Source organism: Hibiscus syriacus, unplaced genomic scaffold (genome assembly GCF_006381635.1).
Source record: "Hibiscus syriacus cultivar Baekdansim isolate YM2019G1 unplaced genomic scaffold, ASM638163v2 tig00111769_pilon, whole genome shotgun sequence".
NCBI classification, from domain to species: domain Eukaryota; kingdom Viridiplantae; phylum Streptophyta; class Magnoliopsida; order Malvales; family Malvaceae; genus Hibiscus; species Hibiscus syriacus.
In genome coordinates this window covers 2,950,473-3,094,651 of record NW_024063172.1, presented here as the reverse complement: position 1 = coordinate 3,094,651, position 144,179 = coordinate 2,950,473, and the positions used below count along the sequence as shown (strand labels likewise).

The window sequence follows — 144,179 nt, the reverse complement described above, 5'->3', positions numbered from 1 at the left end:
AGCGCTACCGGATATGTTGATAGTGTCGATACTTTATTATAAGTATCGACACTTTTAGAATTTAAAAGAGAATAAGTTATAGCGCTAAAAATGTCGATACTTTATAAAAATGTATCGATCCATAACAATATAACATGTAAAAATGACAAAACCGGTCTCGAAATGACAAAACCGGTAAAGAGCTACCGGATATGTTGACAGTGTAGATATTTATTATAAGTATCGACACTTTTGGATTTTAAAAGAAAAGAAGTTATAGCGTCAAAAAATGTCGATATTTTATAAAAATGTATCGATCTATAACAATATAATGTAAAAATATAACAAAATCAGCCTCGAAATGAAAAATCGATAGTAAAAAAGTGTGCTTGTGTGATCATTTTTATTTCATAATTTTTATTTTTTAATATAAAAAGTTGGATATTTTAAACAAAACCAGTAATAAAAGGATAAAAACTTTGCAGTAACAAAAGAATAACATTGAAAAAACCCACCATGTTATCAGTTTTCTCAAAGAACAAAAACCAAGAAACAGGTAAATTACAATGTAACCGGTAAAATTATTGGTTAATTAGTAAATAGGTTTACATTATGTATCGACACTCTTTAAGTATGTGTCCATACTTTTTTCCCAATGAAAGCACAACGAGGTACACGCATAAAGTGTTGATACATTTAAAATTGTATCAATCCCAAAAAATCAAAACCGATAATTATAATGTAATAGGTAATTTTGCAATGTTAACGGTTTAAATATACCTGTAAATATACCTGTTTGTATTAGAAAATATGTCAATATAAGCGCTATCTATTATATTATATAAGCGCTACCTATATATTATTATACTTGATAATATTTCCGGTTAAATGATATAACATAATCGATTTAAATTTTAACCGATCACTTATTTAACAGATCACACCATTTTTACCATTTTTTAGACGTGCACAGCATAAGTTTCCGATAAATATGTAATTTTATGTTACAAATTACAAATTCATATAATTTTAAAGATAAAATTTTATTTTTATAAATAATATTTAAATTATGAAAAAGTTAATTTTTTTTAAAGAAACGATCATCCTTTTAACCTCTCTATCTATTCCTAACTACGAAGAAATAGTGAAAGTAACACCGTACATATCTTTAAAGGCTCTCCCTTTCATCCAACCAATTAACTCGAGTTAAGTCAACTTGAAATAGTTTTACTTTTTAAAGTTAATTGTAATAATAACATCTTGTGGCGGGCCATGTATTAGAAAAGCAATTTATTTTACATGAATACTTATAGGTTAAACGATACGATTAACACCCTAATTATTAATTTTGTCCCACTTCATCATTTGACTATTATTTTTTTAAAACCATATTTAATATTACATTTGGATTTGTTCATCTCGTTAAAAAATTAATAAAATTATTGATGTGATATTTTTAAAAATTAATTATTACATGATATTATCTTGTAGTGATTACTAGATATTCATTTTATCCGGATCTACAAAAATATTTTATCATATAATTATTATTTATTTATTTATTTTTATATTATTGTTAATAATATTTTTTATTTTTTTATTTTGTAGGCCACATTATCCACCTTCCCATTATCCATTTACTAGGTAATTAGTTACCACTACTCACCCTAGTCAACTACCTCATTTCCACGTTTCTCACAAACACTACCAACAACCCACTACCCCACTAACTAAAAAAACAAAATCCATTTTTTTTAAGGGGCCACGTGAAGGGGGTTTCATGAAAAACAGAGAGGGAGTCTGGCTTTTGTTTGAGGGGGCTGCACGAACTAGAAACACAAAAAGGGGGAGAACCTCGATTCAATCTTTTTCATTCTCACCTGCGACCGCCCTATGAAAACTCATGGTCAACGCTCACCACCGCAAACCACCTTTTGTCTTTTCCTTGGCTTCCACCATTACCAAACTCTTCATCACTTTCTATTTCACATTCTCTTTCTCTTCAACTTTAGCTGTAAACTTTTCTTCAACAACAAACCTAGACTCCAGTCTCTCTTCCATACGGACCTTCTGTCGTTCAACACCATATCCAGACGCTTGTTTCGATTCACTGAAGCTTTCCATTTCAATAAACATCAGTCCCAACATACTAAACTACCTTCTTCAAACACTCACACCGCGTTATCCGAAGCCGGAAAGCTCACGAACGCTTTCTCCGATGGCGGAAAAGCGTACGACATCGTCGAGAAACAGAGAGGGACAATGCAGGATTGCAGGGAGCTCCACGAGATCACACTGACTTCCTTAAAAAAATCAGTGTGGAGAATCAATCAGGATTACAAAAACACATGTTTGGAAGGGTTGGATTCAGCGTCCGGGTCTTTCAAATCCGTGTTGGTGAACTCTCTGGGGAATATTACAAACACATCGGCGACGATGAATACGATCCGAGCGAGGTGATCACCATGGCAGCGAGACAGAGATCATCTGATGTTCTTACAAGCTAGCACTACGGCATCGACGTCGGGAGGAAGAAAAAAGACTGCCTTTAAGAAGGAAGCTACTGAGGAACAAGAAAGCACTGTCGAGGAAACCAAGAAGAGTAAACATGCGATGAGAAGCAATCGCAAACTTGAACCTCGCGTTGAAGACCAATTTGGTGGTGGTAGGTTGTTGGCATGCATCTTTTAGGTCTGGTAGTTTTCAATTGAAAAATGAGACTTTTTTTACCAATGGCATTGTCTTTTTTTTTTCTTTTCATAGTAGAGTACAATATTATTGGATTATTTATACGATTAGTTTGGTAGTTTGACTTTATAAAATTTATAGCTATTGATTTCTGTCATAATCGGGTTAGTTAGTCATATTTTAGGATGATATCTTTTTTATATATTCACGATTATTTGTCGTTGCTTTAAATCAATTATTACCATGTTTGTATTTCGGTGGCCTTTTAGCGTCGTTAACTTGTTTTAGTTTAGGCATGCAGGAGATATATCTATATTAGGATAGCTTATTTTATTTTATTTTAAATTATTATTTGTTTTATGTTTTGTTACTTCTTATTAATTTTATTTTATTACTTTTAATATTTAGCAATTTTTTTTAATTTTTTTACTTAATATTTATTTTTCAATCTAATTTTTTTTTGACCTTTCAAAGGTAATCTCAATTGATCAAAAGTACTTGTTAGAATTGAATTTTTAAATTTTAATTTTTGCAATTAAAGACAACCGATAAATTAATTAGTACTGAAAGGGCGGTTCAAGGGTATAAATCCTTCATTGACCGTAACCGACTCTCGAACCCGACATATTTCTGGTAAAAAGCAGATCAGGTAAGAAATAGGGTATCCGATCAACCTATTTGTTTTAAAATAAGTGATCGGTGACGACTCCAATTCGTTTAATCCAAGTTGAAACCGATTTCAGGCCCTAACCGAAAGACGGTCCAACAGAAACATCGCCATCGTTGTTAATTTTTTAATGATGGGTGACTAGATTGAATTCAAAATGTAACATTAAGTATGATTTTGAGAAAAAATAGTTAAATGATCAAAATTGAGCAAAATTAATAGCAAAATTGATAACTGTGATACTAAAAATATAGTCTACCCATACCTCTATCATACGAGAGAGAGAGAGAGAAAACTCGTTTTTGTCGAATAAAAAAAAGATAATATTTAAGGTACATTTGATTTGCTCGAATCAAATGATCATTATACGAGAGTGAAATAGAGTTGTATGGAATAGAATTAGTCTAACAATAGTATGGTTGGATTTAGGGGGAAATCGGTAATTTTATTAAGGAGACAAGAAGAGAATTGTAAAACTTTAAAGGGTTTAAATAATTAAATTATAATTTCAAAAGGGATTAGACTAAAATTTTATCATTTTAGAAGACCAAAATACAATTTTTCCATAATCTTGTCTTAAAATTTAAAGCTTAAAAGGACTACACTTACAGTTTTACCACTTAGGGTTTGCCCATGGTAACATGAGGAAAAACGTTGAAATGATTAATATACCCTTCAATAATTGTTCTCTTTAATGTAAAAATGTTAAAATTTCAAACATGTTTATATGCTTGAATGATTAACATAGTCTTTTAATAAATTTGCAGAAACCAAAAGAAGACAAAATAAAACATCAACATATCCATTATTATCATATTTGAGTTGATTAAAATTAACGATTTAATTTTTATGTTCGAGTCAAGTTTAAATTTATCAATTTAAGTAACGAATTTGTTTATTTTGTCTTTGATTTCTTTATTTCTTCAATTTGTAATTCATTTTAAGTTTATATTTAATCAAATTTGAACTATATGCTACTAAATCACATAAAATTTAATGTAGTCCTTCAACTTTGTCTATTTATTTCTTCAGTTTCTCATTCTTTTGAAGTTTATTTTAATCAAATTTGAACCACATGTTTCATTACTACTACAAACTTCAATTCATATTTTTAATAATAATTTTTTAAATTTAATACCTTAAACAACTCAACTAATTTTATAAACTTAATTTAATTTTTATAAAAGTTAAATTAAAAAATAAAATCCGTACACTTAATTAATTAATTTTTTAATTAAATAAAATATTCACTCTTAAATAAAGACAAAAGATAAAAGGATAAGAGATAAAAAGATTAGGACATTCAATTATTATCCTCTTACACCATGCATCGAATATCCCATTTCCCCATTCCTTTATGATCTGTAAAGTGTAGTCTCTTTAAAAAAAATAACGAGTTATAAATTTATCAAAATTAATTCTAACAGTGGACAAGGATTTAATAATTACACAAACTACTTTATATTTCCTCAATTTTCCAAATCCCAATATTACCCTAAATTTGCCACGTATATTACAATCCAAGTTTTAGGTCACAATTATGTTGCAGTCCGCACTATCAACGATCAAAACAAACAAGGCCATGATGGGGGTTGGTAGTAAAAATATTATTGGCGTTATTATTTTAAAAACTTTCATAAATTAAATTTTTTGAATAATATCCCACATCAGATATGTTAAAAAAATACATCTAAACTACACACTTAAAATTAACTCGCGTCCTAAGAAATGCAAGTAAATGTCTCGCTTTGTACAAGCCGTGAGGTATGTCCAACGTGGACACACTTTTCAGAGAATGTAATTTAATATTAGTATTAATGACCTCGCGTTACACAGAATGCAAGGTTTCCGAGATATTGAAACCTCCCGAGAAATTGAGACATTTCGAGAAATTTATCGCGGGTAGTATTTGACAGACATCACGTTTTCCAATACGCAATGTATTTATTCCTTTTGAATTAAATTAATTATTTTATTTTTATTACATAATGTATAATAAAATAACATAAAAACTAAGTTGCTATAAATAGACAATACTAATTAAAATTCAATATCTAGGTAAAATGTTACAAAGCAAAATTGCTTCATGGTTCCAAAAACAAGAATCATAATAAGTATATAGATTGCTATAGTTCCTTTGAAACTTGGTGGTATGAATTACGACAACAATTAGTAGGACAATTGCAAGCTTCGATTTGTTTTGGGAAGGCAATGTGGTGATGATGTCACAACATTGCCCCTAAAAATGACATCATCTTCGTACGAATAACGTCTAAATTTATTTTCTTAGAATTCACGAGATCGAAAGCTCTCACGATTCGAAGCCCTTCATCCCTTATTTCACCCACAAAACAAATTAGAAAAAGTCGTAGACATATACAACATTGATACCTTGATCAATTGTTTTATTCAAACAATGTAGACAAACTTCGAATTTTTTCACTAAAATAATTATACATGTCTTCTCTATATAACGCTTCATGATTATTAGCAGTAAGACATCTTTCGTGAAATTTTTCTCGACTTGATTCAACGACATAATTTGAAAACTTTTTATTAAAACATTATGAAAAATATAATTTTGATTTGCAGCATTATGAAAACTCTTGCAACTCAATGCACGTTAATGAAATCGACGATAGAATTAGAAGTCATATGCACAAGAATTTTTAATATCATTTCTTTCGAGAATAATTCGACAATATTAAAAATAATTTTTTTGCCATTTTCTTTGAAATATGTTTAGGAATACTTCTAAAATGGGCTGTTATTTATAATCGTCCTCGCACCGCCCTGAAACGAAGAATCGATGGAACTCATGTTTCCCAAGACGCGGGGTACATTGAAAAGGTGTGACGTTTTAAATCGAATAATATCCAACGTATCATAAAGGAACTAATGTTACACATGTCGAGAGGTACATTGAATTTGAATCGAATAAAATCCAACGTGACATAATTGACCTCGTTGAGTGCAAAACGCGAGGTCATAATTCGTAAAATAATGACATTATTATTTTTTAAAAAACCCATAAATTAATTTGTAAAATGGCGTTATTGTTTTAAAAAACCCAAAGCTAAAATATCTTGATAGACTTGTTCATTGAGTATTTTCAAGAAGTTAAATAAAATATTTGTGAAATGATTAAGCTTAGAGGCGTTGTATTGTAGCTTATCTTTCAATTGAAACTGATATGGACACGTATGAGAAATTATAGCAGTACAATTTGCTTTTAAAATGCTTTGACCGTTAATGATAATTGTTGACCATTGACTATTGATTGTTGATCGTTGACTTTGACCATTGTTTTTTTCAAATACCTTTATCTTTATGTTTTCGACGTCTTGAGTCTGTTTTGCCAAATTTTGACATGAAAAACCTGTTTTGTGTCATTTATCATTTGAAGTCATAATTATGTTAAGTAAATTATGGGATTTTGGACTCACCTTTGAGTGTTATTTTTCTAAAGGTACTCCATTGTCTCCAGACCGCTCTCATGTAGACCTTGATCACTCTCGTTCAGCTCAGTTTGATTTTATTTGCTCATCTCGAGATACATGTAAGTTATGTTTAATGATTTAATAGTTTATTTATGATTTAGGTGTTGACATCTGTTTTTATTTAGGGGTTTTATTTGTAGGTCCCCACTCCGCATGATCTAGTACGATTAACCTTGAGAAGCGTAAGGCTTAGTCGATGTTATTTGCTATATGCGTCTTCTTTATCTGTTCGATTTTTTTATATGTTATGCTATTATGTTAAATATTACTGCCTAAAATATGTTCGAGATTTGATTACAACTATTTGTGACATTTATGATTCTGAATAATGCTACATCATTCGTGATCTTTCATTGACGCGTTCCTCATTCTGACACTACATGGGATTAATTTCTCATTCTGACACTGTATGGGATTAATTCCCCGTTCTAACATTGCATGTGATTAATTATCCCTATGTTTCTGTATGGGATTACATTTTGTTCTACTTGGATTCCTCATTTAAGGGCTAAATCCTCATTTTGGTTTCTGTTTTTGGCTGGGATCATCTTCGGAGAGAACGTCTCCATTCTGTTTATCTGTAGCGAAAGGTAAAGTAGTGTATGCATGATGTTGATTAAATTCTGATTTATTGTTACAGTTTATTTGTATTATTTTAGAAATATTCGATACATGTTTTACTGTAGAGAACACACTGAGATTTACACCTCACTTTCTAGTTCTTTCCTTTTAGATTAGTCAGAAACTTAGGACTACGATCGGTACTTGGAGGATCGTTAGTAGCCGTTTTCTTTCAGACATCGTATAAATGTTTTTTTTCATACTTTATGTTATTTATTTTCTGTTGATTTGATATAGATATTTTTATGAGATTTTAGGACTTTAAGTTTTATATTTTCGATTTTATAATTCATTTTTTGATTTTGTTACAAACCAATGCTTTTGAACTTGGATTTATACTGGATTCTGACGATACATATCTTGAATTTAAAAGTTTTATTGTTTTTGTAAATCTGAATATGAAAGTGATATCCAAGATTCAATAGTAACGTCCAGGATTAGTCAAGAGGGTTACAACAACCAACGTGGTGATGATGAGCTCTATATTGAAATGACGTTTAGAACAAAATATCTCATTGTGGCTTTCATTAAGAATTATAATCTACGTTGTTCGGTTACGTCGATTTAAAAAAACAGACGCGATCAAGTACATGACTAAATGTGTCAACAAATACGAGAGATGCAATTACATGCACCATCAACATGCTCACTCAGGATCATCCAAACTTAGATGTTCACGTGCTTTATGATACCTTCATACCACTAGTCAAAACAAATCCATGTATAACGGTTTCTAGTTGTATTGTTGCAATTACATCTCAATACGACTACACAATTAACTACCATAAAGCATAATATGCTAGGTATCATGCTCAACAAAAAGTGTATGACAAATAGGAAGAATCGTACAAAGAGTTACAACCATGGCTGAAATTGATTAAGAAACACATATCGGGAACGGTTGTGAAACTGGAAATTGTGCTGGCGCACGAAAACGATTATGTCATACTAGGAACGTATCAATTTCACATGTTATTTTAGACATTTCCACATTGTGGTAATGCATTATGCCGCTGCAAGCCAATGGTTCAGATTGACAACACTGGTTGTACGACGATACAACCAAATACTGTTTTTGGTAGTTGTACAAGACGACAATAGAAAAACTATTCCCATCACTTTCGCAACAATCGAAAAGAAAGATATAGACTATTGAGAATTCTTCCTTAAGTACTTGCAAAAATATGTTCTATCACATGTTTTTCATGAGCATTATGGTGGGATATGTCTTATTTCTAACAGAGACATAGCGTTTAGATACACAATCGAACATATGAGATGGTCTTGGCAACCTACTCATATTTATCAGTATTGTTTACGCTATATTGCTACAAATTGTTTGCAAAAGTTTAAGAACGAATATAAACACGTAATGATGCTTCGAACGGGTACGTCTTACACTCTTTTGGGGATTTAAATATCTTTTTATTTATTATTTATAATTAATTATTGCATTTTTAATGGGTAGGCCACTCGTATTTTATACGCGAAAGTTCAAGAGTTGTTTCAAGAATTGAGACACATGAATCAAGAATGCTACAACTACCTTGTTAAAATCCCGATGGAGAAATGGCTTTGATCATTTGATGGGAGTAGAATATATAATCACATGACAACGAACTTAGCTAAGACAATCAATTCATCACTAAAGGGAGTTCGATATTTGCCTATCACTTTCATTGTTAAAGTGACATATTATTGGTTGACAATCCTGTTTACAACCTTGGGAATGCACACAATTAACCGGATTGTAAGTGGCCACATAATCCACCCATGCCTTCGCACAAAATTGCAAACTTTTTTACAGCACTTAAACGCAATGAATGTGACATGCATCTCTCGTAAACAAAATAAATTTATTGTTTCGAAATATTTGAGGCCACTTAAAGGCATACATAACAACACATACGTCGTTAATTTATGTGACAGAACCCGTGACTGTGAAGTATTCAAAACATTCGAATACCCGTGTCTGCACAACATTGTTGTTTTTTTTCTTATATATGATTGACTTCATGCAATTCATTGATTCCATATAGTTACTTGAAATCGTATTCAATGTGTATCAGTACGAGTTTTTTCCCATTTAAAACGAAAGGGTCCATATGAAATTGATGATGAACCTACAATACGAGCAGGTTTTACACTACGACGCGAAAAAGGGTCATCCACGATCAACAAGAATTTACCCTGACAGAGATTTACTATGACTTGGATTTGATCAAACATCGAGAAAGAACCAGACAACTGAAGTATATAATATTTGTATGAATCACCGACACTCGATGAACAAATATTCTAATCATCATGTCCTCGTATTGATTAATTTGTTTTAACGAAGACATTTTTATGTTTTAAATATATCATTGAATCAAATATAATGTTAAAATTTGTTTCAATTATTAATTTATCTTTAATTTTTAATTTGTTGAAGTTATCCTTCAACAATATGATTTTTACTCTGCCCCGAACATGCCTATCAAGCCATGTTAACATCTTATTCATGTAAAAAACCAAGCTTTGGAACCATTTTGAACTTGATTTTACATCGCTTACAATGTCTCATATGGATCGGTATTACTCTCGATTGAATGATTTACAATACTTTGCCTCTAATCTTCTAAGTTAGGATATTTTCATATTAACTACCTGAAAAACCCCTTGTATATATCCATTAAATCAATTTAGCATTTTCTTCATGCATAAAACAAGCTTTGAAACCATTTTAAATGTGATTTTTAACCCGGTTACATTCTCGCATGTCTCGATATTGACTGCAACGGAAAGATAAATTCTAATACTACACCTCTAATCTTATAATTTACGAAAATTTTGAGATTAAATACTCGAGCATACCCTTCGAACATGCCTATAATCACTTGCAATTTAGGCTGGAAAATTAAATACATCACATGTTGGAAAACGCAAGGTATGTTAAATACTACTTCCGATAAATTTCTCATGACATTTCAATATTTCGAGAACCTCAAGTTTTACGTAACACAATGTCATTAATATCAATATTAAATTGTATAATCTGAAAAAATGTGTCCACGTTAGACATAACTTGCGCCTTGTACAAAGCGAAACCTCTACTCACGTTTCTTATGATGCAAGTTAGTCTTACATGTATAGTTTGAGGATATTTTTCTAACAAATATGTTGCGAGGGTATTGATAAAAAAATAATTTATGAGAGTTTTTAAAATAATAATACCGAATTATCGTTATTTCTTTAAGAAATTAGTATCGAACATTAGAAATATAAAAAATATAGAATTATCTATAAATAAATATTATCTTTTACTTAAATTAATAATAAAAATAAAAATAATGTTTCTAAAAAATAAAAAACAAAGCTAATTATAGTAATATGATGGTTCTTTTTCGTTTCTTCGTACATTCAACAACTGCTCCAATTTTCAGGCATAAAGAGGATGATTCAAACTAAACATTGTCTCCCAATTCCTCTCATGGCCACCACCATTTCCATTTTCTTTTTCCTTTCTCTCCTCTTCATCCCTTTCTCCTCCTCCTCCTCCTCCTCGGACCGTCCACAGAACTTCATCATCCACGTGTCGAAATCACACAAGCCATCTCTTTTCTCCTCCCACCATCACTGGTATTCCTCCATCCTCTATTCTCTTCCTCCTTCCCCTCACCCCACCAAACTCATCTACAGCTATCAACTCGCCATCAATGGCTTCTCAGCCCGACTCACTGCCTCCCAAGCAAAGAAGCTCCAGCAACTTCCTGGAATCATTTCTGTGATTCCGGATCAAATCCGATACCTCCACACTACTCGGACACCTCACTTTTTAGGCCTTTCCGATGGTTTAGGTATCTGGGAAAACTCCGATTACGGGGATGGTATCATAATCGGAGTTTGGATACCGGAATATGGCCGGAAAATCCCAGTTTTATTGACTCAAATGCCTCCTGTTCCGGATAGCTGGAAGGGTATATGTGAGACCGGATCTGACTTTCCTGCTTCGGCTTGTAATCGGAAAATAATCGGTGCTAGAGCCTTTTACAAAGGCTACGAGGTTCATGATGGACCGATTGATGAAACTAAAGAATCGAAGTCTCCACGGGATACTGCAGGACATGGCACGCATACGGCTTCCACTGCTGCCGGATCTGTTGTTTCAAACGCCAGCCTTTTCGGGTTTGCAAGAGGAGACGCTCGGGGGATGGCGGCGAATGCCAGGATTGCTGCTTACAAGGTTTGCTGGAAATCTGGTTGTTTTGATTCCGATATACTTGCATCTTTGACCAGGCTATCGCCGATGGAGTCGATGTGATATCCTTGTCTGTGGGAGTTACAGGTTATGCTCCACGATACGATATTGATTCCATTGCTATTGGTTCACTTGCCGCTGTTAACCATGGTGTCGTTGTGTCATGCTCTGCTGGGAATTCTGGTCCTGGTTCATTCACCGCCACTAACATTGCGCCATGGATTTTAACAGTCGGTGCTTCCACGATTGACAGGGAGTTTCTGGCTGATGCGATTCTCGGTGACGGTAGGATTTTCGGTGGTGTTTCATTGTATTCCGGTGAATCCTTAGTTGATGATTCCAAGCTTCCTTTGGTTTATGCTGCTGATTGTGGGGACAGGTTTTGCCATATGGGAAGTCTAAATTCATCGGAAGTTGAAGGAAAATTTGTTGTTTGTGAAAGGGGAGGGAATGCTAGAGTTGAAAAAGGAGCTGCAGTGAAGCTAGCCGGTGGTTCAGGGATGATACTGGCAAACACTGCTGAGAACGGCGAAGAACTCCTTTCGGATGCTCATCTTATCCCGGCAACAATGGTGGGTGAAGCAGCTGGTAGTAAGATCCTGGAATACATTAAAACAAGTCAGTCTCCGACAGCTACGATTTCATTCCGCGGAACAGTGATTAGCCCTTCCCCACCATCTCCGAAGGTTGCCGCCTTTTCGAGCCGCGGTCCTCACCATTTGACACCAGAAATTCTCAAACCGGATGTCGTCGCCCCTGGTGTTAACATCTTAGCAGGATGGACTGGTGCCTCTGCGCCGACCGATTTGGATATCGATCCGAGAAGAGTTGATTACAATATTATTTCAGGCACTTCAATGGCTTGCCCTCATGTTAGTGGATTGGCTGCTCTGCTTAAGAAAGCATACCCCAATTGGTCACCTGCTGCCATAAAATCTGCCCTGATGACAACAGCTTACACTTTAGATAACTCGGGAAACACCATTAGCGATCTTGCTACAGGGGAAGAAGCATCACCCTTTGTTTATGGAGCCGGTCATGTGGATCCCAATAGAGCTCTTAATCCAGGATTGGTGTACGATATTGAGAACAGCGACTACATTTCGTTCCTTTGCTCGATCGGGTATGATTCGAGTAGTATTGCAGTTTTTCTAAGGGAGCCTACTAGTTCAGATGTATGTGAGAGCAAATTTGGTACACCAGGGGATCTTAATTATCCATCATTCTCGGTGGTTTTCCATTCTAGTGATCATGTTGTCAAGTACCAGAGGAGGGTAAAGAATGTTGGGACCTCACCTGATGCAGTTTATGTAGCTAAAGTGAATGCTCCACCCGGTGTCGAAATCAGTGTTTCGCCAAGTAAGCTCGAATTCAGTGCTGTAAACCAGACGCTGAGCTACGAGATTGTGTTTGCAAGTAACGGTTTGTACTTGTCTGGCATTGCATCACAAGCATTCGGATCGATCGAGTGGAGCAACGAAGTTCATCTGGTGAGGAGCCCCATTGCTGTTAGGTGGCTTAAGGGACTGCAAGCTAGCATTTGATTTCCAGAAATAAATTTGGGAAGGATCCTTTGTTGGCAAATGCGTTTTTTATGAATCTGATGAACAAATTGGAGCATATTATCATTGTACTTGATTCTCCTTTAGCATCAATGAAGAATAATAGACTGTATTAAGGAATGGTAATAGAAATGGTGGCGTTCAACTACAGTGAATCTAATGGAGTCGACTATGCTGCAAAATGTTGTTTCTTTTTTCAATAATGTCATTTTTTTACTCCAAGTTCATAAATTAATAATTATATTTTTTATTCCAGTTCCTCCCAATGTCTACGCTTTGGCCGAGTGGTTAAGGCGTGTGTCTGCTAAGTTCATGGGGATTCCCCGTGAGAGTTCGATTTGTTGTAATAATTTTTTTTAACTTTTTATTAAAAAACAATTGGTAGATTACTTAAATAGATTAATAATCAAATTTGACTAATAATTTGTAGAAGAAGTTATGTGGCAAGCCAGATTAATATTTATTAGATTTAATGGTATTTTTTAATTCAAACTTTTTTAAATTCTTTTAATTGTTTTTTCATATTTTGATTTTTTGAATGTTTTTGTTAAATTAAATTAGTTATTTTGTCCTCTTACAAATAAAATTGAACGCATTAAGTTTTTTTAACGTTAAGTTTTTTAAAAAATTGAAAGTTTAGGTATTAAAATTGATCAAAATTGATAGTAGGTACTAAACGAGTTAAGTTCTTAACAACATGGTACTAAATGAAACAAAAACTAAACGTTATGTATGATTTTGAAAAATTAAAAGCTTAGGTACTAAAATAGGTCAAAACTAATAGTTTAGGTACTAATTACATAGATTACCCAAAACATAATATCTAATTTGATCTTAAATTATTACTAAAACATCATCTAGGTCCTTTGACAAATGCTTCGTATCTGATTTACCCCTTAAAGTTCCTTTGTCTTTCTTCTCTTCTTGGTCAAGAGTTAAGACCTCTTCTAACCTTTTGAGCATAGCTTCCTTCCCCCCATCGTTCCACCAACAAAGCCTTCTCGGACAAAGTCTAGAAAAGAAAACGGATTTGACTAAAGAATTTCTTCAAACACTTTGCCCGCATTCTCAGTTTGACCCATTTATTTTGGGGTAAACCGTAAGGTACACAAAGTACCCCAATTATAAAGACTTGTTTTGTTAGATGTTCAAACTATTAAAAAGTTATAATGATCTTTATAGTTTAACTACAAGAAATTGTTTTATCGAGTTATTCAATTACTAAAAATTATGAAATGATCATGCACTTATTCATATATTTTAAACTCATCATTTTTTGTTAAAAAAAGTAGCAACTATTTGAGTTAGACGTTAACTTGTTGACTAGAATATGCTAAAACATAATCTCAGAATCGTTTGAATTGTGTTTTGTGGATCGATTATCTGTTTATATTATATCTTTGAGCCAATATTTGAAATATTATACTGTCGAGTAAGTGTTTGAAAGCAACGACGGTGTCAATAGATGTAATTAAAATATGATTATTATATTCTGATCAGCATGTTTACGTCTAACTTAAGAGATCGTCAATTTTTTAATTTTCTATAGTTGAGGGGCCATTTTAATACTCAGGGACGAACACATGATTTTATCTTATGAGACGGACTTTGAAAATTTTAGAAGCAAACAAACTCATAAAATTTTAAGAGACGAAAACATAAATTTAATAAAAAAATATATATAATAATTATAAATTTTCAAATGGACTTTCCCCTTTATTTTGTTGCTCATCTCTAAAATATAATTTAAATTTTTTAATAATAAAAAATATCCAAATAATAGTTAGTGTAACTTCCCCTTTAATATTTGTCACGTGGTGTATTATAATGTGCACTAAACTAGTCAATGTAAATGTATTGTAGCTAACATATTGCTATTATATGTTTACGTTTATTTGGAATAAAAGATTGAGGCTCCTGGGGCCCACGTGTCTCTCTCCAACAGTCGACACTTGGCATCCACCTAACTAACACCTTCTAAATTGGCGCCTAAGTCAGTCTATTTCTACGGACCCCCTTGCCTTGAATTACTAAACCAATCTTATTATAATGTATTCTCATAAAATAAATATTTATTAAATTAGAGTTTTTATTTTTTTTCTATAGAAATTTGTTTTTTGGTTTTAATATTTTTGTTTGTGTATTTTTCATCTGATGTGATAAAAAATTAACCAAATTTAAATATTATATGTATTTCATACACATATAATTAAATACAAGATTTTTCTTGGAATTTAATTTTTATATCTAATAAATACGTACATTTTAATTATATCCAGAATTAAGTTGGATAATAACCATTAAATTTGAATCAAAACTCCACTAATACTGATTTTATCTATTTGCAAATCTTAAACTAAAAATTTTACTTAATAAACGTCAAATTATTTATCACTTAAACAAGAAATAAAGAATAGCTATAATTTTATTGATAAAAAATAAAGCATTATTAGTTTTACTTGAAATAATGAATTATTATTATGAAGTTCAACTATTGAATTACTTGCGTGAAATTTTTAATGAAAAATATAATACTTTATTATATTTTCATTTTAATTAGGTTGAATGTTTTCTTTGTAAAAAACTATTTCTAAATTAATAACATATTAAAATTAAAATAATTGCATTTTATGAATTGTTGTATTCATATCATTTTACCTTATTATAACTGTTGGATTGAGAAAAATTAAAGATTAAAATTAATTCATTATTTTTTTGATAAATATTTTCTCATTTTTTATTGATATATATATATATATATATATATATATATATATATGATTTGTTAAAGGTCAACCATGGAAAAAAGAGAGGTAGGCAATTGAAAGGAAATCCCTATGTGCATCCAACTTGACTTTTTCTTGTTGTTATTCTACTATTATTCAATGGAAATAAAAACGTGTTTTAAATAAAAATATAAATTAATAATAAATTAAATGAAAAAGAAATCAGGACAACGCGCGGCTAATCAGGTTCAAAGAACATGGTGGGAGAGACATTTGTGGAAACTTTGCTTCTCCTCCTTATATTTCTTCCTGTCTAGCTCTTTAAAGGCGAAAATATATGTAACTCCCTCAAACTTTGATGTTTCAGTAGAGTTTTTGACACACAAATCATTTCCCCATTCCAGTTCTTGTAAGAAACTCGAGGGTATTTTCAGACAACAAACAGGAGAAGAAAACAAGGGAGCACAGAATGTCTAATTTAGGGCAAAAATCTCCCGACAGAGCAAGCTTTGTCAATCTTCTAAGCCAGTACTTGAAAGAAAAGAGGAATATTGGGGAGTTTAGCGTTGGAATATCTTCAAAATCTGATGCTAAAGGTACCCTTTGTTCTGTTTGCTTTTCTATTGATAAAATTGTTGGCTTTTTGGTTGATTTGTCATAGGATTGTTTTCTTTTTGTTAAGTGGGTGTTTTTAGAGAGAAAATTTCTCAGATTTGGGAAGAAGGATGGTTTATAATATGTTCATGGTTTGATTATTTTTGCAGGGAAACAAGCAAAAACAATGAATCTTTTGTCCTCTATGGCTGATTCTTCAGGGACTTCCAGACCAAATCTTGTGGCATCAAACGTGAAATCTGCATATTTCTTTCCAGGCAGCTTTGGTGCCTCCGGTTCCATGGAAGACAACATTAACAGGACAGTTATCAGGTGTGTTTGTGTTTTGTTCGGTGATGTCTCGGATGCGAAGTTAAGAAGTTAAATTAGAAATTTAAGGGGCGAAATAAGATCATAGTTAATGAAAATACCTAAACTATGTTGAAATTTAATTCAGAGAGTTTAAACACCTGTAGTTCAGATTTAAATCTCACCATTAAATAGGAATGTTTGTTTTTGTCGGTGTAGGAAACCGGCAGCAGCGGAAACAAAGAATGCTCAGCTGACCATATTTTTCAATGGCCAAGTGGTTGTATACCACGATTTCCCGCCGGAGAAGGTGAAGGAAATCATGGCCTTAGCTAACCAAGGAACCTCAACTACATGTACCGGTGTTAATGCTTCTGACTCTATCATGGAAAAATCGAGCTCTAACGTCGAAAAGATCAATATCGATATCCCCGACTTGAACATCGCCTCCGCAACTGCAAATACTCCGGCTCAAGACCCTATGGTCGAGCGACGTAATTACGGTGGTTCGGATTTGCGGATCGCGAGAAGGAACTCACTTCACAAGTTCTTCGAAAAGAGAAAAGACAGGTAGAAATTTTAAGTTGTTCATATTGGACCTTGTTGCTCTTTACTTCATTGTTGAATGGTATCTCACTGGATTGATGCTTCATTGTTTTCAGGGCAGCCGCAAGAACACCGTACCTGTTGAACAACAACCGAGTCTTGCCGCCGCCGCCGTCTAAACCCGATGACAACAAGCCGTCGTGCGAGGAAGGTCGCTTATCGAGAGACACACCAAGATGCATTGATCTCAATTTATAGTCTATATAGATGAGTTCATTGTGTTGTAACATTAGTTAAACCTTTTAGCGATTACAGGAACAAGGATGTTCGATTATTAACTATTTTCGTTCAGCATTTTTATACCTTTTACCAATATGTTTCTAAAAAAAATGGTTTTTCCTTGTTCCCATATGTAATGGGGGTAAGGTCCCATATGTAATGGGGTAAAGGGAGGTAAGATAGTAGGTTGCTCCTAATACCAGGTTAAGAGCAGTTTCTGTAGAAAACCTCCGAATTATGAAATGCACTCCGTGGGACTCGATCCCACGACCTCAAGATTAAAAGCCTTGTGTTTTACCGATATGTTTCTGTTTTAACTAATCTGTTACAACCGACTTGAGATCTGATTTTTCCCCATTTTTCATGTAAGTTAAACCATTGGTGGTTTAAATTCTATAAACTTGTTTCTTTCTTCTTCATCCTCTTGATGAAACCTTGATAGCTATGGAAAACTACTCTTTATTACAAGTGTTCATGATTTGAGTTAGATTAAATTTGAATTTTTAATATTAAAGTTCAAATACTTTTCGGGACCAAAATTTTGTCTTAACGGTTACCTATGTGACAAAGCTATCATATTAGAAAATATCATCAAACACTAACCCTCAATTATTTACATGCATTTAAGTTGGGTTTGAAATGAGTATTAAATTGAGTCCAATTTTAAATTATTTATATGCATTCGAGTTCGGTTTGAAATGAGTATCACATTAAGTTCGAATTTATATCTAATTTAGTTATGATTAATTTTTTTAATATATTAGTTGTCACAATCATTTTTTAATAAATAAATTAATTTAAAAATAATTTTGACTTTAATTTAGAAAATTTAGATTTTAGTTTAATTTTTTTAAAAAAAAAACAGTGTCGATTAGTAAGTGAACTCACCCAAAACAACACCTTTCGAATATCCATACTAAATAAGGGTCTCTAATCGTCTACTAACAACCCTCTAGCCCTAGATTTAAAGGTTTGGAAGGCTAACCTTCGATATTCCGGACAATGCTCCTCCGCTGAATTTAGTTTCGACCAAAAAGGTCGATTTTCTCTCTCTTTTTTGTTTTTCTTTGTTCCGAATCTCTTCTCCTCTCTCTTGTTTTCTTCCGTTTTGAATCCGTCCTCCCCTATTTTCCCCCTTTTTATGGTGTTGCATGTTGTTTGATGGTTTTATTCTCGTGCTTGCCGAGAAAATACGGTATGACTGAGAGAGGTTTTGATGTGAGGCGATTAAAATACCGTTAAAAAATGGTATGGCTGGTTAAATATGTAATTGGTTAAAAGCGTTACCGGAAATGTTATATGTTTTCACCGAAAATGTTATTTGTGTTAGTAATAATAATGATGATAACCGAAAATATTATCGTCGTATATAAAATGCAAAAAAAAAATATTAACTTTAACATAACCGGTTATTTACTGAAAATATTATCAAACATAATAATATAACAGGTAGCGTTTATTTAATGTAATATGTAACGTCTGTTTAAAGCTGATGAACCTTAGAAATCTGACAATAACAAAATAAGTGAATTATTTAATTTGTTATTAATATTATCAACATATTAAGTAGCGTCTAAAATATGATCAAAGTTTAAGCTGATGGGGTCTTAAAAATCCGACGATAACAAAATATATTGATTACTTATTTTTTTATTATCATTATCAACATATTAAGTAGCACTTACCAAAGTTTAAGTTAATAAGGCATTCGAAATCTCACGACAATAAAATATGTTAATTTTTTATTTTGTAATAAATAAATATTAACATACAATATTACATTCAATAATATTATTTTGAATAAAAAAAGTATGTTGTAATATAAAATATTAAAGTTGTATTGAATGATATCGGTGGAATTTAATATATTACACAACTTTAGATGACATTTATTTTTAAAATAAATGTCGATACTACTATGATCTGATGGTCGATACTTTAACAAATATCAATATCATATGTGATGTTCGATATTTTATCATTTTATAAAAAATTTTAATTTGAAAAAATTGAAATGTTAAGATTAAAAGTGACTTATTTACAAAATTTCATTAAAATATCTTTGTAAAATATTGATACTTAGTGTAAATGTATGAAAATTATTATATACTTAGTGTATATGTATCAATACGTATTCAAAAAATTTATTAATACCTAATATCGATATTTTAGAATTTTAGATTTTTTATGACTGTTATCAATACTTTAACATTTTAAAAAATTGATGAATGTTAAAATATCGATAATTGATTTATGATGTATCGATATTTTTGAAAAAGGTTATGAATTTCACCCCTCACAACAACCTATGAGTATCAATACTTTCGAATTTTTTTTAATTAAGTTGTATATATTTTATCGTTTATATTATTATTAACTTTTAAACAAACCGATAGCTAGTTTAACGTAATAGATAATACTTATTTAAAGTAATAGGTATCGCTTATTTAATATAATAAGTAACGTTTATTTTATTTTACCGTTTACATTATTATTAACCTTTAAACAAACTGGCATATAGTGTTTATTTAATGTAATGGGTAGTGCCTGTTTTATATTACTGTTTACATTATTATTAACCTTTAAACAAATCGATAGCTAGTTTAACGTAATATGTAGCGTCTATTTTATTTTACCGTTTACAATATTAGTAACCTTTAAACAAACGGTAGGTAATTTAACGTAATAGATAGTGTTTATTTTACCGTTTATATTATTAGTAACCTTTAAACAAATCAGTAGATATTTAAACGTAATAGTTAGCGTCTATTTTATTTTATCTTTTACATTATTAGTAATCTTAAAACAAATTGATATGCAGTTTAACATAATAGGTATGAATACTTTTCAGGAGAATAGTTGAACATAATTTACTGTCGAAACAATATACGTACTTTTAGAGTAAGTATTGATACATAAACTATGCAATTTATGTTTCAAAACTTTTTAATATATTCTTCATGTTTTCTACCTACAACATTAATTTAATAATTTCATTTACACAAAAAAAAATTATTTGATTATTTAGATTTTAAATTTAACAATTTTAACTAAAGATAATAATAAATATGTAATCTCTATGTTTATTATTTTTAATTTAATAATAATATACACCATAACATAAAAATAAGTCATTAAACACTTATAATTACTAAATTAATATCTTAAAACCCACTCAAAATGTAATTTTAAATTAATGTTTTATATAGTGAAGTAAGTATGGATATTTATATATATATATCGATGTCTACTGATAACCAAAGTTTATCGATTACTAAATTTTTTAATTGTTTTTCATGTTTTTCACTTATAACATTATAAGTCTGTCAACATTTTCAATAACGCTTTATCAAATTTGTTAATAATCTTATTAAATTTTCGATCAAACTGTTTCTTATCTTTATATTAATCTGCCTTTCGTTAGACATTTCCGTGTGACTGATTACTCCTTAGATTTGATATTTTGTTTGTATATGAGTAAAAAAATTATGAATTTTTCTTACTAAATTTTTGGCTCTTTTTTGACTGACGACGTGATAGTTGGTGGTGTCAGGCGGCAGCGGGCGAGTGGGCAAACCCTAATCGACTTCGACCGTTGGATCAAAGGTAGATCTAATGGCTCAGGAACATGACGGCGGGTGTGATGATAGGAAACCCTAAGGTTAGTAAACTAGGCTGTAATTTGGGCCCGATGACTTTTTATGTTTGGGCTTCCAGATGGATCTTGGCCCACTTGTAGTTAAGCCTTATAACATTGGGCTTCATCATTGTAGCTTGTAAAATGAAATGAAATAAAAATATTATTAATTATTTATTATAATATATAATATAATACTAAATAAAATAATAATAAAAATAATAAAAAAGTTGACCCGAATAAAATCGGGTGTCTACATTATTTTTTTTAAATATAGTTCTTTTATATACATTTATTTTTATTATGTGATAATATTCTTTAGTATTTACATTATAATATCGCATATTTAATTTTATATGATATATATATATATATATATAATAACACATAATTGAAAAATAGGTCTAGCCAATCTTAGGCCTCAATGTTGGAGTCCAATTTCAGCCATTTTTCTCTCTAATTGGGCTATTTCTATTTCATGTCCACTCTTTTTATCTAATATTTTTATTTAAATTATCTTAAATATCGAGTGGTGTTTCGTGTTTAATCAGATAATTTGATCATTTGATAAATATATTTTTACGTTTTGATTAATATATTAAATAATAATTCTTTTAATTTTCAAATTTCACATATAAAAAAAGTAAAATATTAAATAAAAATTTGAATAAAGAATTAAATATATATACACACATTAAACAAATTGACATATATATATATTAATTATAATAATAGTACATTCAATTATTATTTAGATATTATTTAATATATCAATTATAATAATATATTAAATTTAAAATTTAAGTTGGTGGAATCTATTTTAAAAAATAAAAACAATTTAATTTAATATGCTTTGAAAAATTATTTATTTTAATAACTAAATATAAAAAATCATACATTTCAATTTAAAAAATATAAATTAATATAACATATTTATATTAATATTAAGTTCTGAAAATTTTATTTAGGGGTAAGTAAAACTCGACTCGAATTCGAAAAATCGAATTTTTTCGGCTTGACTCGAAAAAAATGCAAGTTCAAATCGAATTATAAAGTATAACTCGAATAATTCGAAATTTTTAGTAATTCGTATATTGATTTTCAAGTTAGAGTTGAGTTCATCGAATTTGTATGATCTATGTAAATCAAATATGAAAAAACATAAAAAAATATATATGTATTGTATATGATCAATGATGGACCTAGGCGGGGCGGCCGCCCCTAAAAATATAAAATTACCATATATTTTAGATTTTTCTATGTATTTTCTATTACAAATATGTTTTCACCCCAAAATTTTTACTCTCCCCCTTAAATTTTATAAGTTGAAGTTCGCTCCCTAATATAAATTATGCGTCTGTCCCTGTATATGATTATAAAATACCATTTAAATTGGAATAAAATAATGTTATAATATTATAAATATTAGCAGTTAAATTTAAATATAAACTCAAAAATTTTACTATACTCGACTTGTATAAATTTGACTCGACTCGAAAAAATTTCAAGTCAATTTCGAATTATAAAATAAGATTGGTCAAATTAATTTTTTTTAATTTTACTTTACTCAATTGAACGATGACCCTAGCTTTATTCCTGTAAATAATTATATATGCGATAATCAAACCTCGCTTCAAGTTATTTTACCAAACTTAGATAATATTAAGGGTAAAGTATAATAACGGTCACTGAACTTTTCTAAAGCTTTCATTTAGGTCCTCAACTTTTAAAACTTAAAATACAATCCTCCAACATTTAGTCTGTTTACAATATGGTCCCCGACGTAACCGGCCGTTTGATGTCACATTACCGTTAGTACATTTGTAATATGGTCACTGAACTTTTTAGGCGCTTGCATTTAGGTCCCCCAACTTTTAAAACTTGCAACACAGTCTTCAATTTCATTCTAAACCCCAAATTCCTTTTTAATCTCGAATTTCCTTTTTCGCTTCTCTCTTCTCATTTCTAGCGTAACTTTTTAATCGAGAATGTATGGGAAATTCTAATCTAACTTTGAATTATATGGAGGTGTTGATTTGAATAAAGGTCCATTGAGAGAACACCCAACCAAGAGACTATCGGGACCATCAACGATTCAAGGTGTAATGTTAGATACATATCATCTCAGGTGAAGCATAGATGTTGATGAAATGTTTGTGAGAAAAAATGGGGCTTGAAATATAGAGTTGACAAATACTACTAAGATGAACTAAGAATCATTGTTGAAAGTCACTAACAAAGCTAGAATTATTTTGTATAAATGACATATAATAATTTATTCGTTTAATCCTTGTGGTTAAAGATTTTCCAACATATGATCAAATATAATGAAATCCCAAACAACACATTCACCTCTCAATCTCTTTCGTTCACATGCACTCTCGTTTGGTTTTTATTCTTTAATTTTCCGCCATATAAAATTGTAAACTCAAACAGTGCTCTGTCTTTCAGTTTTTTATTTACAAAATGGAGGAAGAATTGTTGGAACGCAACACCGATTGCATTTATTTCTTAGCCTCTCCCCACATTTACAAGAAGGTATTTTATTTTCTCTTTTGGGCTATTCGGAAGTAAGCTTTTCCTCTTTTGCACTTCCCATTTTCAGCTCGCATTGTGTGTTTTTGTTGAAATTTTTATATTTTTGTAACTGCATGTCAATGATCTGGATATTCAGTGTTAGTTTTGAACCAAAACCATCTAATTTTCTTTTTTTATTCTTAATAAAAACTTTTAGTACTCCTTATGAAAGATATTCAGTCCATCAGAATAGAAGTGAAAGAGGGTCCTAGGCTATTTTTTTGATCTTCTTGTTTGGTTTTTCTTTAAATCAGGGAATTGGTTGTGAGTATCGATATAGTGAAATCACCAGGCTCAATCCGAGAGACTGTTAGTACTAGTTTACTATGAATTGTATTGATTCGACCTGTGGTTTTCGGCGTCCTGTGAACTCGTATTCTTTTTAATAAGTTCATGTTGATTATGAGACTGATATGTCGTGAACGAATTGGATTTTTTACATGTTTTGGAAATTGAGGACTGTGTTGCAAGTTTTAAAAGTTGGGGGACCTAAATGTAAGCACCTGAAAAGTTCAGTGACCATATTGTAAACGTACTAACGACAATGTAACGATGTCAAACGGCCGGTTACGTCGGGATCATATTGCAAACGGACTAAATGTTAGAGGACTGTATTACAAGTTTTAAAAGTTTGGGGACCTAAATGAAATATTTAGAAAAGTTCAATGACCATTACTATACTTTATCCTAATATTAATTGAAAAGGAAAAATAAAAGACATGTGCAAAAGTGGCACTGTTGTATTTGCTGTTGGCAAAACACAGAAATATAAAGCGTTAAGTTTATCTTACCCCTTTCAATCAATATGATCCGCGATAAATACATTTTTGGAGCCAATCGTTTCCTCTCCTCTTTCTTCAGGGGCCTCTTCTATTTTCCAGTTTTTCTTTCAATTTTTTCTTCTCTCACTTTCTCGAGGCCTCCTATGAACCCTAGCTGGAGAAACAAAGGAGGTTAATTTTCTTGCAAACCAAACACCTCGATTAAATCATCTCCCAGTCAATCGCCGAGAAAAAATGCAGCACCAGATGATGAAGCAACAACAACAAGCCTTGATGCAACAAGCTCTTCTTCAACAACAGTCTCTTTATCACACTGGCATCTTAGTTCCTGATCAGGTTTCTCCACTATTTTTCTCTCTCTCTCTCTTACGCTTTTGAATTTTTTGTCAATTTCTATTTTTGTCGGTTATTGACGTATATTTTTCTTCCGTTTTTAGGAAATTTTTGTATTTTTATATCGTATTTTGATCTTCGAGCTCGTGTTTGCTCACTTCTTTGTGATTGATTCGTATAGCTTGATTAGCTTGATAACTTTATGTGGTGATGGCTTTTTTCATAGTTCGCTTGAATTTGGTGGATTTTGTTTTTATTTTGCTGATTTGAGAGCTTTGAATGTGATTTTTTTTCTTCATTTTATCAGTTTTCTTTTCTGCTTTGTTTATCGGAAAGTTGAATTATTTTGCATTTAGGTTGACTATGTCTGTGTCTTTAACATGCTCTTGATGCAAACTGAAGCTCATTATTTTGATTAAATTTGACGAGAAATTGTTTTGTTTCTTTGTATTTTACTTTATCATCGCGTGAAATTCCAGTGTTGTTATTTCTCATTTTCTCTTATGAAGTTTCTGCCCTCATGCTGAAAGATTTGCTTTGGTGTTTTTTTTCTCGTTAAGTTGTGTTTCTCACCTCATTGATTTTTTTTGTTCACTGTTAATTGAAATCTACACGTTGTTTTGCAAATGTTGAGAATCGATTGAATATTTTTAACGTAAACTTAGTTGCCATCTTTCTTGCTCAGGCCTAAAATCAATTACTGACTCAGTCTATTTCTATATGTGTGTATGTATCTATCTATATGTATCTCCTGTTTTCTAATATTTGGAAAGAACGCCTAAAATCTCCCTCTCCCTCTCTCTCTCTCTCTCTCTCTCTCTCCCCAAGTTGTGGAGCACAAAACGTGGTTCTTGAAGTTCATTGAGGTTCTTTAAGTTTGTAACTTATAGTCCTCCAATACAACATCATGAGCAAATTTAAAAAGTATATGGCAACTTTCAGTGTGTTGTCCTTTTGTCAAAGTTACATTTCTGGCGGACCTCTTTCAATGTGTGGTCTATCTTGTCTTTAAGTTGAAAGTATCAATGAGGTTGGAGAAGTAATGTTCTCATTCTGATGGTTGTCTTTTAGGTTGACTGTTGATTACCTCATAGAACTCATATTCATTTCTGAATTTGAATGCTTTAGAATTGGGTTGAGTGGGAAGGGACTTTTCTGCATCATAGCTTCTTTTCCTGTTTTTTATTCTCTCTCTTCTTTTTTCTTTTTTTTTAATTTACAGATAGAGCTAATTCCAAGTGGAAATCTGCCTCCTGGTTTTGATCCAAGTACTTGCCGCAGTGTGTGAGTGTTTGCCTTAATTTTCTTTTTTGTTGTTTTTATATTTTTCTTTTTGTTTGTTATATATTTTGTGTATGCTATTTCCCTTCTTGCTAAAACAACTGTACAAGTTGCTTTTATGCTTGTGATTATATTCATTAGAGACACCTTTCCTTCATGAATCTGGTGATAAAAATTGTTTCCACTATCCTTAGTGCAAAATTTTAAGCTAATGGCTTCTTTTATTGATAGCTAAACGGTTTTGAGAATTTGATAGATACTTGTATGTTGTTGCATCTTCCAAACAACTCAGAAAGTTACTTGTAGCCTTTTCTTTATTTGTTTAATTTTCGAGAAACTACAGGTACGTGGGAAACATACATACACAGGTGACTGAACCACTACTTCAAGAGGTTTTTGCAAGTACTGGTCCTGTTGAAGGTTGCAAGCTAGTCAGAAAGGACAAGGTATTATTTTCAATATTGCACCTTTTTTATTTATCTGAAACTGTGAGGATGTTCTAATGATTATCTTTTATTGCTTAGTTTTTTCTTTGTTTCCTTTAGCCTTTTGGTTGCCGTATTATTGATCTTTCTTTTGTTCTGTATTCTACTTGAGCAGTCATCATATGGATTTGTCCACTACTTCGATCGTAGATCAGCTGCTCTTGCTATATTGTCTCTAAATGGAAGGCACTTGTAAGTATTAACTTTTTTCATCTCCCTCGTTATTTTTAGTGTGAATTTCTTTCATATCATGCAACCTGCAGGTTTGGACAGCCTATCAAGGTCAATTGGGCATATGCTAGTGGTCAGAGAGAAGATACATCAGGTTTGCTGAAGCTTGTTATGGTTATGGTGTGCTGGCGATTTTTGTTTCTTCATAATTATACTGTTTGATAGTATCATAATCTGTGCAGGTCACTTCAACATTTTTGTTGGGGATCTCAGTCCCGAAGTTACTGATGCAACACTGTTTGCATGTTTTTCTGTCTATCCCAGTTGTTCGTAAGTGTTCTCCTTTTAATCTTGATTTCAGTAGATGCTTGACAGTGTTGTGACTTTTTAAAACTATATCCTAAACTATTATAATTGCAAATATATTAGTTAGTAAACCTTGATTAGTGTTCTCGTGTTGAAATGATACAACATTGATTTATTGATGTCAAAGTGTAACAAATCTGTACGTCTTTACTGATTTAAGGGATGCAAGGGTTATGTGGGATCAGAAAACTGGGCGTTCAAGAGGATTTGGGTTTGTTTCATTCCGCAACCAGCAGGTGCTGCTCCTTGGTTAAGTTTGCAGTGGCTCTTGTGTTTCTTCTATTATAATGTTGTTTCATCTAATGATGTTTATTCCCCCCCCCCTCTCTGTTCAGGAAGCACAAAGTGCAATTAATGACTTAAGTGGTAAGATTGATGTCTTCATTAGTCAGTAGGTTTTAGCTCATCAAATAAAGCTGTGATTTATATCTGTAATAAAATTTTCTTTCATATTCTTCACATGTTGGAGTGATATTAATAGGTTGCTGAAATGGTAAACTAAAAATAAAAAATGCCTTTTCTATTTATTAAGACATTCCTTAAATTCTGTAAAATCACCATGTGTAGAGTATTTATTTTTATTCATTAAATTGTCGTGGTTGAGCTGTAAGAATTGTATTTAGCTCTGATTTTTTAAATGAACCACCACTTGCATGAATTCTTATTATTGACATTGCAAACAATTTCAATCTTGCTTTTAATTTATACTTTTAGGAAAGTGGCTTGGCAGTCGACAAATTCGTTGTAACTGGGCAACAAAGGGTGCTACTGGCAATGATGACAAGCAGAGATCTGATGCCAAAAGTGTGGTGGAACTAACCCGTGGCTCATCCGGTGTGTCTTTTTTTTTTGCTGCAAATCATTATCTTTTATTCAAAAGAATCAAACATTTATGATAATCATTACATTGTAAAAGGAAAACCCCATAACTATTAGTACTTCATTTTATTTAGCCTTAACCTTTTATTGATTTTTATTTTTGTGCCAAATTCGAAATGAATGTATGTCTATTACCTTGGTATGCAGAGGATGGTAAAGAGTCAACCAATAGTGAGGCTCCTGAGAATAATCCTCAATATACTACAGTTTACGTGGGCAATCTTGCTCCAGAGGCAAGGGACTCTTTCCAACGGCTCTTCTATTTATTACACATTCAAGCTATTCTCAAATGGGTGTTACTAAGCATTATGAGTTTAACTTCATAGGACAAGTGAAATGGGTTTGAACAATATAGAGTAAAAGAATAATTTATCTTTTACCTATCAATTGAAGCTTTTTCAACTTTTTGTGGTTTGAGTTTGAACCATGTAGGGTGAATTTTTTTGGTATTTTGACCCGAGAGCTCTAATCTTCTGATGAAGTTTTTAGTCCTTGTGAGATATGGGCTTGTGTTCTGAAAGCTCCAATGTCTGTACTGTAAAGTAGAATCTTATGTTCTCCAATAAAACCAATTATTTTTCATTCCTGCAGGTCACCCAGCATGAACTCCATCTTCACTTTCATGCTCTTGGTGCTGGGGTGATTGAGGAGGTTCGGGTTCAGCGTGATAAAGGCTTTGGCTTTGTGAGATACAGTACTCATGGTGAGGCAGCTTTGGCCATTCAGATCGGGAACACTCAGTCATTCCTATTTGGCAAGCAAATAAAGGTTTGTCATGTAGCATAATGTGTTTTTAATACCTTAGGATGAGATGTTCTGGAAATTCTTTCCACGGGGCATTATGTTCATTGAATCATTGACCCATAAGTATTCTGAAATGAGCCATAGTGCGAGTTTTTTGATGATTCATTGAATCAATCTTGTAGTTTTCAATTCCTTGGAATGGACATCTTTTAATTTGTTTGTGCAGTGTTCTTGGGGAAGCAAGCCAACACCACCGGGGACAAGCTCAAATCCGCTACCCCCACCTGCAGCACCTTTACCTGGCCTTTCAGCCACTGACCTCTTAGATTACGAGCGGCAACTTGCCATGAACAAATGGGTGTTCATTCCCTAACGCACCCTCCCAAGCCGGGAACTATGGGAGTGGGTGCGGCTGGAGGAAGGCAGGCGATATATGATGGTGGCCCAGCAACTAATGTACTATCAGTAAACATATAAAGAAATAAAGTGGTGGTGTGGTAACATCCTTATTTCCTGCATTTGTGGGTTTTAATTGAGTTTGAAGTAGGAGGCATTTTAGTGTATTTTAGCGGTGAGGCTGTACCCTGCTTTTATTTTGTACCAGATTATATTCGAGTTCTAAAGCGTATTTTCTTTTTAATGTATTTTCTCCTTAATGTATGGATGTTCGAGCATATTTGGTTCTCTACTTCTACATATCCAGATGGTAACCTCCGTGTTAATGGTAATATGATATTTAAGCCTTGGCATTGGCACTTGAATCCCCTCTTCTCAAAAGCGAAATTTTGTTTCTAATTCTTCCCTAATTAAATTTCATTTATTTTATATTACATTGATCGCAGGATTGAGAAAATTTTATCTCATGATATTGAAATGAAAGTTTATCTGGTAACAGTGTTCCTATAAAATATCTGTGACAATGTTATATAACATTGTTTAAAGCATTGAGGCAAGGCTGACATGGCTCCTAGTAATTTCCTTCACACTAGAACAACCAGAGAGGGTCATAGTGAGTTCAAGCTCATCTTTAAGCATTTCAAGCACTCGTTTCACTCCATATTCCCCTTTTGCTGCGAGACCGAACACGACTGGCCTTCCCACCTGAAAAATGCCATTAGCACACAATTCTTTTATAGCTTGGTAATGGTGACCGCAAACTCATAATTATTAGCTTGGTAATGAGACATGGGATTTATTTCCTAGTTGAAGTTATAGATGGGAGTTTGAGAGCTTACTAGGACAGCTTGAGCACCAAGAGCCATTGCCTTGAAAATGTCTGTTCCCCTCCGTATTCCTCCATCAACAAAAACTGGAACTTTTCCTCCAACGGCAAGAACTACCTGTGACCTCAATGTGGACAAAATTGGCAGATGATCTATTTTCTCAACTAACTTGGAACGTATAAAATTCTAGAGCTGCACTATGCAACAGCTATCAATAACTATAGTAAGTAGAGCACCTCTTCCAGAACTGAAATGGTAGCAGGAGAATAATCCAACTGCCGACCTCCATGATTGGAGACGATAATCCCAGAAACACCTACTTCCAGGGACTTTATTGCTGTGATAGTACAAGCTATTCGATTAACAGACAAGCCAAGAGGAAACGTACAGACAAATAAGTAAGAAAAAGAGAGGAAGAATTCTATCAAGCCATGCCTCGACCTCACCATCTTCATGAGTGAGCACCCCTTTGATCAAAATCGGCAAGCTTGTAATAGATTTCAACCATGTGATGTCCTGCAAAAGTATCAGAATGTAATAGTTAAACAAATAAGACTACCAGAACAATGGTTCTCGTGTTGATCCCAGTCTTCCCTGTCAACATCAAGAGAGGAAAAATGTCCATCTACATATATACGAGGCCCTATACTAAGTGTTTAAGTCAACAAGTAAAAGTTACCTAACAAACAAGAGTTAATTCAGGCATGTGGGGTGGTTTAAAAATAGCATTCTTGAGCCGAGAACCATAGGAAAAGTCACTTTTTCACTTAAACCTCAAGAAAGAGCAGAATTTTTATATAATAGAAATATATGATGAGATAACTTGGATTATTCACATATTGTTACCTCCCAGCAGAATGAAGCATCAAGAGTCCCACTGGCCTGAGCTTCCAAACCTGAACCTCCTTCCTGTAAAATTAATTACAGGTAATGAATATTAAGAACATCAAACAGGCATGATTGATGTAATCCATATCTTTCCCTTTATCAATTTCCTTCAACTATACAAAAATGGGACAGGTTTGATATGCCAGACATTCTGGTTGAGTTTAGATTTGACATTGTATTTGGGAAAAATAAGGTCGAACACAAAATAGAAAAGCAAAAGAAAATATAAGGATTCAGTACTTAGTTCATGTAGAATGTAGCCGAGTATTAGATAAGTTCTGCCATGTAATTTAGATGTATTTTATGTTTATCTACATAGGAGATAAGTTGGATATCCATTAATTAGTTTAGATAAGTTGAACTCCTATGTAAACACTAACCTAATAGGACTCTACAGTTGTAAAATTCAGCCTTTTTAATCAGGCTATTTTCTGTATAAAAAAAAATTATGAATGATAATTCAGAAAGAGTAAAATACTTCTTCGAAACACACTTCTTTTTCTTTAAATCTTTCAGTTCACTGTATTCGAGTGAGATGCCTAAGACCGAGTTTTTCGTGTAGTGTGAGTCATTAGTAAGAATTTATCTTGGTAAAACCAAAACAATATTTTATCTCGGTTATATCTAGCAGAATAATATAAAAAGGTAAAGCAGATGAATCTAAGTTAATGAATTGGATGGGGACTACTCTATTTACAGAAATGAATTTATTTGGCAATAGTCCCTCCAGGTTCTTCAGTGGAGGTACATCGAGTCTGCAGACGTTTGTCAGAGATGAACTTTCATGTATGATATAAAACCACAACAATGTTTCATCTCAATGATATAAAGCAGATCAATCTAAACAGTAAAAAGTAACTTATAGTTGATATTTCACTTGTTCTTAATGTCTGCCTCCCTTCGACCAAGTCTTGGAGAATCAACTGTTACTACAATAGCCCTATATCCATTATTTTCAGCTCTCTGCACCAGCTTAGCCGATATATCCCGTCTCTTGTACACCTATTCCGAGCAAACCGAATCAGTGTTCATTTCGTATTGATGGTATTTCTAAGGACAGAAGAGAAACTATTGCTGGTATTGAGAAAGCTGAGGTAAAGCTGAACATACATATAGTTGGAAGAAGCGAATAGCATTGCAGCAGGAAGCTACTTCCTCCAATGAGCATGAAGATGAGGTGGATAAAACCTGGAAATAGACACAAGAATTTCAACACCAAAGTTCAGGAAGCCTTTTCAGGCCATGACAATTGAGCGAAGTTCATATATATATATAATTACTACCATTATCGTGCCACATGCAGATGCCGCCCTTGCTGTTGCAATCTCACCTGGAATGAAAATAAAATCGAAGTCTATAAAAGTTCCGAAATAAGCTAAGATCAGAAATCCTTGAAGAGGACTTAGTTAGACAGACCTTCAGGGTTTGCTAGCTTCTGCATAGAAGTTGGGGCAATCATCACTGGCATTGAGATGTTATAACCCAACACCGTAGTCGATAAATCGATGCCGCTTGCATCTCGAAGAGTTCTAGGCTGAATACTGCAAATTCACATGTCATAACAATAAGTAAAATGATTGGAAACAAGTTTGCTATATAGATCGTTAATAGATTGAAACACATCACATGATTCTGTGAAAAGCTTCCTCATTCTCTTTTAAGGTGTACTGATCCTCTGCTCCTCCAGAGTAGAAATCGTAGTACATTTTTGGAAGGGATTGCCTCGCTAATTCTCTGAATTCATTGACATTAACTGGTTCTTCTTCCATTATCCTGGATTCATAGAACAACAACATCGTGTTCGATCTTTATGGTTTATCTATCTCTAATTACCACGAACCGTTTCACTAATACTAACAAGCGAGAGAATTACTGAAAGAACGGTTGAAGCTCAAAAGATAAAATAAAAAAGAAGGGATAACCGATTGGAGCTGAAAGCTTCTCCAGGATTTTATTTTTCTTGAGATATTATCTGAAGGTAGAAACTGCAACTATTGAAAGATTGTCAGTGTTGTACCTTTCTAGTTCTTTGAATTTGGCAAAACTCTACAATAAAGTTTGTTTGTATTCTTATCTATCAACTACAGCGAAAGCCACACCATTATTAGTCGAGCTCTTCCACTCACTCTCACTTTTAATACTGACTAATAATTATCTTATCATTTAATCATTTAATTAATTATTTATTACAAACACATCACCGATCATTAAATATTAGGTAATCTAATTAATCAAAAAAAATGATCTAATATAAAAATATTTTCATATTCTAAATTTTATATATTTATTAATTTAATCCTTCATATTTGAAAATATATCAATTTCATCTTGTTCTTCTCCTTTGCTTTCATGGTACTTTGTAATATAATAACAATAACTTATTGTTTCTTTATGACAAAAAAATGTATTTGTTTCAACTCTTGTTTTGATTTGAGAGGCTTATTTGGTTTGACAATATCATTAAAAATAATTAACGAAAATTTTAACGGTAAGTGTCCCAAAAAAAATCAAAACACAATACTAAGTATGATTTTGAAAAAAATAATGGCCAAATGATCCAATTCCGTAATTTACCCTTTGATTTTTGTAGCGTAGAAAATTCGTCTAATTCATAAAGAAGATATGAAATCAAATGAGATACATCGATTTAAGTTTGATAAACTTAGATGAATCTAATAAACAAAATGACGCCGTTTCCATTTAATTATATAGTTATAAGATTTAGTATCCTTTTCAATTATTAAGAAAATCTTTTATTTCATTTTATATTTAGGAATGGAATATACTCTGCATTGAACATGGATATTTCATGCAGTAAAAACTAATTTGATATCTTAATCATCGACATATTGCCATCGATTTTAAGAGTAAAACGCCACTCGGAAGTCCATCAAAGGAAAATGGCAATAATGTGCTGCTACTAAAATTAATTACCAAAAGAGGCTTCTACTCTGGCTTTGACATATAGAAAGAATATTTGCGTCTTTGAACATATTGCTCATAAGGTAGGGTCTCTCCTTCACACTTCCACATTGCAAATTTGTCCCTAAACTTCGCCGAACTGTGTGATGAAACAAAAAAAACCCAGAATTTTCATTCTAATGTCTGGTCTCTGGGTGTGGACAACAAGCTGCACACACCAATGCAGAGAAACCCGAACAACTCGATGATAAGTCGCTATAACTATGAAGCACGGTTGAAATTACCACAGCTTGGTTTTCACCCAAAAGAGGAGAAAGACAACTCCTACAACGATAGCAACCGGAGCCCACTTCCGGATTAAAGCCTACAGGCAAATTGATGAAACAAACAAATAACTTTCAAACTTCAGCATAGCTAACAGTCATAATCTTTAAATGATTCAAGAACAATTGCAAAAATAGTCGAGCCACGGATGCATGGAAAATGACTTGAGCTCTTGCCAAAGAAACTTTCATTTAAAAGAGAAGAAAATCAAGTTGAGTAGAAGGAAATTAGGTGACAAAGTTAATTGAAGTATCTTTTTCCCATGGGATTTATGGCAACTTCAATAAAACTATCCGACATAAATCATGACATTCATATGCTAAATCCATTCTTAATTTTTTCCCTCCTTTGTGCGTGTCGAGGGAGGGAGCAATCAAAATTCAGAATAATTTTAGCAGAGACATACTTACGTAACTACCCATGCCTGTCTTCGTGCCTAAACAAAGCCTAGAACTTAAACTAATTGATGCATTAGTTAGTTGCCAAATGCAGACATTGATGTTCCTTTTTTTCTTATCATGAGAGGCTATAATCCATGTTCAAGGAGCTATTCTGACACTGAACATGATTATATTATATCACCTGTATTTTCTACCACGAAAATGACTTAGGAGCACACATTCAGTATCTTCAACAAAATTGTCTAAAACCAACAGGTAAATGCCTCAACCTAAAAGAAGGGGAGAGATAGTGTGAGAGAGAAATGACCCAAATAATGATTATTCATCCTTCACTAATCAAAGGGAACTAACCTGTCGATTTAAGTCTCTTGCCTTATCAGCATATATGCGAGATTCCGATGTCAAACGACTGGACATTTGACTGACCTCTGTGTTGCAGAAAGAAAGAGAAATGTGCACTTGGTTAGTCAAAAGCAATATAATTTAGCAGTCAATCAAAAGGAGAAAGATTAAAGCAACAGTAAAGAAGAAAACACAATTAGGTGAATTCAATTTGAGGGCAATACTTAAAAGTAAACTAAGCAGTAACAAGATGCAGCCATAAATGACTTTGCCTTGAACTGCATGCCCAACTACTAGTGGAGCAAAAAAAATCTAGAAGTCATGTTCTTTTAAATTTTAATTGGCACTATGTGAACTGATACAAAACTCCTCAGACACTCGAATGAGAAAAAGACCAATATAGCTGAAGCAAGCTTTTGTATGATTAATGCAAATCGAAGTTTTGGAACAGCTAAATCTGACTATTAAAGGAACAAAAGTTACATAACCTACATCCAAGAAACATAGCGTTTACTTGTAAATAAAAACATATAATTATCAGGTACTAAAATCATCAAGTTATCGACCAAGTTTCAGCCTGGGTTACAGGCTAGAGGGCAATTTATAAAAGTTAAAGTGTAGATTGAGGAAGAATCGAATAAAGCAACAGACTTGTCTCACCTAAAAGATTTTTTTCACACCTTTAACAGTACATCTGTACATGCAATACAAACTGAGGCATTAAATTCGTAAAAGAAAAGTTTTCCTAACTTATAATTGTTAATTTTAGCATCCCTCATGGTGCATTGATTCAAGCAGGCTCAATAAGTCTTCAATTCATACGTCATAAAAATGTCTTAAAAGTGATTCTGAAAGGAAAAGGGTATATCTTACGGTCCAACTTTTCACCAACACCAAGAACTTCTTGTACATTTCGAGTCATGATTTGTTGAACTTCATATAGTTCATCGTTCAACTTTGTAATATTCCGTTGAGTACGGGTGTCCTGGTACATTTTTTTTGTCTTCTGTATGAAAGTATCTTGAAGACAGAAAAATACAATCAAGCCTGGAAACAGGGAGCACAAAAAAGGTGGAAAAAATAATAATTGCATACGAAAAGAAGAAAGGGCCAAAAAATAAAGAAAATAAACCTACCAAATTTAATAAATGCATAAGGCCTGGCAGCTGTTTCAATGTGAGCTCCATTAACACGTTCAAATTCATTCTTGAGTTCTTCCAGATAATGAAAGGCAAGTTTCTTAGGGTAAGAACGGTCACACATTGTCAAGTAACAAACACGTCCTTCAACGATATAGCTATGAACTTAGGTCAAGGTAACATTATAACTAAGATGCAACTGCCAATAATACTGGAAAAAAATACAACAAAACTTATTTCTTTCCCTCAAGAGAAACTATGAAGTATAAACCTATTTTTGATAAGGAAAGTATAAACTTATTTCATAATTCAAGAAATAAGGCATCCAAGAAATAGACACAAGGGCAAGGATACTGGAAAACATAAGGTCCGGTCTCAACAGACATCCTTGAAGCCTCAATATGGCCTTTGGAGAGATTCTTAAACAACGCCTTGACTTGCTGTTTGTACATTTCAGAATCTACCAGATCCCGACCATCATCTAATCCCTCTGCCAGAGGAAGACCATCAGTAACACGAGCAATCATTGTCATTTTCACCATCTTTACTCCCCTTTTTTTCTCAGATTTCAGAAAATCCCTTCAAACTAATATAAAAGCAAAATTAACAACCTGATTAGTTACAGAAAAGGAAAAACTCATTTTAAGTAAAAATTAACAAACCAAATTCCATACTACAATAAATTAACAACCCGAATTCCAATTTACTAAATGTCGATAATTTCACTCCCGATCTTTATGGTACAACTAGCCACCACAATGATGAAAATACAACATTTCCAGTTCCACAATAATCATTTCGAACCATTAAAACTAACTTGGAAAAAAATCATAACATGATTCATATGTTACTTGATTCTATAAGTTCTATTCTCATTAACCCTCATGACTGACCCAAAGTAAGATCGACTCAGCTCTTGTTTTCAAATCAAAAGGTCATTTTCGTAACCAAAGACAATCCATCCAGTCAATGTCATCAGGTTATAACAAAACAATATATATTTTTCAGGGATTCCAACAAAACCCATAAATTAGTTGATAAAAAAAATCTCATGGAGGAATTTCAACAGAATTGAAATAAAAAGGAACGATTTTTTTGAGGGGGTTAATTATAAGCACGTTTAGAAATTGATAAACGAAAGCTGTAGGAATACCTGGTTTGAGCATGTGGGTCGTCCGATTTCTGCTCGATTTCAACGATCTGAGGAAGGGGAATGACCGGTGGTCCGACAAGTCTTGAAAGAGATGAAATTAAATGGAAAGAGAGAGCGTTATAATAGGTTTTTTTATTTATTTTTTTAAAGAAAAAAAAGAGAAAAAAGGAAATTAAAATATTATCAATAAATTGATATTAAAATATGTTAAAATGAATTTAATCATGACACATTAATTTGAGAAAATAACCTCAATGCTCAAAAACGCCTTATAATATACGATTTTAACCAATTTTTTTTTGGATTTTCTAAAATGACTAACTAAATCGCAATGCGATCGATAATTTGCAACGCGATCTCCGGTATCGCAAATCAGTTTCCAGATTCGCAACGAGATTCTGACTATCGCAATACTGAATTTCAAATTCGCAACTCGATTTCTGAATTCGCAACAGGTTTTAGTTTCGCAACACAAATGTTTTGGGTATATAACTACGCAGCAGCAGCAACTCATAACCTAAATCCCTAAATCGTAACTCATTCCATCTCCATCTATCACTCTCTCCGACGACATCCGTTCCTATATCCAACGACATCCTTCCCCATCCGGCAACAGGTTTTAGTTTCGCAGCTCGTTTGTTTAGTAAATTAATTTACAATAATGAAATCATCTAATGTTGATCATGTTTGGATAGATTTGTGTTTTGGAGGGTCATGGGAGAATGTTCATGGTGTTTTACAATATATGCCTTTACCCATGAATCTTCAACTAAAACTGTCATTAAAAAAGTTAACTTATGAAACTCTAATGTTACGTGTTGCAAATAAATTGAATTTAGAGCCCCTAAGTGGATTTAAGATATCTTATTAGAGAAATGGTAAAGTTTATTTGTTAACCGACAATGAAGATGTTGAACGATTCATTGCTTACATTAGTGTTTCAAGTGATGATGTTACATTGTATGTTGTTGAACCTAGAAGTAGTGAAGTTGGGTCAGTAGCGGGTATTAATCAACTAAGTTTTTCAACCCCAGTTTATGGTGCTCAAAATTTAATGGTTCCACCACAATTTCATCACCAAACAAATATTATTTCACCACATTTCCAATACCAAACACAATCTCAAAACCCACAACCTTTCCCTAATCCAAATCCCAATCAACTTTCAGCACCAAATTTCGGTTTTCGTATTGACCAGTTAGACGATGATGAGCCAATAGAAAATATTGTGAGTACTAGTCAGTATTCGAAATTTGATCTTGGTCAATACCCAGACTTTGATCTTGGTCAATACTCGGATTTTGATGATTTTTCAGAAGAAGAAACAGACCATGCATGTAATGATTTTGATATTGGTCAATACCCGAATTTTGATGATGAAACAGCCGTTGCCGAGGAAGATGTTGTTGATGATAATGAGGAGGAAGTTACGACTGTAAATGAACATGTTGAACATCCATTCTATAATTCATATAACACTGAAGAAGAAAAAGAAGAAGAAAAAATCCCCAAAGAAAAGTCCCTGAAGAAAATGTCACGGGAGTATAACTGGAATATGCTAGAATTACTTCAGATACCGGAAGAAGAGTTGGTAAAGATAGCAGTTGATTGTTACACAAAAATTATTCGTATCAAGAAAGATGATTGTTTTGATACAAAGGAAGACTTGAAGATAACTTTGTATACGAAATGTGTGGAAGATGGCTATCAACTAAAAGTTAACAAATCAAGCAAAGATCATTTCGAAACAAGGTGTATGATTGACAAAAACTGTACGTGGCGTATGATTGCAAAGAGGATAAAAGATTGCGAAATGTTTCAAGTTAGGACTTTTATTGATAAACATACATGTAACATTCCAAACTACGTGTTAATGACCAAATTGTAAAATTTCAGAATTTGATGATAAAAGTAGAATACTTGAATAGTTCAATGATTTATTTGAGGATATTTCCTGAAAGTTTTTAGTAATTATCCAATGAATTAAAGGGCAAAATGGTCAATTGACATTAAAGATATTTTTATCCCCTTTAATAGGAGATAAAAACGTGTGAGATGAATGCATTTTATCTTCTTCTTCATTTCTTCTTCTTCTCCAACCATGGAAGACTAGGCAAAGGTGAGTTTTCGATTTTGTTGATTATTTGTTGAATTAAAGGTTAGGTTTTGATCATTAAATGATAATTAAGCTTAAGGAAAGCTTAAGTTATCTTAAATTCAAAAGATAAAGGAGTTATGACAGATTAAAGAAAATGGGTTTTGAAGTGAAATTTTGAATAGAAATGTTTAAATGATTTTGGAGGTTGAATTTGACTTGCCATCTATGAGAATAAGAAGTTAGAAGTGTTACAATTAAGTTTGGATAACATGGAAAATTTGATATGATTATTGAATTCTATATGGAGAATAGAATTCTAAGGTTTAAGATGAAATAAATAGATATAAATTAGTTTAAGTATGTATACTTGAGGTAGGAATATGAAAGGGGATGAAAAATGAAAAATTGAAGCAAAAATAGAGAATTTTCGTGTAATGAACAGTAATTTTCTGGGTTGGAACGAAAATTTCCAGATTATGCAAAGGGAACCGATACCCCTTGGGGGGGGGAATCGATTCCCCCTAAATGAAAAATGGAAATTTAGTTTATTAAACCGGCTTAAGTTATTAACATCAAATTTAAGGTTTAGGTTTCTGATAGTCATTTTGAAATGTTATATTTATGTAGATATTGAGCCTAAACAAGTTCTGGAATAATCAAAGGATTAGGATTGAATCAAAGCAAGCAAGGCTAAGGTGAGTGCAATTTAATTGTACTTATGCTATCGGAAAACATTGGCTCGCGGTGAGCCAGTGACGGAGTTACTATGGTAAGAAGTGACTCCTAAAATGTTATATGATTGGTATGATTCTTATGAGTGCATTTTAGTTTATAGGATTATAAGGAATTGGACTTGTGATAAGTCTATTTTCAATAGTTGTTGTGTATGGATTATTGATTATAATGATGTGAATGACATAAAAGGTATGTATACTTGATTATATGAAATGATATGTGCTTATGTGTGCTATGTGATTTATGTGATATGCCATATGGGAAAATAGAGTGTGAACTTTAGGAAAGGATTATATGATGTATATATGAACATATGTGAACAAAATAAGACATGCATGTTTACATGAATACATGAGAAATAATATAGGTAATATGATATGAATCTATGTGACTACGTGAGAAATAATATATGTCTATGAGAAGACATAAGAACAAAGTATAAGCTATGTGATATATGAATATGAATTCATATGAAAAGTGACATGTATTACATGAAAGTAAACTACGTGATTATATGCACATGTGAATGTGAATCACATGGAAATGTTCTACGTGTAAGTGAATTATGTGTTTATGTGAATATATGAAATAATATAAAGAATAATGCCCATGATATGTGTCATGAGATCTAGAGGTATAGTTGGCATGCCAAGAGTAGAGGGTCTACGCGGTCCTTCGGGACAAATTCTACGTGGTCCTTCGGGATGTATATGTATTCTTTGGAGCATGTATGAGGTCTTTTGAGACACATGTTTGATCCTTAGCATATATATATGATTCTTAAGGAGTTTATATGAGGTCCTTAGGGACATATTATATGGCACTACGGTGCAATTCTACGTGGCACTTCGGTGCATTTCTACGCGGTCCTTCGGGACAAAATTCTACGTGGCACTACGGTGCAAATTTATATGAGCTGTGGTGACAGCATAGTGCACAACCTCACAGTACTCGCATACCTTAAGTTCTCAGTAATGTACATGGGCCTATAAAAGACATTGAAAGTATTTACAAGATTCATATGTGATATTGTGTGCATTCCTAAGTGAAATGTATTTGTTATATGAGATTGGTAATTATTTATGCAATAGTGATGATCAAATGAGAAATGATAAGTACAAAATCATATGATAAATAGAGATTATGATGATGTTGGTATATGAATATGTATTCATTTTATTATATGAAATGTTATATGGTTTTCTTATATATTTTATATGCCTCACTAAGTCAACGACTTAGCGTGTGATTGTTTCACGCGTAGGTTACGAGAAGATGACGGTTGATAAAAGTTACTCAAAACAGGTCAGTTTCTCCTTTCCATAGATCAGATCAGAAAAGAAATGTATAATGTGTATTTTGTAATAACGATAGTGGTTGGCATGTAAATAAATGATCAAATCTGATAAGTTTTAATCGGTTTTGAAAAGTCATACGAATGAGTTTTGTAATGTTTTAATGAGTATATGTAATTAATAATATTCAATTTATTTTGTTAAATAAATTTGGAAACATAGATGGGAATTTTTATAGTGATGAAAGGTTAATTTTTATAAGTTAATATGTAAATTTCGGAAAATACTGTAGCAGTTACTGTAGCATGAACAGTAACCGCGAGTTTGAACAAAATTTTCCAGTATCTTAAAGGGGAATCGATTCCCTGCTACAGGGAATCGATACCCCCACCGTTCATCGCACTATTCACTGTTCACTATTCATACCGTATTTTTACTATTCACGAATACGTATTTTTGAACTCAAAATTTTATAACAAGCACAAGTGAACCATATATGGTCGTATTTTCTTAATACAAATTAAAATGCTTGATTATTTTGAAAGGAAATCGTTTTTAAAAGTTAATGTGACATCTCGGACTCGTATTCGGGTCGGGTACGGGTTGGGGTGTTACAATACATGTTCAAGAACCCCAAGTTTTTCCTCACCATAGACAGGCAAACAAAAAGGTGTTGGGTGGTTTTCTGGCTGAGTTAATGTTTTTGAATGGCAGGGTATATCGGTGACATGTAATTATGACTGACATGAATGCTCAGTTCAAGATTAGTATCTCATATTCTCAAGCTTGGAGAGCCAAATGTTATGCCTTGGAATTGTTGAGGGGGTCGCCAGAAGCATCGTTTGCCCAACTGCCGGCTTATTGTCACAATTTAAAGTTGAAAAATCCTGGGTAGGTAACTCATATCAAAACAGATAGAGATGGACGCTTTGAGTTGTTGTTTATCGCCATTGGTGCTGCGGTTAGTAAATCAATATAATTTTGTTGACTCATTTTTGTTAGTTACATGTATTTCACATTTAAATGATTATATTTCTTGTGTATATGATTTTGTAGATTCGTTCATTTATTACTTGCATGCGCCCAGTTATTATAGTTGACGGAGCACATTTGAAAGGTCGATACCTTAGAGTAAACTTATTAGCAGTAGCCATGGATGCTAACAATGGGATACTGCCAATAGCTTACGGGGTTGGCAAATCTGAAACCTCTGATTCATGGACATGGTTTATGGGGCATCTTAGGGATTGCATAGGTCCTATTAGCAATCTGACAATCATATCCGATAGGGCAAACTCAATTGACAACGTTGTTAGAAGGTGTTTCCCAGATGCTTTTCATGAACTTTGTGGTGTTCATTTGTATAGAAATCTAAAATCAAGGTCTGATGGTATAAAAAATCACAAATGAACATACTGAAAGGCTGTAAAAGCTAATCGGGAAGTGGATTTTAATAAGCATATAAATTGTTTAAGACGTGTTTTGCCTCAGTGTGCTCAAACACTAGAAGATGTCGGGTTTGCAAGATGGTCAAGAGTACATCAACTTGGAGCAAGATATGGTTTCATGACGTCTAATAGTGCAGAATCAATCAACGCTCTAAGTCGTCATTCCCGGAAATTACCCATTACTATGTTAATGGAGTTTTTTCGAGCCTCTATTCAACAGTGGTACTACAAGAAAAGAAACCATACAGGTATTATTTCTTTAAATTCGTAACTTATCATATATTTTACTAAGTATTATTTATTTAAATTTACAGGAACATTGGAACATCGTGTTACACCATGGACTGAAAAAAAGATAATGAAACGTGTTGTGAATTCAACGTCATAGAGAGTTGAACCATGTTCAAACACGTTGTTTGAAGTACTGGTTAATAACTTAAATGGGCTTGTCGATCTAAATGCAAAGACGTGTAGTTGTATGAAATGGCAAACATCTGGTTATCCGTGTGGCCATGTTATAAAAGTTGCTCTTCATCTAAACCAAGATGATTCAAGCGCATACGCTATGGATTGCTACACTACAAAAGTATATCGATAGACTTATGTCGAGATTGTCTACCCTATTCCACATCCTTCTGAGTGGGACATACCAGATGACTTACAAACAGTTTTGCCACCAGCCATGGACAGAAAGCTACCTAGCCGACCAAAAAGTCACGATCGTATACCGTCTAAGGGTGAAGAGAAGAAGAGATCGACATGTAGTCGTTACAAGGAAAGTGGTCATACAAGGTTGACATGTGGATCACCAGTGCCATCACAATCATCTTTTCCTCTACCAAAATATGAATCCTCATCAAAATCCCAATCACAATCGGCTTCACCTTTTGGGACTGTTAACTTAGGTGATTTTTAAATGCAAACGTTGTATTATGTGTATATTATGTGTGAACTTTTAACATTTTCAGTTAGGCATGTATTAGTAACTTGAGTTTGAACATTGCTATGATATGTTCAGTTGTTATCACTTATTAGACATTCATTTGACTATCGCAACGCGAATATGACTATCGCAACACAGGAATGACTATCGCAATGCGGAAATGACTATCGCAACGAGAGAATCGCAATGCGAAATAAAAATCGCAACGAAAGAATCGCAATGCGAAAATGAAAATCGCAACGCGAATTTAGTTTCGCGTTGCGATTTTCATTTTCGCATTGCGATTCTCTCGTTGCGATAGTCATTTCCGCGTTGCGATAGTCTATTTTGCATTCAACATAATGCAGATTGAAATGAACAAATCAACTATTACATTTCAATCAATTAAACAAGCACAAATAATAATTATGTACACATCAATTAAACAAATCAACATTTACAAATCAATTAAACAATCAAAAAATAATAATAAGAATTATTTCCTCATCAATTATTGAATCAAATTTTGAACCCATACATCCATTTCATGCAGCTCACTTCAGGATTAACCTGCAGAAACCAAACATTGAATCAACAATACTTTCTACACATCTAAAACCTACAAACATCAAATTATTGAATTCTAGCTACTTAACCAAACATTTTCAAACCAAAAAGAGTATATATGTTTAACAACACTTGCATTTGACTTACAAATTGTTTATGGACACTTTCATAACGCGGATGCAGGTAGGCAGCGTCTCGCATATATCGTTCTAGCTATAAAATGCAGAAACCACAAGCCTACTGCACCTCTATCTCTATCGGTGGGAGGTAGAAATTGTGTACTTCCTGTCATCAAACACTCCAAGCACATGCATACGAGAGGACCACGATCCCCTCTGGCTTTCTTCGTTTGTTGTGGCGTGATCTCGTCTCTGATAACTGTAACATTGAACTTCTTTGGCTTCTTGTTTCCAGAATTAGTCCAATAATTAATTGCATCCAAGAATTTAGCCAAATGAGAGCTCCATCCCTTAATAATATCTCTCAAATCAGACAATGATATGTAATTTATCATGCTGTCATATACTATTATCTTTAGGGATGGGAGCTGAAGCTCGACGAGAAGCCAATGAGTACGTTCCAAAACAGGGATAAACACCTGCATCGAAATGTAATAATTCAAATTGCGCACTTATTTATGAACACCTTTAAAATATTTAAACAAATAAATACTAACCTTATCGACCTCCCACCATGCAGGATAAAGTTTAGCTTGTCCATTAGCCAACACATATGATTCATGTCGTTGATTCTTCAAGTGAACTACGTGAAAAGACGTCGGCATAATTGTATATCGCGTTTTTTTTATATTTTTCTTCAATTTCCTTACAATTAGAAGATGTGTCACCCATGCATCAATATGTTATTTTACAAAAAAAGACATATATTAGTGAATTACATAATTTTTTTAAAAAAATTAATCAAACTGAAATATAAGAAGAAATATAAGACTTACCCCCCCATCGAAATAGCCGTTGTCTTCAACCCCTAATAATACACCCCACCAAGACCGTTCAATCAACAAATGTATATCATCGTTGAGTTTGTATATGTCAGCGTAACACCCTTGGCTCCGCTCATGTAGATAAAAATCAACTGCGGTCTTAGCCCAAAGGTTATTATCCAGAATTGTTTCCGGTAGTTGTTTCCTCTCCACTTCATCTGTCGGAATGGTACTGGCCGGTAACTTATACGAAAGCCAACAGTCATCCATCATGTCCGGCACGTGAGGGGGCTTCTCAATAATTTGATATATTACGCCGTGTGAATCGGGCTCTAGAATGTTGGGAGGGACCTCTTCAACGATGACAGTGGCCTCTTGAACGGTGGGAAGGGACTCTTGAGGGATGATAGGGGCCTCTTGAATGATAGGGGAGGCCTCTTGAACGATGACAGGTGAGTCGGGCTTTTTCTTACTGATTTTTCGCACTATTGGGGTGAACGGAGTCGTAATGGCACGTGCACGCCGTCTGATGCGTGAACTCCGTCTTGCAAGAAAAACCTAACGTAGAGCATCCACCTTAGCAGGCCGCTAAAAATAAATTAATACATAAATCAGTAAATAAACAGACATGATATTAAACAGTGAAAACAAAGGCAAATATATTTCAAACTTGCACGGTATTCACCCAAGTCATTATTATATCATTGTTCACAAAATGCATCAGATAAAATTCAAGAAGTAAGAACTTATATAAACATTTAAAAGGACAACATATAGGTTTAGTGCAGGTTCAATGACAACATAAAGAGTAGTAGTTTATTCTTGAAACTTAAATTTTCAACACTGTGAAGTTAGTATTTGTCTTTTGGTTGAAGTAATGCAATTCATTCAAGTTTCAATTTGCAGAAGAAGAATAGAATCTGAAACTTAAAATCGCAACGCGAAAATGACTATCGCAATGCGAAAATGACTATCGCAATGCGAATTTGACTATCGCAATGCAAATTTGACTATCGCAACGAGAGAATCGCAATGCGATTTTCATTTCGCATTGCGATTCTTTCGTTGCGATAGTCAAATTCGCATTGCGATAGTCATTTTCGCATTGCGATAGTCATTTTCACGTTGCGATTTTTATTTCGCATTGCGATTCTCTCGTTGCTATAGTCATTTTCGTGTTGCGATAGTCATTTTCGCATTGCGATAGTAAACTATTCTTCTTCTGCAAATTGAAACTTGAATGGATTGCATTACTTCAATCAAAAGACAACCAAAAACAAATACTAACTCCACAGGGTTAAAGAATAAACAGTTAAACAGTATTGGCAGCAACCGAATGAATTTACTAAGCAATCTAAGTGAAATTACGAGTAAATTTATCATCAAGTTAAATATGAAAAATATTAAACTTACCTCGTTGCGTAGAGTATGAACCTCGTTCTGTAACGATGCTACAATCTCACGTAGAGCTGCTACCTCACCACGTAAAGTAGACACCTCAACACGCCATGCACCATTGTCATCGCGTAAAGTACCGACCTCCTCATGCAAGGCATTGACCTCATTACGTAACTCCCCTAACTCATCCCTTGGAGGTGGAGAACAGGGAGATAAACGTCGTGGCATCTTTATCGGTCTCCTATCATGAGGTGATGGTGGAGAAGAGGCTCGATGATGTGACAGAATAGGTGATGACTCTCGTTGTGGAGGTGTATATTCGGGTCAATCAGGTGATGGCTCTGGGTGAGGTGATGGCTCTCGAAGTGGTGGTTGCTCATCATCCGTGCCATCAAAAAAATGCTTACTAGCTTGCCACCAATCAGTGGCAAGCTCAGCTTCCGTGGGTGTCAGCCTCTGTAATGGAGTGTTGGCCTCCTAACAATATAAAAGCTCAAACAAAGTTAAACATGTACTAGTAATAACTTGTTTATAAACATATGATAGTATTTGTGTTAACTTACATTATTTATTATAGTATACCGTAGTAAATTTTCCCATTGCTGTAAGGATCGTTTCCTCTTTCAGGAAATAGCCCTAGGAATATCATTAGAAGTTTTTAATGCATATGTCTGCATGGCGGGAAAGGCCTCAAATATCCAAATCTACAAACAATATAATAACAAACATTAGTAATTGTTAAAGAATTAATTATAATTTTGGAAACATTATATAAAAATTATTACCTTAAAGGCCCAAATAAAGCCTGACAAAGTGTATTTGGAACCATCGCCACACAAACTTTTTCGATCATCAAAGGCAGACGACAACTTATTCCATGTAGCTTTCCATAGATACGAACCCCACGGAAACATGTTCCATGCATTTAGGTCCTCTACCAATTTAATTAGATCATTAGGAATAGGTTGTCGGGCCTCCCTGCCTATAAAGCCGACTTGCAAAAGTATTAGAATGCATACTCGGACAACATCGAAGTCATCCATCCGAGTAAAACCATCTTTCTTATTCAATAATCTCGTCAAGTCTTCCACGTGTAAATTCGGCTTCTCCGTTGACAGCTCAGGAAAAACCCGGGAAAACCATGATAGGCGGGTAATATGTCTAGTGTACCGATCTACATCATCGTGTCCGAAGCGTAAACCGGTGATTAAGCAAAACTCCTCCCGCCCAAAACACGTATACGCCGGTGGAAAATCAAACCATATCTCTTCATCACGACGTTGTATAGTCTCTGGTAGATCGTTAGTCATGGTTTGAAGAAACAGATGGGTCAACATAGCATCTCCACTCGGATGTTGTACTTTCAGCTATGACCCAAAGCAAGTATCCTCAAATATTTTTCTTTGTGCAGGTGAAAGCTTCGACGCAATTGTTTTGGCCAGCTTACTTTATTTCTTAAGGTCAATTGAGCCGAATAAAAGTTCTACAAAAACAATAAACATACCAAGTTAGATATACCAAAAACTACACTGTGAAGATCTAACAAGAACAATAAACATAAAGAGTAGTAGTTAATTCTTCAAACTTAAATTTGCAACACTGTGAATTTAGTATTTGTCTTTGTTTTTTGGTTGAAGTAATGCAATTCATTCAAGTTTCAATTTGCAGAAGAAGAATAGTTTCTAAAACTTAAAATCGCAACACGAAAATGAAAATCGCAACACGAAAATGACTATCGCAACGCAAGAATCGCAACGCGAAATGAAAATCGCAACACGAAAATGACAATCGCAACGCGAATTTGACTATCGCAACGCAAGAATTGCAACGCGAATTAAAAATCGCAACGACAAAATCGCATTACGATAGTCATTCTCGGTTTCAAATACTAAAATTGAAAGAAACTTGAATGGATTGCATTACTTCAACCAAAAGACAAAACAAAGACAAATACTAACTTCACAGGGTTAAAGACTAAACAGTTTAGCAGTATTGGCAGCAATCGAATGAATTTAATAAGCAATCTAAGTGAAATGGTTAATCTATTATTGAAAACACCAGTAAACTTATCATCAATTTTAATATGAAAAACCTAATAATAATGCAAAAATTTCAAAATAAAAATAATTAAAAAAAACTAACCCTCGGTGGTTGATTTGGTTGATTTTCCATTTCTGACCGTGAATGATTTCGCCGGAGATGGAGACTGATATCGTCGGAGATGGGGACTGATTTCGTCGGAGATGGGGACTGATTTCGTCGGAGATGGGGACGGATGTCGCCTTAGAGAGTGAGAGATGGAGATGAGATTGAGTTGTGATTTAGGGTTTTAGGTTATGAGTTACGATTACGGGATATACTGTGGACGGTTCAGTGTTTCGATATATTAATATATTCGTGTTTTAGAATTTAAAAAAAAATACGCGTTGCGATACGAATGGCGTTATGTAAATCGCATTGCGATAGTCAGATTCGCGTTGCGATTTACATATTCGCATTGAGATTTACGTATTCGCATTGCGATTTACGTATTCGCATTGCGATTTTACGTATTCGCATTGCGAATTAGGAAAATCGCAATGCGATAGTCAGAATCGCGTTGTGGATCTAGAAACTGATTTGCGATACCGGAGATCGCGTTGCGAATTATCGATCGCATTGCGATTTAAATGGTCATTTTGGCAAATCCAAAAAAAAATTGGTTAAAATCGTATATTATAAGGCCTTTTTGGTCACTGAGGTTATTTTCTCTATTAGTTTTAGATTAAATTCTGGCGATTTACCTAATAAATCATTCTTTCAAATTTTATTATCCTGTCAGGCATACTTTTATCTTTATTTTCTGATCTAATACACTTTGTAGAATGGCGCGACCCATGCATTTTGTCTTTTGTAACGTCTAAAAATTAGGTGTTAGTTTTGTAATTTTTTTATAAAATGATGCTAAATATGTAATAATTTTTTGTTAGGTTGATTTTTGTGTAAAAATGCTAACTTTTATTTATTTATTTTTTGTGTGTGCTAAAAAAATTTTTTGCGTTAAAATCTTTAAATTTTTTTTGTAAATTATTTTATAACTTGATAAATTTATTTTTGTATGAAATTACACAATATGTATAATCTAGTGTAGGAAAACTTTGAGTGTAAGTAATTTAAAATATGAATAATTTTATAAAAGTTTTATAACTAGTATTTCTTTTACAAAATGATGATGATGATGATAAGAAATATTTTATAATTTAAAAAATAATGAATTTCATATTTTTTTTGAAAAAAAATTATAGACTTTTAAAATTAATTGTTTAAAAATATAAAAAATATTAAAATAAACTTTTAATTACAATTGATGGATCAAATGAATTATTATTCATTAATTATTATTTTTTAACAATAGTTAATAATGTTTATTCATTTTTAATAAAATTAGAATTTAATATTTATTTTACATTTTTTAAAATTAATATTAGAAAGAATATTTTACATATATATGTGATATTTTTTAGTTTTATATTTTTTTATTAAATTTTGTTACAAGTTTAGAGAGTAACAGAAAAGAGGGGAAAATCTTTAGATTTTCATGTATGTATTTATACCTTTATTTTAGAAACATTTTACCATAATTTTTCTTAATTAATTTGAATAATAGCTGAATAAATTATTAATTTAAATTATAACTCATATATTTAAAAATCAATAAAAATACAATAAAAAAAATAAAAAGTGAATAAAATTTAATAAAAACAGAATGTAAAGTTAAAGAATCAATTATTTTTATATATTTTATATTTTTAAACAATTAATTTTAAAAGCCAATAAATTTTCCAAAAATATAGGAAATTTATAATTTATAAATTATAAAATATTTATTATCATCATCATCATTTTGTAAAAGAAATACTAGTTATAAAATTATTCATGTTTTAAATTACTTACCCTCAAAGTTCCCTATACTATATTATACATATTGTGTAATTTCATGCAAAAATTAAAATGTCTATTTATAAAATAAATTGTAAAAGAATATTTAAATATTTTAATGTAGAAAGTTTTTTCATACACAAAAAATAAATAAAGTTGATGTTTTTGCATAAAAATCACTCTAATAAAAATTAATTATATATTAGGTACCATTTTAAAAATATTTACAAAATTAGCACTCGGTTGTTACACGTTGCGCCACATCAACGTAAGGCGCGGTGCATAGGCCGAGTCTTTCTGCAAAGGGTGTTAGATCAGGAAATAAAGATGAAAGGGTGATTTATTGGGAAAATCACCTTAAATTCTTTCTATTATTTAAATTTCATTATGTTTGATAAAATTAACATTAAAATATTATCAATAAATTGATACGTTAAAATGAGCGAGATAGTTTATAGAGTTTTTATTTTGTGAAACATACACTTTTATAACAATGTTTGAAGTGTAACTTTTTATATACATTCGAGGAAAAAGGTAATAAGCATAGTCTTGCCTTGCCACATAAACCTCAATACATTATTTGCTGAAAAAGGAGCATGTAAGCTGTATCTCTTTTACAGTCTTTCTTTTCCCCATTCATTAAGATCTATATTTGATGTATTATCAGTTTATAAGTTTATATACTAACAGTAGATTATATCACATGTCAAAAAGAATTATAACATTTTTAATGGATCTTAAAATATACATATTAGTATTAACGGGTCATAAATATATTAATATTTAATGTACAAACTTACACCTACATTATTAGTTAGGATGGATGGAGATAAAACTATGGAACAAGAGATTTTTGACACTCTCCCTCAGCTGGCAAGAAGCTATAAAAATTTCACCAAATTAAATGTCCTTGTTAAACAAAGAAAAGGTCGGATTATTCAATATTCTATTACTTTAACGAAATTTTCGGGAAGCTCGAAAGCATTGGCCCATTGGAGAGAATTTCATTTTTCATTTTCAAAAGGAGTAAACATCCAACTATACAACGTATAGTATACATCATCGAACACAACCAGTTTGCTCTTTTTAACAAGTTTCTAGTAAAGTTCTGTTTCTTGAAGAAAATGATAGGGGGGTTTCACAATGAAGCTTACCAAGCTGGCTATCATACATACTTGTCTGTCACATTTATACCTATAAAGAATATGGATCTATCATCAGTTTCATCTCCTAATAGGCAGCTCCCAAATTAGCTGTGTTGGATATTTACTCATTTGTGCTCCTTTCATCTTCTCCGCATCTCCATCCTTCGATCATAACTGTGTGTCTAGTCTCTTGAATTCTGCATGAGCTCGAACCACTGCCAACAGCAAGAGCGAAACCGAAACTCACTCATGGTTGTCAAATAAATAAATATACACACAAATGATCACCTTGAGCCAACTTACCTGTCTCAATAGATCAGCTAGGGTCTTGGGAAGTGCTTCGATATTCCTCAACACAACGTAGTATGGGAAGGGAAAAGAATCCAGATACTTTGAGACCGAGATTTTAAATTGATTGTTCTTGTCCTGACTAGTCATAACCTCCTGTAGACCAAACAAGGATGTCAGAAATAAATCGAATATTCTAGTCTCCCGGGAAAAAGAAACGGTCCTCCTCAACTTACCTTAAGATCCATGATTGATTCCTGCAGGCTATCAAGAACCAGGAAAGCAACCATTCGCTTACTGCTTAAGACATCCCTAACACGACGCTTCAAGTTCTCCTGCATACATAGTGAACAACAAACAGAGTAAATAAACCAGAATCTTAACCAATGAGGATTGGACAAAACTGTTGGCAGATAATTTCCCTATCGTTTGTCATTTCAGCAAAAATACACATGTACCTTCTCGTGCAACCGGCCATCCCCAATAATTAGAACAAGTTGTTGTAGAGGGTTTTGTCCAGAAGGAAGTCGTGCATTTGTAACTGCAGCATCCAGCTTCTTATTTAAAAACGTCAACAGATCAACAACTGGTTCATCGGTGATAGTATTCTCTTGTTTGAATGTCAAACTAGAAATCATCTGTCCCAGACAATTAATTACAAAAGAAATCAGTTAAGCAGGAGATGAATAAAACTTCACGTGATCTAAATGAGAGAAAAACACTATAAAAATGCATAATCTCAGTGGCATCGGAGCTCAGAGAGAGATTGACTAGACACATATATAGCCTAAGTGCAAGACACAGCGACAAAGCAAATAAAGCCCATTCTCTTGCAAGGAGGATAACTCTGAATACTAACCTTAACACCTGCTTCACCAGTGAAGGGCTGGTCAAAATCTTGCAACAACCTTATGTTTCCTTTCTTTCCGAAGCTGGCAACAGCCAAATTTCCAACCTCCAATTGTGACATGGCACGACAAACAGTCACCAAAGCTTTAAGAGCAACCTCACTGCAACCACTTTCTAACATACTGTGGGAGTCATCAACAGCAATAATAACTTGGTAATCTCGCTTATTTGGCTTGGTCCTCCTTAGCCAGATTTTATCTTTCTGGTAATGGCTAGCAATGTACGGAATGACCTATAATTTTCAAACACATAAATGAGTTGAGAGAAAAATGAGATCTTGCAGAAGTTATAACAAAAGATATAGTAGGCATATACACCCTATGTAACATACACTCTTTACCTTCTTCATGTTAATCCTTTTGCCAGTCTTATAATCCCCTTGGAGTTTGCTGGCAATGGTGGGTTCCATAACAAGACGTAGTTGTTCAGCCAACTCATGGGATAATCTTGTTGTAAGCAGCTCATATCTTTTCCAAAGAGCACTTGCATTACTTTTGACCTCACCGGAAGCTTCTTCAAGGTGCTGGACTTGTCCCATTTCCTCTTCATTTATAGAAAGTCTGTTGAGTTGATATACATCTTCACTCAAGTAAGACTTCTTTAAAGAGACCAAGCACTCTGAAATGTTTCTTTGATCACCATCATCATGTCTATGGTCTCTAGGGTATTGATGATTTGCTTGCTCCTCTAACTCGGAAACCTGAACCTGGTCGTTGATCTTATTTTTAATGATTGAGGAAGAGTGCCTAATAGGATACTCATCAGAATTTTCTCATCTATTTCCATATCAGTGATACCATCTTCCTTTCTCGGAACAGTATTTTCATCAGGCTTATTGACATTGACATCAGCATCAACCTGATCAGCTGTAGCAGGTCCCAGAGCCTGAGCTGTTCCTTTTTCAAACTCAGAGACATAACCATACTCATTAGCATTGTCATCCTCAATTTCTTCCCGTGACTCCTTGTTATCATCCTGAAGATCAACAGAGATGCTGACTCTTTCTTTCCATTCCTGAAGTGCATCCCCAACATTTCTGTAAGGGTTTGATTGTTTTCTATGAAATGGAGCATCATCTGGGTGAGGGAACTCTGATTTTGGATGATGATCACCAACCTTCCCACTATCTGATGAGTTGGCAGCCATCATATTCAACTCAGAATTGTTGGTGGAAGGGAGATTTCTCTGAGCAACGTCATTGTAGATGTCACTGCTATTAGCCCAGTTTGCTTCGGGTGCAATATTGCTCACATCTAATACCTCGCTGTTTGCCTGCGTCGCAGTTCCCCCATCAGGAACACAATCACCATTGACATCAGAAATTTCTGACTCAGAAATATTTTTCTTTGCAGCCATTTGGTTGAAATTGGGATCCTCCTTGTGATCACCACCAAGATCATCCTTCTCATCAGAAGTTGCATCCACCATTTCATCCTTTTCCGTGGTTCCATCATTTCTTTCACTATCCATCTCTTCCATGGTTTCATCAACAGGATTCGAGTTACCTTCATCAGTGCCATCTTTAACAGATTCTTCTTCCTCACCTTCACCGTTCTCATCCACAACATCAGTTTCCTCTTTTTCGTCCATGTTGATATCTTCACTAGAATTTTGAAATGGCTCGTTGAGATCCAGTCCAGTTGGATCAGCAAATGCTTCTTCTTTGTTTAAGTTCAGGTCTTCAATGTTCTCATTCTCATCAAGATCAGCCTGGTTTTCAGTCTCACCAGTTTCCTTCTCAAGTTCATCCATTTTATTTTCGTCAGGTTCATCAGCAGCACCAGAAGAGTCTTCCTTACCTCTGAATTCCCTACTGCTCTTGTCACTGTCCTTAACTGAAGGCCCAGATTCATACTTCTCATTGTTATTTAGATTGTCATCATCATCCTTTCCCTGAAGCTTCTCATCAACCACTTCACTCTTTTCTCCGGTTTCCCCCACAGCAGACTCCAATTGCTGATCCTCATCATCTTCTTCATTATTATCCTCTTCAGAGTCATCCTCACTGACACTAAATGTATCAGCAGCAAAATCCTGCTCCATCTCAATTCCTTTTTCTTTCTTACTTGGAACATCATTCGAGACATCTTGTTCTTCACTTGGCTGGAGTAACAGTGAAATTTCAATATGTTTCTCAGAATTAAATGTTAGTAGTAGACGATGAAAGCCCAATTTAATAAACCACCATACCTTTTCAGATGCCCCAAGCAGCTGATCTCATCTTCTATCTGATCGCTGACATCTTTTACCCCAGCACCTTCCCCCATACCTGTTCCACTGGCATCTTTAGTCATATCATCATGGGTATCATCTTCCTGGTCTTTTGGTGAAACACCAAATCCTTTGGCATACAATGCAGCAAAAATATTTGCAAGTCCATGAGTAAGTACAGAAACCTGCACAGAAGAATAAATATCAAGTATTATAAATATCCAGCTAGGGCACCTATTGCCACTTTTCTAATCTCGAAAAGAATGTACTAAATAACACACTAAATTCGACAAATAAAAATGTCTTCATCAAAAACAATGTGTGAAACTATTTCAATCGGGTACCACCATATACAATACAAATTCCTATACCTCCTTGGAACTCTCTCCAAGTAAATGGCTAGTTTCCATGAGCACAATGTTTCTATAAAACATTTATTAGGGGAGGAATCCAAGAACAGAAAGCATAAAATACAAACTGTGAGCAGGGGGAAAAACAAACAACAGAAAGTATGTTGGAAGAATCCATAATGAACCAACTTACTGTTTTATTCATAACCAAGGAATCTTCGAGGAAACTGTCACTAAAGCTCAATATTAGGTCCAGCAAGGCATGTATGCACTGTAATAGTGTTCCACAATGCAAAGAGAGACAGGAAGTCTTCTTGCCAGAATGATTTACCAGATTCTCCTGCCACCAACGTAACTAAATCAGAAGGGGGTGAAAAAACAAACAACAAAAAATATATATAACACTATCTTTAGGAAACATTTGGAGAAGAATAAATAAAGATTTTACCGCAAACTGAATTGTTTCAAGAAGCTTATCACATAGTTCATCCACTCTCAAATTTACAGATTTAAATAGGGACTCCCATGCTGTAATACTCCCTGATGGCAGTGCTTCCGGTTGAGAAACAGGATTACCCAATGAACCTAACTTTTGCAAAACATCCATAACATGTGTAATTGTTTTATTGAAGGCATCACCAAACTGTGCTTCAAGTTCAGGGAATTTTTCACAAGAATCAGCTAGCTCATGAACATTTTTGTGTTCATCTTCCTTATCAAAAGCAACCCTGAACTCTTCTGCAATCAATTTTCCCTGGCAAAAGAACAAAGATTCACTAAAGTAACCTCTAAATACACCAGCCATACACAGAATGCATTGGACTATATTGAGACTAAAATACATTGACTGATGGAGTCAAATGTACAGAAATACTTTGCCATCATATATGACCAATGTATGTTTACAGAAATAGAAGATACCTTGCTGAATATTTCATCAAAATGACTGAGCACAGATTTTATAATTGAATTTTTCTCAAATCCTCCCTCGACAAAAACGAAAATCTTCTCCTCAAACTTCTGAAGAACTTGGAAGTTATAAAGCACCAACTGTTCCATCTGTTGCGAAATCACAAAAGGATGAGAGACACCACCCAACGTGATTATGGATCCATCACAAGAAGTAAAGTAATTGTCTAATGATTCCTGTGATAGATAGAACATTAATTAGATAAGAGAACCATAGTGAAAAAAGTCAATATTGTTATTTAAAAAGTTTTTTTACCTTGGATTTCTTTAAAATTGGAATAAATTCTTCAACGACACCAAGGATCCTGTTTGCTACAACTTTGACATTTTGGCAAGAGTTCCAACGGGCGCATTCAACAGTTTTGAGCAACAGAGATTCTTCAACCAACATTGCTTGCAGATTATCAAACAGTTGCTGCAATATTACCAACCATGGGATTTAGCAGAAGCATTACAGAAAATAGAACAAGCAAAAACAAACTCTATTTTTGAGAAGTTTCTGCAATATAACCAACTATAGGACTTAGAAGAAGCTTTACAGAAAATAGGAAAAGCAAGACAAACAAAACAATATTTTATATTACCTTCTGTTGCCACATACAGTTAAAGGTGGCATGTTGACTTTTGGAAAAAACACAACCACAATTTGTTTTTTCAAAAATGTCCTCGCAACGTGAAAATGAACTTTCCAGGGCAGTGGTATATTTGCGCAAGGTCTTTAATTGTCTAGCAAAATGATAGGCAGCTTCTCTTTGCATTTGTTGTATAACTATGAGATGGCTAAGATAAGAAACTGACCGGCTAACCTGCATAAATTAAAACAAAGAAAAATTAATAATGCTATTATGGATCCTGCTTTCCATTGTAGCTCAAAACTTAACCTTCAGGTAAAAACAAACTAACTAAGCTATAAACAAGCTTGAAAAAGAACCAGTTTTTACCAAGTTGCATTTACAAATACAAATTCTACCTGCTCAGATGTAAAATCTTGATGATGTTTCAGGCGAATTTGTTGAAGAACCTGCACTGCAGCCAAGCTTTTGAAGTAAAACTCATTAGCAGTTCTCCATTCAGCATCCAGATTTTCCTTGGGCAAACATTTTTCCACATGAGAAACATCAGCAACTCCATTTGGCAGCCTAGTTCGTTCCATTAACAAGTGCTTTGCATCATACGATGGCTGAAGGAATAACCAGCTTGAAGGATTGGATATCTACCAAATGCCAGCACAAACAATTAGGATGCATCACCAAATTTAATGCACAAAAAAAAAAAAGTGTAATCAAGCATCTATTACCTCCATAATTTCAAACTTGTGTCGATGTAACCCGCTGCTTTCTAACAGCTTTAGAAGCTCAGACAGGGCCCTCTTCTTCCTTTGATTTCTGTTAACATCCATCCAAAGGTCACCACAATCCATAGTCACTCTACCTATTTTTTCAAGTGTGTGCCACACATCATTCCACTGATCCTGGTTTGATAAGCACATGAACTGAAAAAAGGGGAATTGCCTGATGACACCTGCTATGTCTGCAAAAAATCTAAATTCTTTAGGGTTTCCTCTGACAAAGTTTCCCTTGTAATAATTATTCTTTTATAAAAAGACTCTAAGCATTGTCTTTTAAAATAAATTTTAAACGAAAGGACTGTCAGTGAAAAGAACTAAACCTTCAGAATTAACAAAATGTAATTCAGTTGTTATCTTTTCAAGGTGCAAGTTTTGAATTGTGTCATTTACTTTCTTGCCCCAGTTGGTATACCACATAGACCTAGATCAAAGAAATCATCTCAATGATAAGAAAATTATCTTGAAGCACAAATAGATGTATACACAGAGACAAAACGGAAAATTGTACAAGCAAGTGAACCTGTTTTCATCATTGAACTGTGCCAGATTTAAAACAGAATTTAAAATTCTAGTGCTCTCAGCAGTATCATTTGGCTTTGGACTTTGCATCGAAACAATTTTCAATCCTTTCTGCCCCACCTCTTCACTGAGAATAAGCATAACAGGCTGCTGCAGCATATCCTGTCCATCAAATTAAAAGCAACAGATAATGTTTGTCTCCAAAAACAGTTATTTAAGCCTAGAACAAGGGCACTGAAAGAAAAACCTCGACAACTGCCAAGGGGATACAACTTACACTGTACTTCTGTATTAGTTTCTGGATCTTCTGCCGAGGCTTTTTCAAGTTGTCAAAGGACGATTGACTCTCAAAACGGTCCCACCGACACAATTTCAGAAGATCTTTCAATTCAGTCTCTATTTTTTTCCTATTAGTTTCTATGAACTCCATTACACTAAGAAAGGTACAAATTTGATGAGCAACGAAACCTTGAACATGGTTCAGATATTATGGATGGAAATAAAAGAACTCACATTGGTAAAAATTGCACATAGAAGCCAAATATGTTGTACAAAATTTTGATATTTTCATCTTGCCAAGGACTGCATTGTTGTGAAACAAAATGCTAGCTATAAGAATATATCGTAGAGCTCAAAATTGAAAAGCTACATATTGCAACTTGGTCCAATAATGATGGAAATGCCACTAAAAGAAGCAAAAGATAATGAAATTATATACCAATGTCATCAATCATCCAAATATGTTATTAATATTAACCAATATGAAACGAATCAAAGCAAATGCAAAATAAAGAAAATAGCTAAGGTATTCAATCACTGTAACTAACCTAGAATAAATTCCAAGACTTCTACCACTAACTATTTGCCCCAAGAATGCAAAAAGAAGTTGAAGACGTTTCCTGAATTCACCAATGCTTGATGTTTGAATGAACTCCTCCAAACTGCAAACCCTACATCTGTTAAACACCAGCTCTTGCAAAAAGAAAACTTAAGTAAATAAAAGTTAAAACATGCCTTGCAATTGTAGACTGATCATGTCCAGCAGTATCAGAAGAATGCTTTGGATGAAGAACTGAGTAAAGTGGAAACCATAACTGCAGTAAAAATTATCACACACATATATTAACTGAAAATAAATAAATGAAAACATGAGAAAGGAAGATTCCACATGATGTTGGGAGCCTGGATACCATATCAAACAGGGTTAACTACCCTTCAACGTTTTGAACATAAATAAGGTATTGTAAATCATCAGACTATATACTAGAAAATTAATTGGCTTCAATTTTCGTCAAATGAATGGTAAAAACATCCAGAACTATTACCGCAACAGGCACTAGGTTATCTTTTTTATGCAGGAGGGAAAAGGGGATTGGTCATGTCTATTAGTGTGTCTCTCAATCGACTTTATTTTTAGTCCACACATACAGAAGAAATCCACTTTATACCTTAGCAGCATTGACATCATACTGGTCGTCCACCTCATCGAACAACACTGGCCACGAGTCGAACTCCATTTTTTGCCATGAGCACACCAGAGAAATAAGAGGTTCAAGTTGTTCTACCCAGTAAAAAACAAAGGAAATGGTAAACACATCACGGGCATAACAAAAAAATTCTAAGACTTGCACATAAAACACATACCAGAGAGAGAGAATTTTGATCCATTCTCCAATAGCATACGAGTCCTGTTAAGCAGGAATTGCAATCCTGAAAGTGCCTTCACAAGCAACAAGATGAATTCAGCCATCAAATGGAGATACTAAAGTTTACAAGCAACGTTTATCAAATTTAGAAAGTCCCACCACTAACCACACATCCAACCTGTCACCTTATTTATAATAAATGCCACAAACATGCAATTGGAAACATTTTAGAAGATTAAAGAAACCAGCAAAGCAATGACTATTTCTCCAACCTTAGCCAGAGGGGTGCACAGAGGAAGAGCCAAAAGCATTTTAATCACATCTAAGACTTTCTGGAGACCAGGGTGATCTTCCCATTCACTTAGAAGAGTCAGAACTCGATGCTTAAGCGTGATGAGCAAATCCACCATTTTGGCCATTATGTTGGTATTTGAATCCTAGGTGAAAAAACAAAAAATAAATAAATACAAATGAAAAAACATTAAGATAAAAGCAAGAAGAATAAAAAACTAATGTCATATTAATGAGATGTAGTAAAAACCTTGTAAAAGTTATATTTGCAAGCTGCTTTATGAGCAAAAGGAAACTTCTGCTCATACTCACACCACAGTCGAAGTAGATGCTCTGGAACAAGTTTGGCATCCAAAGCCGAAGAAAATAGACCTCCAAAACCTGTAAATGAGGAACAACATGAGGTTTGTTTTTCTCTAGAGAAAAGAACTATTGACTGTAAAACAGAATTTTGAACACCTTTGATCATTCCAACTCCCAAAGTGTAAGAACCCATGAAGGAATGCAATCTGTCCACATCAGTAATTTGAAGAGATCCAGGCTGGACAAGAATATAGAGGTACATGGAATAAAGTTCATAAAAAAACTAAAAATAAACTAAAAGGTCAAAAACGCACTGACGTAGTTAACAGGGAAGAAAATCATTATGAACATCCCACTTATACAACTAGAAAATTACAGGCGCATATCCAATTTTAAGAAAGAAATGCAAGGAAATCAATGTAATAGATTACAAACAAAAAAAAAGTAAACCCTTCTACTAAACATAATTTGAAAATTTTTACCATCACTTTTAAAGGATTAATTGCACGTTGGAACATTTAATATGAACTAAACAAGTCATTTCTGACACTACTGTATTTCAGGACACTCTCAGGGACAACTTACAGTGAGTACAAGATCACTGGATCCAAACAATTGATTGTGCATATGAATCATGTTGATAAGAATAGATTCTTCCATTAAGCTCCATTCGTCCTGTAAATTTTCATTTTTCTCTCCCTCTTCCATCTGAATCAAAAGGCCAGTAACATATTTATAAGATAAAAGACAAAATAAAAACCCCACAACTACAGCAAAAAGATGCTGTATAAGAGTGTAAGGGTCTTGCCATTTCAGTGGATTCTGCGTCAGACAGCAACTCTTGCCATTCAATGAAGTTGTCACTCGAAAGCAGCTTGCCTAGAGCTGATATATCCACTTCCATTACATTTTCAATCCTACAGGCACGAGGCCTGAACGTAAAAGATCGACCATCAAGTTCTTCTTGATTTTTCCCTTGAATTTTCATACACATCCAAATGCTTGCGACTCCAGAGAAGATTTTGTCCAAAAGCTGAATGACAGTACGTGATGAAGCATCAGACTAACATAAATTACTGGTGCAAATGATCAACCAAAGAACTTACCCTAAAGGATGCATTATCCATCAATTTTGCAGTAGCCACCGAATGTGCAGTACGGACAAGAACATTGTTATATAGAGCAGCTTTTAATTGCAAAACAGATCCCTATTTCAAATATGAAACCGTATCAGGCATAATTCAAGGTAAAAGATGAAATAATATCACTAAAATGAGGCAATACATTAAGCACAAGTACTTTTTCAGTGTCGACATCACTGGAAATGGTAATCAACTTTTCCAGTAAGCTCAACTCCCTTTCAGAGAAATTCGTAATACAAGGCATGTCAAAGGAAGAAAACATTGGCAGCCTCCTCTTGTCATTGATAGAAACTAATTCAAAAGGGCACCCCCTAGGGAATCTCACAAATGAGAAATCAGATCCTGCAACGAACATCAAGTCAGCCACAAGCTAATAGACAAAATCTACAAACAAGAACTTAGAAAACAAAGAACAAACAAATGGATACATCACCAGAACTCTATCCATATTGCCCTCCTGGATTTTGTCAAGAAATTTTTTCTGCAAAACACTCGACAAAACAAGAGATACTCCCAACTTCATTTCATATACAGCCACTTGAATGGGCTGGGCTACATCGTAGTACTCAGAATATTCATTTGACAAACGATCAATGAAACTGCTGGTTGTCTCCTGGAAAAATCAATCAGAAAAGAATTGAATAAGCATAGCCAAATCTACCTTACTTTCATCATGCATTTGGAACTGTCTAAAAATTCAACCTGCCAGTTGCATGCTTTGTCAAAAATTTCTTGCAACTCCATGCCTTCAGTATTATTGACCAAACACATTGAAGAATTAACAAGTACAAGAAACTCATCACATTCTTTTCTTAGCGCTTTGAATTTTGCAGGATGAGGGCGGTAAACAATCTGAATAAAAACAAAAATTTCACAAATGAACAAATGGGAAAGAACAAATAAATAAAGATTCAAGAGAAGAAAAGAGAGGTTTTCAGACCTTCCTTAGCAGTTTTCTACGTTCAATTTCAAGCTTTTCTAATGCTTGTGATATTCTGCTATCAGTTTCTTCTGATGAAGACCATCCTGCCAAATGATTACATTCTTGCCGCACCTATAAAAAATAAGAGTTAAGCCACAGACAAACAACTTCCAGAAAATATTAATATTCAGCATTTCCAATAAACCTCATTTTATCTGAACCGAAATTGGGGTCTCCCCCCACCCCAATTTTAAAACATTTCGTTAACACTGATGTTTAAAAGTTTAAAATGATAGAAGCTTAGAAGAAAAAGGAGAATCTAAAAAAATCGAGGAATATCAAAAGCTAAGATGGTTCATAATGTGTTCATAAGGCATGTTCAGAGAAGTATATGGTAATCTGGTTAAGGAAATTGCAAAGAGCGTGTTGGATTTTAATGTGTTCATAAGGTATGTTCAGAGAAGTATTAATTGGGAAGCAGATCGTTTAGCTAAGGCGGAAATCGGGTTAGGGTGTTTTTTTTTTTGAAGTGTAGGTTGTGTGTTGAGGGGAGAGGTGTTGTTTTGTGGGGAAGGTTGTAATAAAGGGGGTCTTTTACCCAGGTTGTACTCTATGTACTATAAATAACATGTGGGCACTCTTTTCCTGTTTCCAATGTCCGTCAAGATACCTGTGTAGCTTGACGGTTATGAAGGGGGTTTTTAACGAGGCCTTTTTCTTATAAAAAAAACCTACGGTAAAAGGGTACGAGTAATGATTTCATTTCTTTATGAATGCCTGAATTGATCAATCCTACCTTCATCTCGAGTTTAGTAGAAGCAATCTTTTCTTCTAAATGGGATAATCTCCATGAATATTTTCTGGTAGGATCCAGACTGTCACTTTGAAGCAAGAGATGAAAACGTAATCCTCCAATATGTATCCAAGCAGTAGCAAGATCCAAGTATGATTCTATAAAAAAGGAGCTCAGAGTTAATCCAAATGACTACTTTCAGAACAATTGAACTTAGAAGTAAGCAATGACTGATCACCAGTGGAAGAGCAATTAAAGTATAGTGTTTTGAGCAGTGGTTCAATGTGCAAAGCAATCAACGACTTCAAACTTTGATGACTTGATGAAGCAATGAGTGAGATAACATGCCCTAAAGTTTCTTCCTGCCAATAAAAGAAGATGCAGAACTCAAAAATGAAAAGTGTGATATAATTAATAAGTACGAAATTGAAAATGTCACATCTAGGTATGCATAGTTTAATTGAACTTTTGTTAAGTGTGAAAATAGAAAATGGAGAAGCACTTAACCACAGGTGTAAATGTGTTTCATGAAGAAAAACCATACCGTTACGTTGTTCAAAGGTGAACAGAGAATAGACTTGATGGCAGTATACTTCTCCGTGTCAAAAGATTTTTATGTGAATAAATAATCTGGAAGGTTAAGACAACAAATTTTGAGCATTCAAGTTGATATCAAAGAAAAAATGTGAAATTAGACATAAATAAGCTACCTGTTGGAAAAGAGAGCGGGCAGTAGAGAAAAGAAAACTACGTGTCTCGGTCCTTGGGGAAGGAACTTGCAACAGAACACATGAAGAAACCTTAAGCTTCATACAACGCATGGAGAAATCCTTGATATCATGTGTACTTCGCCTAAGTTTAGAGGCAAAAAAAGTAATAACGGAAGTCAATGGAACAATCTTCAAGATTACTTTTGATTCTAAACTTATGGAAAGTAAGCAGACAGCAATTTGCTTATAAATGAATGCCACTTTCTAGAGTAGATTAAAAAGGACATTTTCACTATGCAAAATACCATAATCAGTCAAAAACATCTATATACAAATATATCCACAAATCATAACAATGGAAATTGCAAAAATGGAGAGAACATAGGCAAAGGGTATAAAGAGAAGAGAAAAGTTTCAACCAAGTGTTTATATTTTAGATCAAAAGATTGAATCATGAAGAAATCTTCCGGGCACCATCCCATACACATATTATAAAAATTTTAAACATGTTGAAAGTGAAACTAAGTATCTTACAATATACCGGCAATGGTAGCTGTTCTCAGAGGCCGAATAAGTGCATTGGTAGTGGAACATGATAACCATCAATTAGTGAGAAACTCTGCAATGGGAAGAAGCAAATCAGAAATTTGCAACATATCTTTGAAATGAAAGCACAGAGCTTTGGTAGACATACCATGACATCAGCAGCACATTGGCTCCACAATAACGAATGCCACCAAAACCACATCTCTAGTACAAAACTAGAAACTTTTGCATGCACTATAAACATAAAGGATAGAGAACATTAAGCTTCCTGATAAGAGGCACATACAAAGACCGAGAGAAAATCATACTGACCTGCATCCACCGATGTCCATGCATCAATTAACCATAGAAGTTTTTGATGCGGTTCAAAATATTGTGGAGGCCTTGTTGAATAAGTCAGTGAATACTTCAAACCAGATTCCAGAGAGCTTGACAGATCAACCAAACCCTTCTGCCATTAAGACTAGAGTTAGGTGTGCCACTTCATGCTCTTTAAAAAAATGGTAAAGCAAAAACTTCTTATTATTCAACAAGGAAAGAATATGGAGCAAAGCAAAAGTTGTCAGCTTACTTGTTTCAGCAACTCACTATCGACCAAAGTGAGCAACGATAGCTCTTGTAGTAGCTCCATATCTAGGAAACAACTAGCAGAGTCAACTACCGGATGTATATCCATCCAACTGCCTAAACCAGACCTTGAGCACATCATCTCAGATCCAAAAACACATGTAGCTGATTTTGTCCCAAGAATAGCATCATCAGGCCTGTATTTGCTCAACAATTTGCATTTCTCATGTTCCAACCTTTTCAAAAGCATCTGGATACAAGTTCATGTACTCAAGTGTCAGCAATGCCAATAAATGTCTAGAATAAATAATATTTTTGGGCCTGAAAATTCAAAATAAGGAAATAAAATATTAAATATGAACAGGAAACCACCTGATACACCTCCTCCATTTGATGAGAAACATGGATTTCATCTTCATCACATTTACCCATAATATGGGATAACATGCAAATACCTAAAAAAAAATAGAGAAGAGAACGGAAAAGTAAAAGGAAACAGAACAGAAAGTGAGATTCATAAAAAAGTAAAATTTAACTGCTGAACAGAAAAATTCTACATATACACCATATAAAGATTACATTTCAAAGTCACGTAAGATGCAACCAGATTGGATATGCAACATAAAAGAGGACACAACTGGGCAAGTATGCCTATGTAGGGCTTGTGGTGAACTACCACAGTACAATTAAAGAATTAAGTAATTCTGGCTGTGGTTTTTGGGTAAACATTATCATTCTGTTTGTGTTATTCCAACAGACTGGAAATAGAATCAACACTTCACCTAATTAACCAAAGCCTTAAAAAATCAAGACTTAACCCACTAGAAATAGATCCATAGAAAGAAAGCCATCAGTAAAACTTAAGAGAAATTTCTGCGAGGTCGGGTGAACGTCCTCTATCAACCAATTCCTTGGAAAAGGAACATTAGACTGTCAACCTCCTGTGGTTAGGATTGATGACAGTGGTATGTCTCCTTCACAAGGTGGGAATTATAGGATGGAGAAGCTTTCTTTAGTGGAGGCAACACCCGTTCTTTCTGCTGCTGAAGTGGATCACCATGGAATCAAGAAGGGGTATTCCAACGAAAAATCTTCTGAAGTAGCGAGACGGAGAAGAAACGGATTTCAAAACAGGCAGAATGAAGGTCATATAAACGGTAGGAATGGGTATAGTAATGGATGTGTCTCATTATTCATTGAGAACCTTCCGGAGAAGATCCATTGGAAGAGACTTGGATATTTATTTGGTACACACGGTCGAGTTATGGATGCCTTCATTCCTAAAAAAAGAAATTTGAATGGGGTTCGCTTTGGTTTTGTTCGCTATACTACAATTGAAGAAGCAAGGAGAGCGATCTCAAATATGAATGGCTCTCGTATCAACGGCAGCAAAATTGGTGTTTCTTTCGTTAAATTCAAACCTCGACATTCCTATTGGAGGAAGTCCTCGACAAGTGTTCTTCGCAAGTCCGGGTGGGAAGATGATTCGAGGAAGAATCTTTATAAAGTTGAAGGTGTTATAGATAAAGAAAAACTTCAGGTGTTGAGCACTTGTCTAGTGGGGTGGTGCAAGGACTTTGTCAAAATTGGTCATCTCGCTAGACAAATGCAAACGAAGGGCCTCACTGGCTTCACCTTAATGAGAGCTGCTGGTAATGCGATTTTAATGATTTTCGAAGACAATGTTTCATTGAGAAGTGTGGAGAACGATAAATCAAAGATTCTCGCATAGTGGTTCTCCATAGTCGAAGCTTGGTCAGAAAGTTTGGTAATGGAGTGTCGTCGAGTATGGTTAGTTTGCGAGGGTGTTCCTTTTCACGCATGGAATTGGGATACTTTCAAGAACATTGTTGAGAAGTGGGGTTTATTACTAGCTATCGACGAAAGTTATCATTCTCCATCAACCTTTGATCGGGCAAAAATTCAAGTCCTCACAAAGGCTGATTCGAGAATTGATGCGTTGGTGGAATTGAAGGTTGGTGACAACTTCTTCAAGGTCATGGTGCATGAGATAGAGCCTTCATTCAAACCAAACTCTTGGGCTCCTGAAGAAGACGAGTCTCATGATCTTGTCTCTTCAATTGTGATTTTGTTTTAGTCTTTACGGTTGTAGAGTTGCTTTTAATTTGTATCATGTTCTGTTGCGATGTTTTAGTCCTATGCTGGTGGTGTAATTAGGAGTAAGGTGATTAGACTGTGGCTTTGGATGAGGTCATTTGAAGTTAAGGTCTTTGTTGTAAGGTGTACATCAACATGTGAGGTTACTCTGTGGTGTCTTTTGTATCAGTAATATTATCAATAAAATTTGAGGTACTCTTTTCTTCCTTCCAATGTTTGTTAACATAATTTTAGTATGTGAATGAATACGAAGGGAGTTTTTAATGAGACCTCCAACTTCTATAAAAAAAACATAACACTGAAGTTTAGGACTTTAGTATGTACCTTTGTTGCTAAGTTGAAATAATGCAACAAAGAGAAAAATTTAAGTCTTGACTAGGTGTATCCCAAACAACATAAAAATACTATTTCAAGGTGTACTTGAGTTCTTATTTCGTAAATAAGCATGATGTTAGAGGTATGCAATTAGCATACTAGACAACTCAAAACTTATCTCAATGCAAACATGTAACAACAATAGAATTCAAAATAAGGAAAACAAAGGATAAGGTTTCCAACTGTACCTTCCAATGCAATGAACCGAAGTTCAGGATCAAAAGATACTACAAAATCAATTGGAATCTCGTTCACTGTCACATATCAGATAAGTCCAACAAATCACAAACCCAAGTTACGGTAAAACAAGAAAAGGAATTTCCACAAAGATACCAGCATAGGAAGCATACCCTGCTTGAATGATTTTCCCTTTGTAGGCCAAACAAAATCACAGAACTGTAAAAGCTGATGCTGTTGATGATATAATTTGGGAGATGAGGGCAGAATTGGGTGACCACCATGAACCCATAGCAGTGATTTCTCCGATTTAAAACACAATGACAAATTTTCAGCAAAATTCTTGGTTACCTACGATGCCAAAATGATTTACCCCAGTTACATCAAACGTAAAAAGGTAGAAAATTTTATACTTAAAGAATGAAAATAATAAATGAGGAAAAATTACAAATTACAAATTGTTCAGTAAGCTCACCAGCATATTCTCAACGGCGGAAGGGCAAATTTTTTCAGCTTTCCAGCATCTTTTAACAATGACCGATAAGAGATCAACAATCCCTCAAGTTGCCATGAGATAAGACATTTCCAAAAGAGTATGTGATCTTCAAGTAGATTGGTGTATAACTCGTATAATAAATCAAGGAAGGAGACCCGACAAGCGTATTTAAGATTTCCTCCTCCAAAATGCGGAGCGCTTCCAGAAAAGGTACGAAACAACGTGACTCATTTGTGTATTTATGCCTACTTTCAGCATTCCACTGTTGAGAACTAAGTCTGAGTAGGCCCACACAGCGAATAGCATCAGACAAGAGTTTACTTGAAGTATCTGACAAATGATTTGATGACGTTAAATTAACTAATTCCAGAGAAAGCATGGCAGTTGGATGTAAGCCTGTATCTACTTGATTAAGTGATATAAGTTCTTGACGGCAGCGAATTATATAGGTCCAAATCGGATGCCTCCTTTCTGTTCAAGCGAAGTTAAAAAATATTTGAAAAACTGACCATATGACTCCAATTGAAAACTAAACCAGCTAAACCACTGAAGATACAGCTGGAAATCATCTTCTGTTGCCTGTTCAATTGCCCAGTTTGCAGCAAACAACATCATCTTATTTGTAACATTTAAGTTCAATTCCATTTTGTCATCAGAATCTGAGGTCACTCTTTTAGAAACATGAGGATGGAGTCTCCTATGTAACTTCAAGTCCAATAGATAGGTTCCCTTGCATCCACACCTATGTAGCACGTCCTCAACAGGGCAGATACCACAGCTGACTGCAAGTTTATGTGATGCATAGTGTGCTCCCAAGAACTCTAGATATGAGCAGTTCAGCTTGACACAGGCCTCTCTTGAATACCACGCAAGATCCTCAATGTCAATGGCATTGGCCATCCTCCAGGCAGAGAAAGAGCAGACTCCGGTAACAAATAGGTGTATGCAATTCAGTCACAGACAAGTAAGCATTCTTTGCATGATGACGATTCACCCCTTCGATCTCGCCGAAAGATGAAAGATAGGTATGCTCCCAACTTATTTGTAGGCTCCACAGCAGCTGATTCCCATTCATGAGAAGATGCTGAAATAACTGAACCCACCTTGCAAGCTCAAGATAAGTGATTCGCACATTAAGAGATATACCTTCAACCCTAGCATAGGTATGTGCTTTGGCCATTGAGTCAACCAACTTAACCCCAGGAATGCCAGCAAGAACAAGATAACTCTTCACATCTTCCATTGCTAGCTCCTCTGAATTGTATCCACTTCCTTCCTCAAAAATCCAATACGGATCCATCATGAATATTTCAACACCTCTGTTTCGCATCGCTCGAGATACTTCACCGAAGCTTGGGTTTACAGTGAGAAACATTCGAAAATTGGAGTGGGGATGAAGGACTACAGGTTTTCCATCAACAAACCCACACTCGTTGACAGTAATTGTTCCGTCTGGTTCAACCAAAGAGTTTATTCTATCAAGAACCTGACCAAAAAAATTGGAAACCCATTAGCTAATGAACAGCACAGTAACACAAATATTACAAGATTTTTGGAGATCGTGAAGCAGAATCTACATACCGTAGGATTACAAAGATTTGCATTCTCAAGAACTATCCATTCTCCATTCTCTATAGCCTTTATCAACAATCCCATAACCCATTCAAACTTAACAGAATATGGCTTTTTCTTGTGATCTTGCAATTTTATTATGGTCTTCATGGTTCTTTCCAGATCCTTGCTTGACCAGGATACAGGCAAAACATTTTTCTCCAAATCGAACTTTAGCTGTTCAATTATTTCCACCAATGAAGAAAGAGACTTGGAAATGACATTCCAATTCTCTGAGCACATAAAAGAGGAACTTGGCATTAAGCCAGTATTAACATCAGATAAAAGGGCAAGCCATCCAGCAATCAAATCCTTTCTTTCTCGCAAGAATGTATCCATTGAGGCCTCCAATACCAAACTGCTATACTCATTAACAAAATGACCAACTTGAGAAACAACCAAGCGAAAATCGCGAAGAGCATTATATTGCTCAAAACATCCAAGCAGTTCAGAAATGTCAGTTGCTGATGACAGATTCAATTCATGTAGTACGTTGCCACTAAGTTGAGCCAGCAACCTTATCAATGAAGTTTTTCCAGAAGATGGTGGGCCAATCAAGATACACAACCATCCTCGTTGTACACAATGTGCAGCAGCTTCTAGATTGCAACGAACACTGGGCAGAACTTTCAGCTGACTAAAACTTCCGGATGGCTGAGAAAATTTTCTTTTAATAGCAGCACTCCCAACAATCAAGTAATCAGGATTGAGCTGCACTCTCGGGTAAGGATTTATAGATGGTTTAACCCCAAAAATCTGTTCATACAGCTTCATAACTTGTCTGCGGTCAGCTGCAGTACGCATTCTTTGAACATAGATGAGATTGACAAAGCTACTAACTGGTTCACCTAAAATTATTAAAAATTATTTTACACGAGCAGCTTCCATGTTGAAAATTAACTATTGAAACAAAAATAGCATAATACAAATTATACCTTGTAGGATCTGGCACGACCGAAGCACATCACGCAGATTAAACTCCCAAGGTGATCCATTCTGACCAAACTTGTGGTACAACATTGTGTCCTCATGTAACCTTCCATTGAATGAGATCAAATTTGAGAGAACAGAACTTGGAACTGATGGATACAGAGAGCTGCAGATGAAATGGTAGTCCTCCTCAACTAGCTCGTCAATATATACCTGAAACGGCAGAACGTTAAGCAGTAAGTTCAGCATTATCAACCAGGCATATGTTACTCGTACATTTGGAACAGTGGAAGCAGATCAACCAACCTTAGTGAAACGATTAAGAAAAGACTTCGGTAGGCCTTTCCTGCCACCACCTTGAGAAGAAGGGTTCTGACAAGCAAAAACACGGAAAGATGCCGGGCACCTAAAAGTACGACTGAGTTCTGGAATAAAGACCTCGGCTCGATGATCCAAAATTGCATTTAAACCCTAATGGACAAGAAGAATAAAATTAACAGTTTTCTTTTGCCAGAAGGACTTGCAGGAGCTGACTATTTAAATAAACAACTCTACTGTAAATAAAGCTGGAGAATCATACCTCTAAGACAGATTGTGGAGCAAGATTAAGTTCATCCAACAACACCCAACAACCCTCCTTCAAAGCCTACACAAGCAAAGGGATATTAGGCACTTCCATATATAATAAAAAATAGAAAAGCTTAAACCTCAAAGATGCATTACCTGCAATAAAATTCCATCAGACCAAGCAAACTTCATCCCTTCATCACTCTCAATAGGCAAGTCAGACCCAAGCAAATCCATCATGTCAGTCTGCCCCAGATGCACAATTAGAACTACTTGAATGCATCAAAGAGTAAGAAATAAAAACATTGAAAATAATAAGAAAATTACCAACCTGCTCAGATAAATTTATGCGAACAACTTGATGCCCCGAAAATTTTCCTAATGCGACTATCAAGCTTGTTTTCCCAACACCTGGGCTACCTTCCAATAAAACTGAAAAGAACAGAAACAGCATTAACAGACAAGTAAAGAAGATATCAGGGAGCCAAAATAACAAAAGCCTATGTTACTCATGCCTGAATATGAATCGAAAGATGGTATTAACATGGGAATTGAAAGCTAAGAGAGACATGCCTTCAGGTTGTATGTCTGGGTGGTTTGTGTTGCTGTGAGTTGTATGTTTCATTTCAGGGTGTTTTTGTTTTCAGTTGTTTGTTGTGAGTGGAGGATGTTTGGATTAGGCTTTGCAATATTGTTCTGCTAATAAATTTCAGAGGCACTCTTTTCCTCCTTCCAATGTCCTTCAGGTTACTGCTGTAACATGAAGGTCATGAAGGGGTTAAAATGAGGCCTCCTCATATTTTCTATCAAAAAAAAAAGAGACATGCCTGGCTTCGAAAGCTGCATGGCCCGCAACACTCGTAAAGCATTTTTACGTGTAGTAGGTGCCAAAAACTCAATCCTCCCGCCTCAGTCTTTTTAGAACCTAGAGACAAACAAGTTGGATAAGCCCTTGGTACATAGGAGAAGCAGGATAAAAGGTCATATAGTGGTGTTATATAACATATTAAGCAGCCATAATGTCACATAACTCATTCTAAATGAGAACTTTACAGCTAAATAAAAGCCATTGCAAGTAAAATGTTTTGATGAATTAGAAAAATAATAGTAATAATAATTTTTATAAAAAAAACAGTATTGTTTAGATTGAATGAATATTCACCTTTTTCAATGTAAAACGGATCAATGCCAAAGAAATCATCATGTAGCATGCCATCTGTATTGGCCTCTCTAGGTGCTCCAAGATCACCCCAACCATAATTGTTCATTTTCGAAAGTTTTGAGTGCAACCAATTTGTATTGTCCACCTGCAGAAGAAAAATGCAATCACTGTTAATGACTTGGTAACTAGGATTATAGACAGTTAATAGTTAAATGAATTATATTGAATAATCATTTTTGAGCAACCAATGCATCTCAAAAAGCTAAAGAAATATAACATAAATTATGAAAGGTATAATTCCTTCTAAAATTAACAAACAATTGAGAAATAAACATAATTATGGAATGCATAATTCCTTCTAAACAAAACAGACTATTGGGGGAGGGTCAATGGCTTCAATTTAACATGAAAAGTGAGAACAAAATTCCCTACTTCTATTATAGATGCAATGCTTCCACTTTACATTTTGCTTGTATCATACATTATAACTAGAGCAAAGTATTCTTCTCTTCTTGAGAAATAGCGAATTCTTGCACAATTTGTGATTTAATATTTGTTCTTTTTTCTTCAGCTTGTACTTGTTTTCTCTCACTCCTTGCACAATTTGTCATTCGGTATTGATTCTTTTGCTTCACCTTGTACTTGTTCTCTCTGATTACCCCAATTGCATGTTTTTTTTATAAAAAGGAATGCCTCATTAAAAACCCCCTCATATCCGTCAAGCAACAAAGACTCAACGGACATTGGAAGGAGGAAAAGAGTGCCTTAGAAGTTTATTGCATAAGTACCAAGTACAATAAGAACACACTACCACTAAAAACCTTTGGCAGCCCACTCAACACTCTGCTAAATTGCACATACACGCATATGTTTTTACCCTACACATAAACTAACTCCTAAATTACTCAACCAGATGCAAACAAATACAATGACCAAAGCTGCCAACTAAACCCAATAAAACAAAATCAACAGCACAAATAAATCCCCTCCAATTAACCAATCACTAGTTTGGCAAATTCATCCGCTTCCTAATTAACTGCTCTCACCACATGACGTACAATGACACCTTTATCAACCACAATCGCTGCAATATCTTTAACTATGGACAAAAACATCGGGGTGGAGCTAGCTGGATTTTTTATCCAATCCATTGCCACCGCATTATCGAATTCCAAAATAAGCCTTCGGTTCGCCGACATCCCCGATTCCAAAAACAGGTTCAATCCTCTCTTCACTGCCATCAATTCTGCCATAATAGGGGGACCGAATCCAATTCTTTCTGAGAACGAACCCAGGATCACACCTTTCTCGTCTCGGATCAACCCACCAATGCCGCCCTTCGACCACAAACTGTCCATAACACCATCTACATTCACTTTAACAAAACCGAAAGGAGGCGGAGACCATCTCACTAACTTTGAAAACCTCTTTTCAGAACACAACACACGATCAACTAACGCCAGATCCCCCACTAGGCTATCAAAAGAGACCAACAATTTTGGAAATTTTGAAGAAAACCATGCTGCCTCTCTGTACCTCGAGAGAAAGGATAACAAGGCAAAATTCAATTTCCCATTATTAAAAACAATATCGTTCCTCATTTTCCAAATCGACCACATAACAGCTCCTGGGATGAACCCCCAAACGCTTTTTTTTTATAAGAAGGTAGGCCTCGTTAAAACCCCCCTTCATGATTAATGGAGCACAAAGTGCTCCTTAATCAGCGGAAGGAGGAAAAGAGTGCCTTAATTCATTAAAAACCGAAAGATACATAATGTTTAAAAACAAAACACACCCTTTACAATAATCAACCCAAATCCTAACTAAAGCCTAATAGAAAGCTGTGTCACTAGCCAATACCAGCTTTAGCAAAGCTGTCAGGCTCAACATTGGCTGATCTAGGAACACACAATAAAGCTCCCCAATTGCATGTTCAGATACTTCATAGAAAAGGAACACACAGATGGCATCTAGTTCTGTTGGTACAGTCACAATTTTCCATTATATTCAACCAAATCACATTTCTAATGTAGCCATATCCCATCTATCTCTAATTTCAAGCCTTAACCCAGTATAAAACCTTACTAGACGAGCTTTATTCAAGTTCAGCATATATAAGCACCCCTTTACATTAATTGGAATCCTCAATTCAATCCTACATAGGATAAACCCCTCAAAACTCTAATTTCAAACAGCAACTATAAAACCTAAACAGGCACACTTCCCTTAAGTTATCCTGCACCATTCATGTAACACATTACATATGTGCTTCATTACAAGGGAATGCATGCAAACATATTTCTCTTGCAATGATTCGAAGTAACAGCTCCAAGGAATAAACAGGACACACTAATAGCAAAATCCAAACAACACTGGTATTAACTACTAAGAAGAGTTACCATTAAAGATGCATGAGTTTCAGTTCATTTAATGAAATTTAATGCCATGATACTTAGTAGTGTTGAGGCCAACCACTGCCATTGTCAGTTGTCATCAACAATGTTAAAAGCTCACAAACTAACCACAGATCATTGGTACACTTCGTTTAACAAAAAACAACAATAACAAGAAAATGAAGGCCATATTACCTGTACCAGCTCTAAAAGAAAAGACAAGCATCTTTCCCGCAACTCACTACAATCCTTCTTAGAAAGACCAGTCCCTGAAAAAAAAAGATAAAGAATAGTAAGAGACAAAAAGAATGACAAGGATCATTGGCCACACACAAGAAAAAAATATATATATATATATATATAAAATCAACTTACAAATACCAACAAACAAATACTAAGAAGTCTTTGAACAGAAAAGAAAAATACTAAGAGAATTCAATATTAACCATGCTGGTTAGCACAATTCTATATAGAAAAAGAATTTTGTGGGAAGTTGTCTATGCCATTACTGTCAAGAGCATCAACTAAAACAAGGAATTACAATAAATAATCGATATTGGAAGAGTATACCTAAACTTAGTCCATCAAGCAAAACAAGGAAGGCACCATGAATAACCGCATGCTCTGGTCCCAACTTAGACGCATTAACAAATGCTATCCAAGATAGAAGATCTCTGACAGTGAGGAACCTCCCAATTTGCAATTGATTAAACCACTGTAAGGTACAAGTAATGAATCAGTTCGGTGAATTAGATTGATTCAACACATATCAAACGCCATGGACATGTTCTTTTGGACCATCACCAACCAAGATGATTAAAAATGACAGGAGACAAGAAAACAACTCCATGGCACAAAGTAAATACTACAATCACATTGTAGAATATTGGCGTGCAAAATAGCAGTAGATTATTTGATTTAGTAGTTTAGATTAACTATAACTCTATCCTTTTATCTTAACCTTATCTAGGAGTAATTGTAGTTATATTCAACCTTTCCCACTCAGCCTATTTAAATGAGGCTTGTATATCCCTTCTAATCAATCAAGAAATCCAGAGTATCACTTTGATCTCTGTTCCTAAATCCTTAATTTCTACACACGTCCATTGGCAGTCTCAAGTGGAAAAAAGGAAAAAAAAAGTGAAAACACAACAATATAACAAGCACAAAGAGGAACTTAAAAACGAAACTAGTCTGGTTTCACAATTATTAGAATTTAAAAATGCATAATAAGTGATAATCCAGCCCTAACTCATAGAAAAGATCGAGTAATTGAAGTATATCATTATATATTATAAGTTGGGAAAGAGTGCAAACATAAAAGTTATTTTTTAGTCTTATAGCTATTTAGAGATACGATTCCTGGGAGCTTTATGATGAAAACATGGCAAAGAACTTCAACCCTGCAAAGTTAAACATGGTGAGAAGCCAAAAAAGGAACTAGATTAGAGCATACCTCATAGAAGTTTACCATAGGTTTGACAATGTAAGACATCTCAAAGCAGGATAATCTGCAATACAAATAAAATATTATTAGAAAAACTCAATAACGTCAGTTCAAAGAAGGATAATCTGCAATACAATAAAATATTATTGAAAGATTGCATACCTATTTGAAGCAATACTCCTAAGCTCGCTCAAATCGCTAACATATGGAACCCATATCTCAGTAAACCGATTACGAAGAGCAGGAGATAATTCCTTTTTACCGTAGTCACCACCAGGATTCATTGTTGCAAGAACTAAAAAGTTCTCATGAGCTGTGATATTTTCTAGAACATTACCTCCTTTCTCAGCCAAAGACTGCACAGAAGATACAAAACAGAGTGAAAGGGAAGCAATTGAAACTAAAGAACAAGATGCTCCAAGCAAATAGCTAAAAGAATTAATATAATTGCATATTCAAAAATATTGATGCCCAAACTATTCTATGAAATGGAAACACCAGCAGGATAAATGGTTCAGTTTGACAAACATAAGTATAAAAGCATCAGTATATTTCATCTTTTTTTAACCAGCTAACGTGAAATACACTGCAAAGTAACAGGAATCATTTACCAATTTCCTTTCTGGCTCCAAGACACTATTCAACCTTTCCAGTACACTATCATCAGCCAAGGAAATTTCATCGACAAGAAATAAGTCACCAGATTTCATAGATTGAACAAGAGGCCCATCTTGCCACATAAAAATTGTCAGCCATTTACGATTAAGTTGATCAAGCTCCTGCTTAACCTCCTCTAAATTATTGATATCTTGTAAATCAACGGCAGGATTTGAAAGATGCCCTTGTCTGTACTTGCCACAAACCACATTCAACTGGTTAAGAGTTGATGAAGCATGATTAATATCTGAAGAAATATCCTGCAACCCAACATATTTGAGATGCTTGTCGTTATCTTATAGAAAATAAAAAATAAGCTAAGAAACCAATAGAATATTTTAACCAAAATATACTAACCAACTCCTGAGGTAAGTGGATAAAAACCTTCAATTGCTTCAACTGTTCAATTAAACGTTTGTATTCTAAGGACAACCTCGATCTATCTCGAATTGGATAGAAACCCTGTAAACCATTGCATTAAAATCTCTAAGGGAAATTAAAACTCAAGCAATAATCGGAGCTTGTGAGAAAAAAGCAAAACTGACCCCAAGAAAATCAGACGTTTCAGAATACTGGTGACAATTCAAAATGTGTAAATTTAACCCCAAGGCAATACTCAGTAACTGGCACACTGTAGTCTTCCCACCACCAGTTTCACCAACAAGGAGAACAGGCTCACGAAACTTATAGCAACGTCTAACAAGGAAGTACAATCTCCTCATGCTTTCAGTTAATATAACGCTGCAATGAACGAAACCATTAAGGATTAAAATGAAATTAAACATAAATTGACAGAACCAAGATCAAACAAAACAGGTTATGAGTCCTTACTTCCCAAAACTCTCTGGCACAGGTTCCTCTCCAAGCAACTCCTGGAAGAAAAAAGAATAGCAAAATGTGTATTAGATGTTAAAGCCTTTTTAAACTGCAAGCAGAAAACTATTGACCCAATCAAGATTACTTTTAAGCTAAATGTGAATATTAAATTACAGTAAGAAATTTTAAAAGAAATTCTTCCACTATAGAAACCAATAAAGAAATTCTCAGGTGCATAAGCTTGAAAGAAAAATACTTAGCATGGTCATCTGCATTCCAGTAATCAAGTACTAATAGACCTTGAGATCTAGTGATTATAGCCAAAGACTACCTTAGTTACAAAATAATATTACATTTTAGCAATGCATTATGATCAATAATTAACCAAGATTTATTGGATCAAGTTGAAACGATTCATGGTGGATATTCAAAATCAATAACTTAAAGCATAAATAACCAAGAGTACAAATGGCCCTCTAGAAATTCAAGACATGCAAATAGAACATTGCATTAAGCAAATTCTATTTAAATAGGGAACTTAGCCCACCATGCATCCATCATGCATCTACATGAAAACCCTGATTACCACATGAAAACCCTGATTACCATGCAGTCCATAAATGCTAAACCCACCACCAGAATCAAAGAGCATGCAAACAACAATGCAAAATAAAATAAAACAATACCAAACCATATGCAAACATCTAGATCTAGAAGACAACAAACCGGATTGTATAAGTCATCTTTGACAAGTTTGACACGGAGATGTCTCTCCAAGACTTCTTGAACTACACGTTTCTCATCCTCAACCCGTAGCCTCTCAGCCAGAAGATGATATCCGTCTCTTGCCAAATCTTCATAAGATATCCCAGAAATTCTGAAGCGATCAGCCCAACGGAACAAATCCCTTGGAGTTATAAATCCATGTTTTCCAGCAAATACTTTGCTACTTTGGCGATGCAGCTGCAACTCCTTCATAACCTCAACCATTTTCTTGGCATAGCTTTCAGGTATCTGACACCTCTGCTTTAAAATTGTGCTCAATTCATTTTCTGGTATTTCATCAACATGGATCTCCACAAATCGATTGCGAAATGCTCGAGAAAGAATTTTACGTCCACCATAGAAAGTAGGTGGGTTTTGAGTTGCAAAAAGCATAAAATTTGGATGTGCTCGAATTGTTTCACGCAGTTCAGGCACAAAGAGCTCCCTGTTGTCGTCAAGCAAACGATTTAACGCTTCCAGAACATCAGTTGGAGCCAAATTCAATTCATCCAAAACGATCCAGTAGCCATTCCGAACTGCTTTAACCAACACACCCTCCTGAAATACAAGCTTCCCATGTGCATCAGTTATGTATGTACCTAAATACTCCTGTAGATCAGTGTGCTCATGATTATTTATCCTAACAAATTCATGACCAGTGATGGTAGCAAGATACTGAACAAGGCTAGTCTTCCCACTAGAAGTTGGACCTTGTAAAAGAACTGGATATCTTTTTATAAAAACGGCACGTGACAAGTTTCTTAGATGCTTTTTAATAGTCTTAGTCAGGACATAGTTCTTCAAGAATTCATTAGAACTGGAGCTCTCTTTGATCATTATGTACTGATGAAAAGGTAGATGAGAAGGTTTACTTCCTCTTAACAGATACTGCAAAATCCTTTCCTTCATTTTCTTTGCACTTGGCCTATCTAATAAACTAACAAAAAACATATAGAATCCATCATAAATTGCATTCTGAAACCCAAATTTTCTCTCTGCCTTCCTTGTAAATTCTAGTGCCCTGTATAGAGACCTTAAACTGTATTGTGGCTTTTGATTGGCCCCATCTTGCAGCCTTTCGTCAGAATCCTTCTTGGCTATTTTATAAAAGCATCTAACTCTTTCTACTAATTCACTACTTGATCCACTGTCACCCAAAAAGTTTTGAATAAATATGTCCAAATCTTGGTCATCCAATATATCATCAACAAAGTATTCTGTAAATCTACTCCGTAAAGCATATGGCAAATCCCGCTTACCAGCATCGGTTGCAGGATTCATGCAAGCAAATACACGAAAATTAGGATGCCTGTTAATGTTACTTACATCACCTCTTTCAGCTAAACAAAGTGACCCATTCTCCCCCTCAAGAACACCAATAACTCTCTGCAAAATCTCAGGAGGGGCCAAATTCACCTCATCAAGCAAAACCCACTGACCATTTCTAAGCGCAGTCACAAAGACACCTTCTACAAAGGAAAATACAATCCCAGAAGAGGCAATCTGGCTGTGGGCAGTTTCAAGTCTAGCAGAAAAGTCCTCCCAAGCTTTAACTTTCTTTTCTACATCTAAAGGTTTCTTCCGCTTTCTTGCTGACCCGGACCTCTCTTCTTCCACTAACTTTTTGAACAAATTAATACCACTCTTAAGTTTACGAAGTAACTTCTCCCAATTCTTACTACACAAAAGCTCTTGTAAACGAGCAAAATATTCATCATTACCCTACATATACAAAGCAAACAGTAGCAGAAGTTAATGACAACCTAAATGATAGCAGAAGGGGGAAAATATTAAAACTAGGAATACCTTCATGGAAAATGCCCTTGAAAAAAGAAATTTAAATTCATTGTATAGGGGAACACAGATAGACCGAGCATCCATAGGCTTAAATCCTCCTAGTAGATCAGCAACATCACTTTGCTGACTTAAGTTCTGGAAAATAAATAAAAAATAACATGAAAAAAAACATAATGGCATAAGTGTGCTACGTGTAAGTGCCAATCTGTCATTCACAGCCCCATGTGTGCTACATTCAAATAATAATGACATAAGTTTGCTAGATAGAGAGATTCTCAGTCAGCATACCAGAACAGTAAGTTTCTGCCCAAGCCTCATAGCAAGATTCTGCACAAGTGTAGTCTTCCCAGTGCCAGTTTCACCAACCAATAAAACAGGTTCATTATACTGAACGCAGCAAGCTATTCTCTCAAGTACATGCAAAGAACTACGAATCTTAACAAAAGATCTCTTTTCATCATATAACTGCAAGAATCACAACATTAGAAGGAAGCAAAAGATTTTTTTTGATAAGAATTACAGGCCTCATTAAAAATCCCCTTCTTGACTAATGGAACTTTTGAGAAAGTTCCTTAATCAGTGAAGGAAGCAAAAGATAATCTAAGCCAAAAATAACGGAATTCCAGTAGGCTTGCTACTCACACTTGCTTCAATTCGTTGAAGCCTGACTCGTCCAATCCTAAATTCAGAAGGAAAATCCTGCAATCAAACTCCCAATATGAGAACCAAATTGTCATCTAATAATTATATGACACAACTCACAACATCTAATAGCCACCTTAATTATAGGTTCATCGTGAGGATACAAAGTTTCTGCCTGATAAGTTGGAACCGCCCACTTCTTCGCAATCTCTTTCATTATAGCCAACCGGTTTCCAACAGATGTTGAAAAGCTAGCAAATACGTCCACTGCCTACATGAATTGGAAAATACTCGCTGAGAATAACATGCAAAATATACCAATAGAAAAATTCAGAAGCACGTAAAAAACCAAGAAAACAGGACACCATGCTAAACCATACCTCCTTATAAATACAAAGGCATTCAAAAGCTGTCAAAACATCAGAGGTAAAACTAAAACCCAGTCCAGCAATTCTTTTACACCACTTGAGTAGATCCCTGTAATCAGAAGGCAGAAAAGAGTCAAATCCAGTTGCTGCTGTCATCCCCAATATTAAATTATTAGTGCCAGCTCTTACCTCAATGAGAACTTGCTGAGTGAACTTAAGGAAACAGGTTTTCCAGGATTAAAGTCCAAGGATTGGTGTAGATAGATAGGGTTAACCACTTCAAAAGTTTCTGAAGCAAAAACAAGATTAGCAGGCAACAAATAACGTAGTCTAAGAGCAGAGCTTCTTCAGGCATTGTTGGACCTACCTACAAGCTTTTCAGCAAGGGGCTCCAAATTTGGATACCATGCTGTTACTATCTTTTTTAAGTCTTGGTTATTTGGCGGCTCAATCATCACTTTCCTCCACAGCACTCCATTCAAACTCCCACCTACCACCAAAAATTGCAATTTAACCATAATTAAATGTATATGAGGCCAAACAGTCTGTGAAAAGGTACAACAAAGAAAAATTCAATAAACAATGCAACGAATTCATCTCAAAATGCTCATATTTCTAGGATTATCAAGTATTGCTAACATAAATAACTATGAGAATCACTATTGTAAACACTTGAGTGTTCAAGTTTTCCTTGACAAGCTTCTAATTGAGATTGTGACCTTCACATTTGCTTCTAGCAGCTGATTGCCAAATATGATCAAAGAGTTTGTTCCAGAAGGATTATACACCAATGGATCCTTCGACTATGACCAAGAACCATAAGCCAATCTGGCTTTCACCAAGGAAAAAAACCACACAATGTTTCTTCAGCATCCCATTGGAAGATGATAAGCATGAGAAAGAGAAAGAAACTACAACACAAAATACACAATGAAACACCTGGATCTTAGAGGATCAAATACTAGTAATATACATTCAATTTTAACAAAAACATATATGGTTAATTGGTTATTTCCATTTCTTTCTTATAACTAAGATTAGAAAAAAACTAGGCTTAAGGGTCACTTTTGCCCCTGTAGTAGACCCAATTTATCATTTTCACCCCTATGGTATTTTCACATCAATCTAGCCTTCGAAGTTGCTCAATCGCATCAATGTTTAAAATATTTACTATTGCTCAGGGTTTACATTTAGGGTGTAGGGTATAGGATGATGCAATTAAACAACTTTGAGAGCTAAATTGATGCAAAAATACCCTTAAGCCAAAAAACTACAACAAACTTTTGAGAAATTAGGTCACCTAGAAAAAACTTGGCTGAAGTAAACAAAAAGGCACCCTTAGAAAAACTTGTAAAAGTAAAAAATGAGAAATTAAAGTTCAATCAGAAAAACATAAAAAATCAACAAGAAAGTATTTCGTTATATGGAGAATAAGGAGGGACTAACAGACCTTCTATTCCACGAGAGAGATCAATTTTGGATGTAGAAATAGTTGAAAATAAACGAAAGCTTTCAGCCACCTTATTTTCCTGCAAAAGCACCATTAGTTATGTTGGTTTCTAAAAGCATAACTAAAAGAATTAAACCATTTTCTCTATTTGTTCTGTCAAATGTAAAACAAGATTAAATAAGCTACAAGAAGTCTGTTCCTCAAAATTAAAACTGAAAAAATTACACAATTGGTAACAACAACAACATAGTAAAGGAAGAAAATGATTTAAAAAAAGAAAAAAAAAAACTTTCTCAATAGAACAGAAGCTGCAGATAAACAAGACTTCATTTTGACTCGGGTAAGGGTTAGGCATCAACAAGAATAAAATATAAATGGCTGACATTAAGCCTCTGCTTATTTCCATAAACATAAGAATTTCATTAAACAACAAAAGCATTGCCTTAGTTTGCCGGAAAAAAATCAATTCAGAAAAGAAAAATAAAATTAGCAAACAGCATTAACATTTATATAATTAACCAAGTTAATCCAAGAGCAAACTACCTAAAACATTATAAAAGTGCACAGAGAACTCTTCATCCCTGGAGCTAAAAGGTCAAACAGGAACACTAGTTTCTTTATGAAACTTTAGAACAGAGACACATACCTCCCCAAAACCAGTTGTAAATAAGCTTGAACCTTCCAATAATGGTAATATAATAGATAACACATCTGACGGTGCTTTGTCAATATCCTCAAACACAACCCAAAATCCATTCAAAATAGCCTGAGAAAAAAGGAATTTGAAGATGCCACAAATAAGCCAGATCCCAAAACATCAGGAGCCAAAGTAAGAAAAATAATAACACTCATTGAAAGGAAAAAAACCTGAGTAAGTGATCCAGGTTGCCATCTAAATTCACCAGGTTGCTCAGTACAAACATAACTTCCAACCAATGTTTTTGCATCAATTTGATCATCCATGTGAATAGAAAGTACTACAGACAAAAGCATGCCATGAGCAAGAAACAAACACCAATAATGATGCATACAAGAAAGAAAGAATGATACGGCTCAAAAAATGTCAAGCAGGTAAACTTAAACTCAAGTCATATAAGAATCTCCACTTGATATTTGACCAGTTTAGGACCAGCGATACTTAAGGTTTTATTATTGTTAGTTTCCAGGTTCTATGAGATAGTTTCTCAACTTCTATCAAATCGTGGTATGCTAAGAATTAAAAAAATTAAGAAATGTATAAAAAAATAGAATACCATGGTTCCCACTGTCACAGGCCATTTTGCTAATAAGGGCAGATTTCCCAGAACCTGCAGGGCCATACAGAAGAACAGGCCACTTTTGACTGACTGCCAACAGCACCATCTCAAAACTTCGCTTTGATCTAGATGTCATGACATAAGGTATTCCAGCTACTTTATTGTCCCTGAATTACAAAATGAAGCAAGAAAAACACTAAAGCCACAAGCAACCATGTGTTCAACATCACTGCAAAAACAAATATATAGATACGATCTATTAACCCAAAATCTCCAATGATTTCAGGCCAATGTCACATACCACTCCACCAGCCTCTGAATTCTTAAAGGTGGCTCAGTTTCATGAAACTGTGATGATGTAAAAGACCCAAGGCCATAAGATTGAAGGTAGTTTTCTTGACCAAAACAAAGTTCTATATTTTCAGAAGCTGGCTTATTTTGTTCAAAGGTTCCAATATATGCACCGGCCTTCTCAATAGCTGTATCTTGGCAGAATTCTTCCCATCTGAAAGGAGTTGAAACAAGATTCAGAAGAAAAAAAACACAAAACATGCAAGCTCTGTCTATTATAAAACAGGAACTACTTAAACTTTGCCTATTATAAAAAATTTGTTATAAAGATAAACAAACCGCAAAAAACAAGAATGTGCTTCTGCAGCCCCGACTCCAAACTTCGCGATAGATCTGTCATTCATATTCAATATTACAGATAGTATTTGTATACCACACCATCTTATGTCTGAGATATCCTCCTCAAACTTGATATCACTGCCTTGATCAAGATTTACAACCTCCCTTACGAAGTCCAAGAAACATGACCAATCCCAAAATTTAGAGAAAACATTGGTTTCCATGACCAGAAGGCGATAGGATGTCCGCACGACATGCAAGTAATAAGTAATAACCTGATTAGGAAAAAAGAAGACAAGGCACATAGTCAATGGGAAGCAGAACAAAACCGTTAAATTCTTATCTTCTAGGATGATATAAGAAAGACATGAAAAAAGAGTATTATTTAGTAGGATTTCATTTCAAAATGATTTCTACACCGAAAGCAATATGTAGAATAAACTTTAAAAACTCCCCCACCCAAAGTACATTGACCATGTAAAATGAATATAAATATAATGCTGTGAAAAATATTGGTCACAACATAACCCCTGACCACACCTTTTTCTACAAATTCAACAATTTGGGTTATATCTTATAATTAATACAAAGTTGTCATTGTCAAGCATCCAACCATCAATGTTGCATTCGTGATAACTTAGCTAGATATGTTGAAGGAAATAAAAAATTTGCTAGCTCCATGAGAAATAAATTAAGGTTAAATATACCTTTGAAGATGGCTCTAGAATACTCCCTTTCATCAAAATGCGCTCAAAAGGAGGAGGAGCAAATTTGAAGTAATTTAACACAGACCTGGTTCAGAGAAAAGAGAAGTTGTACTTTCAAGTATTGCAACAAATAAATCCTGTAATGATGTATATATAGAGTAAAGAGTAAATTCATATCCATGTGATAACTCAAGCAAAAACCATTTAAAGCATGAATTAAGGACAACCAAACTCAGGTGTCCAAGCAGACTATAAACGGCTAGACTAGATTTAGTTGCAAATTATAGCATGCCTCAGGTTATTTTATGAACAGGCTTGAGACAGAGAATAAATACAATAACATAAATTTACCCCAACAAAAAAGGAGCCAAATCAAGGGCATGGCAGAAAGCTAGGCAAGCAAGCTCATGAAGATCCAATCCCCTCCCATGTTGAGTATGAAACTCAATAACATTAATAACTTCTTCATCGTCAATATATCCTGATTCAGCAACACTAACAGCTAAATTTGATCTCAAACTCGGTACAAGCCTCAACAAAGTCACAGTTTTGTCCACTACTCCTTGTGCTATTGGACGAAAACACCCGATCAATGGAATTGTATATTTAGGATGCAGAAGTAGCTCTGCCACAGAGCTCACCACTTCTTCTTCAGTCACCAGGCGTCCCTGTACCAAGTCCCAACCAAATTAAAATTAGACAATTAGTCAAAATTTAAACCAACCATACAAAATAGCAATAAGAATTAAGAACACTACAAAAGCTCATAATTTGAGAATATTAAAGGCAACAATTACTAAAAATTTGAAAATTTAACTGGGAAAAACAAATTTTGCAGTATACAATAGTTTTCATCCTTCTTTTCTTGTCTTTACGGTATAAAACCATCATCTCCGACCACTAAATAAGAAAAAAACAAAGGCAAATCAAAAACAAATAAATACCTTTTCTACAAGAGACTTAAACCTCTGAGCACGTCCAACCTTAGGGCAGCGAGCAAGAAACCTCTCGAGTGAGGATTCAATGCTAAAATTACCATCTAAAGACATTTGACTCTTCTCAAAGAAAACAGAAATGATTGGTGTATTAATTAAAATCACGTAGCTTTAAAATCCAACGAGAGATATATCCTTCGGGAGCGACTCGTTTTAACCTGCAAAATAACACTAAAAGAATTAAAAGGAAAAGGAAAATCAAATCAAAAAGTGCACTTTTCAGTTGGTTCCTTCTTTTGTTTTGCCGCCTCCTTCTGCAGTTATTTCTTCAGGGTTTAGGGTTTTTCAAGAGGAAGCTACGTTTTTATATAGATAATTTTTTTTACTTCATTACTTGTTTATTGGTAAAATGCGATAAACGTAGTTAAATTATTATAAAACTAATTTTTGGACATTTAGCTTTGAAATATTACGAAATAGACGTTAAACTTTGAAATTTGTTACAAAATAATCATCACGTCGTTAAATATCATTAATTATTATTAAAGGGATGATGTTGCATATTAAAATTAATGGGTAATGTCTTACTCTATTCTTAAATTGTAACTAAAATTTCTTTTTAGTATTTCTCTAAAATTTCTAAGTAATAACTATAAAAAAGTATATATATATATATATATATATATATATGTAATCTAATAATTATTTTAGAGTAAACTACACCAATAGTCACTATACTTTTAGAATATTTTTATTTTGGTCATTAAACTTTTAAAACATGTACGACAATAAACCTTTAATTCATTTTCATTATAGTAATTATTATTATTTGTCGTTAAGAAATACTAATGTGACATGCTAAAGTCTTATTCATAAAAAATCATAATTTCCCAAATTGCTAATTATTGTAAAGGTTGATTTTCTAATGAATAAAATTATTGCCGGTCAATTTGAATGTTGGAAAAGGTTTTGTTTGGTACGAATATTAACATAGTTTACTTTCAAGTTGATCTGACAGTTGATAGTGGTGAATCATAAGGTTTTAGTTTTTAGTTTCTTCCGGGCCTTCGCCTCCTTTCATAATCGTTTCTTGTTTTTACGACAAAAAAATAGAGTAAATTACCTTTATCTTGGCCACCCAATTAAAAGATTGTAAATTAATACAGGTTTATAAAATATCCTAAAAATTACACCTACAAATTATAAATTATACCACCAAACACATAAAAATTATTTTATAAATTAAACCACCAAATTATAAATTGCACTAGGGAAAATAACTACTAAAATCCATTTTTAAAATTCTCTCTAAATTTTGAAATAATCTATTATAATAAAGATTCACCCAACTTTAAACCTCAACATTAAGCTTAACCCTACAGCACAAACACCCAACCTATTATAAGTGAAGAAAGACACCGGATGTGGTGTACTTGGTATGAAGAACAAAGCCAGCTATAATTACAGAGTATGCACATATATCATGAGCGGTGCGCAAATATCGTAACGGTAGAGCAAAGGAGGCAAAAAGATGGCTTCCTTCATTCAGAATATTGTAACAAGAATGTGAAATCGGAGTGTCCGCGAATCAAAGGTGGCAGATCGATTTCAGCCACCTCTATTTGTTGCATCGACTTGGAGATATCATCCATGGAGAATGGAATGCTGCAAGAGAAAGCCAAATGCATATATGGTCCAATTTATACCCATGGATGAAAATGTTTGTAAGTTTTGAATGTGATGATAACCGGTACCTTGAATCGTCATCCAGTAAGAATGAACTGCTGACAGCGTTGTCATCATAACTCTCATACTCGCAATTACCTGCAGTGAGAGGAAATTTCTGGGTTAAACTTCGATAAAAAGGAAGCAGCAACTAGCAAAAGATAATGTTTTGAGGTGTTGAGGTATCAATACACACAGAGACAAAAAGTTAGGAACCGATGATGCAATCGAACTCATTAATGCTATTATATAGTAAGAAAAGTTCCTATATAAGAGCAACCAGGAATTCATAAGATAAAGCAAGGTTCCATGTGGTTCTATGATAACACAGAAATGATGGTAATGAAGATCGGAAAACGAAATCAACTACCAAAACATGTTGTATCACCTTCACGTTAATGCAAAGAGTTGAAAACGAAGAAGGGGGAAAGCGCACACTAGTAGTTTTAACTTACATATGAAGATACACTGTGTGTACCATATTTGTCATCCCAATACAATGTACTTATCCTGTACAACTGCTGTATGCTAAGCACCTGATATTTGGGGGGAAAAAAGCAAAAGGGTAAGAAGCAAAGGGAGAAAAGGAGATTTTAGAAGGGGCAACATGTGTATAGGCAACTCACCGGGCAAAGATCAGTAGGTTATTTCTTTCAAGGTCTTTTTAGGCTTCTGGTGTATGACCTATTTTGACAAAAATAAAGTTAAAATGAAAAATGAAGGTCAATAAGAGAGATTAGAAAAAAAATGCAAACATAAACACCACAGTAGCAGTGTAGCATTAAAGACGAACCAAAAAACCAACAGCTTGTCTAATATGCTTCAGCTCATCCCAGGCTGAGCCTGCAAACTGAAATGTAAAACCGACATTCAACATTTATTTTATTAGAAAATCAGTTAAAAATTGAGGTTATGATCGTTTGTAAGAGTACAGAAGCTACCTCCTCAGTTGCATCGAGGCACCATTGTTCCAGCTCAGCTAGCTCAGTTTTTACGTACTCCCCATTGCTGAACGAACAACATTCTCGCCGCAAAAGAAGGCTGCAAAAACAAATTTAAATTGTTGGTAAAATTAGTTTAATATAAGATGTCAGAGAAACCAATAACAAAAAAGGTGGAAACTCCAAGTTTTGGTACTTTTTTAGTGGAATTACCTGTTAAATAATTGCACATTAATGAATGAAAATGTCTGAGTAAACACTTTTAAATTAAGAACGAAGGAACCTGCAGAGTCAAGAGAGCAAAGAGATTTATGATGCCATAACAGAAATCAATTCACTTGTAGTTAAGGCATATCTGAACTTTACTCACATAATTGGCCCTCGTTGTCTTCAAGTAATTGTTCAAAGTTTTCACAATACTTTGCCAGTGAGCAATAAGAGCTTGTTGCGCCATAGCATTTGCTTGAGGACGTCCTAGCCCGGGAAGTTCTGGGTGCCTGCATAGGAGCATATGTGAATAGGGAGCTAAAGAACATTTGGAAGAGAGAGAGAGTATCAAACAACGCACACCATTAACATGCCTACAACCAAAGCAGCAGAGTTGGGTCAAAAACCATTTATTTGAACTGTTAGATGTCATGTTTAGCTTAAACCACAAACTTCAAACATATCTATAATTTGTTTTAATTCTAAATAAATACTCTATTAGAAGGAATACAAAATGTGTAGTGAAAAATAAATCAAAGGGATGAGCAAGAGTAGTGGTTTCAGATAACAAAAAATCCACAACAGACCCAGTTACAGAATTGAAAAATGTATAAATAGATCAATCGATGGACAAAAAGTAACTTGAGCTTGATTACATATGCAAAAACTCAAGTCTCAATTTATGAGAATGCAGCTCTCCTATTATTGTAACTACTAAAGAAATTGGGAAGAATTGCTCTATAATACCTGAATACATAAAGCAAGCAGCCGACCATTAAGAAATGAGAAACCAGCACTTTGTGGAGAACCTCGAAGTCCCTAAGAGGTTAGTCAGAAGAAAGGAAAACACTATCAAAGCACATGTTTAGGTGTGTGTAGATACTTAAAAATTAAACCGACAATGATTCCTACTTGAGACATCCTTCCAAATAGAGAAGCCGACATTCATCTTCCCCTTTGAGGTGTTAAGCTTGCTGCACCACTTGCTTTGAGTGTACGTTGCAGCAGCAATAGTAAAGCGGATAAATTTTATAACCAATAGGATAACAGGTCATTATTATCCGGTACCTGGAGTTGGGCAATATTTTAAACACGACTATTTATATAGCAATAATAAAAACAAAAGAAATTTACTACTATATAAATTATCCCATAGAAATTTTTCCAAGTGATCTGTCCAAATCAAATTGATCAGCCAAAAATTAATTGCTGATTTGTTAATCACCTGTATTGATGCACTTATGGTTTGAATTATTTGATCAAAAATACTTGTTCTATCAACTTCAAATGATCTCCAATTGAGCAAACATTTATATATTAGGCAAGCAGCAACTGGCTTGTCCCCAGAGAATCCTAAATCTTGAGAAATACACTTTATCAGAAGCTCCTGATTCTCCTGCACCAATCAGAAGAAATCTATTAAATGCAGTTCATCAAAGCATTCCCAAAAAACCAAAAGAAAGCTAAACCTTTTAATAAAGATAATTTTTTATGTTAATAAGCAAGCACCTATCTAGTGGCCAAAAGAAAAAAACATGCATCTTTCTCATTTTGTATGTTAACTGACCTGTTGCCTTTAATTAAGAGATGTTTGGGGCTTCTTCTCGGTCTCTGTCAACTGCGGATTTGGAAGAGCTTTCTTTATTTCTTCATTATCGACATTACCATTCTCAGGAGTCCTCTGAATTTCAAAAAAGCCACACAACCTAAACCTCCATAATATTCAAGGCATTCAACTAAAAAACTTCAAATGCAACCAGTACCTGAAAAATTGTGGTATTGGGTCTTGCTGCCAAAGCTCTGCCAGTTGGCGACATGGAGAGTGCTTGTTGACGGTGTAACTGATTCTCTGATTCCAAATTAGAGAGCTTCTCTTCTAGTCTGAACCATTAGAAGAATAAAAAGTTGCAAAAGAATTAAGCTGTACATCATATCCAATCTTATTCATGCATATAAAACGTTATACATACAAACCATTAGTGTGCAAGCTTGCAGCAAAGGATATTTAGTCAACCTAATCGACAATGTAACTCGTGCAGAGATTACAATAACTCCAAATATAGTCGATAACTATGGAAAAAGGACCACCATGAGAACAAAAGTCATTGCTGCAAATTACCCAAATATATACCAGCAAGAAAAGAGCTGAAGGCATCATAAACAAGTAACGTAACCATAACTAATCCTACTGAAACTGTAGTGATCAACCAAGGATTTCATTTCCAAAATCATGGTATCAGTGACAAGCCTCTGCACTGAATCTTGAAGCTGATCTGCTTTCTTCCCAGCATCTTCAAGCTTCTTAGTCAAGTTCACGTTTTTGGCCTGCTCAATGGCATGAGCTTTCTTTTCCTCCTCAGCTGTTTGCTTTTCAGTCAGCAGCTAGGCCTGCACAAATTCGAAAATTGTTCATTAGAATCGAGAGATGAATATTCGACACCAAAGGCCAGGAAGCCTAAGTTAATCACCAAAGGTTATGCAACAATTTTTTCAAGCAAGCATCAGGTAAAGCATAAACCCCTTCAAACTTAACCACTGCGTTCATCTTTTCTAGATAAATTTGTGCATACACAAATCAAGACAATCAAGAAATTGTCTAAAGAAAGAACAAGTAAAACTACAGATTTACATTGGAGCAAAACATGGTGAGCAGTAAACTATTCAAGCTCCATATGAGTAGAAAATCTGACGCAACGAAAGCAAATATTGCCCTCTCAAATACTTTGTGCTACAAGATCCTCAAATACTAGCATAATACATTTTTTTTATTCAAAGTACAAAATTGAAAAATTAAAATCTTTCAGCCACTGCAGAATTAAACAACCACATTCTATTTATGAAAAATATATGCCACTTCTGACAAGAACCTTGGTTTTTAAAGGCGCACCAAAACACAAAAGGTCCCTAGAGCTAGGTGTAGGCGGTCGCCTTTTGCATGCGAGACACACTATTTGTATTATATATAAATATAATAAATAATTTTAATTTCAAAGTAAATTAATGAAATCTCTTATTATTTTGTTTTAAAATTATATAAATTATGAATTAGTTAATATTTTATATCTTTTATTATTATAAATAATAAATTATAATGATTTGTTTTTAAAGTTAATATAAGTATGAGTATATTAATAAAAGTTAAAAAATATTAGTGTAAACAATTTTTTTTGAAATAAGAAAAGAGTTGGAAATTTTGATAAGGTGTTTTCCATACAAATTAACAAAGAATAAAAAACAATGGGAGACACTTATCCTAAGGTGAGCGGAGTCAGGGACAGGCGGTGACACTATCTTATTTATATTTTAATTACATTTTTAATATTAGTTTATTTATAGGCTATCTTTATTATATTAGAATATAACAACAACAAAAGTGAAGAGACGGACGGTGACACTATCCTATTTACTCTATCAATCTATTATTTTATAGATTAGCTTTATTTTATTATTATTAGAGCAAAAGAACTACCTGGTCTGTGGTGACTACTGCGACGGTCGGTGAAGAAGAAAATCACGTGGTGGAGAAGAGAGACGTGTGATATAGAAAGGATATTAGGAATTATGTTTGGTGATTGTATTGTATCATTAGTGATTTTTTTAAGTTGGGTTTTTTTAATATTAAAATATAATAATTTATTAAAATATTAATCTAAAAACAAAAGGCGCAAAGGCGTGGCGCCTCTTGTATCTCGCCTAGCCTCAACCCAGGCGAGCGCCATCTTCAGTGCCTGGCTGCGCCTCGCGCCTAGGCGCGCCTCTTTTAAAACCAAGGCATCTGTATCTTGAACAATAGCAGGGGTTTCTTTGATGACCGGAGGTGCTTCTTCAATTGCTTTTCGTGCTGCCTCTCTTTCCTTTATAGCCATAGATTTAAATTCTTCCACTTGTAATTGCATTTTATGCAGCACGTCTTGCAATTGTGCAATTTCTTGAGGTTTTGCTTCCTCAAGATCAGTCTGCATTTAAGTTCAAATGAGCATAGCATAGACCTGGTAGACTATTAGAAGTACCAAACAAGAGCATTAATCTGCCCAATATTTAATATTGGACTCAAAAAGATAAAATGCTTTGCTAAGTAAGAATATAACTACGCTATCCTTAATCGCTTTTCAAGTTGCAAACGCCACGTAAGTTCCTCCACCCGCTTCTCTGGCTTGTCCTTGACTGCTTTCAGAGCACCTGTTTCTCTTGCAGCCTAAAGAAATTAAAGAAATTGGGTTTAGCTTGGATAGGCAACCAAATGCGCCTTAGCATTTTGACATGTTATAAAACAACGTTAAGCAGCAAAAGACAAACCATTTTGAGTTTTCTGAGCTCTCTTCTAGCAACTGTGCATCTCCAACTACACTGTGAAACTAATACAGCCTTCTGATGACTCTTATAATATAAATAAGCATGGTAGCAACGCCAGTAAGCCTGCAGAAACCAGGACACAAGAACCAACAGATTATAACATTTATCAAAACTAAAGATTTAATGTCCTTTTAAGCATCAAAATGTTAACAGTAGAACTTAAAAAATGTTGAGTGCAGTCTCCTTCTATGTTCTGATAAAGATGTCAAGTTACATTTACCTGTATGATAATGGCAGCTTTAGTTTGCTTCCTGAACCTAAACTCATTGCGGGCAATCATCGATCTTAATCCTGTCTGCAATATAAATGCAGATTTTCTCATTGTTAAAAAGGATTTCCTGTCTCTGTGTCGACGGAAATTCTTCTGAATCTTCAAAGCCCCAGCTTCTCTCCTCAGCTCATCCTATAAATATATTTTAAATCAAAGGTGAAATTTTATATAAACAGATAAACGGTCCAGATTTGATATCTTACTGTCCGATCCAAATTCAGATTCATACTTTAATCAGACCATCCAGATCTGGTCTGAAAATTTTAAAATCCAAATCTTATAATAAGGATATGAATTTACAGATTCGAGTTAGATCCAAGATCCATTATCATCCTAAACTTGAGTCTACAAAATATGTACGCTATTAATAATTAATTAATTTTAAACAAATATTAATTATAACCATCTTAAACTAATAAAAAACATATAAATAATTGATTAAGGGACGCCTTAAAATGCATGTTGCCCTTATTTAAAATGCGGAAATTCGTGAAAGAAAAACCCACTCAGATCTCCCAAAACACCCCCACCAACCATTTCCTCAATAATGGCGGCCTTTTCGTTTTTGCCCTCCGCCCATATTGCAGCTAAAGCTAAGCTTCATTTCATCAAAGCCTCCACTTCCGACGTACCCAAAACATCTCCTCCGCCGCCGCCGTCAACGAAGCCCACCACAACGTCCGGGAAGAAGCTCGTCTCCACAACGCTGCCGCCGTATCCACCAACCACCCTCGCTTCACCGCAAAGTACGTCCCTTTCACCACCATCTCCGATCCTTCCTCCTCCGATGAATCCTACTCCCTCGACGAGATCGTCTACCGATCCCAATCGGGCTCCCTCCTCGACGTGCAGCACGACATGTCCTCCCTCAAGCACTTCGACGGAGCTTACTGGAGGAATCTCTTCAACTCCCGCGTCGGAAAGACCACGTGGCCGTACGGGTCCCGTGTCTGGTCCAAGAAAGAATGGGTCTTACCCGAAATCGACGATGATGACATCGTCTCTGCTTTTGAAGGCAACTCTAACCTCTTCTGGGCTGAAAGGTACGGCAAACAGTTCTTAGGGATGAGCGATTTGTGGGTTAAACATTGTGAGATTAGCCATACGGGTAGCTTTAAAGATCTGGGCATGACGGTTTTAGTTAGTCAAGTTAATCAATTGAGGAAAATAAATAAACCCATTGTTGGAGTTGGCTGTGCTTCTACAGGGGATACCTCGGCTGCTTTATCTGCTTATTGTGCAGCTGCTGGGATCCCTTCTATTGTGTTTTTACCTGCTAATAAGATCTCCATTGCTCAACTTGTTCAACCCATTGCCAACGGTGCGTTTGTTTTGAGTATTGATACCGATTTTGATGGATGTATGGAGTTGATCAGGGAAGTAACGGCCGAGTTGCCGATTTATTTGGCGAATTCCCTCAACAGTTTGCGGCTCGAAGGACAGAAGACGGCTGCCATCGAGATCTTACAGCAGTTCGATTGGGGCGTTCCGGATTGGGTGATTGTTCCCGGTGGAAATCTTGGGAATATTTATGCTTTTTACAAAGGGTTTTCAATGTGCTGAGAGTTGGGACTTGTTGATAAGATTCCTAGGTTGGTTTGTGCATAAGCTGCGAATGCGAATCCGTTGTATCTGTAATTTAAGTCTGGTTGGAAGGATTTTAGCCCGGTGAAAGCGAAAACAACGTTTGCCTCTGCTATCCAGATCGGTGATCCGGTTTCCATTGATAGAGCGGTGTATGCTTTGAAGAATTCAAACGGGATTGTCGAGGAAGTTACGGAGGAAGAGTTAATGGATGCCATGGCAGAAGCTGATTCTACTGGAATGTTTACTTGCCCACATACAGGAGTGGCATTGACAGCATTGAATAAGCTGAGGAAAAGTGAGGTTATTGGTCATACTGATAGAACAGTGGTGGTGAGCACAGCCCATGGATTGAAATTTACACAGAGTAAGATCGATTATCACTCGAAGGGCAACAAGGACATGGCCTGTCGATTGGCGAACCCTCCGGTTCAAGTACGAGCTGATTTTGGGTCAGTAATGGATGTTTTGAAGAAGTATTTATTAAGTAAAGCTCATTAAGCCGATCAGTGAAGCCTCCGGTGCAAGTAAATGCAGATTTCGGGTCAGTAATGGAGGTTTCGAATAAATATTCATTAAGCCCGTTATTATAAACATGGTTAGATTCGCTCATGTCGTGGTTTTGTCATTGTTGTTGTTGTTGTCATTTCAATGTGTATTTGTTTGCGAACTTATTAGAGCGTTCTTGTTAGGGTTGTAGCTTTGAAGAGAAGACATGTCCATTTTGAAGGGAGGTATTTACCATTTGAATTTAATGACAGTTTACTTGGATAACTTTTTTCCGAATTCATATGTATATATATATATATATCATTAATGCATTAAATATACATATTTTCAACAGCTTTTTAGATTATGCAATTAACAATTTGTTCCAACGTTTGTTGTTAGGAATGACAATTGGGTGGGATGTGTTTCCATCTATTTATTAGCCATTGATAATGTAAATAATTAAATATTTTGCAAAAACAACTATTTAAACCCATGAATACGACTAAGAATAACACTATATTTAACTATTTAGGTTGCTCGATGAAGTATCTAAAAAATATTGTTTAATAAAAGAATAAAGGACAACCAAAATCCAAAATAGAGAGAAAAAAAAAGACACATTATATGATAGGGTGTTTTTAAACAAAACGAAAAAAAAGTGACATTTTTTAAGACTATTACAATCATAAAACACCAAAAATCGCCTATAAAAATTTGAAGAAATACATACATGATAATCCAACTTCTGAAAAAAAAATGATATCCTGTAATCCAACTGTAAGGTCTCTGACTTTGAAAATGAAACAAATCAACTAATGATTGAAGATTATAGAAAAAAACAAAGAAATTTCCAGGGGGAAAATAGTAGCCTTTAGAGTTTTGCTTCTTACACAGTGCTTGGGCCTGGATCAAGGCCAAGATTAGACCTTCCTTTGACTGAGTTTATCTTCTCCAGCTTCAAACCAGCCCTGAACCTTGCAATGAAATTATCAGCTTTGGTATTCACATCTGGGCTTGGACAAAACAATGTGCCTGCTACGGTCGATTCTCCGCCGTCCACGTCACCGGTTTTATTCCCATCCGATGGGCTTGCTTCACGGCTCAATGGGTCATCCAAATCTGGTGACCCGCTTCGAGAGCTGTTGATGCTTTTCAATCTGACGAAATCACCGTGTACTTCGAACTTCCACGCCGGCATGTTAAATGGTGGAGGCGGCGGTGGCGGAGGGATTGAATTGAAAGGTGATTCATTGCCACTTTCGATGTTTTCCTCCACATTGTGGACGTTTCTTATATTGACTGGCAATGGGGGTTTCTTGATCCTTACGGGTGGTTTATTGGGTTCTCTTCTCGACGCACGCGCCTCCAGTGATGGTGGTGGCGGTGGAGGTGGAGGGATTGTGTGATGATGCCTTCTGCCTTTGTTTTTCTTGGAAGAAAAGATGTTATAAAATGACGGTAGTGGTGGTGGAGGCGGCGGCGGCGGAGGTGATGGCGGTGGATATAAAGGAAGCGTTGCGAGGTTAAAGAATTCATCAAGGTTTTCCACGCTTCTTTGCCTTTGGTGCTTCTTTTTTCTTCTAAGCGAAGTTAATAATTCTTTAGTCACCCCGCCCCTCTTTTTCTCACTCTTCTTACTTCTCTTCTCCGATTCAGCTATTGGAGGCGGTGGTGATGGAAGAGAATGCTTGGTTTTCAACTCACTGTACACAACTTCCTTACGTTCGCCTCTCTCTCTAGGTGGAACATCTTCATAAGTCCGCTTAGGTTTCCTTCTAACAACCTTAGGAGGCTGCGGCGGATCCGACGGTTCTGTTTCTGCTACTACAGGTGGCGGAACTGCAGTTGGCTGCGGCGGCGACGTAATACGAACAGTATCAACAGCTATATCCTTTGAATTACTAGAGTAAACTTGTTGTTCTTCATCACGCTCTCGCCTCGACCTACTCCGGTAATTATACAGCCCAGTATCATCATAAAATCTCCACCGATCATCACCGTTTACCACCCAAGCGGATTCCTGGCGCAGATCCGGATACGAGTTGCTATTCCTCATCCTCCGCAAAGAATTATACGCCGTCCGATCTGATGGCGGCGATGGACCATAATACCATTGATCCGAAGTAGCCGGGTTCGATCTTCGGCCACGATCATCGTCATCGACAACAACATGTTTCGGCGTCGAAGAGAATTTGTAATCTCCGTAAGACCTCGGCGTCTCATTGGTATCGCTGCCGCCGTTGTTTTTGCTCAGAAAAGCGCAGATTACGGCGAAGATCACGAGGACTAAGTTGAGGGAATCCCATGATTTTTTAACGACTTGGGGCTTGAATATCTTGGAAGTGAAGGACAGAAACGAAGGGACGATGACGAAGATAAAAGCGAAAGCAACGGCTAACAATAAGATGACGAGGATACCGGTGTTGAAGAAGAGATATTGACGGCGGCGAAGACGGCCGTTTTCGGTGGTTTGGAGCCAAAATGGGGTTACATTTTCATCGAAATCCTCCATTTTGAGAGATTTTAAGGATTATTTTGGCAAACTTTTGTTTTCTCGCTTGCTTGTGTGTGATTCTTGCCTTTTGGTTTTGGGTTATGCTTTTGTTTATTTCTTTTGCTTATATAAATAAATTAGTGGATGAAGTAGTTGACAAGACATGCTAATCATTTTATTATTTTATTTTTGAATTGGAAAATTCAAGTCTTGTTAACAATGTTACGTTGCTATTTTTTTATTAATAAATTAAATTTCAAAAATGTCATTAAAATATTTTACTATTAATATTATATTTTACTATTATATTTACAAATAAAGCAAACTAAAATAAAAGGATCACTCATCGTAATGAATCTTTTAAAAAAATTATTTTAATTAATTAATTAATAAATTAAATATTAATAATTAAAAAGTATCTTATTGATATTGATATCGATAGAGGATGCCTTCACATGTAACATGTCCTGTCCTTGTAAGAATGACAGCCTAAAGCAAAGAACAAAGTGTGTTCCTCACTTGCAATTAACTTTAGCCTTAATTAGCCACACTACTTACCTTTTCATCTTTCTTTACTACCTTTTTATTACTAATTTTTTTTAATATAACTTTTCGAGGTAGGATGTGTGTGTATTAATTTTTAGTATAGCCTTGATTATCCACTTATATTTCTTTGTAGTGGGTACATGCAAATTGCAAAGCAGCCCACTATGTTAAACCTGAACACGTTAACTAAAGTCATGAAATTAAATAACATGGTTCAAGTTTACTACTCCAACCAAATAATCTGATATTCCATTATAAAATAAAGTACATTGTGTAGTCTACAAATCAAGGGGCCATTGTAAAAATGGTCACGTTTTAATTTAGTTTGAAAAAAAATTAAAAAAGCAAAGTGGGAAACACAAGAGTCAAATGTAGATGTGGCAGCGTATGACAACTAATGTTACCAAAACTATATGAATTAAAGATTTGAATTTTGAGAGTGACGTGTTTGCATAAGTTTTAATTAAGGAAAACGACAATGGACAAACAGCAATGGCAGCCCATGAAAAGCTTTCACAATTTGTAGCCAAAACGCGTTATCCATTTTGTTAGGGTCCTTTCCCCCACTTTCCAAGCTTTTATGTGTTTTCTTTTTTCTTTCTCTAGAATAAAATAATCAAGAAAAATATAATTATACGTTAGTTTAACGGAATAATAAATATTTAAATTATACGTTAGTTTAACGGAATAATAAATATTTAAATTATAATTTTTTTAAACTTTTATAAATTTAATTCTTTTAAAGTATATACTTTACTTTTCGTTTTAATTTCATCGTTAATGTTTGTAAAAAGAATTTGTTATCTTATAATTGCATGACATATTTATTTTTTAAATTTTAAAGAACTTAAAATTCTTAATTTTCTAAAAATCTTATCCGTAAATCTCATATATCATTGTCGAATTCTCACATGGACGTGCAATAGTGACTGATTATTGTTTCTTCAAAAGAGTGGTGAGTTAAGAAAAAAGACACAAACAAAGATTTGATGGCACTTATCAACGTTCACAAAAAAGGGTGTGACAAAGGGTTTCGAAAGACGTCGAGAGGTGAGAGATTGATAACGAGGGATACACATGTTGACACACACACATGATACTACAAAATGTCATGATTTATGGTTCGTAAAATAAATAACAAAATTTTAAGTAACTCAAGATCATGTCAAAAGTGTAGAGTCACAAGAAATTTTTGATTGTCTGATTTCACATTGAATGTCCTCAACATACGAGACAAACAATACGAGTTGAATATCCTCAACATACGAGACAAGCAATACGAGATGAATGTCCAGACAAACAATATGAATCAAATGTGGACACACGCCTATAAAGAATGCAATGAGGTAAAATCTTGTTTACATGTTATATTCTTATATTCGTATTTAAATACATGCCAAATCGAAAACAAGATTTTAAAAGAGAAATGTTTGTTGATAATTGATACAAAGTGTAGGTTGCTCATGCTGTGATGTAAAGAGATGTAACCAAGAGATGGGGCGTTGGAGTGATGGTGGCATTATCGTGTTCGATACGATGGATTGTTGTCCCAATTAATTCAAAGTTGCTATATCATCAGCTTCAACTAGAGGAGCATAGGAATTTAGCAAATAAATTCTGATAATTGACATATTAATTGCTGTCAAACTCATGACCCTACCTTAATCAAATTGAATTCAGCATCCGACAACTTGCATCACATAAAATTAATTAATTCACTTATAACTCAGTGAAGAATAAAGCTGATATCTTTATCTGTATTTACCATCAAACTATTAACTTTTATATATAAATATCTAAATCCAATTACTTCCTAATAAAGTTGTTGACCTACCCTTTCTTTGTTCCTGGTGAGTGGAGACCACCAGCTACCCTAGATTCTCAAATCACCATTATATTCAATAACATCTACACCATGGCCCTATCCCAGGATCACAATCACGGCAAAACAATGACCCCCCCTCCCCCACAATAATTTAGCATTAACGAGTTTCCGCGAAACTCGATGATCGATTCTCGTATCCTAAAAACACTAGTTGAAGCAACTTAATGAATCAGAAATGCAGCTACATTTCTTCTAAAAGCAGGAAAAGGTAATTCATATTCCTCAGGGATTTCAAATATGTTATGTCATATATCAGTAATTGCATATTTTCATTGTGATTGTAACTATTTCACAAGACTCCCTGTTTTGTACAAGCCTAGAGGGGACTATACATCATTGACAACTGAACTCTCAAAGATTCTTGAGGTTCCTAACATGTTCTAGCTTCTTTCCCACTTTTTTTTAGCCCCATTACAGGTTTAATACTCTTGTCTCACCTTTTGTTTAAGGAAGCACCATAAGTAGCTGCAAATATACAGACTGCAGCCGCGACAACTAGAAGACGAGAACTGATATTGTGATTATTACAGCAATTGTACATATCAGTGCCTGCCAAAAGTAACGATCATAATTACAAATCAAATATAAATGGCATATAATGGGGATGCACATCCTTCGTTACCGTAACACTGCAAGTTCAATGAGAGAATTTTTGCAATTTCTTGAATTACATTTTGGATTTTATCATTTCACCAAGTGTTCAGAAATTGACACGAATAAGGGTCCTGACAGTATTTCAAGGAAACTCAAATTTCTAAGTTCGTACTTACAGCTATTGCGGAGGCAGCAAGTCCAGCCCTCTCCCTGGGATCTCTTTGATAGTAGTTTCTGAAGTAGAGAATGGTAGCATAGTACCACATTAATGGGAAAACAAATCCTAGCAGTAGACTGCAAAACAAAGAAAAGAAAGAGCAGATATGTCAGTTCAGGAGTCCACAAAACAATTGGATGAGTAGGATGACTGAAGGCAAAAGAACTCACGAAAACCATCCTATTCCACAGCCAAAGCAAGGAAGAGGTTTATCATACATTCCCAGACATGGGTCTTCATTGTCTCTAATAAGTTCATATCCACTGTTTTTGTGTTCCACTGATTCTGTTGAATGCCCTAATTCACCAAATGAAAACAATTAGGACGGACATATCACACACAAGCTATACTCAAAGAGGCTAAATTGAACACATTCATTGGCCAAACAGAGATGTCAGTAAGAAACATAGCAAATATCATGGCTTGAACTTCAAGTTAGAGTGAATTGAAGAAGTGAAACCATTTTGATCCTGAACAGATATTCAAGATTTCAAGCTATAATAAAAGCTCCAATATTGGGTAACCATCAGTGCTCCTATTAACAAACTCATATGCATGCAATAAACAGGTTCACAAGATTGCATGAGCAGGACAATAACTTTTTATGATGCATGATCACCAATCCAATTGTTTAATCTTAGAAAGCATGATATTGTTGTGCTCTTATTAACTGTTATATGCATGAAAAAAGCTGTAAAAGGAATAAGACCAGTACTCTGGTCCATGTATTCAGAAAATCCAAGTCTAACAGTCGGTGGCCTCTGCTACTTCACTCTGCCTTTGAAGGACCTGATCTGTTGTTAACAGAGTAAGGAACTACAATATTAGCAGCTACAAAAATAATTAGAAAGGTTTCATTACAAGAAAAATTCTAAATCTCTGATACTGAATGCTGCTTTTGACCTATGAACCTGCTAATACCTGGTTCTAACTCCCCAAAAGAAGAATGCTATAAAAACAAAGTTTCATGAAAAATTGAACCAACCCATCACCCTTTTACTTAAAAGAAGTTGCAGCAACATATGAAATGCACCAATTAAGAATAAAATTAATCATGTATAAAGACGGTGAATAAAACTATGTTCTCCTTGTTCAAAAGCAAAAAATTTGAGGTGGTAACAATCAATTTAACTGAAAGAAGCTAAATTGAAAACATATATTGTCACAATGGAGATGTTTTATGACCCAGGAGCAGCCAATGCCAACTCAGCACACACATCAACCATTGCCAAGTCAACAGCAGCCAGCAGGTGGTGAGGAAGATACACGTGAGAAGAGGCATCCCAAGGCCTTGTTGGTTATGGTAGCTTGCTGTTAAAGGCGGTATAGAATAGAAGGAAATCATGAAAAAGTTGTTACAATCTGTTACCCTCTCCCTATTTCTAATTCTCTCTTCTATTCTTCTCCCCTATTTTCCCCTTATCTTCTCTACAGCTGTAATTTTCTTGTTCTTCAATAAAATCCAACTTGAGTATTTGAGTTCAAGGCATTGATTATTTAATTTCATTACAAGATGTCAATATGAAACACAACAGACGTTCACGATTTAAACTTGAAGTTAGGGTGAGATGCAGAACCGAAACTATTTTGAACCTGACACGCATCCTCAAGGTTTAATGTAAGCTGCAATATTGTTTAGCTAACCGTGCTCATAAATTGGTTAACATTCAGATGCATGCAATAAACGGGTTCATAATATTGCATGACCAAGACAATAACTTTTATGATATATGTCCACAGATCCAACTGTTACATCTCTTGAAATCATGAATAACTTTTGTTAGATGCTCCTTTGAAAAGTAGGAATGGAAAATACTTGACTAAACGTAAATTGCTGTTTCATGCAGTAGATTTCATATTTTGTTGAATTTCACAATTTAGTACAAATAAAATAGACTACTGAGATTTTTAACCTTCAAGTATCAAAGTAAATAAGCTTCTGATTTGCAACTCAAGGGCCAAAGTACTTAAGGGATATGGTCCGGATTAGCAAATATTAGTGATGTAGAACCCAATACCAGAGAAAACCCCAAATCCCCAAGCTTAGCCAATCGGCAAGAAAGCATGTTTTTAATGTAAACAGAAAGAAAGATATTTTATCCTACATTATCCTACACCTCTAAACAATCATTGACTAACAACAATAATCAGATAATTTTGCCCCAAGTCACCTCTAATCAATTTATAATTAGAAACAACTATAATTGGACGGCTCCCTACCACACCCCTATATAACTTGTACTAATAACATAAATAATGGGACGATAGAAAGAATCACTAAACCACGTAAAGTGAAGACTCACAGCCAAAAATATTTAAACTCATATCTACATCCAAAGTATACTTGAAGAAATCTCTGAAGTAAAGTTTTATTTAGAGTAACATCTCTAACAAAATATAAAATTCCTTTAAATAATAAAAGCCCTACGCTAAACTAAACACTTACAGTCCTACTTGAAAGTTGATTAATTTGTGAATGAGCATACCTAACACAAAAAAACAGAGACGGCATAGCTCGGTGAATGATAAAATATTACAGCTAATAAGGATTTTTTGGCAAAACACTGAACAGTTATATGTAGATGGAAGGGGGGGGGGGGGGAAATACGATTAGCACCTTGATCCATGCATGTATCCAACTCTAACTTTAGTCGTTGGCTTCAGCTCCTCTCTCTGTCATGAAGAAGAGAAGACCGAACCATATTAGCAGCTACAATAGCCATTTGAAAGGATTCATTTCATAAAGATGCTCATATCCCGGTACTGATTATTGAATTTTAACTATAATACTGCTAATACATGGTTCTAATCCACTAAAAGAAGAATATCACAAAACCAAATTTCAAGAAAAACTCAACCAATCCATCACCTATGGAATATTCAATAAACTGAACTCTCCGTTAAAAGCAAAGAATGAAAGAGGAATTTAATTTGGTAAAATCAATTTTATTTTATCAACACTGACCTTAGAAAAGAATCGTGGAATCCCTCAAAATAACGCCCCATTAACCAATAATCCCACCAAAGCTCAAGCCTTAGTTTCTATAAAAACTTAAATCCCAAAACCCTAAAAGGCCCGCCAAGATACATGGCAAAACAATCATTCTACACTTAGTGATTTGGCAATGAAAATATATAAAAATCAGAGCAAATCCATTACAAAACAGTAAAGTGTTGCAAGAAAAAAGAGGAGTAGTGAAACTTGCTTACCTGTGTACCAAAGCGAGAGAGTGAGGAGAAGAAACGTAATTTTACAGAAGAGAAAAAGCAAAGCAAAGCAAAGCAAATCAAAGTGAGGTTGACAAGTAATTTTCTTTGCATTTATCAGTGGGTCTTTATTGATCTTTCCTCGTTAATTAGTTAAATGAAAAATAGATGCTAAAAACAATAATATATATATATATATATATATATATATATATATATATATATATATATATATATATATAAAAGAAAATAATTTCAGTGGCCGAAAATATTTTATAATATACGATTTTAATTAATTTTTTTTAATTTGTGAAAATGACCATCAAATTTATAACGCGAACTCCAATTTCGCAACTCAATTTTAAAATTCGCAACTCTAATTTCTTTTCTGCAATACGAATATGTAAATCGCAACGCGAATTTATAATTCGCAACGCAGAAGTCAAATTCGCAAAGCGCGTTTATTTTCGCAAGGTGAATTTTATTTTCGAATTCGAAACACAATATTAATTTCGTAATACAAATGTAAACAGTATAATCGCAACTCATAACCTAAAACCCTAAATCACAACTCAGTCTCACTTCCATCTCTCACTCTCTACAGCGACATCCATCCCCATCTCCGACGACATCCGTCCATATATCCGACGACCCCCCTCTATCTTCATCTCTCAGATCCACCCTCACAACCATTCACGACCACAAATTAAAAATCAACCACCGATGGTTAGTTTTTTTAATTATTTTTATTTTGAAAATTTTGTATTAATATTAGATTTTTCATATTTAAATTGATGATAAATTTACTGGTAATTTTAATATATAGATTAACCATTTCACTTAGATTGCTTAGTAAATTCATTCGGTTACTGCCAATACTGCTAAACTATTTAGTCTTTAACCCTATGAAGTTAGTATTTGTCTTTTGGTTGAAGTAATGCAATTCATTCAAGTTCAATTTGCAGAATAATAGTTTTTGAAATTTAAATTCGCAACAAGAAAATCACGTTCATTTTCGCATTTCGAATTTAAGTTTGAAAAACTACTATTCTTCTGCAAATTGAAACTTGAATGAATTACATTACTTCAACCAAAAAACAAATACATATACTAACTTCACAGTGTTGCGAATTTAAGTTTCAAAAATAAACTACTATTATTTATATTGTCCTTGAACTTGCACTAAACCTATATGTTGTCCATTTAAATATTTATATAATTGCTTACTTCTGAAATGTTATCTGGTGCATTTTGTGAACTATGATAGAATAATGACTTGGGTGAATACAGTGCTAGTTTGAAACATATTTGACTATATTTTCCCTGTTTAATATCATGTCTGTTTATAGTGTATAATTTGTAGTTTTTGGTATATCTAACTTGGTATGTTTATTGTTTTTGTTAGGAATTTTTTTAGGCTTCATTGACTTTAAGGAATAAATTAAGTATAGCCACTACAATTGCGTCGACACTTACACTTGTACAAAGAAATTTGTTTGAGAAAACTTGTTTCGGGCCATGGCTGAAAGTACAACATCCAGGTGGAGATGTTATGTTGACCCATTTGTTTTTTCAGACCATGACTAACGATCTACCTGAGAGGATACAACGTTGTGATGAAGAGATATGGTTTAATTTTCCACCGGCGTATACTTGTTTTGGGCGGGAGGAGTTTTGCTTAATCACTGGTCTACGTTTCGGACGACATGATGAAATAGGTCAGTACACTAGTCATATCGCCTGCCTATCATGGTTATTTTGGGTTTTTTCTGAGCTGGCAAAGGCGAAGCCAAGTTTACACGTCGACGATTTGAAAAGATTACTTCTTAAAGATGGTTTTACTCGGATGGATGACCTTGATGTTCCGAGTATGCCTTTTATTACTTTTGAATGCCGACTTTTTAGGCAAAGAGGGCAGACAACCTATTTCTGAGTATTTAATATTATTGGTAGAGGATCTAGATGCATGGAACGGGTTTCCATGAGGTTCATATCTATGGAAAGCTACCTGAAAAAAGTTATCGTCTGCCTTTGAGAACCGTCGTAGTTTGCATGGCCATGGTTCCAAATACACTTTGGTAGGCTTTATTTGGGCCTTTAAGGTAAGAATTTCTATATAATGTTTTCAAAATTATAATTAATTATTTAACAATTACTAAAATTAATGTTTGTGTATTATTGTTTGTAGATTTGGATATTTGAGGCTTTTCTCAGCATGTGGACATATGCCATCAAAAAGTCAAATGATATTCCTAGAGCTATTACCTGGAAGAGGATCTGGTTGTTGAATTGGGAAGATTTACTACCATATACGACGATGAATGATGTAAGTTAACACAAATACTACCAAATATAAACAAGTTATTACTAGTAGACGTTTGACTTTGTTTTAGCTTTTATATTGTTAGGAGGCAAACTATCCATTACAGAGGCTGACACCCATAGAGGCTGAGCTTGCCACTGATTGGTGGTAAACTAGTAAGCGTTTTTTTTATGGGATGGATGATGAGCACCCCTACTTCGAGAGCCATCACCTGATCGAGCCGATTCTACAGCTCGAAATTGAGAGCCATCACCTGATCGGGTCGATTATACACCTCCACACCGAGAGCCATCACCTATTCCATCACATCATCGAGCCTCTTCTCCACCATCACCTCATGATAGGCGACCGACAAAGATGCCACGACACTTATCTTCCTGTTCTCCACCTCCACAGGATGAGTTAGGGGAGTTACGTGATGAGGTTAGTGCTTTGCGTGACGAGGTCGGTACTTTACGTGATGACAATGGTGCATGGCATGATGAGGTACGGTCTTTACGTGGTGAGGTAGATGTTTTACGCGATGACAATGATGCTCTACGTGGTGAGGTATCTACTTTACGTGATGAGGTAGCCGCTTTAAGTGATATTGTTTTATAGTTGCAGAATGAGGTTCATACTCTACGCAATGAGGTAAATTTATTTAATAATATACTAAAAATGCAAATAACCTTTTTTCGACATTATTTATTTATTTATTTACTGATTTATGTATTAATTTAATTTTAGCGACCCGATAAGATAAATGCTTTACGTCGGATTTTTCTTGCACGACGGGGTTCACGCATCAGACGTCGTGCACGTGCCATTACGTCTCTTTTCACCCCAATAGTTCCAAGAATGCGTAAGAAGAAGCCCGATTCATCTGTCATCGTTCAAGAGGCCACTCCTATCGTTCAAGAGGCCCCTCCCATCGTTCAAGAGGCCCCTCTCATCGTTCAAGAGGCCCCTCCCACTGTTCAAGAGCTCGATTCACATGACATACTATGTCGACATATTGATAAACCCCCTCTCGTGCCCGGTATGATGGATCAGAGTTGGTTTTCTTATCAATTACCGGCCAGTACCATTCCTCAGCAGGAGAAGAGAACACTACCAGACACAATTATGGATAATACCCTTTGGGCTAAGACCGCAATTGATTTTTATCTATATGAGCGGAGCCAGGGGTGCTACGCTGACATATGCAAAATCGACGATAATATGCATTTGTTTCTTGAGCGGTCTTGGTGGGGTGTTTTATTAGGGGTTGAAGAGAATGCCTATTTCGAATGGGGGGTAAATCTTATATTCTTCTTATATTGCACTTTGATTATTTTTTTTTTAAATTTATTAAATTCACTAATATATGTATTTTTTTATAAAACAACATATTGATGCATGGGTGTCACGTCTTCTGATTATAAGGAAATTGAAGAAAATAAAAAAGACACGATGAACTATTATGCCTTCGTCTTTTCACGCAACTCACTTGAAGGATCAGAGAGACGCTTCATATGCGTTGGGTAATGGAAAAGCTATCCTTTATCCTGCGTGGTGGGAGGTCGATAAGTGTAGTATTTATTTTTGCATATTTAAAAGTGTTCATAAATTTTATTTGATGTGTGCAATTGAATTATTATTTATGATTGTAGGTGTTTATCCCTGTTATGAAACGTCGTCATTGGCTTCTCTTCGTGCTTCAGCTCCCATCCCTGAAGGCGATAGTATATGACAACATGTTGAATTATATACCATTGTCTGATTTGAAAGATAGTATTTGTAGGGGATGAAGCGCTCATTTGGCTAAATACTTGGATGCGATTGATTATTGGACTAATTCAGGAAATAAGAAGCCAAATAAGTTAAAAATTACAATGATGAGAGATGAGACAGCGCCACAACAAACAGCGGGAGCCAGAGGGGATTGTAGTCCTCTTGTATGCATGTGCTTGGAACGAATGACGACAGGAGGTAAACAGTTTCTACCTCTCACAAATAGAGATAGAGGTGCAGTAGGGTTGTGGTTTCGACATTTTATGGCTAGAGAGATATATGTTAGACGTTGCCTACCTACATCTGTGTGTTGAAAGTGTGCATAAACAACCATGTGTTATTAGTAAGTTTAAGCAAGTGTTGTTAACATATATACTCTTTGTTGGTTTGAAAATGTTTGGTTAAGTACCTATAATTCAATAATTTGATGTTTGTTGGTTTTAGATGTGTAGAAAATCTCATGGCCATAACGTTTATGCAGGTTAATCCTGAAGTGAGCTGTGTAAAATTGATGTATTTGGATGTAAGCTCCCTATTGTTAGGAGCATTTGGATGTACTGTCTGGGGCTAATTGTATCAATGTGTTGTCAAGTGTAAATAAGAATTGTTTTTTGTTTAATTGATTTGTTGTTTAATTTCAATCTATATTATGTTGAAGGCAAAAAAGACCTGTTGACAGTACACTTTCGCAACAATCGCAACGCGAATTTGACTTTCGCGTTGCGAATTCAAGGAAAACACCTTCAAAAATATAACAAAAAATAATCTGATAAGTGATAACAACTGAACAGATCATAGAAATGTTCAAACTAAAGTTACTAATGTATGTCTAACTGAAAATGTATGCATTCACACATAAATTACACATAATACAATGTTTGCATTTAAAAATCACCTAAGTTAATAAGCCCCAAAAGGTGAAGCCGGTTGTGATAGTGATTTTGATTACGATTTTGATTTCCTTTTGCTTGGCACCATATGAGCTTTGGATTTTGATGAGGATCCATATTTTGGTAGAATAAAAGATGATTGTGATGGCACTGGTGATCCACAGGTCAACCTTGTATATCCACTTTCCTTGCACCGACTACATGTCGATATCATCTTCTCTTCACCCTTAGACGGTATACGATCATGATTTTTTGGTCGGCCAGGTAGCATACTGTCCATGACTGGTGGCAAAACTGTTTGTAAGTCATCTGGTATGTCCCACTCAGAATGATGTAGAATAAGGTAGACAATCTCGGCATAAGTCTATCGATATATTTCTGTAGTATAACAATCCATAGCGTATGCGTTTGAATAATCTTTGTTTAGATGAAGAATAACTTTTATAACATGGCCACACGGATAACCAGATGTTTGCCATTTCATACAACTACATGTCTTTGCATTTAGATCGACAAGTCCATTTAAGTTATTATCCAATACTTCAATCAAAGTGTTTGAACATGGTTCAACTCTCCATGACGTTGACTTCACAACATGTTTCGTTATCTTTTTTTCAGTCCATAGTGTAACACGCCGTTCCAATGTTCCTGTAAATTTAAATAAATAATACTTAGTAAAATATATTAAATATAATAAGTTACAAATTTAAAGAAATAATACCTACATGGTTTCTTTTCTTGTAGTACCACTGTTGAATAGAGGCTCGAAAAACTCTATTAACATAGTAATGGGTAATTTTCGGGAATGACGACTTAGAGCGTTGATTGATTCTGCACTATTAGACATCATGAAACCATATCTTGCTCCAAGTTGATGTACTCTTAACCATCTTTCAAACCCGACATCTTCTAGTGTTTGAGCACATTGAGGCAAAACAAGTCTTAAACAATTTATATGCTTATTAAAATCCACTTCTCGATAAGATTTTACAGCCTTCCAATATGTCAATTTGTTATTTTTTATACCAGCAGACCTTGATTTTAGATTTATGTACAAATGAACACCATAAAGTCCATGAAAAGCATATGGGAAACACCTTCTAACAGCGTTGTCAATTGAGTTTGCCCTATCGGATATGATTGTCAGATTGGTAATAAGACCTATGCAATCCCTAAGATACTCCATAAACCATGTCCATGAATCAGAGGTTTTAGATTTGCCAACCCCGTAAGCTATTGGCAGTATCACATTATTATCATCAATGGCTACTGCTAATAAGTTTACTCCAAGGTATCAACCTTTCAAATGTGCTCCGTCAACTATAATAACTGGGCGCATGCAAGTAATAAACGAACGAATCTATAAAATAATATACACAAGAAATATTATCATTTAAATGTGAAATGCATGTAACTAACAAAAAATGAGTCAACAAAATTATATTGATTTACTAACCGCAACACCAATGGCGATAAACAACAACTCAAAGCGTCAATCTCTATCTGTTTTGATATGAGTTACCAACCCATGATTTTTCAGCTTTAAATTATGACAATAAGCCGACAGTTGGGCAAACAATGCTTCTGGCGACTCCCTCAATAATTCCAAGGCATAACATTTGGCTCTCCAAGCTTGAGAATATGAGATACTAATATTGAACCGAGCATACATATCAGTCATAATTTCACGTCCCTGATATACCCTATCATTCAAAAACATTAACTCAACCAGAAAACTACCCAACACCTTTTTGTTTGCATGTCTATGGTGAGGGAAAACTTGGGTTCTTGAACATGTATGTTTATCAATAAAAGTCCTAACTTGAAACATTTTGCAATCTTTTATCCTCTTTGCAATCATACACCATGTACAGTTTTTGTCAATCATACACTTTGTTTCAAAACGATCTTTGCTTGATTTATTAACTTTTAGTTGATAATCATCTTCCACACATTTCGTATACAAAGCTATCTTCATGTTTTTATTTGTATCAAAACAATCATCTTTCTTGATACGAATAACTTTTATGTAACAATCAACTGATATCTTTACCAACTCTTCTTTCGGTATCTGAAGTAATTCTGCCATATTCCAGTTATACTCCTGTTGCATTTTCTTCTTTTTCTTTTCTTCGGGGACTTCTTATTCTTCAGGGTTATATGAATTACAGAATGGATGTTCAATATGTTCATTTACAGTCGTAACTTCCTCCTCATTATCATCAACAATATCTTCCTCGACAGTGGATGTTTCATCATCAAAATTCGGGTATTGACCAATGTCAAAATCATTACACGCAGAGTTTATTTCTTCTTCTGAAACATCATCAAAATCCGAGTATTTAACAAGATCAAAGTCCGGGTATTGACCAAGATCAAATTTCGAATACTAACTAGTACTCACAATTTTTTTTGTTGGCTCATCATCGTCTAACTAATCAATACGAAAACCGGAATTTGGTGTTGAAAGTTGATTGGGGTTTGGATTAGGGAAAGGTTGTGGGTTTTGAGTTTGTGTTTGATATTGTTTTTGGTATTGGAAATGTGGTGAAACAAAATTTTCTTGGTGATGAAATTGTGGTGGAATCATTAAATTTTGAGGTTGATAACAACGTTGTACATTGTGAGCACCATAAACTGGGGTTGAAGAACTTAGTTGATTACTACCCTCTACTGACCCAATTTCACTACTTATAGGTTCAACAACATACAATGTAACATCATCTTCTTGCGAAACACTAATGTAAGCAATAAATCGTTCAACATCTTCATTGTCGGTTAAAAAATAAACTTTACATTTTCTCTGATAAGATAACCTAAATCCACTTAGATGCTCTAAATTCAATTTCTTTGCAACACGTAACATTAGAGTTTCATAAGTTAGTTTTTTTAATGACAGTTTTAGTTGAAGATTCATGGGTAAAGGCATATAATGTAAAATACCATGAACATTCTCCCATGACCCTTCAAAACACAAATCTATCCAAACATGATCAACATTAGATGATTTCATTATACAAATTGTAAATTAATTTACTAAACAAACGAGCTATAAACTAGATATCATCACTAACTTAGAGAAAAACATACCTTTATTAAGTTGATAGTTGATAGTTGATAATTTGGGAGAGAAATCATTGAAAAATTATATAGAAATAAAATTATGTAAAAAAAATTAGAGATGGGGAAGGATGTCGTTGGATATAGGAACAGATGTCGCCGGAGAGAGTGATAGATGGAGATGTAATGAGTTGCGATTTAGGGATTTAGGTTATGAGTTGCTGGTACGTAGTTTATATACCCAAAAAATTTGTGTTGCGAAAATAAAAGCTGTTGCGAAATTAAAATTCGTGTTGCGAATTCGAAAATCGAGTTAAGAAAACAAAATTCGTATTGCGATTTAGAAAATTTTGTTGCGAAAAGAAAACTTGGGTTGCGAAAAAGAAATTCGCGTTGCGAATTCAGAAATCGAGTTGCGAATTTCGAAAATCACGTTGCGAGAAAGAAATTCGCGTTTCGATTGCAGAAACTGAGTTGCGAAATTGGAGTTCACGTTGCGAATTTGTTGGTCATTTTCGCAAATCCAAAAAAAATTAGTTAAAATCGTATATTATAAAATATTTTCGACCACTAAAATTATTTTATATATATATATATATATATATATATATATTCTTAAACTTTTTATAAATATCATCTTTTTTAATTGATGAATGTCTTGAATATTCTTTTCATAATTGATTAAGATGGTTGTAGATGCGATCAATAATCATAAGGAAAAATTTATTAGTCTCTTGATTACTCTTTTACAATGACAACACTATGAATAGTCTCTTTGAGGAGGGACACGTGTCTCCCTCTGAAAAGTCATAAACCCACCCACACCAATATTATTTTTGGTGGGCAAACGATTGTTATTATTTTTGGTTTTAGATGAATTTAAATATGATAGTAGAGTGCTAATCAAGTAATTTTGGTGGGCAAACGATTGTTATTATTTTTTATGATTCTAGACTCGAACATTCGTATGTAGAGATACGAGTATCTATTGTAAAGTAATTAAGATTTTTTGAATAAATATTATTTTATATATTTATCTTATATCTAAAAGAAGTATGATTAGAGATGAATTCAAGAAAAATATTAATTGGTTAAATAATACTTTGAGAGATTATTGGGTTATATTATTAAATATGATTATGAATCTAATTAAGTTTATATAAATCTAAAATTGTATTATTGAGACTAATAATACAATTTTAGCTTTTGAAAATTTATTAAGAAAAGCAAGTGTTGCTGAACCGGCTTCCCGGTTCAACCCACAAATATGTTATATAAAAAGTCAAAGCACATGACCTACGTAGAATTCTTCATTCTGTTTGCAACATCGAAAGTTGCCTCTCCGTTTTCTCGCATAAAACCAAACCCTAACTTGAACCAAACACCTATGGCTCATAACGGCCGCTCCGACCCTGAATCGGAACCAAACACCCGCCTCTACAATCCATACCAAGACCTGAACCTCCAGGTTCCCATAAACAACCTTTACAAGCTCCCAACCTCCCCGGAGTTCCTCTTCGCCGAGGAATCCCTCCACCAGCGCCGTTCCTGGGGCGAAAATCTGACCTTTTATACCGGATCAGCTTATTTAGGCGGCTCTGTATCCGGCGCAGCCGTCGGGCTTTTCTCGGCTCTCAGGAATTTCGAGCAAGGCGATACTTTGAAACTCAAGATCAATCGGATCTTGAATAGTTCGGGTCATGCGGGTCGATCATGGGGGAATAGAATCGGTATTGTGGGCTTGATTTATGCGGGGATGGAAAGTGGGGTCGTGGCGGTGACTGACCGTGATGATGTCTGGAGTAGCGTGGCGGCGGGTCTTGCAACTGGAGCTGTTTGTCGGGCTGCAAGAGGGGTGAGGTCTGCTGCGGTTGCCGGTGCGCTTGGCGGGTTGGCAGCTGGAGCCGCGGTTGCCGGGAAGCAAGTCTTGAAGAGATATGTCCCAATTTAAAAAACGAAAAAGAAAAGCTGAAATCTTCTCTTCTGTGACTTTATATTTCGTTAAATCAAAAATTTTGATGGTGGTAGGATAAATATTGGGAAAAATATTGATATTAGGTTTTGAAGAAATTAAAATTGATATCGAGTGTCTGACGTTTAATGATTTTCTTAAGTTTTCTTAAGTTTCTTTGTTCGAGATTAAAAGATCGGTATTCGATCAAACATGTGTTTTCTCTTTGTTCATTTCTACTTAATTGTGATAAATGGTAATTAGGAATTTCTTATGTTAGTTGATTATGTTCTTTGTCACTGGACTCTCTAATTTTTCATTTACTTTGTCTGATAACACACATATTCGGACTTCGGAATGATCTCCAAGCATATTGACACACTTTAAAAATGATTGAGACATATACTTGTATGCAACACTCGTCCGTCATCTGGGTAATTTTATGTATTGTTGGTTATATGCTTGTTGTGGTAGGGGCAAAGATTCCATATTAGTAACTTTTCTTAGATGTTCTTGTATACATGAAACCCTTTTTAGGCATGATTGAAGGTGAAACTTTGTAGAAATTAAGAAAGAAATGAAATGTGAGTGGAACTAGTTGAAGAACACCAAGTTAATGATTGATATTCGACTATCAGCCGAACATAATTTGAGTTCCTTATTGCATTTTATGTGCTGTAACTTCATAGCTGGATGTGATGTTGTGTATGGGTTACAATTGTCATGTTTTCTGCCTTGTTTCTCAGTCGGTAATGGTCAAAAGTGAGGATCCCATCCCATGCATGTTGTCCCAATTTTGTCAAAGCATACGTGCGTAGGCATTGCAACTTAGCTTCTGATAACAAAAGTGTCTCAAACCTCTCTAGGCAATTTGCATTTGATCAGGCATACACTTTGTGCACCTAGGCACAATGCATAAACAAATCGGGCCTGATTGAAGTTCTTTTTAATTTATTTTAGTTGATCTTTCTTCATTAATTGTACTTTTTACTAGTAAGAAAGGGATAATATCAAACTCTCTACTTCTCAATAATTGAGTCTTCGACAACACACATTAATTCAATATTTGATCGTTTGACAGCATACATCGACTATACACACATATGGACACATGCAAAATGTACGTGTATATATTGCACGTCTTGTATCTTAGTTCATACAAAGATTTTAGTGGTTGTGCCCTGATTGTGTATTAAACCCTCGACACTTTGGTGCCCCTTTGCTTTTCCTACTCCAAGGGTCAGGTGCTCAAGGTTGGTTGTGCATGTCAAAGTTTGTGGTACTGTGTTTAAACAACCTAGGAACTGCATGAGCTTTGGTTTGTTTTAGGGTTTAAAGTCTAGTAATTAAAACAAATATTAAGGAGTGAAATTCCTTTCAAGTTAATTTAGTAGTTATGTTTGTTTATGCATTTATTATACATTTTCCAGAACTGTTTGATTATTTGCAGCAAACTCAACCCACCTGTGTGATATTAGTTTTGGTATCTGGTCTTGTGGTGAGTGTCCGATATGAGTATATTTTCAGTGTCTTTAAACTGAGTTGACATAAGTTTTGATACATGAACTCGTGATGAAGGTCAAATATGAATATATTTTTCCCCGCTACAACTTGATGGAAAATTTGTATGGAAAAGTATGGCGTCGATTACTTGTAAGGCATAATCATGGCAACCCTTGGTCAGTGTTATAGACCTTATGTTGCCATTTAAACTCACAAATTATTGTGTCATATCAGGACATCAAGAATAAAAACAGGGATTAAGTCGGGGAAGTTTCGAAGTTTAAGAGGTAATGTGGATAGAAGAAAGTGTTATGGGATTAAGTTGGAAAAACTTGGCCAGGTTAGGGACAGAACGTTAGGTATCCCTATTTAATCCTTTACAAGGATTCTTCTTTCTTGTGAAACCCACATTCAAAAGAAATTTGTATTTAGATCACAATTAAAAAATTATTCATCCGCCGCACATAAAATGATAAATAATTTGTATATAGATTTATTAATCTTGTATTTATGGTATGAGAGATCATTTCTTTTATGAAATAGATCAATATCTTTTTTCAAGAGTTTGATTGTATTCAGTCAGGGAACGGATTGCTTTCTTAGTGTTTCCAGAAAATGAATTAATCATTTTTATAACGGATTGATCCTTTAGTTATTGTAATTATACGGATTAATCTTTATGAGAACCAAACTGATTTTTCGCTTTAAACCTAGAAAACATAACTTCTACAAGCAAAAACCATCTCAATTAATTTTAAAAAATTAAAATAAATTTTCCAAGTTAGTAAAATATAAAAACTTTTAACAACATATATTTTTTTTAAATTAAAGGCCTCATTAAAAATTCCTTCTACCAACGTGATGTTGGGATCCTATAAGGGGAAAAGAGTACCCATGAATCCATGAATCCATTGATCATATAGGAAACATATCGTTCGTTACATCCGGTATGATAAACTCTAGCTAATCCGAGTCAAAATATTAAGACACATTGGATCGTAGAGTTGTCGTAGCAAGCGTATGCGCCACTGCGTTCGCTGTATGATTTATATACACAACAGAACAATGGGAAAAATTAGTACATTTAGCACGAATCGGCCCCATGGGAACTCCAAGCGTGGAAACATCCGCATCGACCCTATTGAATTTGTTAACCACGACCGAGGAATTGAGCTAAAAAATGACAGATGACCACTCTTTCTCAACTATTAAATTAACTGTTGCGGCGAGACCAAAGACTTCCGCAAGGACTGCATCAAAGCAACCAAAAAAGGTAGCGGCTATCTAGCCCGCCAAGAACTACGCCGTGGGAATACGGGCAACCACCCCAATCACTACTCGTCGGGTAGTAGGATCATAAGAACCATTCGCATTTATATTTACGGTGCCATCAGGCGGGAGCGACCAATGCTCCAAGTCGGCATGCCGAGAACGCTGATCACCGTTAGCTCAATAAGCTGCCAGAAACTCGTTCTGGAGAAGACAATCATTGCCTACCAAGATCCAAGAAGGCTGTACTCTACCTTCATGGACTACTGAGTTCCTCCCATTCCAGATATTCCAGAGAATCATCAATAATCCTGCAAAATTCTCCAGACCAAGTGTAATAAGGGAAAATTCCAACCATAGAAAAGCAGAATCACAATTATCATTAATAAGCATACCTGGGATATCAGCGAGTTGAAGTACCTCCCGAGCAACGATGCAATTCCGCATAACATGTAAAGTAGTTTTCACAATGTTCTAGCAACTGGGATACATTCCATCTCCGATTCCAACTACTCGCACACGTGCACCAACCAAGAGAGCATTATGGGCCAATCGCCAGGCGAAGATGCGGACCTTGGGTAAAACCTTCAGCTTGGCCATAGTATTCTAAAGTTTTGTCACCTTTGGTTGAGTGCGAGTCGAGTGTTGGAGCCACCAATAAGCTGACCGAACCGAGTAAAATCCAGAGTCATAATTTCCCCAGACGAGACAATCCTCTACACAAGATGCAATTAGAACCTGAAGAATCGCCTCGATATCTCATGCATCAAAGAAATTTGTTACCTTGTCTCTATCCCATTGTGGTTGATCCCTAAGCATGAAATCTCCACAGCGTAGGGTGGACTCCTCATTGTTGGTGTAGGTACCTGTAAAAGAGACCCGTTTGGTGCCACCCAAATTGGCCTTAAACACCGCTGTAAAGCTATTACACCCAACCCACCAATAGAACGCACTAGACAAAGCCTGTATTATCCTAGAAAAGCCTTTCCATGCATAAGAGCTTCTATCGCCCACTTTAGCATTAAAGATATCCCCATTATGATAGTACTTAGCACGTAATACTAGGGGCAAACAGCATGTTCGGAGCTTGAATAAGCAGCCAAATCTACTTCCCAAGCATAGCTAAATTGAAAGAACGAAGGTTACGGAAACCCCAATCCCCCCACGCTTAGGTGTGCAGATAGTATGCCATGCTAGAAGTGGCCAACCTCGTTCGAAATTTTTTCCAGTCCACCAAAAACATCGCATGATCCTAGTGATTTCATTTAATAGGTGTTTTGGCAACATATAACACGACATAGCGTACTAAGGTAAAGTTTGGGCCACTGCCTTAAGGAATATCTCCCTACCCCCATAGGAGAGCAAACATTTATTCCACCCAGTAACCCTAGTCAATGCCTTGTCGCGAAGGTAACTGAATGTTCGGGTCTTACTCTTCCCAATGTATAGAGGCAGACCAAGGTAATGTCCAAGCAAATCAACCACCTAATAGCCAAATATATTTGACATCTGCACTCTATGTTCATCAATAGTAGTCGGGCTAAAATAGATGACTGATTTGGATAAATTAATCCGTTGGCCTGTTGATTCAGTATACACACCTAGTAACTCCTTGACACAATTGGCTTCAGCAACCGAATTTTTGAGAAAAACTAAACTATAATCAACAAACAATAGATGGAAGACGCGGGGTCCATTTCGGGAAGCATGAATTCCCTTGATAGCACCTGTAGTTTGGGCATTGTGGAACAAAGCCAACAAGCCTTGCGTTATAAATAAAAACAAAAAGACGATAAAGTGTCCCCTTGCCGCAAACCTTACTTGGTATAATCTGTGCTGTAAGTCCTCCATTAACTCGGGTAACAAAATGTTGGGAAATAAATGAGTAGCAAGTAATTTCCCTATAACCAGGTTAGTGAGAATGCGAAATAAAAGCGGAAAAATAATACCCGAAATTGATAACGGAGTTCAGCCAATTTCGCTTACGTCTCCGGACTGCTGCAGATCTTTTACTAAGAGAGAAAATTTACAGGTGTTTACAAAACACTCATTACTCAAAAGAAAGCTCTCTAGTATTGAAAGAAAGAAAATGATTTTGGGATGATTTTGAAGCTAAATGGGTTAGGGTATTTATAGTTGAAGCTTAAGGACTAATTTTATAAATATCCTAAAGTATAATGACTAATTGTATGATTTTACCCGTTTCAAAATTAAGCAATTGCTGCATCGAAATTTGACAATATATGTGCACTTTCGGTACAGCCCCCCTTTTTGACTGTGTATCCCCCTTTTCTTGACTTTTCATTTATTAACTTTCAACAATCTCTTACTTGAAGACTGGTTTTAATCTGTCTTCACACCTCGATCAATGCAACAGTATTTCTGGTCCTGTTATTCTAGCATGCCAACTGAAGCTTAACACAATTTCAGTTTGTCCGTAGTCACCGTCTTTGTCAACGTGTCTGCAGGATTTTGAGCTCCACTGATCTTTTCAAGTTTCAAAATCCTATCTTCCAGAAGAGACCGGATAAAATGATATCTCAATTGTATGTGCTTCGTTCTGGAATGAAAAGACGGATTCTTTGCTAGATGTATAGCACTTTGACTGTCGCAATACAAAACATTGTTATCTTGTTTCTTGCCTAACTCTTCCAAGAAACTTTGGAGCCAAACCATCTCCTTGCTGGCTTCTATAACAGCGACATATTTTGTTTTAGTTGTGGAGAGAGCAACTATCTTCTGTAGTTTAGAAACCCGACTCACTGCAGTACCTTCCTGAGTATAGACATACCCTGTAGTGCTCTTTCTGATGTCAACATTTCCGGCTAAGTCAGCATCTACATAGCCTGTCAAAATCGTATCTCCACCTTTGAAACAAAGTGTTTTGTTTGTAGTACCTCGCAGATATCTGAGGATCTATTTGACAGCTTCCAGTGTATCTTGCCTGGATTATTCATGTATCTACTAACAGCTCCCACTGCATGAGCAATATCTGGTCTGGTACAAACCATGGCATACATCAGACTTCCAATTGCTGAGGCATACGTCACCTTCACCATGTGTGCACGTTCTTCCTCCGTCTTTGGTGACTGTTCTTTGGAAAGTCTGAAATGAACGCCTAAAGGTGTACTTACTGGTTTAGCATCTTGCATGTTGAACCTGGAGAGTACTTTGTTGATGTACTCAGCCTGTGATAACATCAAAGTCCGTGACTTTGTGTCTCTCTTGATCCTCATCCCAAGAATCTGCTTTGCAGCGCCAAGATCCCTCATAGCAAACTTCTTTGACAATTCTTGCTTCAAGTGTATAATCTCTTGCATGTCTGACCCTGCAACGAGCATGTCATCAACGTACAACAATAAAATAATGAAGCTATTGTCGAACCTCTTGATGTAGCAACAATGATCTGCTTGGCATATGGTAAAACCACTGCTACTCATGAAACTATCGAACTTCTTGTACCACTGTTTAGGAGCTTGTTTTAAACCATACAAGCTCTTCTTCAACATGCATACTAGGTTTTTCTTGCTTGCCTTTATGAAGCCTTCTAGCTACCTCATATAGATTTCTTCCTCCAAATCACCATGAAGGAAAACTGTCTTTACATCTAACTGCTCAAGATGTAAATTCTCTGCAGCTACAATTTGCAACACCAGTATGATTGTAGACAATTTTACGACTAGAGAGAAAATTTCATTGTAGTCAATACCTTCTTTCTGCTGAAAACATTTGACAACCAATCTCGCTTTGTAGCGTTTGCTCCCATTGTGCTCTTCTTTGATCCTGTAAATCCACTTGTTGTGGAGCGCTTTCTTGCCTGGTGGTAATTCAGCTAATTCCCATGTCTGATTTGACAAAAGCGAGTCCATCTCATCTTTCATGGAAGACTCCCACTTGACTGAATCCTCCACTTGCATTGCTTCATCATAGCACTCTGGTTCACCATTGTCAGTCAGCAACAAGTAGTGCAAAGAAGGAGAATACCGTTGGGTTGGTTTAGGAATTCTGGAAGAGCGTCTCAGTTCTGGTGTGCCTGGTTCTTCTTGAACTGCTTCAGGATTGATCTGAACATCATTTCCAGAAATCTCCTCAAACTCGGCAAATTCCTTTGTTTCAGCTTCAGTATTGGAGCTACTTGATTCTACAATTGATCTGTCTTTGTACATCACATTCTCATTGAAAATGACATCTCTGCTTCTGATGATCTTTTGATTTTCGTAATCCCAAAACCGGTAACCAAACTTATCACCGCCATAACCAACAAAGGCACATTTGTTGGACTTAGCATCAAGTTTACTTCTTTCAGCAGAGTCTATGTGTACATAAGAAATACAACCAAACACTCTTAAGTGTGAAAGGTTTATTTCTTTCTTGCTCCAAATTTTCTCTGGTATTCCGCCATCCAAGGGAATTCAGAGCCCACGATTGATTAGGTAAGCTGCAGTGTTGATAGCTTTAGCCCATAGCAATTTAGGCAAGCCGTCGTGTATCCTCATGCTTCTGGAACGTTCATTCAGAGTTTTGTTCATGCGCTCTGCTACGCCATTCTGCTACGGTGTCATGGGAACTGTTTTCTCCATCTTGATCCCATTGTTTGCGCAAAATTCTCTGAATCTACTATTTTGTACTCTCATCCATTATCATACCTCAACCGCTTGACTTTCAAACCAGTCTCGTTTACCACCATGACCTTCCATTTTCTGAAGGTATCAAAGACTTCTGATTTCTTCTTTAGAAAATAAACCCACACCTTCCTTGTAGAATCATGGATGAAGGTGACATAATATAATGAGCCTGTAAGAGATGAAACTGGAGATGGTCCCCATACATCAGTATGAACAAACTCTAACTTTTCAGCCTTGGGTGTCTTACCAATCTTTGCAAAGTTGACTTTCTTTTGTTTGCCAAAGAATCAATCCTCGCATAGTCTGACATCTACATTCTTTAGATCCGACAGCTTCCCTTTTGACAAAAGTGTCTTCATCCCTTTCTCGCTCATATGACCAAGCCTTTGGTGCCATAGGTTTGATTTTCCATCAGCATCTGCTGCAGTAATGATATTCTCTAAGTTTGAGGTTACATAGAGAGTATCAGTCTTCTTACCACGAGCAATGACGAGTGCTCCTTTGGTAATCTTCCATTCACAGCCTGAAAAGGTTGTGCTATATCATTCTCCATCAAATTGTCCTACAGAAATCAAATTTCTTTTGAGGCCAGGAATATGTCTCACTCCTTTCAGCGTCCAGGTGGTCTGGTTTGACAACTTTAATCGGATGTATCTTTTTCCGACGATCTTTAAGGTTTCATCATCAGCTAGATGAACCTTCCCAAAATCAACATTAATATAGTTTTCCATGATTTATCGGCATGGGGTGGAGTGGAAAGATGCCCCTGAATCCAAGATCCATTATTCAATCGGAGTGTTGACGCTTAGAATCATAACATCACCTGTTTCCTCTGTCATGTTGGCAGATTCCTGTGCACCGATATCTTTCTTCAGTGCTCGAAAATCTCTTTTAAAGTGACCCTTCTTGCCACAATTATAACATGTAAAATCTTTCTTTCCTGTTCTTGATTTACCCATTCTGGATTTCGATCTGCCACGATTTGAATTTCTTTATGAAGTTCTCCCTCTGGACTCCGTGTGCAAGGCTGAGGAGGTTGATACTTCACCCGATTCTCTCCGTCGAATTTCTTCGCTTAATACCAGATCCTGAACATCGTCGGATTTAATTTGTTATTTCCCGACGAGCTGCTGACTGCTGTAACAATAACATTCCAACTATCTGGTAGAGATGATAAGAGAATTAGAGCTCGAACTTCATCATTGAATTCAATTTCCACTGAACTCAACTGTGTTGTGATTGTGTTGAGTTCATTTAGGTGTTGTGCCATCGATGCCCCTTCTGTCATCCGCAAATTGAATAATCGCCTCATCAAGTGCACTTTGTTTGAGGCCGATGGCTTCTCATACATGCTGGAGAGAGCCGCCATAAGACCCGCCGTGGTCTTTTCCTTTGCTATGTTGAAAAGCAATATTTCGGGACAACATCAGTCGGATAACTCCGATGGCTTGTCTGTCGAGAAGAGCCCATTCTTCATTCTTCATGCCCTCTGGTTGCTTTCCTGAGAGAGGTTGATATAGATTTTTCTGATACAGAAAATCTTCAATCTGAATATTCCAAAAGCCAAAGTTCGCACCATCGAACTTCTCAATTTTCACATTCCCTTCGTCTGCAGCCATCGCTTCCACTCGAATCTGGCTTCGTTTGGATCGTTTCTAACAATTCTTGCGAACCACCGTGTATTAGAATACCCCCGTCGACAAATTTGTTTCGCCGACAAAATTTCACTATTCACGAAATTCACTATTCACGTGAATAGTAATGAATAGTAACCTCGCAAAAAATTGACAAAATTCACAACCAAAAGCTCTGATTACCAGTTGTTGGGAAATAAACGAGTAACGAGTAATTTCCCTATAACCAGATTAGTGAAAATGCGAAATAAAAGCGGAAAAATAATACCCGAAATTGATAACGGAGTTCAGCCAATTTTACTTACGTCTCCGGACTGCTGCAGATCTTTTATTAAGAGAGAAAATTTACAGGTGTTTACAAAACACTCACTACTCACAAGAAAGCTCTCTAGTATTGGGAGAAAGAAAATGATTTTTGGATGATTTTGAAGCTAAATGGGTTAGAGTATTTATAGTTGAAGCTTAATGACTAATCTTATAAATACCCTAAAGTACAATGACTAATTGTGTGATTTTACCCGTTTCAAAATTAAGCAATTGCTGCACCGAAATTTGACAATATTTATGCACTTTCGGTGCAGTCCCCTTTTTTACTGTGTAGCCCCCTTTTTTACTTTTCATTTCTTAACTTTCAACACAAAAGACATCGTAGTTACACATGTCATTATTAAATCGACAAATTCTGGACTAAATCCAAGTTTGAGCATGACACAACGCAGAAAGTCTCATTTGACTCTTTCATACGCTTTCTCAATATCAAGTTTCAAACCAACACCTTTGTTAATACCATTCTTAGAAGAATTCATATAGTGCAGTATTTCATGTGCCACCAAAATATTATCCGAAATGTCGTCCTGGTAAGAAAGCTACTTGGTTATCGCTTATGCACGTTGCCATAACTGGTTTTAAGCGATTTACGTGCACTTTGAAAACTATTTTGTAGACCACGGTACATAAGCTGATGGGACGTAACTGGTTCATGTACTTAGGCTCGTCGACCTTTGGAATAAGGACAAGGATCGTTTTGTTCACCATCGCCATATCCTGACGACCATTAAGAAGACCCAAAAATAAGGAAATAATTTCGGGACCTATGGTTGGTGAAAGAAGCTAGCTGGTAAACCATCAATGCCCGGTGCTTTCGTAGGATTGATATCATTGAAAGCCGTTACAATCTCCGCTGATGTAAAGGCCTTCATTAATTCAGCGTTCATACTCGAAGTGACAACTGTTGCAATAGTTTCAAGAATGCGAGAGCTCGAATCTACCTTGGACGAATTAAACATTTCCCTAAAATAAGAAGTGACAATACTATGCATGGCATCAACTGTCTCAATCCATTGGTCATTGTCATCCAATAGACCTTAATTCGATTTTTCTTCTGACGTTCGGTTGAGCGTGCATGGAAAAATGTCGTGTTTCGGTCACCATAGGCCAACCTGTTAACTCGTGACCGTTGGGACCAGTACTGTTCCTCTTTGTCCAAAAGCCTTTGTAATTCACATTTAGCATTTAATTTTTTTAGGATCCATAGAACGCAAATGTACAATGAAACCATCATTGACATATCTCCTCAACTTTGCTATGCAAGCCATTGTAGCGTTGAATCGGTACTGCTGCCAAGCCTTTAAGGAACTACCCACTGCTTCAAGCTTGCCAAGCGCCGATCCAGCTGTGTGATTCATATGTCTTGTACATGGGCTGTACACTCTCATTCATTAGCCCAACATTGATCATATTTAAAATAACCATTCCTTTTTTTTTATAATTGCTCCCATTCCAATTGCAATTGGTATCCAGTGTTAAATAACAATGGCCGGAATCCCCTGTATACTCGGTAAATACTCGTAATTGGGAATGGTTGGACAACTATGCAGGCAATGCGATGAATCGATCCAAACGTTCCGAGACAATAGACCCATTCTTGGTTCAATGGGACCATGTAAACCAACCTTTCATTGGTTTACAACCCATTAAATTATTTCGGTCTAGTACCTCACGAAACTCATTTAAAAATATCCGTGGTTTCCTTCGACCCCCAAACTTTTCCTAGTCCATCAAAATTTCGTTAAAATCACCATAACTAACCAAGGTAAAGACGAATTACTTTGAAGAGTATCCATAATGTTCCACAATAGGTGTTTATATTTAGCATTATAGTGTCTATAAACTCCAGTGAAATGGAATTGGTCAGTCTATTGCTTAATGAAAACATCAATATGGTGCGCAGAGTAAGACAAAAGCTCCACGTAACCTTTATTATTCTAAAGTAACATGAGACCAGTACAATTATCATCTTTACTAACTGTAAAACAACCCGACATTCCTAATTTATTTTTGATAACATCACTCTGATTTTGTCTAAGTCTAATCTCACTTAAGAAAACAATACTATAAAGATGTTGAGCGACAAATCGCCCAAGAGAATGAACTACTCGAGAACTACTCTGTCCTCGGCAGTTCCAACATAACAGCTTCATGCCACGCAGCCTCCGCTGATATCTTCTTGTTCTTGCCAGGGTTCCCAACAAATTGTCGGTAGTAGAACTCTTGGACAATGCAGAAGTCGAGTCATTATCCACCTTATTCTTACCAAAACTGCTTTTGGTACTCTTCAAAGGCTAAACCGGAGCCTGTACTTTTTCCATACTCGAATTCCCCTGGGGAATTCGACATTGGATTCTCTTGTGGAGTCGGTTCGCCCGTTGCCAAAGCTTCCAGTGTCTGATCATCCATCGAAGCAATTTCATCCATCAGTTCTACGGATTACATGAAACTAGTTATCAATAAATTTCCATGGACGTTTGACGGAGACTATTTTTCGATGGTCCCATACGATGCAACGAAGGGATTAGATGACTATTCATTTAGTTCTATGCCGGTTTGTGTTTAAATTCTTAATCTCTCCCTCGGGGCCATGACAAAGAAGATGGGACTTGAACTGGGTAAACGGATTGACACTGTCCTAGCAGTTGACGTGCGTATACAAGGCGGTAATCGTGGTGAATTTTTTCGCGTGAGAGTGGATGTCGATATCACACAACCATTACGACGATTTATTCTTGTCAGTACTGGTATAGGAGGTACAAATCGAATTTATCCCTTGAAGTACGAAGACCTTCCTAATTTCTGCCACAAATGTGGGCTAATAGGTCACACAGTTGCGAAGTGTAAAGAGGCAGCGGAAGATCCGAAGGCAAAGTTGACCTTTGATGACTGGATGAAGGTTGTAACCCAACAACCGAGGCCAAAACCTCGAGTGAAAAATGCAATTGAATATGTGCAGACTTCTAGTGCTCCGTCTGAATCTGGTGGCTCAGATCCAGTGGGAGATGTTGTCGAACCCTCTCAAAAAGATGTACCTGAAGACGATAGTCAAACTGGTGCTCCAGGCCACTTGTGGGGTGGTTGGTGGGGGATGTAGATTGTTCATTATCGGATGAACAACATATTTCATAAACCAAATTTGAAAACGATATTCAAACTTTTTTATTTGGATAAGAAATACTATAGTATTTATATTTTAAAATCAAAATATAAATACTAATTTAAAATAAATATAACTATTTTCTTTTTGCAAATAAAAAAAAAGTATTGGGAGTCTATTGGAACAAATCCAATTTATTACAGAAAGTGGGCCAATCCAACTCAACTATGGACATGGGACACCCTAATGTCAAAAGGAATTATTGTAAAAAAAAGGGCAAATAAGTAAAAAAAATAAGAAGCAAAGAAAGGGTTTTTGATGGGATGTAAGAGTAACAGGCCAAGCAAGGATAGTCGAAAAAACTGAAAACCTATATTGTAAAAACCTAAAAGAGAAGCCAATTCTCAGCACTTTAGATTTGTTCTTCCTGTCGTTGTTGTTTTTGTCTTCGCTATCTCTCTCTTTGTTCTTCAACTCCACGGCTCAGATCCGAGGAGTATCCGATTCTTGATAAAAAAAAAATTACCCTTTGCTCTTCTTACTCACTTCATCTGTTTACAGGTTGCTCCTTTTCCTATACTCTTTTCTTTTCTTTATTCCTTTTGGTTTGGGTGTTTGTGTTTTATTGGTTTCCTGTTGAATCTATGTTTTTTATTTTATTTTTGGATTTGTTTTGATTTGATGTTTATTGGATTTTTTAAACTGCATGGGATCTGAGTTTGATCTGCTTTCTGTTTATTTTGTCGGGGTTTTGGTTTTGAGATTTATCATTTTATGTCTATGATTTGTGGGTTTTCTTTTCTTTTTCCTTTGTAGTTTGAAATTTGATAGATTAGCCGGCTTGAGTCTCAGCTAGACTAGCTTTTCTATATTTGTTTATCAAAAGTAAACAAAAAAATGTTGTGATTTTGAATAGGAAACGAAGGATTTTGGGAAGTTTATAGGAACCAAAGCTTCTGTGCTTGGATTGAATTGAAATTTCCAAGTAATATGTTTTTTTTTGTTGCAAACGGATCTTAAGTTTCAGTATTGAAATTTCCAGCTCTTGGATTGAAATCTGACAATTAGTTTAAGGCCGATATATAAAAAGTATGCTATTCATGGTTTGAGCTGAAATATTTATTTATTGTCACTGTTTGAATTGATTAAAATATGTTGCCTTCTATTTGGATTATCTAACACAGTTTTTTGTACATAACCTTCAGGCAGGCTAAGTTAATACCTGTGTAAATAACATAAACTTGTATTAACATTTGAATGGATGTATGATTAATTGATGAGTGACGATTATGTGTTCCCTAGAAGTGTCTTCAGTATTTTGGAGATAAGAATGTGTTAAACGGTTTTCCTTTTTAGTGCCTGGCCCTGGGTGGAATGTTGGAGAAGTGGGTAAGGTGGTGTCCAAATATCAGATAGCCATCTGCCCCTTTGTATCTTCTCCAGATAGTAAATCAGAATTTAATGCTTGTGCTCCGCTTCTCATGGAGTGCAAGTTTGGCTATTCTTTTACATCTTTCTCAAAATGGGAAGGTCGATGCCTTTTCCATAAAGTCTAAGTTAACACTTGTGTAATTAACATAAACCTGTATTATGATCAGAGTGGATGTGTAATTAACTGAAGAGTGTTGATCACGTGTTCCCAAAAATTTTCTTCAGTATATGTCATGTGTGGTGATGTCTGAAGAGTGGTGATTACAATGTGTTAAGAGTTTGCTTTTTTAGATGGTTGGCTGTGGTTGGAATATTGGAGAGGTGGGCAATATGCTATCTGATACAAGATTGTGATCAAAATATTAGATAGCGATTGCCTCTTTGCATCTTCTCCAGATATTAAATCAAAAGTCAATGCTTGTGCTGTGCTTCTCATGGAGTGCAAGTTTGGCTCTTCTTTTACATCTTTCTTAACATGGAAAGGCATAAACCTTAATTGCATTCAATGGTTTCATTGTTAATATTAAATCTTTTGGTGCTTGTATGTTAGGCAACAACTTGATTTATTTATTGGTATCTATTATATTCTTAAACTTTCCAGCTTGAATTTGTGAGCCGAACTATGTTTAATTGCTTGATTCTTTCTTGCCTCTGCAGTCATGGCAGGTTTGGCACCAGAAGGATCCCAATTTGATGCTCGTCAATATGACCAGAAAATGAGTGACTTGTAAATTTTCTTGTTTGTAGATCACACGTTTCTCTTTGCTAGTGCTTTTCTATTATACTTTATGCACACATATACATAACGCTATTTGCTTTACCATTTGCTGATGCTAACGTGGTTGGAACATACAGGCTCCAGGCTGATGGGGATGATTTTTTCACAAGTTCTGATGAAGTTCATGACAGTTTCGATGCAATGGGACTTCAAGAGAACCTTCTGAGGGGTATCTATGCATATGGTATGTGGTACATCAAATAAAAAGTAATATACTATGCTTTCATAATTGTAGAATTATTTATGTTCTATTGTTGCTAATTTATGTTGAAAAACCCTGTTCCCTTGTCCAAAATAATAACCTAGGTTTTGAGAAGCCTTCTGCTATCCAGCAAAGAGGAATTGTTCCATTCTGCAAAGGTCTTGATGTGATTCAGCAGGCGCAATCTGGAACTGGGAAGACAGCGACTTTCTGCTCTGGAATTCTCCAGCAACTTGACTATGCTGTAGTCCAATGCCAGGCTCTGGTTTTGGCACCCACTAGGGAGTTGGCACAACAGATTGAGAAAGTGATGCGAGCACTTGGTGATTACCTTGGTGTTAAGGTCCATGCTTGTGTTGGTGGGACAAGTGTTCGTGAGGATCAGCGCATACTTCAAAGTGGTGTTCATGTTGTTGTTGGTACTCCTGGTCGTGTCTTTGACATGTTGAGAAGGCAATCACTTCGTCCTGATTACATTAAGATGTTTGTCTTGGATGAGGCTGATGAGATGCTTTCCCGTGGTTTTAAGGACCAGGTTGTTTATTTCCTCATGTTATTTCCCCTTTTGAATGAATTCAAGTTTTAAAAGCTTAGGTTTTGATCCATTTTTGCTCTAATAATGTTTGTTATGTCTTTCAGATCTATGATATCTTCCAGTTGCTTCCATCCAAGATTCAGGTTGGAGTGTTTTCTGCCACTATGCCACCTGAAGCCCTCGAGATTACTAGGAAATTCATGAATAAACCGGTGAGAATTTTGGTTAAGCGTGATGAGTTAACCCTCGAGGGTATCAAGCAGTTCTATGTGAATGTTGAAAAGGAAGAATGGAAGCTTGAAACACTCTGTGATCTGTATGAGACCCTGGCCATTACCCAGAGTGTCATTTTCGTGAACACAAGGCGTAAGGTCGACTGGTTAACTGACAAGATGCGAAGTCGTGACCACACCGTTTCTGCCACCCATGGTGACATGGACCAGAATACTCGTGACATCATCATGCGTGAATTCCGCTCTGGTTCTTCTCGTGTCCTCATCACCACCGACCTCCTGGCTCGTGGGATTGATGTGCAGCAAGTCTCTCTAGTCATAAACTACGATCTGCCAACTCAACCAGAAAACTACCTCCACCGTATTGGGCGAAGTGGAAGGTTTGGAAGAAAAGGTGTGGCCATCAACTTTGTGACCACAGATGATGAGAGAATGCTGTTCGACATCCAGAAATTCTACAATGTGATCATCGAGGAGCTTCCATCAAACGTTGCTGATCTCCTTTGAAGAGAGATTACCCTTTTTTGGCAAGGTGGTTTTGTTGTTTCGGCAAGTCGTATTTAACTTGCCCTTTTTCTTGTTCTTTTTTGCTTATCTAGTGTGTTAAGTTAATGTTGTTCTTAAACATATCTGACCATTTAATGGCATGGCATGGGCCCTGCACAATTGCTCCATAAAGATCGTCCAGTTTTCCCCACTCCTTTGTGGTGGGTTTAATATTTTATTTCAAGCCTTTATGCAGCAGTTAGGGTTGTCCTAAATGTTGTATTTCTTTAGTTTATATAAAAATTATGAAATTTTCTCTGCAAATCTTCACCCAAGTCGTATAATACTCCTACAAATAATCGATGAAATCTCAGTACTGCACCCCACAACAGTTACTGTCAAAAGCTATCGTTAAGTAGTTCCATAAAATTCACAAAATCAAATGGTTTACGAGTTTGGCAGTACTTTTAAAATTACCGTTGATTTCAGAAAAGTGCTTTTAAGAATTTTCGTTTGAGATTAATTGTTTAGTATTACTGTAAAAATATGTTTTGAAAACATAGAATGATCGTTTAAGATATTATATTATAATTTGAAAATACATTAATTTAAATTTATTAATATTGCAATATATAATATATATCAATTTAAAATAGACTAGAAATATAGTACCTACAAAATTAATAATAAGGATTTCTTTTTATCATTTTACTATTCCATTCTTCACCTAATTTTATTTATTTATTAATAATATTAAGCAAGAAAAAGAAAGAGGAAAGGCACTTGTACAAAGCTGTTTTAATAGGTGTTGTTTCATGTTTGGCATGGCTTCAAATTGCAGTACAAGAAGGTTTGGTGTTAATTGTGCACTTTTTGAGCTTATTTTCTACTCGACTCCCATAAAGAATCAGAATCCAATGATAGAAATCAAGTTATTGTCAAGGTGGAATTAAAACAAATTACAAATCAATAGACCATATTTTTTACTTCATCCTACCATTAGGACCAAATTAAAAGGCATTTCAATTGCATGGCCTGATTACTAATCAAAACTTTGTATTTAGGATTTAATTAGAGAGTCATAGAAGGTGGTAGGACCAACTAAGCGATCGAAAGACATTTGGAGGAGAATTAACAAGATTAAATCTATGAATTGATATTATTTCAATTCACATAGTTATTATAAAAATGTTTCAGAATGATGCACACAGCCACATGTTTCGAAACATAAGCCATTCCATGCGTTTCTCCGTGATGGTGTCCTCGTCGATATCGTCGCTCCTTCCATGCGTTTCTCCGTGATGGTGAAGCTTATCATCATCGTGCTGGTGAACTAGTGCCTCAATTTCTTCCTTAGCTCGCTCAAACACATTAGGTGCTTTAACACCTTTTCCTTCCACATCAAAATTAACATGTATATATCAAATTGTCAGTTCAAATTAGCTCCAAAGCTAGAATGAACAACCCTAATCATGAAAGAACCATATTGAATATTTGCAAAAAAAAAAAAAAAGAACCCCCAGAAAGCTAAGATTTTTTCCAACAGAAAAAGAACCCATTTTTTCCCTACAAAAAAGGATGAATCTTTACAGAACATAAGTATACTAAATTCACATAATTTTGGCAAAGTCCAACAATCAGGCAAAGGCAAGCAGAAATTAAGAGCAGATCATAGTACCTGAAGGAGTCTCTGTTGGATTATGTTTTGGTTCAGACATTTGATCTTACAATGTTTCAAAACAGGAGGAAATGTTGAATTAGTTGAGTTTGGGAACTTTTCATGTTTATCTACTAGCGACGTCTCTGATTGTTAGATTTTTCTGATGACGTGGAAGGATGGGATTCACCATTGAAACACTGAACCTGGGGCCTAATGGGTCAAAAAGCCCAGAAATTCACATGATATTTTGCTACACAATCGGACCAAAATTGAATAATTTATGTCCAGTACAGTGTGATCCATGGACCTTTAAGGGTCAACATGCCATTGGAGTGCTCATTAGCGTCATTGATATATTGCATTCACCTTCAAAAACGATAATACGAATCAAACAATCTTAATATTAAAAAAATATTATTATTTTTTGATGTCTTAAATTTAAACATAACATTTATAAAAAAAATATATATATAAACGTTTAATATCAAATGATTAATACTTTTTTGAACAAATACTACAACTTTTGTTGTTATTACCACTCACCACCACACAAACATGAAACATGTTCTCATGCACTGTTCTTGGATACATATTGCAATTGTTTTTTCTGTATAGAGATCGAGAGTGAATTCATATCTTGTGATTTGATGGAATATTTCAGTCTAAAAGGCAACACTTTAGTTAAGCTCCAAATTCCAATGACTCCGGCAAAGGTTGGAAGGTTCCGACCATCTTCAAAAGCTATCAACTTAAAAGCAACCGACTTTATTCTAATATTTCAGTCTAAATTTCACCACTGATTTTGAAACATATTTTCAACCAATCTAATTGATCCTCGCTCTCAACGATCAATAAAAGCTATCAACTTTATTCTATTTTAATGAAAGAAAGAAAATAAAGCTACCAACTTTAAGAACAAAATAGTTTATAAACGGACACATAAATAGACTAAGAAGAAGGTTGGTGAGAGCGATTTTATTAACTTATTAATAACGTATATATTTTGTCGACGCAACTGCTTGAATTCAGGAGTTTAATATCTCTAAAAAGAAGAATATCTTATTTTACCACCGAGACTATTTGATGTATTTAAATAAAATAAAAGTTAAATATTAACTTAAAATACTTAATAATTGTATAGGTCACTTATCCACTATACCAAAAATTTAATTAACATATCCCGAATCTTAGTATCATTAAAAGAAAATAAAAGTGATTTGCTTGCAAGCTTAATATACATGTGAAAACCATGGTCCGTTATTCACGCTCATTTTCGACAGGACCATATACATCATATGAATTAATGTTTACCCCAATTTTTCATATAATATTATAAAAGATATTAACAATCATATATAAACATTATTATCTTCTTTATATTTAAAATTAAATAAAAACATTAAAATAATATTAAATCGTGATCCAACACGCATACGAAAAAAAGGGAAAAGGTGAAAGGGAAATTAGGTTTCTTCAAATTTGAGTAAAGAAGTGGACTTTCTTTCATGGGGGGTTGCCATGAAGAGAAGGAAGGCATTATGGGGGCTAGTGGGGTCTTAATAGCCTTCTATTTTTCTTGCATAATTGCCCACATTACATGTTAATTAATGTTATAACATCAACTCTTGTTATGTTCGTTGTTATCTTATTAAGAGTGAAAATAATTTTAAATATATATTTTCAACAAGTCTTGTATGCAACGACAAATGATGATATCTTCCTGATACGAGAATTACGTTTGAACTTTAAAGATGATATTTGTAAGAATGATAGTTTCAAATCCCGAACTAAGATATAATATCATACGACATGTTCGAACCGAGGTTACATGATTTGCGTGGATGATATAGTTTGTTTAACTTCTTAAATAGATATTTAAGAGAATCTTTTTGACATTTTGGAAACTCTCATCTTCTCCAACTTTTATGTAGGACTAATGGAGTTGTTATTTATGAACAAATTAGCTAAGATGATTGCACTTTATCTGGCCATATTTAAGGGAAAGAGTCCTATTATTTTCATTAATTTAGAATCTTCTTCTATCTATTTATAGGGCAATTTTAGTCCATTTGAAGATCAATTAGTTTTATTAGTGAAAAAAGAAATGTTAAAAGGAAAAAAAAAATAGAATACAACAAAGAGGAAGAGTAAAATTCAGTTCACAAGTTTATAATTTACTCTAAAGATCTACACTCCTTTTCTGATGGGTTTCGGGGCATTTTTAGTATGGAATAGGATATTGGCGTCTCTCTAAAATCCCCTTACTTTCTAAATTATTTTAGGCCAAATTCTGATTCTACGGTCCCTCAACTATGTTGTAATTCAAGATTTAGTCCTTACACTTTTAATTTGATATAATTTAAACACTTTACTGTTATAATGTCATGAGTTAGCTCAAACAGTTAACACCATTAGCTATTTTAGTTCGAATTCAAAGTCCAAAAACTGATTTTAAGAGGGCCGAAGTTAAAATGTAATAATCCTTTAATATTGAATGAAAAGACCCATACCAAAAATCATTTCTCTTGAAAGAAAGGACAAAGAGTTACATAGTCATTCTAGTGTACTTTCTCTTGAAAGAAAGAGAAAGAAAGTTTTTCCAACAAATAAAGCAAATGAGGCTAAGGCTATTAATTGTTGCACATGCAACAATTAAATCAAGAATCTCCTTTGGTCCTTTTTCTTCCATCACAAGCATTCCATTCTTAATTTCTTTACTTTTAATTTCATAAGCAAACATAAATTGTAAATGTTGTATTCTCAAAGGGAAAATTCGAATTCGAATCTTGAGGACAATATTATTACAAGGGACAATAACGAATATTGAACATAAACAGTAAAACAAACGTGGATAGGAGATACCGATATAGGCCAAGACTCACCCTTTTTCTTCTATCACAAGCATCTCATTCTTAATTTCTTTATTTTTTTTTCTTTTGTAAGCAAACATGAGTTGTAGGTTTTGTATTCTCGAAGAGAGAACTCGGATTCGAATCTTAGAGACGATATTATTAGAAGGGACAATCATGAATATCGAACACGAACTGTAAAACGAATATGAATAGAAGACGTCGAAATAAGCCAAGGCTCACCCCTTTTTTGGACCAATCCCTACTTGTGCATGAAACTGCTTTGTCTATTCCTCCTTGTGAAACATGTTTAGACTCATCCTAATTAATCCATGTTAGATAAGCTGTTACTTTCACTCGTAATTCATATTACAATTAGCCAAAATGTTGGCATCTCACCATATTATATATCAACGTCGATAAATGCTAATTATAAACCTAAAACGAAAATTAAGTATTGTAGTTAAGACTGTGGCCGTAGTATAATTGTAGCCAAATTCGTAATAAAGTTGAATTATGTTGATCATTTGAAATATGACAACAAATTTGGTATATTTATACCCTGTATCATTATCTGGTGGCTCAAATGTTGGCCTAAAGGAGTGCAATTTAGCTTAAATTCCCATTCAACTAATTTCGCACGCCAATGATCAAAATCAAAATGAGAAAAATGTTTATCTTTATTTAAGATTTTTAACTTTCAATAATCGTACGAGTTATGATTATATTTGGAGTTGACTCATATCAAACCTCTGAACACGAGTGAAGTTATTTTAGTGCAATGCAATCTCTTTTATTTACGAGATTCGAATTTAAATTTTTTTAAGAGACATCAAATATCTTATCACTCGACGTAACATACTTTGCTAAAATAATTACTCATTTTCGCATATAGATGGGTTGTTGAGATTCTCCTTCTAGTATTGTTATATGGATAGACCCATGTTTTAGTTTCTGCTAAAATTGATTTAGATTTGGTGTCACTTGAAGAAATGTGAGATGGGGGGCTTTCATATTTATTGGAAAATTAACCAGAGGGTAGAGAGGGTGTATCTATTTTCCCATTTATATACGTGTGAATGTATATCTAATTTTTTTTGGATGAATCAAATTTTATTATCCAAATAGTATAGAATTGTTACAAAGCAATCAACCAATCTGTAACAAAGAAGACTAAAAACAACCTACTTACATCAAACACAGATTGATTAGACTATACTCCAAGCATTACAAAGGTTAACATTAGTACTATCTAATCTATTAATATTTCTACCCTTAAGTTGTATTTCAACAGCTTCTTTAATCTTCTTCAGCATGTCTTCGATAGTTCTCTGACGACCTTGAAAAATTTTGTGATTCCTTTCTTCCCACTGTAAGTATATAAATGCAGTCCATGAGATCTTCAAGATTGTGGTGAGAAGAGACTTACCTTTCCATGTTGAAGCAGCCGTAGCAATCATAACATCCCATGATAAAAATGTACTATTCAATCCGTTGAGCGACATAATGGAATTCCAAAGACGAACATCAAGAGGACATTGAGAAAAAATATGATTCCTAGTCTCCTGCTCGATGTTGCAATTAACACAAATATCATCATAATTGATTCCCATTTTGAGTAACTGATCTCTAGTAGGAAGTCTGTTCAGCAATGCCATCCAAGTGATCAAACTGTATTTTGGAATGTGCATTGGGAACTAGATAAGATTGTGCCAGGAAACTTTCTCCCCTTTATTACGAATTGAATCCCAGATGTCCCTTAGCTTTAACGAACCAGAAGAAGAAAGAATAGTGTAAGCTGTAGCACGCAATTTAAAAATTCTATTAACAGTCCAACTTATGTTAGAACCTGCAACATAATTCCAAAAATCTTGGTCTTTAAGAACATAATTTTTAAACCAAGCAACCCAAAGAGATCCATCACAGGCAAGTATTTTTCTAATGAGGTCAATAGTACATGCTTTGTTCCAAGTTTTGGTGTTCTTCAAACCGAGACCACCTTCGGCTTTAGAAAAGCAAATAAAATCTGAATTGACTCGAGCAAATAAAATCCCAATTGACTCGAGCACCTGCAGCTGCCTTGTTGTCATATTAGTGTTATTTTTTTTAATTCTTATAAGTAGTTTTAATTTGTTGTCATACGTCTTCAATTAATATTTTAATTAATAAATAAAATACATATTGATTGATTAAAAATCGCTTACAAAATTTTAAAAAAAATCATCACCAACGTATCAAATTATTATCTATATAGTTTGCATTACAAGAAAAGAAATGGAGAAGTCTATAACTTGATGAAAGAAAGAAAGCTTGCCCTATAAAGTTTGTATGATGTGGTTGGGGCTTTCCTATTAAGAGGAATGATAGTATTCATTTTGCACGTAATGTATTGTTTTCATCTAAATACATACATATTCTCCTCGTCGACCCATATTTATTAATTTTTTTTTTAACTTGATAATCAAACTTCCTAAATACACAAATTTCATGCATTTTTACGTTCAAATTTAGAAATTAGATAAAAAAAAGTATTAATTAAATTTAACTTTATTAACATCGTCATCGGAATGTTATATAAGAGATATGAAATCGAATATATTATATATTCAATGTTTTTCAATTTATAATTAAATATGAACATATATATATATATATATATATATATATATATATATATATATATATATATATATATATATATATATATATATATATATATATATATATATATATATATATATATATATATATAACCAAACATAAATTTGACGATGTAAACCTATGATTTTGGAGATTGAGAAGAAAATGATAAAACATATTAAATACATATAAGTCTAATAATGAATTCCATCCTCTGTTTTAATTAATTTTTTTAAAGAAAAAGATTAATTTTTCTAATGATATATTCACTAACAAATTCACTCGATTCTAAATTTCTAAATAAATTAAAATTCATATTTTATCATAGATAAATATTATAAATTTATTTTTTAGAATAATTTAATATTATTTTTTAAAAAACTAAATATTTTTTTAATACCAAATGAAATGGAAATAATTATTGTTCTTCAATTTTAATCACAGTTTAATTTAAATACTAATTTTGACGATATTTTAAATACAGCTTTTTGTCTAGTTTAGTGGTTCAGCATCCAACCTTGGCAAGGGGTTTTTAGATCAACACTCCCTTCACCTCTAATGACAATATAAAAAATTACATGATAAGGTGAAAACATTAACAATAAATTATCTTAACACAATTATTAATTTTTTAGTGTCCCACGGGTTTTGTAAAAAATAATATGATGATTAAAATAGAAAAATAATAATAAATTGGTGACTAATGATAGAGTTTACCCTTAAACATATATAACGTTTACTAAGTTTTCTTTTCATGATGAACTTTACCAATAAGGAAAAGAGAAAAGAAAGTTCATACATTGTTTGTATGGTCTCATACGTACATTTAAGATTTGACCTTTCTAATATTAAACGAATAATTTGATCTTTAAAATAAAAAATTCATTTTCCTTATGATATTATTATATAATATAGTTCTTATGACTCAATATGGTAGGGTTGGCCATTTGGCCGTCCAATTGATTTCATTCCATGGCAATTAATTAAGCTTAGCTTCCTTGGAATTGAAAGAGATTCTGAAATTTCTGCTCTAATTATACCATATAACAACATGGTCCCTCAAGAATAATTACAAATTCATTATGTTTTAGCTGTCCTCCATTGCTTTGAGATTCTTTTAATTATTATCAACGTGAGTAATTAATGAAATAATAATAAATGATCGACCGGGTACTAGTTCAAAGGACATCCATACAATTTCGAGTTGATTTAGACATGTAATATTCTTCGAATATATTAGCTAAAGTTTTTAAAGTTAAGTTAAAAAGATAATAATATATGTATATATACACTATATTTAGAAAAGCAATAAAATACATATGGATTAAGCGATCTCAGTAGTTAGGAGACTTGTTATCATCCCTTAAGGATCCGGTTTTAAGTACAACAAATATCAAGATTTATTATCAAATGATTAAAAATATTTAAATAAATAATACTTTATATTTATTCAAATTTATAAAAAAATAAAAATACTGTAATAAATCAAAAATAAGAATGATAATTAAAGAGTCTTATAAATCGGCCTACTGTTATATATATAATCAAAAGTAAATCGGCCTATTGTCAAATGTTCAAGTTGGGATAACTCATCCCCATCCTCAAATTTTATAACATATCAACCCACAACGATTTTAATTATTATGTAGATAAATTACATCATTAATATTTAATTATTGAATTTTAGGTTATATATCAATTTTAGTACTAAATTTAAATTATATTTTAATTAAGAATCCTTAAATCATTAACGACAAAATAATATGAAAGTTTCTCATTCTTTTATAGAAAATCATTAACTATTCTATATATCGCTATTGATGAATCACCTCTTGTCATCGGTTATCATTCAACATAAAAATTAGTATCAAATCTCAAATCTTTACATTTGAGAAAGTTTTCAAAACACTAAAATGATAAAAAAATTATGATTATCTTCATACATTTTAAAGAAGATTTTCTTTAAAAAAAATCAAATTGATTAAGTGATAAAGTATAATGAGACAAGTTAATTTGTGAATAAGATAACCGTAAAAGGTATCGAAAAATGATGATATCCTATTATGATTGAAAATAAATGAAAAAGATAATGAGATGAAATAGAAATATATATATTTTTTTTAGTGTTTGCATTAATATGACGTTGTCATCCGGATGTTAATGAATTAATAATTTAATATCATAAATAAAATTTAAATTCTAAAATCAATATATAACATAAAGTTTAGTGATTAATAAAATGATTTATTAAATAAAAGTAAAAATTACAACTTTTTATATTATGAAATTACAATTGCACGATAAAAGCATTGGGATTTCAATATGAAGCATGCTTCTTAACTTTGGGATTCCAACATTGCATGATTTTGGATCTGAAAAAGAAAAAAGTTCATTTACTTTTGTAACACATAAATTTTCAACAGCAAAATGTTTCTCAAAGGAACAAAAGGGAAAAAAAGGTAAAATGGTAATAATAACAGCTTGAATACATATGTGAAAACGATACTCCATTTTCCCAACAGTTAAGATCCACTTTTAGCAGAGAAAAACTAAGCATCCATGGCGGGACGCTTGTCTCTTTACTCTTTCACCGATCCAATGGTGACCCACAAAAAGAAGATCACATTAACACAATCACAACCGTCATGTCAGCTGACCTCATCATCATTATCAAACACCATCGCTATTGCAAACTCTCAAAAGTTCAGATCAGAAGTCAGAATATTTTTGCATCAGCCAATGTATAAGCTTTATTACACCACCATTAAGTTACGGTTGTAATTGTGGTCTCGGTCACTATTGTTACAATATCGCGGTTGCGGATGTTACAAATGATACAATATATTTTATTTATTAAAAATAACTGTAATTTTATGTTGCGCTTACCTTGAAAAATATTACTATGATACTATTACAATGCATTGCGGTCAAAATTTAATACAATGAGTGACTCGATGAGTCCAAAGTGGGACCTCTCGGCAAAACAAATGGGTCCCACAGTACTGCATACGTGACACGTGTACATGGTTAGCCCCATTATAAGCCATACAATTCCCACAGTTTGACACTGCAGATTTTAGCCTTTTGCCCACAAACCCTAACTGGTCCACCATTGGTACAGTCCCATACATTAAATTCAAACAACCCCCAGCAGTACTCTTCTTCATCAGATTCCTCAGATCACACTCTCTTCTTCTTCTTCAGAACTTGTTCAAATTTCTAGGGTTTTTCTCTCTGATCTTTTCTGTATAGGAGGAAGAAGAAATGGGTCACCATTCATGTTGTAACAAGCAGAAGGTGAAGAGAGGATTGTGGTCACCCGAGGAAGATGAGAAGCTCATCAACTACATTACAACATATGGCCATGGATGCTGGAGCTCAGTCCCTAAACTTGCAGGTTTTGTACATTTCTTTTTTCTTTTTCTGTTGTTTTATGATCTAAATTGCATTAGATTTTTCTAACCCTTTCTGGTTTTTTTTGTGTGCAGAACTACTACTACTACATTTGATTCCTTGTTGTTTTTGTGTTGTGTTGATTTGATTGATAATACAGGCCTTCAAAGATGTGGAAAGAGTTGCAGATTAAGATGGATAAATTATCTCAGACCTGATTTAAAACGTGGGAGTTTCTCTCCACAGGAAGCAGCTCTCATCATTGAACTCCATAGTATTCTTGGCAACAGGTTCTTCAACTATTTTATGTATATGTATACATATATATGTATGTATGTATGTATGTATATGTATGTGGTTTTGATTATTTTTTCATCGTGATCATCGGGTTTGAACAGATGGGCACATATAGCAAAGCATTTACCGGGAAGAACAGATAATGAAGTGAAGAACTTTTGGAATTCGAGTATCAAGAAGAAGGTCATCTCCCATGAACATGTTCCGAATTTGGCCTCTTTTGCTGCTGATGTTCATAATTCAAACCCTTTGGAGGAAGCGGCTGCTGGTTTCATCTCTCTAAATGGAAACCCACAACAAGACCAGCTCTATCTTTCTTCCCCGACAGCTCCACTGCTACAAAGTTTAGTTCATCACCATTCGGATTTCAGGCCGAACTCGAGTAGCTTTAACGTCGATTTGGTTCACCATCATTTCCCTATGCTCCCACCACTGCCACTGCCGCCACCTTCGAACTCACCTTCCTTCGACGCTTCATGGACAATGCTTTTTGCACCTCAACACGACCTCGACGATCGGCAAAATCATGATGATGTTTTCTTTAGCGACAAGCTTATGAATCCAAACAACGGCTACGACGAAAACTCCTTAATGGCTCCTTCTCCGAGAATCCTCGAAGGTAACATGATCTGCAACATCCCACATACATCGGTTTCGCTAGAGAACAACATCGACCCACTCGTCTCGAGACTCTCCTCCTGTTTCCCGGTGCCTGGTTCCGTGGGTTCGAACTATGCACATGAGATGCAGGTGGAGTACAATATCGATAACATCGTCACATCTATGCCTTCGTCTTCCTCCTCGTCATCCTTATCAGCCTTATCCGGTGCCGGACAGTATTTGACAAACCCTAATCTTCCATCGACCACCTGGGAGCCTTAGTCGTGGCAGATCATATTCATCACAGTCCTATGGTATTTTCTCTATAAAAGCAATCATTTTCTTGATATAATATATGTATGCATAAGATATATACAAATAAATGTATGTAAAGAAAATCAAAACCTAAATGTTACTAATTCAGATATTCAATGAGGATAATGCTACCTTGATGATGTTGCATAAATAAATACCATGTAGGTGATTAATTTCACAAGGTTCTTAACCTTGATATAATTTAGGTGATCGAGTCTTACAGAGGGCATTTCATAATTCGGAGGTCTTCTACGGAAGCTGCTCTCAACCTGATGTTGGAGGCAGCCTACTATCTTACCTCCCCTTACCCCATTACATATGGGAACAAGGGACAGCCATTTAGGTGATTAATTTCACATATTTCTCTTGTATACCACTTCTTTCTCTCTCTACATATAGCTTTCTCTTTCTAGTTTCTATCATAATCTGTAGGTGGAGACATTAAAACAACGGGGAAATAGTTCATATTTATACAATTTTATGTGGAATTGCTTTTTTTTTAGGAATGGCTGAGAATTCTGAAGATCAATGTGCAGACTATAACATATATAGTAACTGGTTAAGGTCCATTGCATTCCAAGTTTTCAGTTTTAGTTGGATTGATATCTCGTATCACATATAATTTAGATATTATAAATTCGGATTTGTTTTCTAAATTATATATTTTTGTAAACTCCAAAAGGATTTTACAACGTACGTTGCTGAGCTTTCACATGCTTGTGATTTCATCGTCTTCCAACAAAATAGACGTCCGTTAGTGTTCGGATAAAGATACACTACCAATATGTATTTCTATACGTTATTTGGTTCTTTTTTTTATAGTATATATGTAACACCCCCAACCCGTATCCGAGTCTGAGGTATCACATTGACTTTTCAAAACTCTGTTCTTTACAAATCCACTAAAATCTTAATTTCATCATTTAAGAAAATGAATATTTTACATTAATAATTATAATCAAATTGTTTCTGTAAAACTATCAGAACATATTCAATTTAAAATATTGTAACTACATGTCAACTAACTCTATAAACAAAATACATATGTTCAATATGTTTCTGATCTGATCATCGTAAGGAAAATATTGACCTGTCTTGCTTCTCGCTATTCCACTCTCGTTTCTCATACCTACGTGTGAAACAATCACACGCTAAGTCGTTAACTTA

At 34.8% G+C, this 144,179-nt stretch overlaps 9 protein-coding genes, 1 non-coding gene and 4 pseudogenes across 13 annotated transcripts; 8 read left to right on the top strand and 6 right to left on the bottom strand.

Moving 5' to 3' along the window:
• The first annotated feature begins 10,872 nt into the window (after positions 1-10,872).
• Positions 10,873-13,427, top strand: LOC120169517 (annotated as a pseudogene).
• Positions 13,428-16,204: 2,777 nt separating this feature from the next.
• On the top strand, positions 16,205-17,767 carry LOC120169692 (protein TIFY 11B-like). The gene is made up of 5 exons (XM_039177810.1): positions 16,205-16,295; positions 16,367-16,579; positions 16,748-16,910; positions 17,106-17,456; positions 17,549-17,767. Exons 1-5 carry the CDS (start codon positions 16,241-16,243, stop codon positions 17,688-17,690), a joined length of 924 nt encoding a protein of 307 aa, XP_039033741.1. The 5' UTR covers positions 16,205-16,240; the 3' UTR covers positions 17,691-17,767.
• A 7,005-nt stretch (positions 17,768-24,772) lies between these two features.
• LOC120169721 lies at positions 24,773-29,529 on the top strand (annotated as a pseudogene).
• A 358-nt stretch (positions 29,530-29,887) lies between these two features.
• LOC120169722 (peroxisomal (S)-2-hydroxy-acid oxidase GLO4-like) lies at positions 29,888-33,096 on the bottom strand. Its single transcript, XM_039177841.1, has 12 exons — positions 33,000-33,096; positions 32,704-32,850; positions 32,494-32,618; positions 32,361-32,407; positions 32,188-32,265; positions 31,955-32,079; positions 31,775-31,832; positions 31,036-31,098; positions 30,636-30,705; positions 30,426-30,526; positions 30,202-30,306; positions 29,888-30,067 (listed from the first exon to the last, which is right to left on the bottom strand). Exons 2-12 carry the CDS (start codon positions 32,844-32,846, stop codon positions 29,903-29,905), a joined length of 1,080 nt encoding a protein of 359 aa, XP_039033772.1. The 5' UTR covers positions 32,847-32,850; positions 33,000-33,096; the 3' UTR covers positions 29,888-29,902.
• A 902-nt stretch (positions 33,097-33,998) lies between these two features.
• On the bottom strand, positions 33,999-37,484 carry LOC120169723 (25.3 kDa vesicle transport protein-like). The gene is made up of 6 exons (XM_039177842.1): positions 37,359-37,484; positions 36,560-36,791; positions 36,203-36,363; positions 35,940-36,086; positions 35,076-35,152; positions 33,999-34,363 (listed from the first exon to the last, which is right to left on the bottom strand). Exons 2-6 carry the CDS (start codon positions 36,745-36,747, stop codon positions 34,280-34,282), a joined length of 657 nt encoding a protein of 218 aa, XP_039033773.1. The 5' UTR covers positions 36,748-36,791; positions 37,359-37,484; the 3' UTR covers positions 33,999-34,279.
• Positions 37,485-51,786: 14,302 nt separating this feature from the next.
• LOC120169659 (midasin-like) lies at positions 51,787-86,942 on the bottom strand. The gene is given in 87 exon segments (XM_039177767.1): positions 51,787-52,042; positions 52,131-52,271; positions 52,352-52,450; positions 52,574-52,753; positions 52,975-53,256; positions 53,365-53,792; positions 53,795-55,127; positions 55,215-55,243; positions 55,246-55,420; positions 55,779-55,925; positions 56,034-56,339; positions 56,507-56,731; positions 56,811-56,969; positions 57,139-57,360; positions 57,525-57,767; positions 57,852-58,084; positions 58,223-58,323; positions 58,423-58,583; positions 58,699-58,855; positions 58,935-59,003; positions 59,249-59,362; positions 59,436-59,515; positions 59,870-59,982; positions 60,066-60,141; positions 60,340-60,504; positions 60,609-60,739; positions 60,818-60,899; positions 61,247-61,369; positions 61,470-61,694; positions 61,768-61,869; positions 61,961-62,145; positions 62,218-62,416; positions 62,506-62,655; positions 62,744-62,857; positions 63,522-63,676; positions 63,757-63,880; positions 64,063-64,133; positions 64,136-64,148; positions 64,229-64,370; positions 64,763-64,808; positions 64,811-64,847; positions 64,923-65,008; positions 65,087-65,225; positions 65,346-65,591; positions 65,714-65,796; positions 68,023-68,088; positions 68,185-68,362; positions 68,487-68,515; positions 68,518-68,652; positions 68,655-68,975; positions 68,978-69,385; positions 69,388-69,450; positions 69,453-69,993; positions 70,089-70,966; positions 71,054-71,261; positions 71,355-71,519; positions 71,629-71,694; positions 71,772-71,861; positions 71,947-72,047; positions 72,443-72,514; positions 72,517-72,540; positions 72,778-72,922; positions 75,366-75,439; positions 75,741-75,885; positions 76,627-76,681; positions 76,780-76,973; positions 77,229-77,534; positions 77,632-77,736; positions 77,820-78,015; positions 78,106-78,146; positions 78,817-80,577; positions 80,662-80,787; positions 80,941-81,117; positions 81,295-81,351; positions 81,431-81,565; positions 81,675-81,771; positions 81,852-81,951; positions 82,030-82,152; positions 83,113-83,191; positions 83,759-83,878; positions 83,980-84,089; positions 84,366-84,535; positions 84,670-84,873; positions 84,999-85,273; positions 85,706-85,790; positions 86,057-86,373; positions 86,650-86,942. Coding segments are annotated over 87 exon segments (16,371 nt in total). The 5' UTR covers positions 86,755-86,942; the 3' UTR covers positions 51,787-52,009.
• A 1,062-nt stretch (positions 86,943-88,004) lies between these two features.
• Positions 88,005-94,463, bottom strand: LOC120169893 (annotated as a pseudogene).
• A 160-nt stretch (positions 94,464-94,623) lies between these two features.
• Positions 94,624-118,098, top strand: LOC120169411 (annotated as a pseudogene).
• LOC120169412 (formin-like protein 20) lies at positions 97,088-98,780 on the bottom strand. Its single transcript, XM_039177547.1, has 2 exons — positions 97,867-98,780; positions 97,088-97,713 (listed from the first exon to the last, which is right to left on the bottom strand). Exons 1-2 carry the CDS (start codon positions 98,723-98,725, stop codon positions 97,100-97,102), a joined length of 1,473 nt encoding a protein of 490 aa, XP_039033478.1. The 5' UTR covers positions 98,726-98,780; the 3' UTR covers positions 97,088-97,099.
• Positions 101,304-105,253, bottom strand: LOC120169417 (60S ribosomal protein L18a-like protein). Of its 3 annotated transcripts, none has more exons than XM_039177555.1 (6): positions 105,160-105,253; positions 104,558-104,622; positions 102,665-102,743; positions 102,120-102,246; positions 101,909-102,026; positions 101,304-101,687 (listed from the first exon to the last, which is right to left on the bottom strand). In XM_039177555.1, the coding sequence occupies exons 3-6, from the start codon at positions 102,672-102,674 to the stop codon at positions 101,634-101,636; spliced, it is 309 nt and encodes a 102-aa protein (XP_039033486.1). In that variant the 5' UTR covers positions 102,675-102,743; positions 104,558-104,622; positions 105,160-105,253; the 3' UTR covers positions 101,304-101,633. The 3 variants fall into 3 exon arrangements, with proteins under 3 accessions (XP_039033486.1, XP_039033485.1, XP_039033487.1); XM_039177554.1 differs by having other exon boundaries at positions 104,567-104,622; XM_039177556.1 differs by having other exon boundaries at positions 102,665-102,738; positions 104,567-104,622.
• LOC120169416 (mitochondrial import inner membrane translocase subunit TIM23-2-like) lies at positions 114,491-115,224 on the top strand. The gene has a single exon (XM_039177553.1). The coding sequence runs from the start codon at positions 114,572-114,574 to the stop codon at positions 115,133-115,135; it is 564 nt and encodes a 187-aa protein (XP_039033484.1). The 5' UTR covers positions 114,491-114,571; the 3' UTR covers positions 115,136-115,224.
• A 4,871-nt stretch (positions 118,099-122,969) lies between the features above and the next one.
• On the top strand, positions 122,970-143,138 carry LOC120169415 (transcription factor MYB26-like). Its single transcript, XM_039177552.1, has 4 exons — positions 122,970-122,982; positions 141,631-141,804; positions 141,961-142,090; positions 142,199-143,138. The coding sequence occupies exons 2-4, from the start codon at positions 141,672-141,674 to the stop codon at positions 142,977-142,979; spliced, it is 1,044 nt and encodes a 347-aa protein (XP_039033483.1). The 5' UTR covers positions 122,970-122,982; positions 141,631-141,671; the 3' UTR covers positions 142,980-143,138.
• Positions 127,964-131,523, top strand: LOC120169413 (eukaryotic initiation factor 4A-8-like). 2 transcript variants are annotated; one of them, XM_039177549.1, is made up of 5 exons: positions 127,964-128,154; positions 129,682-129,751; positions 129,880-129,986; positions 130,109-130,539; positions 130,644-131,523. In XM_039177549.1, exons 2-5 carry the CDS (start codon positions 129,684-129,686, stop codon positions 131,277-131,279), a joined length of 1,242 nt encoding a protein of 413 aa, XP_039033480.1. In that variant the 5' UTR covers positions 127,964-128,154; positions 129,682-129,683; the 3' UTR covers positions 131,280-131,523. The 2 variants fall into 2 exon arrangements, with proteins under 2 accessions (XP_039033480.1, XP_039033481.1); XM_039177550.1 differs by lacking the exon at positions 127,964-128,154 and adding an exon at positions 128,993-129,161.
• On the top strand, positions 129,005-129,107 carry LOC120170037. Its single transcript, XR_005520717.1, has one exon. It is a non-coding gene; the product is annotated as a small nucleolar RNA snoR98 (small nucleolar RNA).
• Positions 143,139-144,179: the final 1,041 nt, after the last annotated feature.

Coding starts and splice junctions, on each gene's coding strand:
- LOC120169692 (XM_039177810.1), top strand. CDS start 16,241: ATGGTGGGAGAGACATTTGTGGAAACTTTGCTTCTCCTCCTTATATTT. Junction 16,296..16,366: donor CCTCCTTATATTTCTTCCTG/TCTAGCTCTTTA, acceptor GTTTTTGACACA/CAAATCATTTCCCCATTCCA. Junction 16,580..16,747: donor TTCAAAATCTGATGCTAAAG/GTACCCTTTGTT, acceptor TTATTTTTGCAG/GGAAACAAGCAAAAACAATG.
- LOC120169722 (XM_039177841.1), bottom strand. CDS start 32,846: ATGGAAGAAGAACCAGTTAATGTCAATGAATTCAGAGAATTAGCGAGG. Junction 32,619..32,703: donor GAAGCTTTTCACAGAATCAT/GTGATGTGTTTC, acceptor GTGAATTTGCAG/TATTCAGCCTAGAACTCTTC. Junction 31,099..31,774: donor TGCCAAATAAATTCATTTCT/GTAAATAGAGTA, acceptor TTAATTTTACAG/GAAGGAGGTTCAGGTTTGGA.
- LOC120169723 (XM_039177842.1), bottom strand. CDS start 36,747: ATGGTGAAAATGACAATGATTGCTCGTGTTACTGATGGTCTTCCTCTG. Junction 36,364..36,559: donor ACCGGACCTTATGTTTTCCA/GTATCCTTGCCC, acceptor CTAAGTTCATAG/CTATATCGTTGAAGGACGTG. Junction 36,087..36,202: donor TTATGCATTTATTAAATTTG/GTAGGTTTATTT, acceptor TCTGTCTTCAAG/ATACTTTCATACAGAAGACA.
- LOC120169412 (XM_039177547.1), bottom strand. CDS start 98,725: ATGGAGGATTTCGATGAAAATGTAACCCCATTTTGGCTCCAAACCACC. Junction 97,714..97,866: donor ACCACCGCCTCCAATAGCTG/AATCGGAGAAGA, acceptor TTCCTTTATATC/CACCGCCATCACCTCCGCCG.
- LOC120169417 (XM_039177555.1), bottom strand. Junction 102,027..102,119: donor TGTGGAATAGGATGGTTTTC/GTGAGTTCTTTT, acceptor TTTGTTTTGCAG/TCTACTGCTAGGATTTGTTT. Junction 101,688..101,908: donor TTGCTGCCTCCGCAATAGCT/GTAAGTACGAAC, acceptor TACTTTTGGCAG/GCACTGATATGTACAATTGC.
- LOC120169416 (XM_039177553.1), top strand. CDS start 114,572: ATGGCTCATAACGGCCGCTCCGACCCTGAATCGGAACCAAACACCCGC.
- LOC120169413 (XM_039177549.1), top strand. CDS start 129,684: ATGGCAGGTTTGGCACCAGAAGGATCCCAATTTGATGCTCGTCAATAT. Junction 129,752..129,879: donor GACCAGAAAATGAGTGACTT/GTAAATTTTCTT, acceptor TGGAACATACAG/GCTCCAGGCTGATGGGGATG. Junction 129,987..130,108: donor GAGGGGTATCTATGCATATG/GTATGTGGTACA, acceptor ATAATAACCTAG/GTTTTGAGAAGCCTTCTGCT.
- LOC120169415 (XM_039177552.1), top strand. CDS start 141,672: ATGGGTCACCATTCATGTTGTAACAAGCAGAAGGTGAAGAGAGGATTG. Junction 141,805..141,960: donor CTCAGTCCCTAAACTTGCAG/GTTTTGTACATT, acceptor TTGATAATACAG/GCCTTCAAAGATGTGGAAAG. Junction 142,091..142,198: donor CATAGTATTCTTGGCAACAG/GTTCTTCAACTA, acceptor GGGTTTGAACAG/ATGGGCACATATAGCAAAGC.